The sequence below is a fragment of the Telopea speciosissima genome, chromosome 7 (assembly GCF_018873765.1).
Source record: "Telopea speciosissima isolate NSW1024214 ecotype Mountain lineage chromosome 7, Tspe_v1, whole genome shotgun sequence".
In the NCBI taxonomy this organism is placed as follows: Eukaryota; Viridiplantae; Streptophyta; class Magnoliopsida; order Proteales; family Proteaceae; genus Telopea; species Telopea speciosissima.
The window spans coordinates 28,991,957-29,136,135 of NC_057922.1; the positions used below are offsets into that span (position 1 = coordinate 28,991,957).

General features: G+C 40.1%; 4 protein-coding genes across 12 annotated transcripts; 3 read left to right on the plus strand and 1 right to left on the minus strand.

Annotated features, from left to right (window-relative positions):
• Positions 1-10,332: 10,332 nt before the first annotated feature.
• Positions 10,333-98,093, plus strand: LOC122667698 (chromatin structure-remodeling complex protein SYD-like). 9 transcript variants are annotated; one of them, XM_043864082.1, is made up of 34 exons: positions 10,334-10,478; positions 10,577-10,638; positions 13,069-14,746; positions 26,545-26,711; positions 26,821-26,885; positions 26,964-28,090; positions 49,025-49,122; positions 49,277-49,462; positions 49,720-49,900; positions 50,023-50,217; positions 50,316-50,359; positions 50,680-50,736; positions 50,905-51,001; positions 51,115-51,287; positions 51,370-51,583; positions 52,082-52,207; positions 52,311-52,400; positions 58,934-59,050; positions 59,171-59,251; positions 59,353-59,460; positions 65,114-65,283; positions 65,405-65,483; positions 65,583-65,657; positions 79,543-79,640; positions 79,752-79,859; positions 86,503-86,560; positions 86,636-86,848; positions 86,939-90,009; positions 90,377-90,455; positions 91,875-92,120; positions 92,226-92,348; positions 92,460-92,705; positions 95,786-96,056; positions 96,141-98,093. In XM_043864082.1, the coding sequence occupies exons 1-34, from the start codon at positions 10,374-10,376 to the stop codon at positions 97,124-97,126; spliced, it is 10,794 nt and encodes a 3,597-aa protein (XP_043720017.1). In that variant the 5' UTR covers positions 10,334-10,373; the 3' UTR covers positions 97,127-98,093. The 9 variants fall into 9 exon arrangements, with proteins under 9 accessions (XP_043720024.1, XP_043720017.1, XP_043720016.1 ...); XM_043864081.1 differs by lacking the exon at positions 90,377-90,455 and adding an exon at positions 90,090-90,344 and having other exon boundaries at positions 86,939-89,851; XM_043864084.1 differs by lacking the exon at positions 91,875-92,120.
• A 23,732-nt stretch (positions 98,094-121,825) lies between these two features.
• LOC122666763 (auxin response factor 2-like) lies at positions 121,826-126,178 on the plus strand. Its single transcript, XM_043862826.1, has 12 exons — positions 121,826-122,112; positions 122,679-122,791; positions 122,947-123,042; positions 123,372-123,428; positions 123,524-123,676; positions 124,230-124,314; positions 124,581-124,671; positions 124,794-124,958; positions 125,074-125,196; positions 125,284-125,359; positions 125,491-125,656; positions 126,043-126,178. Exons 1-12 carry the CDS (start codon positions 122,037-122,039, stop codon positions 126,081-126,083), a joined length of 1,242 nt encoding a protein of 413 aa, XP_043718761.1. The 5' UTR covers positions 121,826-122,036; the 3' UTR covers positions 126,084-126,178.
• Positions 126,179-127,620: 1,442 nt separating this feature from the next.
• LOC122666762 lies at positions 127,621-129,774 on the plus strand. Its single transcript, XM_043862825.1, has 2 exons — positions 127,621-127,937; positions 129,439-129,774. The coding sequence occupies exons 1-2, from the start codon at positions 127,671-127,673 to the stop codon at positions 129,697-129,699; spliced, it is 528 nt and encodes a 175-aa protein (XP_043718760.1). The 5' UTR covers positions 127,621-127,670; the 3' UTR covers positions 129,700-129,774.
• Positions 129,775-136,632: 6,858 nt separating this feature from the next.
• LOC122668425 lies at positions 136,633-137,172 on the minus strand. The gene has a single exon (XM_043864990.1). The coding sequence runs from the start codon at positions 137,170-137,172 to the stop codon at positions 136,633-136,635; it is 540 nt and encodes a 179-aa protein (XP_043720925.1).
• Between the last annotated feature and the right edge of the window lie 7,007 nt (positions 137,173-144,179).

The window sequence follows — 144,179 nt, forward strand, 5'->3', positions numbered from 1 at the left end:
TCCCCTCCTAATCCCTATTCTTCTTCTTCTTTTTTATGTTGGTAACAGCCTCGCCTCCTAATCCTTATTCACATGAATTTCTTAAGCACATAGATTTGATATTTATTATTCTCATCCATGTTTCTTTTTGCTTATTGTTCATTGATTGCCAACTTGGCATTTCAGTTTGCGAGTTGATTTAAAGATACTATGAATCTTAAAAATAAATTAAAAAAATTAATTTATTGTGAGTAATACATTGATATGTGTTTATGATCATCTTGTGAGATGCATTAAGTACTTAGTTATTATATTGTATATATTTTGATTGGGAGTTTTGATAGTTATGTGTTCTATATACTATTATTTTATTTGTTGAACGATGTATATGAGTATAACTATAGGCTTGTTACTTAGTGAATATATCTTATATTTTTGCTCCTAATCATATGAAACACATATCATATTAATATTGTATGTTTATCCCAAAATTTTAAAAGTAATATATATATATATATATATATATATATATATATATATATATATATATATATATATATTATTATTTTTTTTGGGGGGGGGGGTAAGAAGATGAACTTTATTTGGAAGAAACACGCTACAACTCAAGGTTGGAGAGCGAACATAACACCATACTACTATCGTGTCTTTACACCAAAAATTTTTAAAGTATTATTAAATTTTACTATAATATTTATACTTATATATATTTTTTACTGAGAAAAACAACGGCATATGGGCGCAAAAATATATGCTCTCTCAACTCTTAGTTTATACGCTTTCATTTGTTGGTACATTTGGAATGCTATGAATAATCTTATCTTCGGCAAGAAGGTTATTTCCCCTGTTGAGGTTGGTCTATTGGCTGCTCAACCAAATGAAGAATTCTGGAGCACCTCTTTGTTAAGCTCTTCTGCCAGATCTATAGGTCCTCCATCTGTTGTTGGTGTTCCCCCAATTTGTTGGAGTCCTCCTCCCTCAGGCACCTATAAACTTAGTTGTGACGCCTCCTTTATCCAACAGCATGGGAAGGGCGGTATTGAGTTCATCATGAATTCTTAAGATATCTACATGACCGTTGTGTCATAGCCTGGCTGTTTCTCCTCCATCCTCCAGGGTGAAGCCATATCGGTTAGATCAGGCCTTCTTTATGCGTGTGCTGAACTCTTTGAATACATCTCTATTGAATCGGATAACCAAACCTTGATCCATATTATGCAAAGCTCCGTTCCTACCCCGGCCGAGGTTCGTTCAGTTATTGAAGACATCCATCAGATTAGCTCCTTCTTCTTGGACATTTTCTTTTTTTATGTTCCTAGAGGAATCAATGTAATTGCTAATACTCTAGCTCAAAAGGCTCTATCGACTGAGAGATCGATAGTCTGGCCTAATTCCACTTCATGGATAATCCAGCTTTGTAAGGATTCCATGAGTTCCTCTCCTTTTGATCAATAAATTCCTTTTGACCCAAAAAAAAAAAAAAAACAAAACTCTCATGTATAATCATTAATACGATGGACCACCTGTTAAAACTCCAAACTCTAACAACCACCCATCAAAAGGGGTGTTTATTCTCTCACATATATAATGTTAATACATAAGATTAACCCCTTGAGGTGTAGTAGAGATCAGCCCAAGAGTGTCAATCAATACAATTTCAGTGAAATACAAAAGACAAAAAGTAAATACCAAAACGATGTCATACAAAATACAAACTTCATTTTCAATACCAATACCATACCAATTTGGTACAGTTTTAATTCAATATAAAAAACGGTTTATTATTTAGTATGATATATGGTTTCTTATTCGAACTATCATTAGTTGTGTATGGTCTTGATAGTCTTGTGTAAAATACGGTTTCAACACATGACATCAATTTCTTATTCGTATGAAATAAGTTAACTTTACTTTGTATTTACATTTTTTTTGGTAAGCTGCCCTTACTCTTTGCAACTTAGCATTATATTATTATATTTACTAAAAAAATGTTATATTATTAAAGGAAAAGCAGTCTCGTAGCACAGCGTGAACCTGCGCCCAAACACAGTTGCGTGCAAAATTACCGGTGCACCCTGGTCCTTTTTGCCTTTCCATGGGTTGCGTCGATCATTTCACGCGCGCGTGTGTCTGGATGTTTATTATATAGGTATATTATATTATTTGAGAAAATGTTCTCTGCATTGGGGGCATAGGATGCACCTAGACACATGGGGTGGGTGAAATGACCGCCCCACCCCCTGAATAGCCAAAATGACGCGTCTATCTCGCCCCATATGTAGACACCTCATTTTGTCTTTTCCCCCGGAGGTTTCCCATAACAATGATGAGCACCCTCCAAGGCCTAGAATCGGTGTATCTGTGGATGTAGAGCCAGCGTGCACTGTCCGAATCCGTATACTGATCACCCATTCCCCTTGTCGGAGCCCGAACCAGAGCCTCCAAGCCCCCTGGAAAGGCTAGATGTTATACCCGCACCTTAGGTCCTAATTTTTCTTATTGTTATCCTTATGACATGTAGATGGTGCTACCACATATGTCGGTGAGTTGTTCTCCTTGGTGGTCAAGCCCAGCCATAAGATCATTGAACACTGCATGGTTCCTCAACCGATAATGGAAAAAATTCGTCGATGGCGACTTCGTCGACTACCCTCTTAGTACCAGCCCTAAAAGCGATGAGTATCGGAGGATGCACCCAGTGTCGCCCCATTTGGACACTTTGCTCGGAGATGAACTCAGCATCGCTATGGGGAAGCTCTTCAGAATCATGGGGGACAAACTATGATGACCAAAGGGTGAGCTACTAACCTATACTATACTTGTTTATCCTCCCCTAAATGGCCTCGAAGCTTAGGTCAAAGCCTAATGGCTTTCAGTGTATTTTTAGCCTTTGCAGCAGCGATGGAGTCACGAACGGACTCACAGGACTGAATTTATGTGAGGCACACCTCCCCGTGTCCCAGACCTCATAGCTATACCCCTAGGCATGGTGCACCATACCCTTGGCGCCCTTATTATGTGTGTGCCTCATTAGTGGGCCCACAAGCCCAATTAATGTATATAATGTGTTTATAACTTAGGTGGCCAAACCAAATAGGCCCTGAGTGGGCCGATACATTACTCAACCATTTATTAGCTCATTCAAGTTCTCACCAACCAAATCATGGGAGCTTGGGAAAAGAAGAAGGAAAGGAAGAGGAGGAGAAGGAGGAGGAGTGGAAGGTTGAGGTGGAGCTCATCCATTGTAGGCTTTGAACCTTACAACGAAGGCACCCAGTCATTCCCCATCTCTCCTCGTTAGCCATCTAAGACCTTCCTTGGGATCGGTTGGGTTCTAGGGTTCCATATGAACCCAAGGGCAGACTTTTGGGGGGGGGGGGGAAGAGACCATTTAATTGGCTCTACCTTCTCCATTTAAAGCCATTAGAACCCCTCTTGCAACTCAAGTTGCTGTTCTAAAGGACCTATACTCTTAACCTAGGTTTGAGAAGCTTTAACTTGATTCTAATCATTGGAATCACCAAGGCCTATGAATGAACTATACACTAAGAACCCTAGGAAGGTTTGGAACACCCCTCCCTAGCTCTTGGAGCCATGGAAATCTCAGTGGTTGAAGGTGGAAGTGAAAGTCCTTTAAATTTCAGACAGAGACAGATCCAGCATCGTGCTTCCGTTCGTAGATCCGTCTAGTGTATTCTGGTGTCTACCTCAAATGGAGCCAAGGACGAATTCAGCCTATTCCTCCATTCGTGGATCCTTTCCCCTCGAGAATGTCTCAGACATCAGATGGATGCACGAACGGATCCACAGATACGTTCCATCCGTGGATCTGTCCTTTGTGTTTTGACCCCTTAGCCTGGACGGAGCTAGGAACGGACTCACACTGCTGCCTCCGTCCCTGAGTTCATCCATGCTCTCTCTTGTTAAACTTGACTTTGACTCTTCGGACTCATCAAGGAGCCTGCCTACACTCTTCTAACACTTATCTCATCCATCCCTAGGCAGTCTAACTTGTTCGAAGACGTGTGTCCGACAATCTCTTTCAACACCCAAACTTTCCATGAATCCTTGGTGAGTGGGTTTTGGGCTTTGTTTGGGTTTGCTTATTTTCCAAACATGTATACATGCTAGTGCATCTTTATCAAACATATTTCATATTGCATATTATTTATTTGATATGATTCATGTGATTGCGATGAGATTTTTGCTTATCTTATATTGGGTTGTGGTGCCAGAACCCCAAAAATGATTACAGTCTTTAACTTGCTTGCCATATTGGTCTGTATGCATTAGCCATGCTGGTACCTGGGTGTTAGATGGTATAGGACGTTGATGCACTAGGAATACCTCTAGGGACGATAGGATCTTGTTTGTAGTATAATTGTGGCTATGATCTCTGTACCCTCATGCTACGACTCTTACCAACAAGGGTTTAGGTATTGGTTAGCCAGAGCACCTGTCGCTTGTGGAGGTGGGAGAGGCCAGGCCAGGGGTAGTAATGGCTATTGAGGTCTGCTACTAGGTGGTATTGAGACTTCGACTGGCGTAGGCTCCCTGCTGTTAACGAAGTTTTCCCTGTGGCGATAAGTTAAGTGACCTATGATGTTTACCCGAGTTATCACAATAGCATCTAACTTTGACTTAGTTTGATTATTAGGTGTAAAATCTATTAACATTCCATACGTCATAGACTATTTGTGAACTGTGTGTTTGCGCATTCCTCGTCCCCTCACTGGCTCAATGGAGCTACCCCCTATGTACACCTCTTTTTAGATTTTGATGCAGATGGCGGTTATTTTTCTGGACTTGAAGCCAACCTTCCAAGTACGAGGATATAGGCATCGAGGAACCTGAGGCTATGTTTGAGGAAAATGGCGAGGGTTGTCCTTGCAACGACTGTTCTAATAGACCGCATTGACACTTGGGATTGTTCCCACTTTTTGTTTACTTTTGGGCCTTGGGCCATGTATAAACATTCTTGTTATACATATATTTTGTATACTTATGTTATGGTAAGTCTGAACATGGTATTAACCTACTGTATCACTTCGTGATTGAACATAATGTAACTATTCTCTTAAACGCTTCTACATAATGGTTTACTTTTAGTAATGTAATATTTATCTTCTTTTGCACTCTGATATTAATGTAATATTGATGTTAGTACAGGACTGTGGATTGGGATACTGTGTCAAGTGATCCTGATAGCTTTATAGGGTGATGTGTGTCATCCTAGTTACCCCTATTTACTGTATTTTATTCCTATTAGAATGGGGGCATGACACTAGTCCTAGCTTAGACCCCTTGGAACCAGCCTGGCCTAGCCAAAACTTGGTCCAAATAGTCCGAGTCATGCCCATCGACATTAGAACCCACCTCGACACTCAGAGGCCCCGAGTCGACACTTGACCCACCTGCCATCGACATCGAGCCATACCCTCTCACTGTCGAACAATTCCCTTTTACTATCTATCCCACTTCAACATTCAACCAATGGAACTCGACACCCGATCCATTTCCCTCAATGTCGAGTACTGTTCATCGACAGCCACTCGATGTTGACTGTAGCCCCCTTCGATGTCGACTCGGGCACTTTCACTGTCGAATAACTGCTGCTCCGAGAAGCCCAAACTTTCTATATTTTACTCCGATTGCGATTCCTTTTGCATCCTAGCCTATTCTTGGTACTTTGGATCTCAATCTTAGCTCCCTTAGGCCCCAAGAAACACCCTAAAGGCAACTAACCAGTTGTCTACACCTCATTGATCCTTACCTTGACTTTACACCAATTGTCGATGCAAAGACACCTCCGTTGGAAAATCCGGATCAACCCAACTATACCTACACAAATTTGGGAGTGCACACACCCCTCTACATCTATAAATACACCCCTCTCACGTTGAAGAGGGTTACATACACTTGACATACACGTGACATGAGCTTCACTTAGCCATAACATAGCCTCCCCTTGATGATTCCTTGCCCATAATGCATTGAAACACCCCTCTATCCATACTTAGCCTCCATTCAAGATTTTGAAGTCTCAACCCATCACTCTCTTGACTCCTTACAACTATATATCCCTCCCTACATCAAGACCTAAAGACGCCAAAGCCTTGAAGACATCAATCCGGCAATTTCGGTGCTTGGTTGAAGAAGCGTTTAAGTACAAGAGACAAGAGAAGCCTCAACAAGTGGCGACACTTGCTCGACGTACAAATCTCCTGAGTTACACAAGGGAAACCTCCACACTCCTATTTTGGTCTTCTTTAATAGGTAGGCCTCGGTGTTTAATCTCATTCAATTATTATTATTTTCTTAATTACATCGTGTTTTGCATCTGCAAGAGGAGTGCGATGCTGTCGTCCTAGACGACGACCACACCTTATTGTTTCTTCCCTCCGTTCTCATTTTTTTTTATGTATTGTATCTCATCCCTCATGCATGCGTCTTCATGATCCTAATCCCCTGTCGTTTAAAACTCCCTCATGCATACGTATAAATCATCTTTGTTTACATGCATTCACCGCATCATTATGTTTAGCCTAGAGTCAATCATGTTTAGGTTCTTTAGGTCTTTAAGTCTTTTATTTTACATTTCAGTATACTAACCCTTGCCTTGCAGTCGAACCTACGGGTACGTATTCTCTTCACTCTCTTTGTATTTTACTTTCTTATATCCTTACTTGCATACTTTTATGTCTTGTGATGTCTAACAATAGAAGACCGGCAAGTCCGGGCGGACTGGGGTGCCTAATACCTTTTCTAGACCGTAACTTGACCCATACCTAGACCAATGGACCATTTGTCCCTAAAAGGGCGTTTTATGTGAGTCATTACATTACAATCTCAGGTGCTAGACTCTCCTCTAGGTGACGACTCTATCCACCTCTCTCTTCTCCCCAAAGAGGGACGGGGTAGAGGACATGTGGCGATCCCCCGCCATGTCATTGTCCTCACACCATGTGTCTGGGCGCAGCTTGCGCCCCCTTGCGCTCCCAAATAGAGAACATCACCGCATATTATATATATGTAAGCACAATAAGTCAATAACACATACCGCTTCAATTCGATACAAAAGTAGATAATTCGGTACAGTTAGGTACATACAATCATTTTAAATTATAAACGGATTTTGTATCAAATCGATAAAGATTCTATTTTCTCATACTAAAGCCGATCCAAATCTTTATATGGTCGATTTCGGTTTTGATTCCAAATTGACAAGTTACCCCCTAAGAGGTTTCAAGTTTGAGATTTCTTGGTCTCATCTACACGGTCACATCCCTAGTTAGTAAAAGCATGTCCATTTTAAACACGTTCCAATTTTTTACTGTTTTAAACACCTTTAGTCTTATGATTGTCAAACATACGGGAAAAAAAGAGAAACGACAAGTATTCCCGTTTTAAACGCGTTTAAAACACGGTCCCTTTTTTGGGGGGGGGCATTTTTTTAAGAACTTGGACTAGTTGAACAATCATTTACTTAACTGACCATATATCTCTATCCCGAACTCTAATTGACTTGATTCTTTCATCAACGTAAATATGAATCGAAGGGCTATATTTCTCATGATATCACCTTCAACTCAAGTTCAATGCACAAACCCTACAATTGAACTACAAACTAATGCATCTAGAAAAAAAAGGTTTCTAAAGCAATGACTCCCAACTCCAACCAAACATACATCACTCCATGAGTGTGTTGGCTATGTTGACAACAATGAGCAACACTATAGCCAACTCTCATTGCTTAACTTTGGATATTGTGGTGTATGAATTGAGAATTGATATTGGATGATATTAGATGACATGTCTTAGAATTCCCTACAGATTGTGAAATATATATAGATTTAATTTTGAAATTTCAACCAAAAAAAAAGAAGGGGAAATTTCCTAGATCTACTAGATAAAAAAACTAATTACAAGGTAAGTAGGTTTAAAATTTATTTTACACTCATTAGTTTCCATTTTGAAAAGATTTACATATTCCCCACAGTTAGTTATTGCTCCTTAAAAATAAAATTGAACTTCCTAAAATACCCTAACATTACTTCATCTTCTCTCCATGTTTTTTATTTTTTTTAATCACATTATATGGGACCCACCCCCTCACTAACAGCGGTGGCTCTCGCAGACTGGGGTTGTTGTGAACTTGTATTCCCATGAAATCTCAAACAATGACAAAACAGAGGAAAGTACAGGTTGGAGTTGCAGACTTGCAGCAAAGTCAACAACATGAACTCAGAGCCGTGTACCCACAACCCTTTAGTTTTAACATACAGAATATACAAATAGGATGAAGGACGCAAATCACCATATCCTCACCAAGAAAGGGAATTCCTCCAGAGCCTTGAATTTACACAAAATAAAAAGCTAAAAAACTCATTACGAACCAAGCTAAAGCTTGAGCTGTAGGAAAGTAAAGGAGGGGCTAGTCCCTTTTCTTCCCATTTGCTCTATCTCTAATTAAGTCGGTGCCATCAAACCCTAAAACCACAACATGCAGAAACAGAACATAGAAACAGCAACAAAACGAAAACTTTGAAACCCACCAATCTCAACATTGTGGATTCCATCTTGAATTTGACGACCAACAAGAATCAAATTGGCATTCGTTGGATCCTCATTGATGAGACGAACCCGTGAGACACAAGCAACTATCCGCCTAACGGATGCGACAAAGAGAAAGAGAACAACAACTAAATGTTTCGAAATTGAAAGTGCTTAGAAATTTATATATTATCGGATATCCATTACTAAAAGTAATTCGCCGGTGGTAACAAAGAGGAAAATGTGAGTCGGTGCTATGCCAAAATGTTTAAGAAGAGAGAACTGGATCTTTTGTATCATCTGACGTGCATTTCACCATTTGGTGGAATCAAATTGAGCGAAAATGGAGACAAGACGTAGTAAGGAAACGAATGCTTACTTGGGAAGAGGATTTGTAGGCACATTACTTATTTAAAAATTGATTTTTATCAATCAAAAGAACACAAAAACCGAAAAGAGAGAGAGAGGAGGAGGTCAAAGAGAATCCGATGTTTCTATCAGTTCTCTATGTTATATGATCACACAATAGACCAAAACGAGACGAGAAAGATAAACTAAATTATGAGAAGGTTGTAGCAATTGTTGGGATGACAGGTAGCGGGGGAAGCAGAGAAGAGTGGGTGAGCCGGGGCCGATGGGGACTCGGATGGAGAGGAGAAGGATTGAACACAGGGGGTGAGGCGGGGGAGGGCAGAGCAGCAGGGGATGGGGCTGGGGTTGATGAGAGCACGATGGGATGGGGTTGCAGGGGAGGGGAGGTGAGAGTGAGAGCGGGAGAGGGAGGGGGATTGGGGGAGTTGCAGGACAAGGTGAGAGGGTTGCAGGCGAGGGATGATGCGGCTTTTGAAGAGGAAGATGAGAGGAGGTCATGGGTCCCACATACTGTGATTAAAAATGAAATTATTGAATAAAAATAAAAAAAAAAATACATGGAGAGAAAATGAAATGATGTGAGGGTTATTTTAGGAAGTACAATTTTATTTTTCATAAGCAATAACTAACTTTGGGGATTAAATAAATCTTTTCAAAATGAAAACTAATAGATATAAAATTAAGTTTAAACCTACTTATCTTGTAATTAATCTAGGAAATTTCCCAAAAAAAAAAATCCTCATTTTTGTCCCTGTACGTTTGCAATATTTTACCGTATAAAAATCCCTACCGTCGGTTTCTGTTTTTATTTTTTCCAACTATGGTCACACCCTTAGTAACGCGCGTGGTATTAACATCCTCCAAAGTTTTGCCGGTTGGTCACGTTCTTTGGCGAGTTTGGGGATATACGGGGAGAAAATCATAAAACCCGCGAGACCCTTTACACGGTATATATCTCGTCTCGCTCCCTCGTTCCCAAAGTGGTAAGAAAGAGAAGCGGGGATCCTCTCACCAACCGTAGCATGTAAATGAATTTAAGAACAATTTAGCTTCACTTTGAGTTTAACTTGGTTTGATCGTCCTCACCCAATTTCTCTTTCCATCTGTGTTTTTTCGTCGGGTATTGCATAGAGGAGAATTCGCGGCGATTTGGTTCATTTGGGGCAGCTTGGCTTGACTTTTAGGTTTAGGGTTTCTCTTTCAAACCATTTTTGCTTGTTGAGATCCTGATGGTGTTAAATTCACAATCAGTTCGCATTTCTTCTGATTTACGTGTCCATTAAACGTTGGACATATGTAGATGTATCGATTCTCAGAGCTACACAAAACCCTTTACTGTTTGGAAGTGTCCGAAACCCTAGGGTGTATTATTTGAGCTGAAATGACCCAGAAACCGCAATAGGCTGTTGTTCTGAAAGGGTGGATTTTATCTATTCTTCAGTTGCAATGAGATGGCAGCTTCACATCATGTCGAAATGGAGGCAGCGAAGTTTCTGCAAAAACTTATTCAGGAGTCGAAAGATGAGCCTGCGAAACTGGCAACAAAACTTTACGTGGTACATTCGAGTTGATTAATTTGGAAACTGTTTGTTTGATCGTTTCTGACTCCTGTATATAATACTCATTGATTCTTCTATTTTCGTTGAGTGTTTAGATATGCCAGCACATGAAGATGAGTGGGAAGGAACAGTCCTTGCCATATCAAGTAATTTCAAGGTGAAACATTTCCAGCTCAATTAATCTCATTACCATTATCTTAAATATGAGAGATATACCTGTTTAGGTTTTGCTACATTGGATTTGTTTCTTCTGGTTTCAAATTCCACTCACATCATTGATTTATTTGGTTAAAGTCTTGGCTGCCAACTTATAACGTTATGATTACTGAGACCCAATATTTTGTTTTTTCCAATTAAAATGCATTTATTATTTGTATGAGTGCATAAGAGTTGTGCTGTGGAAAGGGAAAACATTTGATCCACATTTAAACTTTTGCATGAAAGAAAATCCTGAGTTTGTGGATTGTTTTCACAGTTCACTTCTTGGAGCAGTAGCTATTCTTAGGATGTTCAATAACTTCTCCCCTCCTCCCCCTTTTCCCTAGTATGGAGACTAAATTCTTTATGGCCTTGTTTGGATGTCCTCATATTGAAGGCACAAAAAGGTGAGGGAAATAGTGTATTTTCCCTCATTTCAATAATCATGATTTGTCCAAAACCATAGTTGTCATGGCGTCTAGACGATCCAAGGTGTTGGAGGGGGCCTGGGCGCAAGGTGACCAAGCCGCTCGCCTAGACACCCAAGGCATAAGCGTCCAAGGCGACGCCTTGACAATTATGGCCAAAACTAAACAGCGAAAGAAAGAAAGGAAAAAAAGAACGCCGAATAAGAATAAGATAGACCAGGGAGGTGGGAGGGAGGGAAAATTGACAAACCTAGACTACTCAACCATGGGTACATCTCATATACAAGACTCTTTCGAGCAAAATAAACTCCCATAAGGAACATGATTTATTACTTTGATTAGGATTATTTATAAAGCAACTTCACCACTTACATAGACTTCTCTAAGATCATTTGGCCTGCTCAACTAGGCTGAATTAACTAATATTTAATTAGTAAAAAAATTACCATTTTGTGTCTTGTAGGTCATGAGTTAAATTTAGACAAATAGATGCTTTCTGACTGGGCTGTCAGATCTAGCAATTAACATGGGCCTCCAGATTGGTTCTTATTTATCTGTCTGAGTTGCTGACTAATGGCTAACTCATCAGGAAATATATTGACCTGAGTGTATCTACAAGAGGGCTCTGATGCTACTTTCCAGAGTTGTACATTGTATTATGCATATCTGGTCCAGCATGTTGGCTTTTGATTATTGTATTTTCTTTATTCTCAGTGAAGTTTTCCTAATGTAAGACTAGAACCAGATTAGGACTAATCACATGCAGGATCGAATAAAAAATCTCCGAAGAACAAAAAAGAGAGTAATGGAATCCCAAAGAAAACAATGGTAGCTCAAAAATTGGTTGGAGAAGAATGATGAGATCTCAAAAGATAACCAAAAGAAAGAATCTCACATAATTAATAACCTGTTGAAGCAGCAATGATCTTGATGTAGTAATATTCAAGAAATCGATTTGACAATCAGCTGAAAGAAATCCCAGCAACTTGTAGCATTCTTGAACTCGATTTGACTGAAACTAGGGTTTAGAATCAAGAATCGATGGAAGGCGATCGGCGAAGGGAATGGGTATCTCACCCTAGGCCTCTTACCTATCTTATCTCAGGATTTCAACATTGCATAAGCAACTTTTCTATTCATTCAAATTTGTGAACAATGTTGGCCTCCCTTACAAACTTATATAGAAAACTCAAAAATAGACTTAAACACTAAAAAAGGCCTAACCCTATCCTTAACTGATAAGGTCGCCTAAATTGACTAGGGAAGTGAAATAATAAAGAAAATAGACTCAAAGCATGACTAACTAAACTAATGAAGTAAATCCTGTTTTCTTACTTTCTACCCATATTTTTAGGCCCATTAAATTGGCCAATTACAAAATAAACCCATGGGATCAAAGTCCCAATACATATATGACCCAACCCAAAGCTTATTTTCAATAAAATAACTTTAGGTGACTTATCTACATCATTTCCGCTGAGAAGAAGAAAAAGACTAGTCCTAGAGTTGCTATGATCATTTTTATGATGAAAGCAGCAAGGCTTACTGACACACAATCTTTTATTTTGATATAATCCTAGAAAGAAATGATGTAGAGTTTGAAGTGTTAAACTCTGAATATCAATATTGTGTGTCTTGGTATTTTGTTTCCTGAAGGTCCATTTCTTCATTTGTGGCTTCATTCAGTAGCAGACTAGCAGGCAACTACTTTATTCACATAACATCATATAGTGGTTGCTGTTCTTATTAGATATATCTTCTTTACTTTTTCATGTTTGCCAGGATTATGTTTATATCTTTTGCTGTGACATCCTCCAAGTCTTAACTGCATTTGGTGGTGAATGAAACCAGTAGACTGAGGCTCATTTTTGTCAAATTAGTGGAGCGGAAGCTTTACATGTCCATACCCTGTTTACTACCTTTTCCTGCTGAAAAATTTATCCTGATTTATTCTATGTCAGGGCCATGGAAACGGTAATCAATCAAAATGGTATTGATATTGAGGCGTTGAAGTCATCACGTCTTCCTATGACTGGTGGAACACAAATGGGAGACTCTGGAGTTGCAAGGTCAGCAGAGAAGGATAAGCTTGACAGTCAACCATCAGTAGGTCTGTCTTTAAGAGGTTCATCTGTCAATGCATGGCATGCCGGATCAAGTGGTAAGATAAAGGATGATATTTATGGCGGATCGAGCGAGGGGATAGGGGTTCTGAAAGAGTCTAAAGCAGGTTTTCCTGAGAATGAGATGGGGAGGCTTGAGTCAGTTGTTCTGAACAGGCCACCTGCTGGGCCAAGCAGGTCTGAAAACGTGGGACATGATGCTTATCAAGGATCTGTATCCCAGAGAAGTGGTAAAGTTTTTGATCATGAAAGTCCATCTAGTCTCGATACCAGATCTGCAAACTCACAGGAAAGGCGTGATAAAGCAAAACCAGATAAACAGGGACTTAAAAAAGATACTAAAAAGGCTAGTGCTAAGAGAAAGAGAGCAGACTCAACCTCAGCCATGGAAACACATAATGACAACCCTCAGCAACTAGATAGTCCTGGTATCAGATTCAATCCAAAAAAGGGGAAGCCGATGAACAAGGGTGATGCACAAGGCGGTTTCACAATTAAAGGTGGTGAACACAATCCTGTTCAAAGTAGTGATCACGTGGATTATCTGTCTTCCTTATCTGGTGGATTGGGATCAATATTTAGGACCAAGCAAGAGAATCAGAGTTTAATAGAGAGGCCAGGTGATAAAACAATAACCACAAATTCAATGTCTTGGGCTCAGACTCCAAAATATCCAGAAGAGGGAGAAGTCTCTTCTGCTCATGGTGCCTTGGGACTACAGAAAGGCGGAATGCAACTGTCCAGACATGAAATTCTCAGTTCTGGTGGCTGGATTCAGAATAAAGTGGCGTTCCAATCAGAAAATTCTCAAGGCTCTAGATTTCCTCTTAATGTTGTTTCAAGTGCTTCAACAGCTGAACAGTTGGCAGTGCAGTCTCCTGGAACAAATAGAGAGGATGGCCAGTCCTCCGAAGGAGCAATACTTTGTAAGACTGGAGGCTTTTGGCAACAACAAAGTGTTCCTCATTCAGCACAACAAATTGGAGAGGAATCTCTTGGTAATGATACTGAACTTGGGGGTCCTGGAAGGCCCCTTGGAGCAGTAAATAGTAACATCTTACATGGTAATACTGCAATCTTAGGTGGCATTGGCAATGTTCATGGAGGCATGCCAGGGGCTTTTGGTTCGTATCCAATGGTAAGGCCAGGTTTCTCTGCTCCAATGCAATTTAACAGTTCTTTCAATAGTCATGATTTGACTTCAAAGATGCACAAGGAGAGAATTATAGAGGCTTCATCTGGATCTCAACTGCTGGAGAAGAATAATGACATGATGTCTAATGATATGCCCATGAAACCTCCTGCAGTTGAGTTTGCTTCTACCAAAGTTGCTTTTCATTCTGAACTTAGGAAACCTGGATTCATAAGGGATGCAGTGCCAAGCATTTCTGAGAAAGGTCTGGATGCTCAATTTTGTTCGTCTGGTCGTCGAGAGGAGGCATTATCTGGTGGAAGGGTCTCAGAGCAGGATCGAGGCATTTTAAATGCCGCAGCCAATTCCAGTAAGATGGTGCAGGTACTCTTTTGTCATCACTCTGGGTTTCATCAATGATTTCCTTGAGGAGGAAGTTTTAAAACATCATTTTGTAAGGTACAAGACTAAAGCCTAGTCAAATTTCCACTAATCATAGATCTAATCAATTCGTCCCTAAAGGCTGATTAAATTCCCCTCCTAATGTAGTTCTAGATTGGAAGGAATCCAACTAGAAGCCAGTAAACCAGGATCTGCTATGAATACTAAATTGGCTAGGCTAAAATTAGGTGTTTTTGGTGAAATTAGGGTTAGGTTTTTAATGTAGATGGGGATCAACTAATAACCACTATACAATAGGATTGATGATAGGTTGCAGCAAAACATCAAATTAGAAACAAAATAGAATTAGTAACGTAGTAAATAAGAACCACACCAGCTAGCAGAAGGTCACCAAACTTAGGTCGAGTGGAGGTGATGTTGAACAGGTTCCATGCTCTAAAATTCATCCAATTCTGATGGTTGGATTCTGAGATATGAAAAGAACTCCAAAATAGAAGGTTATGGAATATCTCACAAACAGTACTGTATTTTGGGCTCCAATGTAGATCGAGGGTTGGCCTTGTTGGGGTGAATGCTTGTTGCAAGTTTGGGTCAATTCTGATGGTTAATGGTGGAGTTCTGAACTGGAGTTGAAAATAGAAGGTTAGCTTCAAATTAGAAGGTAAGTGACGTAGATCGATTCAGCCAGCAACAGGGTTCAAGGCAGGGATTGAGTGGCATCCTTAGAGGTCTGGAACAGTCCTCCAAGTATCACCCATACTTGGCAAGGTGGCAAGGCGACCCAAGGTGGTGGAGGGTGTGTCTAAGCACTTAGGGGACATAGTGCCTGAGTGTTATTTTTTATTTCCCCTCTTTTCTAATTTTATTTAATATGCTACAATATGTATCTTATATCGTCAAAAATCAACATTAAGCGACATCAAGTTGTCAAAAATCAACATTAAGTCATCAAAAATCAATATTAAGCCACATCAAGTCAACAAAAATCAACATAGAAATAGAAGACAGCAGAACTAAAGAAGCAAGCTATTGGAAGTTTGGAATAATCAAAACATACATTTGGTTTATATGTTCTTAGAATTGGTCATTTTCAGGCATATCTAGTCTCACATTTAGTTTATACTGTTCTTAGGAAATATGATCTTATCAATAAGTAATTAACCTGCTCTCGATTTAGAGGAATGTTTTTGTTCTCTAAGTAGCTTGACTGGTCAAATGGTTTTATTTTTACATGAGACTTTTTGTATTAGGTAGAGCACAAAACTAACTTTTCAACAAATCCAAGATTGCTTAAATCTGATTTATATTGAACAAGTTATGTTCCGGTCAAGCCTTATTTGGTGTGTGCAAATGCTGTCAAAATTGATCTGTATGAAAATATTTTTTTAAATATAAAAACAAATGAATATTTTACCGCACTTTTGGTTTTTAACAATGTTTTACCATATTAGGATTTATGGAATTTTTAGATTTGAGAAAAACCCCAGCGTTAGAAAGTTGAAAATTTCACCCACCGCCAAAAATCGAGTTTATTTTCTTGAACTGGAGGGTTAACTTCTTATTTTTTTGGAATTTGATTTTTTAATTATTTTTATTGGATTAAAATAGGGGATATTTGCTTATTTATGAAGAATATCTTAATTAAATGTTTCATTTATTTTTTCATTTGCTTAAATGATATTTGGCATAAGTGTCAGAACCTAGTTTGATACCAAGTAAACCAGTGCAAGGCATAGTTGTCATGGCGTCCTGGCGCTGGAGAGGGCTGCATGGCGACCTACGCCATGGCGACCCTCTTTGATTTCTTCTTCCTGTCTCTCTTTCCCTCTTCGATTTCTTCTTCCCTCTTCGATTTCTTCTTTCCCTCTTCAATTTCTTTAGATTTCTTCTTTCCCTCTTTGATTTCTTCTTCCTGTCTTCTTTCCCTCTTCGATTTCTTGTTCGATTTCTGAATTTTCTTCTTAAAACTTGAGAAACAATAGAGAAAAAATAAAACATGGCTTGAGTATACATCTATTAACACATTAAAAATAGAGAAAATAAAAAATAAAACATGGTCGACATGCTCGCCATGGCAACGCCATGGCGGGTGACATGTCGATATATCGACGTGACACCCCTCCACCGACTTGGATCGCCGTGACACCGTGACAACTATGGTGCAAGGCGCCCTACAATAAGGCGGCAGCCGCCTAGGCACCTAGAAATCCGCTTGGACACCTAAGCGGCGCCTTGACAACTATGGTATCACCCTCGATGGAGTAAAGGCTGTGCTGGGTTTAGGTCCTTCGATTCAGCAGCAAGGAAACAAAAGGGTTGCAGCCGGCAGGTGTGATGCAGCACCAAGTGGCCACACCCGAAGGAAGAAGAAGAAACAGCCCTGAATTTAGGGCTTAGATTGGAGTCATTGTTTAGGCTTACATTTAGTAGGTTCTATACTTAGTTTATTTTTCATGATTTAGTGTTTTATTGAATTGAACCGGTTAAACCACTAGTTCAATGTAAGTGATTTTATTTAAGTCTTTTATTTTAAGTTGTTAGGGACAATTAGGTCATTTTATTGCTTTAAGTTATTAGCTTTTGGTTTTTATTCATTCCCTTCCATGATTTATGAAGGAAGAGTGTAGTTTGTAATAGGATTTGGCCTTTGGCCTTTTATTATAAGTATTCAAATCGTGGGAGGCTCCCCTACAGTTTATGAGATTAAAAAAATCGTTTGCTGCCTTTGTTGCTGCTGCTGCTCCTTGAGAGTATTCATCCTTGTGGTTCTATCAAGATGGAAAGGGTAGGTGGATCTCCTACGACTCCTTACGCCGTGACGGCTGGGAGGATCCTCTACAGTTGGAAGGTGGTTCTATCCTTCTATCACAGAGCTGCTGCCTCCAATGGAGACTTGCTGCAACTTCAAGTTTCTTCTTCTATCCCTCCAATCCCAACCCCCATCGATCCCCTTTGTTTTATTTTACTTTTATCACATCTGTCCTATACTAATTTTTAGTTATCCATCATTTAAAGCCATCTCAGACCCTCCCATTAAGTCCCCTCATCGATCCATCATCATTCAGCCATTAAACCTGCAACTCCATATCATTGTTTGGGCAATCCTCAACCCCTTATCTCCCAATCAGACCATCAACCTGCTGTCATAATTGGACCATCAGTTCCTTTTATTAGGACCCCCACTCGATTCCTATTAGAGTCCCCATCAAATCATAGAATAAAAAACCCCAGCCCTCTCAACAAACCTGCAAATTTCCAAGGAAAACTCCATTGAAGCCATAGCTTGGTTTTCGAGCTACCAAGTTCCAGCCACCTGATCCCTTTCAAACTCCCATCGAGTTCCCTAACCATTCCTCTCTAAACTCGAGCCAAGTTTCAGCCCTCCATTCCTTCTCTCACCCCCTCATCACCACACACCATTAAAACCCCAAAACCCCAGATCGATAAGTCAGTTGATATTTTTACATTTTATTGACCCCTTAGACCTGCCTATTAAAACCATATAAGATTTGATCCCATTCTCATAAACCTAACTCTAATTCTGCCCATTCGAACCAGCAGCCCCCTTTTGATCCTGTTGCTTGGTCTCTAGTAGGATCCTTCTCCTTTCTAGAGCTACATTAGTGTGGTGATGGGATTTCTAGCCTCTGTTCATCAATAGCAACTCCAACATTGGGTTGTCTTCTGGTCTTTCTCAGATGCAGCAGCAGCACACAGTTGATGTCACAAAGTAACGGTAGGGGTATAGCTCGATTGAGGTGAGAAGACAATGAAAACAAGATAGGAGAAGAAGAGAGAAGGGAATAAGGAGATTCGTCTGTCACCAGCCCTAAGGTTTCGACTCTCTCAGCCAGGCCTTCTCGCCCTTCATGCTCACAATATGATGATAAACTTTGCATAAAACGATCAGATCAACTTCATTAATTGTCTGGAGACTACTAAGAGCCATTACTTATACAAGCAGCAATACCTTGCCCCTCAAGTAAATATAAAATAGAAAGCAATTTGCTACCAAGTAGCTTACAAGCTAAATAGAAACTTCCTAAAATAATTTAGCTGCCTTATTTTTCAAAATAGAAACTCCTATTTTAGAGAACAAAACAAAAATAGTAACAAACTGAAATTAAAAACTACCTAATATACTTTCTAAAACTGAAATAGAAACTGAACTATGGCAGCATTAGGATAAAATCTTTCTCCACTTGATGGGCCCACAAAAATCTTCTAAAAAATATCCCCACACAAGGACTGTGACACTGTTCACATGAACAATGTTTTGGCCTCTTCTTCTTCATGTTTTGTCCTACATCAGGTTTGATTAGAGTTAAGGTTTGATGTGTGGGTTATGTTAAGTTGAGGTAGGGGAGTCTATTAGTGAAGGTCCTGAGATGTTTTGATGGAGGGAAGTATGTAAACATGAAAGGGCAGCAGGTTAGGGTTAGGTTTCCTGTATTTTTGAAAAGAGGAATATGGGGGATTCTAGGGTTTAGGATGGTCAGTTTGGGCTAGGGTTTGGAACGAGCTTTCCATAGGGTGAGAGAGTGATTCGATCCAAGTATGGGCAGATTCTGATGGTTGGTTTAGTATATGGAGGTTTTAAGACTTGGAAAACTCATAAAAAGGGGGAAATTTATGGTTGGGGTTGTAGAAGGTTAGGAGAAGAATTGTGGGGATGGGGATCACTTCTAACTCACTATTGTTGCAGAGGAATCCTGGCAGCAGCTTGTTGGAAGTTGAAAATTTGAATAAAAACTGAATCTTGAATTAGAACTTGAAGGAGATATTCAAAGTTAAAAGAAGTTGAAGGAGAGCTTCAAAAGTGCCACCCGGGCTTCACACCGCAAGTGTCGATTGGATCAAACACCAATCCCACCAGCCTTGTTCAAACAGCAGACAAAAATCTTCATTGGAGAAGAAGAGCAGCAAAAAGCTTTTCATTAATGTCAAAATTCGTGTTCAATAATTGCCCCCCTTACAAGCTTATATAAAAGACTCAAAAATAGACTCCTACACTAAAAAGGAAAGGCTTAACCCAATCCTTAACCTAATAGGTAACTTAAACTGACTAGGAAACTGAATAGACTCAAACAGAGTTCTAATCCAGCCCCACTAAACACTTGAAAGAAAACTACTAAAATCACATAAACTGAACCATTGGTTGAACCGGTTCAATTTATGAACAAAACTACCAAAATAAAACTAAGTATGGAACTAAAATAACTAATCCCGTATGCAACCTAATTACCCATATTTTAGGCCCATAAAAGTGGCCTATTACATAGAAAACCCTTGGGATCAAAGGCCCAACATGTATATAACCCAACCCTTGATTTGTTCCTAAGCAAAGAAGCCCAGTTTGGTGATGAATCTGCATCACCTCTTGTTTCTCTTTTTACCCCTTAATAAATATTTGTTTTACTCATAGATGTATTTATCTTCACCTGTTAGTTTATTTGTGACAACAAGATTTGTTTTATCAATTAGAAGTCAAAAGAGTGTTGGAATTTTTAGCTCAAATTATGAGCAGGATGATCATTATGCTTGCTGGAGCGAAAATAAATATATGGAGGAATTTCTGTTATGAGATTCATTTGAGCTCAATTGGAAAGTTAAGACCTAGAAATCAGTTCACCTTGGCTGTCAGCCCCTCTAAGTTGACAGAATTTTTGTTTGTTATTGATGGACCGAACTTAAATAGTTGAGATACGGCTATGTTGGATTGACTCAAGCATCATGAAAAATTCAAAGTGGCATCTCACTTCTTCCCTTTATACTCATTTGTTCGAGTGGAATGGAGAAACTCTTCCAGTGGAGAAGATCAATTTTGGTTTTGATGGTTGCTCTCAAGGTATTTGCCCTCTTCACATTTGAAATCTCTTTCTGAATTACAAGGGGGCAGGTATTGGATCCCTGCTCTCAAACAAGATCCAGGCCTTGCTCCTCAGCGAGTATCTTTAACTTATTCCTGCCAAGTTAGTAACTAATGGACTTTGAATTAGCCTTACAGCAGGTTTCAGATCTTCCCAAAGGCAGGAACGCAGAACATCGATAAAAGGCCAGAATGGGAGAAAATTAATATCGTAAGACTTGTTTTTCTGGTCGAGTTTGTCCTTGAAGCAGTTGGATGATTATCCAAAATATGATAAAATCTAATGACCAGATTTGGAAAATAAAAAAAAAGTTGATGAAATTTGAAACAGAGATTTATTAACTACAGAAATTTAGTTCCTAAATCAAGGAATAGCAAGTGAAAACCTATAAGAAACTCAGAACAGATTTTGTAACCAAACAGTACGGTATAAGTACCTCAAAAAATCTCTTTTCGTCCTATGAACTTTACGGTGTATGAAGTTTTACAAGCTCGTAATGAGGGATGCGATCTTGCTCGTGAAGGTAATGAAATTATCCGTGAGGCTGGACAGATAGACCCTATGAAGCGTTACTGTTCCCTGGGATTGCCCCAAAGATCTAGTAACTTGCTGGAACTAGAAGTAATGGGGGACAATAGTGCTGTTACATCACTCAAGACAAGACTGTAGACTGCTGACAAACGGGGACACGATCGATGCAGGAGAATCTTGGACCGGGACGACCCAATTGCAGGGGGAGAAAGAGAAGAAGCCATGAGAAGGAGGAGGAGGGGGGGTTGCACACACAAAAACTCACTTTTCAATTAATTCTTTCATAATCTCAATCATGGGGATTGCATCATATATAAAGAAAAAAATAAATGACTCTTAAAAATGTAAAACTCACCCTCTAGCTAAAACTTATCCAAAGAGGGAAACTGAAACAATTGGAAACCAAATATCCTACGTAACTAACTTCTTAAAATAAATCAACACACATTATTTCCCCAAATAAGATAAATTCCTAAATTCAAATTGGACCCGGTTCATCTCCATGCAACTGGGTTTGGGTCGGTCCAAGGTAGTGCACCAGTTGGGTCGGCCTGGTCCAAGATTCTCCTGCATCAACGATAGACCAACAGAAGGCAGTATCTGCTGTAGAAATCCAGGTCTGGAACTGAGAGGGGAACAATGACAAGAGTTGGAATCAAAATACCAGTTCAAAGGTTAAACAGAAATATAACTTGAATGTGCAACATGGAGAAGTAGTAAAAAAAAATGTGACCTTAGGTGGAGTAAGAAAAAGAAGAAGAAGATGGAAAAGAAAAGGATATGGACGAGATCTCCCACCTAGAACACGACAGCATCTCACCAATCTATTTTGCTTCCCACCAAGCTACCTTGGCATCACACCAAGTAGCTACTGCATCTGAGAAAAGCACACTGCATCTTACAGAAAATTGCAGCAAAGTTCTATATTTTTGTTAAAATTGTTCATAGTGGGTATGATCCCCCTTTATGGAAATAAGCAAATAGGACATCCCTATGTATGGTAGGGAGAATAATGTAGGACTAGATTACCTAGTCGCAAATAACCCACAAGAATCAAAATAGCAACTAGGACAGAATCAGAAGGTTAGGGCTTTCAAACCAAACCAGCCTGTAGAATGCCTCCAAATTCAGATTGAATGGAGATGATGTTGAAGAGAAGCTGCACTCCAAATTTTAGCCAATTCTGATGGCTAGGAGTTGAGATATGAAGACAATCCCAAATTAGAAGGTTTGGCGATAGCTTGCAAACCAGCACTGCACTTAGGCTCCAAGTAGGATCGAGTGTAGGGCTTGATGAGATGAAGCTCTGCTGCAAGTTTCGATGGAGGGAAGTGCAGTTATGAGATGGGATTGAAAATAGAAGGTTAAGGCTATGGAACAATCCACCCAGCAGACTGGGATAGAACTGGGGATTGAGTGGAGTGTTTGGTGGTCTTGCTCTGCAAACTCCAACAGGTTCTGGTGGTGGGTTGTGAAGTTATGGAACTCAGAAGTTGCAGCAACAATCCAGCTTGCAGGCACAGCAGCAGTCTTCATTCGATGGCAGCAACAGCAGCAACAATCAAGGACTTGCATGAGAGAGCTTCTAGGCTTCAGCAGGGATCGATTGCTGCAGTTGTAGTCATAAAACACAGCAGAGGGAGGCTTGGCTGGTGTAGAAGAGAAGATAGAAGAAGAAGAAGGAGGTAGGGGGATGGACTTTCTCAGCGCTGGGTCTCTCACCCACAGCTATCCCAGCTGCGGAAACAAGGATTTTCTCTCATAACTGAGTGCAAGGATGCCTCAAAACTTCATTCAATAATTCATTAAATCGTTTGGAGGTTACTAAGAGCCATTACATATATATATATAGGCAACAATACCTTGCCCCTCAAGTAAACAGAAAATAGAAAGTAACCTGCAACCAAAATAGAAATTTTCTATAAAATCTAGCTGCCTTATTTCAATATTGAGATCATGGACTCTTTTCTGGGGGAGGCGAGGCGTTGAGCCTGTTAAAGGAGAGGCTGCTATTGCTTTCTTGATCAATTGGTCCGGTTGTTAATGGCTATTCCAAATCCAATGGTTGTCAGCTTGAGATGGAATGCAATAACCGTAAAGTCATTTGTGTTCCAGCCAAAAAAATTGAGCGCCTCGTGCGATACGGCTTTTGGCTCTTGCTGCTCCATAAAGAAAATTCGGTAGAGATGTAGCAGGGGATCATTTAAAAACTTTATTTGCTTGAACTACGCAAGGATTTGTCGATATTTCCGATTGAATCCTCTTGTTCCTGAATATTCCATAGGAACAAAATAGAAACTCCTATTTTAGAGAACAAAACAAAAATAGTAACAAACTGAAATTAGAAACTACCTAATATAACCTGAAAATAGAAACTAAACTATGGAAGCATTAGGATAGAATCTTCCTCCACTTGATGGGTCCACAGATCTTTTAAAAAGCAATCCCAAACAAGGCAAATTTTGGCTTTGACACTGTTCCCGTGAACAGTGTTTTAGTCTTCGACAAGGCAAATTTTGGCTCTCTCCTTCCAACTCTAGAAGGTCCCATCAAGGCAATATGGGCTGACACTGTTCATGTGAACAGTAATTCCCGACTCTTCTCTTCTTCGTGCTTCAATCTACATTAGAGATTCCCTTACAACTTAAGTATCTCTTCAAAATAGAAGCTATTCTAGAACATAACAAAATAGAAGGTAATTACTTAATCCCGTATAGGACTTAAATCACTAATATTTGGGCTTATAGAGTTGGAACATTATAATCATAACCCAAAAATACTAAGCCCATGGCCCATATAACCCATTGGACACCCAAAATTTAACATATGAGTTCATTTTGGTCCTGTTTGATGGCATGTTTTGCTGTTGGCCTTCTTGTTCTTTTGAACTGCATCAGTAACATAAGGGAATTTAGTAATGTTTTTGAGGGAGCTTCAGCAAAGAAAAATGGACGACTTTTTTTATATAAAAAAAATCCAAGTTTTTCTGCTTTTTTGATTACTTTTGTTCTCTTAAATTTCAAGATGGGAAATTCTCTTGTTAAAGGCTGAAAATTTATAAACTGGCATGAAATCTGATTGGGGTTATTTGTCCTACCCATTCCAAGGAGTTCTAGTTGCTAAACACATTGCTAACTATCACTTCAAATATTAAATTTCAGATAGAAGAGATATTAGGGCCTTGTTCATGGGCAAATATGTTTCTCTTTCTAAAATTATTTTCTATGGTTGAATTTCAGCATGTTCCTTTAATACTGATGCCAAATGATGATATTGTGTCTGATGCAGTTACATGCTGCATTAGATAAGAGGTTTTGTTTCTTTGTCAGGGTCATTCTTGTAATTGCATTTATCTTTTAAATTTAGTAGCTGTTAACTGAGTCATGGGGCATAAGTATGTCTATTTGAATTCAGTCCTAGTGTTAGAAGTTTCTATTTATTTGGTTGCATTGATTTGGGAAAGTAAAGAGTCCTAGTATATATTGAATTTCAATTTCTTATTAGTTGCAATTCTTAAGTTTTGGGGCTCTGGTTACCTTTGCTTATAGGGAGAGTAACAGGGCGGCTGATTGGATGGCCAACCTAGCCTGTGATACTGGTTCTTCTATCAGTTACCACGTGGGCAGCCGGCTGCCAGGTGATCTGCAGCGTATTCTTTGAGAAGACAGGGCTGGATTGCCAGTTCTAAGGAAATAGAATTTTAAATTTGCTTTTCTATGTTTGTATGGGTCGGGTCCAGAGTTGAGGTGAGGGTGATTGCTCCTATGAGTTGGGGTAAGGTGGTATGTCCCCCCCCCCCCTTGTGTTCTTTATTCATTGATTGATTTTAATAGTATTCTAGGGGCTGGCCTGGGTCCCAGGTAATATTTGGGTTAAAGAAAAAAAAAAAAAAAAAAAAAAAAAGGGTTTAGTTTGAATAGCTGTTGCTGTAGTCTGACTGCTGGATATGCTGTTCCTCGCCCCCTTCGTTAATCGGTCCAAACCTGTTTATTCTCTCAGGTATACTTTATTCGCTACTTTCTCACTGATTCTCCTTTTCCCTTCCTCTATATTTGTTTTTGTTCTTCCTGTTCTTCCCTTTTCCATTTTATTGGTGTTTATTCACTCTATCTATTCTTGGTACCCTGTCTTGCGGTAGCAACAATCCTTCCATATTTGGCTGGGTCTCTCTCCTTCCAACCCCTTTCTCCCTAAGGCTTTGGAGTTAACATCACTACCCCAGGTTGTTTGGAACACCAGAGTTTTAACCCAAACAAATCCCTCTGCTGTGATATTCATACCGGCAATCAGGGTTGACCTTGAGATTAATGCCAGGAGCAACTTTAGAAATTTTTATTCAGATGTTTGATCCAATATTTAAATGGTTATTGCTTGGATTTGGTATTTCAATGGATTTGTGACCTTCCTACAAAGTTTCAGACTCATAGGAGACCATACGGGTGAGTTAGTTGCATCTGGTTTCTCTGATTTGTTGTGGGTGAAGAAGGTTCTGTTCATTAAAATTACAGAAAGCCCCTATCTTCTAATTTGGTTCTATTTAGTCCCCTCTTGCCTTAATTTTCATAAATACCCTTCTACTTAAATTCTTGTTTCCAGTTTAGTCCTGAGTCTGTTTTATCTTCCAAAAGGACCTTCAGCTGTTCACAATATTTACAGAATTGCCTCTTTATCTTTATAATGAATTATTTATTATTCTTCTGGGCCCATAACGATCCAAAAGCAGGGTTTTGTGACCTGGGATTGCATCAGTGTCAATTCTCAAACCCATACTGTTGTTTGGTGCATGGATAGAAAACTTGGGCTGACTGCATGAAGATGCAGGCTTGAGTTTGGAGCGGCCGGCCACTTTGTGCAAAAAAATGCGAAACAGCCAAAACTTAGGTCCATCTCCCATCCACCCCACCCCAGACCCTATGTCAGTGGGACTTGCACCGGGTTATGCCCCTTTGTCAGATGTCAAATTCCTGGTATTTATAGCTAACTTATGTGTTCCTTCCCTTATCTCATTTTTGCGTGAATACTCTGCTTGGACTCAACAAAGACTCATCCCAACTCTTGGGGGTTCAAAATCCAGCAAATAGGAGGAATGAACTAAATTTGGCACAAGAATTTTCTTAGAAGTGCAACATTGTGCTGAATAAATTTGCAAGCTATTGTCAATAGGCTATCCTTTAGGTGAATTTCTGTAGTTGTTTCCAGCCATCAAGGATGTCTTTCGACGCCTTGCTACATAAACCATGATTGGTGTTCTGTAATGGGACCATGCACGTTGGTATTTCTTCTTTGTACTGCATTTTTGCTTGGTTTTTAGTTTTTGACGCCTATTTTTATTTTCACAAGTTGTGAAGTGCTTTTGCTAAGTTGATATCTTGTCTATAGGGTTGCGAGTCAAACAGTAACATGGAAATTAGTATGGCTCGGGGTGGACCTTCTAGAGATACAGGGAAAACTCCAATGTCTCAGCTTCCTGTCTTACCGGGGATGCCTTTCAAGGAACAACATTTGAAACAACTCAGAGCCCAGTGCCTTGTGTTTCTAGCATTCAGGCATGTAACTCCTCCATATTGCCTAGATTTCATCCTCATAAAAATTAAGTTATGCAATACCTTTTTGTTTCTGGTCCAATCTATTAATTAGGTGTCTTTTTATGTGCAGAAATGGAATGGTTCCTAGGAAATTGCATCTCGAAATTGCACTTGGAGAAAGCAATCAAAAAGAAGGTAGGTACTGTTGCACTTAGTTTTTTTCTTTATTATATAATTAACAACTCTTTAATTCATTTATTTGTGAACAAGCAGGTAGCAGTGCTGATGGAGCTGGTAGGGAACTGACTGATCATAGAGGGAAAGAGTCGTCCTTAAAGGAGCCAACTAACAGTAATGGAGTAGGGATTGGATCTGGAAGAACAAATGATATTAGAGATGCTGAAAGAGTTCTTCCTGGGTCCTCATCCACTGGAAGTCTAATAGATACCGACTCCTCTTCAAAAGAGACAAAAAACATGAAGAAGATAAAGAAACAAAAGGGTCCACCGGCTGACCAGTTGGTGTTTGCTGAAGAAGGCCAACAACTTTCGTCTGCAACAAGAAAACCTGAGACTGAAATGCAGACCCAAGAAACAACAGAATCACAGGTAGGTGTAGCTATGACCTTGGAGCCTCAATCCCCAATGAACAGTAGTAGGATTTCATCTGAGAATATTCATGCGAAGGATGATCCTGACCATGGATATCGACAAGTGGGAAGGGCAAACCAAATCTGGAGAGGAATCAGCTGTAATAATGAGGCTCCTAAGGGAACGATGGAGGCGTCTATGGTTCAGCATGAACAAGTCTTAGAAAGAGAAGAAATTCCTTTAAATCTGTCACAAACATATGGTGACAGAGATAGAGAGAACAAATTATTCAAGGCGGAGGCTGCTTTTATGCAAGCTAGTCAACATACAGATAAATACCCATCCTCTGTTCCATTGGGAGAGCAGACTAGACTTTCAGGGAAAGCAGTTGAGCCTCACATTATGATGCCTCTGAAGGATGTTAATCCATTAACAATGCATGCATTGCAGGGGGGAAAGCATAGCTCAAAATCAGAGCCTATTGTTTTCAATAGTTTTCCCGATGTTTTTGTTGGTGGCAATTGCGGTCCAGATGATCAAAGGGGATCTGAGATTCAAAAGCAAAGTACTTCAGATGGATGCAAGATGGTTACCATCAATAGGGATCCAATTACTGCGCTAGAAAAATCTCCGGAGGAAGAAGAGGATGAAAAGTCATTATCTACTGAGACACCACCTTCTCCGAAATACACCACCTCAGAAAAGTGGATTATGGAGCGGCAGAAAAGCAAGCTGATTGGTGAAGAAAATTGGGCTCTGAAACAGAAGAAGACGGAAGAAAAAATTACTGGTTCTTTCGATAAATTAAAGGTGTGTTTTGAAAGTAATAGCATTTTGCTTGATTCTGTTTTTTCCCTCCTCAGAGGGATTTTCCTTTAAAGTTTTGTTTCTCCACATTACTATGATTCTTAATCTCGATCACGAAACCTTGAGTCGATACTGACTCCTACCAAGTTTCGAGTATATTTCGCACATTTCGGTAGAGTTTCGATAAAAAAATACCAAGTTTCAACCAATTTTGAGCAGTTTTCACCAGCCTAGTTTTGACCAGCCCGTGGCATGTTGAGTTTTGCCCAGAAAATACCAGGTTTCGGTTGATACCTGGGAATCTTGGTTTTGACCGGTTTTGACTAGGGTCAAAACTGGCCTTGAAACTGAGATTTAGAACCTTGCACATAACATGCATTAGGGAAAATGCTCACAACCACACACACCTTCTTCCATTGTAACTGAAATATGTTGTGTCCTAGAACTGAGCCTAGAACTTAATACATATCTGTTTGATGGTTTAGAATTAAATTTTGATTGCTACATGTGCAAAGAGCCTCAAGATTCATTCATCTGGATTCTTCCTGGACAGATCTGATTAGGCTCCTGATGATGTAGTATCTGTTCAACTTGATATTGTGACAAGCAAGAAATAAGAATCCTCAAACTTAATTGAAAACTGACTTAACTTTATGGAAATTTTTGAATAGTAATTAGAATAAAGTGACCGTGTCATGAAGTGGAAATTGTTGAATGGTAAGTGTTGCAAACCTGAGAGGGTAAGCAAGCCAAGATCGAATCTGGAAGAGGGTTCTGATCTGAATCTGGTTTTGAGTGGGTGGGTATGATGGAGGTTGATAGAGGGTGGCTGCAAGGAATGGATGATGGAGATGGTGAGGATGATGATAGTTGAAGATGAAGATATATAGGTGGCAGCCTAGAGTCCCACTAGTTGGCCAACCGTCGGAGGCTCACCGAGGTCACGATCAAAGGAGTCTTACCTTGATCCCTCTTGAGTCTAACAAGCAAAAATTCTCAAAGGGAGCAATTTGTTTTCAATTCATGGTTGCCTTTGAGAGTAGCCAGGACTTGCATTATTTAGAGAATTAGAGATGAAAATCTTGAGTAGAACATGATAACATTAAGCAACGCTTAGAATTCCAAAACCCCTTTGGAATTCCCCATACATAGATAACAATTCCTAGACATAGAAAACTATCCCCAAGACATTGAAAACTGTTCCCAAGACATTGAAACTACAATCAAGATATAATAACTACTAAGCTAGGAAAACTAAAAGACTAATTAATACTACCTACCTAGGAAAGTAAAACCCACTACCTTAATTAACTTAGGAATGAATATAAGCTATTACTAAGCTTAATCCCGTATACCTTCCTTGTACCCACATTTTAGGCACATTAAAGTGTCCCATTACAAAGAAAACACATGGAATCAAAGGCCCATTGTATACATAACCCCACCCAAGGCTTATTTCCAATTAAATAAGCCCATTATGTGACTTATCTGCATCAGTAAGAAGAATAATTTAATAAAATGATGGTAATGTTGTCCTAGATAGGTAGGAGACCTACTAGGAGTCAGACAACAGGATCAATAGCAAAAAGGGTTGCTGGTTCGAATGGACAGCACTAGGATTTAGGTTAACTCTAGGGTTTAGGATGGGCATTTGGGAATGGGTCTTATATGGATTTAATATGCAGGTCTAGGGGGTTATTATGGGATAAAAATAATTGGATTTGGTTAAGTTTGAAAACTCTGCAGAATCAGAGTTAGGGTTTCGGGTTTTAGGAATTAGGATATAGGCTGAATTTAGGGTTTCTACTGGGAATTTAGGGCAGGGTTTTGGATCTAGTATAGGGGACAGTGAGAGGGTAGATCGACCAGGTTTAGGGCTGGTTCTGATGGTTAGTTATGGCTGGACAGATTTTAGATGGATTAGGGTTTTGGGGGAATCGATGGAATTGGTGGGGGAATGGGGCTGTGAGTGATTCAGGGTTAAGGAACTCAAATAATAAAAAAAAAGGGGGTGTTAGGGTTGGCTGTAGAAGGTTAAGGGAAAAAGATAGTTGCAGAAAATTAAATAACTCACTGGTTTTGAAGATCAACCGCAGTAGGAGCTTGAGAATTGATTGAAGAGGACCTCCTGATCATAAGCAGATGCAAGGAGTCATTGGAGTCCACCAGCCCTTCACCTTGAGATCCACAAGGCAGCAGCACTCACGATTGGAGCAAAGGAGCAGCAGCAAAGACAGCAAGCTTCAACGAAGTATTTTTTTAAACTCTGAATATGTGGGGGAGCCTCTCCCACGTTTCTATTTAATAATATGGCCTAAGCCTATTCCTAATACAAGTTAAAAACCTCCTTCAGAAATAGTGGAGGATTATAATCTGAAGTTTAAAACAAATTAAAAGAGAAAGACCTAATTACCCCTATTGACTTAAAAACACTTAAAACTCTAAAAATAGCTGAGATTCTTCATCAACCAATAGGATATAAGATCCTACTAGCCAATAGGAGCTCTTCACTTAAACTAAACCAATTGAACTAATTGGATGCAACCAATTTAAGCCGGTTCAATTACAAAACAGAAAATAAAACTAAGTAGAATTGAAATAAACTGAGTATAGGCTATACTAAGGCTCCTACTATAACCCTAGATTTAGGGTGGCTTCTTCAATTCGAGGAGGCTTGGATCTACATCAGATGGTGTCATGAAGTGGGCGAACCTTGGTGCAATGGTTAAGTTGCACTATTGCAACAATTAGGTTGCGGGTTCGAAACATGGAAACAATAATGTAGAAGGGTTCAATTAGGAACCATTCTACAGTAGGATCGATGATAGGTTGCAGCAGAACATCGGAATAGTAATAAATCACAATTAGTAACTTAGGAGGTTGAGAGCAAACCGGCCAACAGATTGTGCTACCAAACTTAGGTAGAGTGGTGATGTTGATCAGGTCCTTTGCTCCAAATTACAGCCAATTCTGATGGTTGAATGTTGAGTTATGAAAAGGACTTGAAATTAGAAACCGACCTTCAAAATAGAAGGTTAATGGAGAAACCAGTCTGGCCAGCAGTTGGGGAAACCAAACAGAGTTGATTGATGAGCAGGTTGTACTGTCCAGATGCTTCGAATATGGCCCCAATAGGTTCACTAGCTGAAGAGTTCTGAAGCCTTGAAATTGCAGCAGAATCAGCAGAGAAACTGAACCGTAGGGTGCAACAGTTTGGGGCCCTAGCAGTGTCTTTTGCGAAGGCAGTTTCTCGTTCTCTTGCTACTCCACCTGTGGAGGTGGAATTAAAAAAGCCTTCGTCCTTTTTTGGAGACCCTGTTGTCTTCTTCTCCAAGGAGGAGGTTCAACTCTTGGAACGTGCTTTTTCTTCGGCTTTAATTGCCAAGTGCAGCTTTGGAAGGCCATCGTTGTTCTTGGTTAAGGAGTTCTTGAAGAAATCCCTCTTCCTCCAGGGGGACATCGTTGTTTTGACGCTCGACCCTAGGCATATGCTCCTTCGGTTTGCTCTTCAATCGGATTTTGTGAAGGTGTGGTTGAAGGAACATGTTTATATCCAGGGATTTCCTTTGCGATTTATGAAGTGGACCTCGGATTTTATTTTGGGTTGGGAATCACCCCTTGCGCCAGTTTGGGTTTCCTTGACAGGTCTGCCAGTCAACTTCTACCAAGGGAACTACCTAATTTTGATTGCTGGGGCGATTGGAAGGGTGTTGAAGGTGGATAGCGCTACTGCCAATCGCACTCGCACTGTGGCTGCGCGGGTGTGTGTTGAGGTTGATCTTCGGGCGTCGCCTCCATCAAAGGTATGGATTGGGTGTGGTGGAGATTGTTTTTACCAGAAGGTGATTTTCGAGAGGTTGCTTGTTTACTGTGTTCGTTGCTCGAAGCTTGGGCATTGACGTCTGTTTTAAAAACAGGAAGAAGGGGGGTCATTTGCCTCTTGGTTCGAGCGGTGATGACGTTGCTAATAGTGTCGCGAAAGCCACTGTGGTGGTGGTTGATGAGGGGGTGAGAATTGTACTACTGATGGAGTTTTTATTCCGATGGGGGAGGGCTCGTTGTGAGCTGCTGCTGATGTGCCTGGGGTTTCTGCGCCTAGGTAGGGGAGGCCTTCGAGGGATCAGCGCAGGCCTGGGCGTGGTGGTCGATGGCGGCCTGCTGCCCAGGGGGCGCCGTTTCCGCGCTCTTCGGTAGCGGCTGGCTCTACTGACTTTGGTAGCGGAACGATGGTGGCTGCTAAAGACAATGTCAATGGTGCCATTGCTGCGGCAGGACAGGTGGTGGTCTCGGGGGCTTTGGAAGATGGGGAGATTTCTGATTCTGAAGGGGCTGTGGTGGCACCTAAAGGGGAGATGCCTTGCGCTGCCGGGGTTGTGGGGGTGGCTGTGCCTGTTGTTCCCAGGCAGGCGGGATTCGAGGGGTTCTATGCTTTTGACGCAGGTGCTGATCGGGTCTTGCCTAAAGGCTTGTAGTCGATGGGTAGCTCCTCAACACCGTTCTTTGTTGACAAGGCTAGTTTGCTCTATGTTCGAGATGATTCCCAGGTTGCAGAATCGAGCTTGGCCTGCTTGGACTGTGGGGCTTTGTTGGAAAGCTTCAAAGCTTTTAGAGCTTCCCTTGAGGAGAGGCTCCACAAAACCTTTGACAGGTTGGGCGAGGAGGGAAGACTGGTGGAGTCGGCTAGGCCCCCCAAGGCTAAGCGTGTAGCGGTGCGTGCTATTGCCTCCAGTGCTGCAAAGGTGTACAGGCGGAAGGTTTTAAAGAGGCATCGTCTTCCTAAGGGGGGGCACGAGAGGAGAATCACTAGGTCAATGGGACCGGTGGATGTTGCTACTCCCAGTTCCAAATGAATTTTTTATTCTGGAATGCTCGAGGAATCGGGAATAAGCCTACTTCTAGGCGGCTGAAGGCATTAGTCAAATTACATAATTTTGGCATTGTGGCTATTGCATAACCAAAAGCGCTGCCTGCCAAGGCGCCGGTGGTGCTGAGAAGGGTTGGTTTCGACAAGGTGCATGTTGCGGAAAGGCTTTGGATTTTTGGAAGGACTCTCTACAGGTTAAAGTAGTAGAGGAACATTGCCAGTTTATTACTCTGGAATGTCTGGCTTCTAATGGGGTTTGTTTCCTTCTCACTTTTGTCCATGGCTTGTGCTCGGTGGTGGAGAGAAGGGTTTTGTGGGATGCTCTGGTTCGCTTCTCTAGAAACTCCGCTCTTCCCTGGGCAATTGGGGGTGATTTTAATACGGTTTTGTCTCCCTCAGAGAAAATTGGTGGCAGGCCGGCCTGTTCGACAGCTCTGAATGAGTTTGGAAATTTTGTGAGCAGTGCTACCCTCGTTGACATGGGTTACGTGTGGAATCTTTACACTTGGTGTAACAATCAGGAAGGCGTGAGAAAGGTCATGGCTAGGTTGGATAGGTTCTTGGTTGAGTCGGCCTGGGTAGTTTCTTTTCCTAGGTGCGAGGTTGTTCATTATAATAGGACTTGCTTTGATAATGCGCTAGTCTCGCTCTTTATTTCAGACACGGGCGGTAAGTCAGTCTCCGCATTTAAATTTCAGAAAATGTGGTTGTTGCATCCGGATTTTCAGGCATTTCTTAAGGGTCAGTGGGAGACGCTTGTCTTCGGTTCGCCACTTTTTGTGTTGTTCATGAAGCTCAAACGCCTTTGGTTTTCTCTCAGAAGTTGGAACAGGGAGGTTTTTGACAATATCCACCAGAATGTTAGGGATGCAGAGGACTCAGTTAGTAGGGCAGAGGTGGCCTATGATCAGGTTGGGAGCGCTGAGTCGGTGTTGCCCTTTGAAGAGGCTAAGAAGGCTTTACAGGGAGTTTTGCTTCAGGAGGAAATCTTTTGGAAGCAGAAATCTAGAATTACTTGGCTCAAAGAGGGGGATCGGAACACTAAATTTTTTCAATCCATGGTTAACGTTAGGAGAAGGCAAAGCGGTATCCACAGAATTTGGTCCGGGGATGGGGCGTGGATCACTGGCCAGGAGGTTATTCAGGCAGCGACGGTGAATCATTTCTCTGACATTTTTGCCACTCAAGGGTGTGTGGTTGATGTGGATTTGCTTGCCGAATTCCCAGGGCTGTTTCGGAGGAAGATAATGCTATGCTCTTGGCTTCCCCTTCATAAGAGAAGGTTAAAAGGGCGGTTTTTTCATTGTCTTCTGATAGTGCTCTAGGCCCTGATGGCTTCTCAGGATATTTCTTCATGGCTTGCTGGGAGATTGTTGCTAGTGATGTCTGGGCAGCAGTGGGAGATTTCTTTGCAGGCAGCGTTCTTCCCAGAAGCTTCACTTCTGCTAACCTGTTGCTGGTTCCTAAAATGGACAGCCCGGAGGTAATGTCTGATTTTTGGCCCATTAGCCTCTGTAATTTTTCCTATAAAATTATTGCCAAGATTATTGTTTCCAGGTTGGCAAGATTGCTCCCTGCTTTGGTTGTCGAAGAACATGGCGCTTTTGTTCAGGGAAGGTGCATCCATGACAATATTTCCATCGTCCAGGAGATCACTCGTGATTTAAACAGGAAGACCAGGGTAGGCAATGTGATCCTCAAGTTGGATATGGCCAAGGCTTACGATCGTTTGGAGTGGGGGTTCCTTTATTTGGTCCTGTCAAGGTTTGGGTTTTCTGAAGCTTGGATCAGTTTACTTAGGAAGACAACGAAGAATTGTTGGTTCTCCATAGTCATGGGTGGCTGTTCTTTTGGTATTTTCAAATCTTCCAGGGGCTTGAGATAGGGGGACCCTTTGTCTCCTGCTCTGTTTATTCTGGCGGAAGAGGTTCTGAGTAGGGGGCCTAAAAATCTTTTTGTGGAAGGGCGTGCAGATTTTTTTCGGCTGCCTAGAGGTTGCCCTGGTATCTCTAACTGTTTGTTTGCAGATGACACTACTATTTTCACAAGGGGTCTAAAGTGGTCTTTGTAACAAATTATGGGTTTCTTAACTAGTGTGAAGGCTTCTCGGGGCAAATGGTTAACAAACTCAAAAGCTGCTTCCTGTTGGGTGACAAGACCTCTTCAGCTAGAGCTCAGATGGTGGGGTTTGTTACTGGGTTTGCTAGGAAGCCGCTCACGATCACTTACCTGGGGCCTCCCTCCATTCTGGAAGGCTCAAAATTTGTTACTTTGATGAGTTGATTGTTAGAATAAGGGCTAAGGTGGCAGGCTGGAAAATAAAACTTTTGTCTGCTGGGGTTTGTGTTACTCTCTTGGAGCATGTTCTTGCATCCATCCCTATCCATATGCTTGCAACCCTGGACCCGCCTAAGGCAATCTTGGGTAGGATCTATGGCATCTTTACTGATTTTCTTTGGGGAGACTTGGAGTGGGGCAAGCGTCTGGGTGAACTGGCAGAAGGTTTGTCGGCCCTTAGCTGAAGGAGGGCTGGGAGTTAGGCTTTTGAATCGCCTTAAGACTTAAAGGGTTATGGAGAATTCTTGCTGACCATTCTCTGTGGAGTGAGTTCTTCAGGGTGAAATTCTTTAAAAATATTCACTTTGCTTTGGCGGACTCGAGCGGGATAGGCTCAAAGTCTTGGAGGAACGCTCTGGCACATAAGGATCTTGTCCTGACCAAGTCAAAGTGGTTGATTGGCTCGGGTGATATCTGTTTCTGGCTGGATAATTGGGTAGGAGTTGGACCTTTGATTGATTTTGTGGATAATGCCCTGCAGGCCGAAACGTCGCTGCGAGTCAAGGATGCCTTGGAGGACAATGGCTTGTGGAAGAGATCCGTATTGGACAAGGTTGATTTTGATGTGGTTAGGCATAATGTCACTGCTCTGAAGGTGGTGGTGGGTTTAGAGAAGGATGTTCTGGTCTGGACCCCTTCTAGTGATGGTCAGTTTACTACTAAATCTGCCTGGAATGAGGTGCAGTGTAGGTCACCTGAGGTCCCCTTTGCCAGATGGGTCTGGAACCAGTCCCTGCCCCCGAAGATTTGTTTTTTTTCTTGGCAGATCCTCAATGGCCGAATAACCATAGAAGAGTCTTTGATGGCTGTTGGTATTCCCCTGGCTTCTAGGTGTAACTGTTGAGGGAAGCCTAGGAGAGAAACAACGGACCATTGTCTTGTTTCAGGAGGTATCGCTACTAGGGTCTGGAACTTCTTCTCATGTCTTTTGATATTAGTGTGAAAACTGCTCAGGATGCCAAAACCCGAATCCTGTTTTGGCACGAGGCAGCGAGTTCTAAAAGCCTCTGTGCTTTTCTTACTAGGCTGCTACCTTCCATAGTTGTTTGGGAGTTGTGGAAGGAAAGGAACAACAGAAGGCACGAGGAGTGCAGACGATCGGCGAATACTATTGTCGAGGCAATAAAAAATTGGGTGAAAGGCATGCCGGTTTCTCCCAAGGTTGGATCCTCGGTTTCGCCTAGGGAAGGGTTGATTCTACAGGTTTTGGGCTTGTCGGCTCCGCCTGCCAGACTGTGGTGGCCGATCCCTATTTATTGGTGCCCTCCTTTCTCCTCAATGAAGCTGAATGTTGATGGTGCCTGTAGAGGTAATCTGGGTGTAGGAGGGGGTAGAAGGATTATTAGGGATAAGGAAGGGGTCGTTTTTGCAGTCTTTTCTAGTCTCTATGGCGAGTGCACCAATTCTGTTGCTGAACTACGGGCGTTGACAGATGGTTTGAAGTTGTGTCTTGAGTTAGGCTTGACTGATTTTGTGGTGAACTCAGATTCCTCCAGTATTAGCAGGATGTTTCAACAAGGGAGGTGTAGCTTATGGAGGGGATGGTACTGATTCCAGGAGTCCATGGCCCTCAGACGTTCATCTTGGCCTCTCTTATCTTTCGCCCACAGAGAAAGTAACAGGGCAGCGGATTGGCTTGCCATCCTAGCTTGTGATACTTCTGCCTCTGTTGTTTTCCACACTGGCTGTCAGCCACCAGGGGACTTGCAGTGTATTCTTCGGGAAGACAGGGCTGGGTTACCAGTTCTTAGAGTGTAATGTGAAGCTTTTCATGTTATTGCTTGTTTGGGTTTTTTCTAGTTTTGATGAGGTTTTTACTCCTTGGGTTGGGGTAAGGCGGGACGTCCCCCCCTTGTATTCTTTTTCCACGGATTGACATTAATAAAATCTTAGGGGCTGGCCCGGGTCCCAGTTAATATTCAGGTTTAAAAAAAAAAAAAAAGAGGGTGCAACGGTCTTTCACTTGATTGGTAAACAGCAGCAGCAATGTTTGGTGTTGATTGAGGAATTGATTCAGGTCTTCAAGGACTCTCCAGCAGCAATTGGATAAGGAGATTCGTCTCTCACCAGCCAGGCTCTCTCAGCCCTAGGGTTTTGGCTTTCTCAGCCAGGCCTCCTAGCCCTTCATGTCACAGCCATTGGACAAGAGAACCTTTTGCTTCAAAGCAATTTTTTTTTCGTTCAATTATTCAAATCGTGGGATATGGCTACAACAGCCTTACAATTAATATAGGGCAAACCCCAAGAAACTACTAAAAATAGAAACCTAATGAAAATAGAGATTAGGCTTTATAGTTCAGCCAACATGCAAGGAACAAAATTAGAAACTATAAAATAGAAACTAAGTCTAATTAACAATTAGAAACTATAAAATGAAAACTAAGTCTAGTTAAAAATAGAAACTTAAGCCTACTTTCTAAATCTAAAATGAGAAACTAAACGAAACTTCTAAATCCCCACACATAGACAAAATTGACTCTTCTAAAAAGTCTTCACATGATCTGGTCTTGGGCTGAAAGGATCTTCTAATAATATTCCACCAAGGCAAAATAAGGGGCTGTGGCACTGTTCACGTAAACAGTAACGCGAACAGTGTTTTGGCCTCTTTTTCTTCATGTTTTGTAGCAGCCTTACCCCCGCTTCATGGAGAGGCTGTTTGAAAGATTGAAAACCTTGTTTAGGCCATGCTTTTTATTTCTCACTACTTTCCTGTGCTCTCCATCTTGTATTCTTGTCCATTTTTATGAGTAACATTCCTATACCAATCCATAACGAACATTAGTTAAAAAATAAAAAATAAAAAACTCTTAATTGATGTAAAAAGAACTGTAACCTGGTGCAATCCTGCTTTTGCAAATCCTGAGAGAGTGAGGGGTGAACTGGAGTTGGTCCTTATCGCTGGCAATTTGTGCATGAAGGGCCTACCTTGAGACTCGGATCCATGCTTTCATGCTGGCATCCTAAGCTTTAGACCGTTACTCCAAGAGGTGCCGCCTCCTTGATTAAGGTAATACCTAAACATAAATCCTGTTCAAACTAATGGCTGTTAGTGGGTTGACCATAAGTTTCTCAGATCACCTTGGAATTTGTGTCTGCATCTTCTTATGTTGCTTGGATGGTTATTGGAAAATTGGCAAATCTTTTGAGACCTATAAATAAATCTAGAGCAGAAGTGACAAACTTGTAAATTTTATTTTCTAATAATTTGTCACACTACAAGTATGATTCTTAATACACTCAAATAGGGACAGGGATAAAAGTACTGCTTAAGATTTCATAAACTAATTTAACAAAGCTTCGAGTGGTTGGTCTGCTCTGTTTGCTTCACAATAATACGTCGTTCTTGCAGTTTTATATTGACCTCTAATGAGTATTTTGAGAAGGGAGAATAGTGTAGCCTAAGAGGCTATCACGCCAAGACCAATTCTGGAAGAGAATATTATCAAGATCTAAAATAAAATACCTGTGGTAGTGATGAAAATGGATGATGGAGATGATGAGGATGATGGTGATGATGATAGTTGAAGATGAAGATAGATAGGTGGCAGCCTAGAGTCCCACTAGTTGCTCAGACGTAGGAGTTCCACCTAGGCACACATGATTCTCACAAGTACGGTCTTAACATAGATGTCAAGGCGGCAAGGTGGTGGAGGGGTGCCTAAGTGCTCATACGGCAAGGCGACCTAAGGCAGTGGAGGAGTGCCTAAGCACTTAGGTGACAAGGCGCCCGAGTGTTATTTTTTAATTTCCCCTCTTTTCTAACATTATGTAGTATGTTACGATGTATACCTTATATAATAAAAAATCAACACTAAGCCACATCAAGCCATCAAAAGTCAACAATAAACCACATCAAGTCATCAAAAATCCATATTAAGTCACATCAAGTCATCAAAAATTAATATTAAGCCACATCAAGTCGTCAAAAATCAATATAGAACAAGAAGACAGCAAAACTGAAGAAGCAGGCCATAGGAAGTTTGAAACAATCAAAACATACAGTTGGGTTATACTGTTCTTGGAATTGGTCATGTCATGGTATACCTAGTCTCACATTTGGTTTATACTTTTCTTAGAAAATATGATCTTATCTATAAGTAATTAAACTGCTCTCGATTTAGAGAAATGTTCTTGTTCTCTAAGCAGTTTGTCTGGTCAAATGATTTTATTTTTACGTAAGATTTTTTGTGTTGGGTAGAGCACAAAACCAGCTTCCCAGCAAATCCAAGATTGCTCAAATCTGATTTATATTGAAGGAGTTACATTCCGGTCAAACCTTATTTGGTGTATGCGAATGCTATCAAAATTGCTCTGAATCAAAATATTTTTTTTAGATATCAAAACAAATGAATATTTTCCCGCACTTTTGGTTTTTAGTAATGTTTTACCATATTAAGATTTATGAAAATTTTTAGATTTGAGAAAAACCCCAACATTAGAAAGTTGAAAATTTCACTAGGGGGTTGACTTTTTTATCCTTTTGAATTTGATTTTTGACTTTTTATTGGATTTAAACAGGGGGGTATTTGCTTTATGAGTAATATCTCAAGTAAATGTTTTATTAAATGATATTTGGCATAAATAAGGAACAAGGCATCCAATACCACTAAGGCAGCAACCGCCCAGAAAGTTCTGGATAGTAGATAACCTCGGCAAGCTAGAGTCCTACTAGTGCCCCGCTATAGGAATCTCACCTAAGCCCACTTGAGTCGCACAAGAAAATACTGAGATAGTATGCAGTAAAATTCGATTGGGTGCCTTTGAGAGCAGCCAGGATTTGCATTATGTAGAGGTGGAAGTCTTCAGTACAGAAAAATAACATTAAAGAAACTCTTGAATTCCGAAACCCCTTTGGAATTCCCCAAACATAGATAACAATTCTTAGACATGGAAATTTGTTCCCAAGACATTGAAAACTACAATCAAGATTTTGAAAACTGATAATGGGAAGGTACTTAATGGTGCCTTGGAATATGAAAAAGACAAAAAGAATCTGCTGGTCAGAATTTTGATTGCTCCTGGAGTCCATGATTTGGCTGGGAATGGCTGGATCTGAACCAGGCCAGGCTAGGCAGTCGGTCTGGTCTTGTACTTGGCTGGCCTCCGTTTCTAGAGTACTTTTTGGAGAAGTACTGATCAGGACTTTTTGAGGGGCTGGCTGCTGGATCAGATGGATGCTCTGAATATAAATGGGAGAGAGGGAGGGATGTTGGGGAAAGAGAATGAAGAAACATAAAAAAACGCAAGGTGTGTGCACGATCCCTCCCGAAAATATTTAAAAAAAGTAACTGTAAACACATTCTAGAATTAAAAGGGAAGTGATTTGTGTTGGATTTAATTGTCTTTACCATAGTTTTTAAAACCAGACTGAACCTACAGTCGATTTCAAAAAAAGGAACCGCTATTATCTGGTTCGTGTCTCTTCCTCCTGGTTTTCCTGGTTTCTTGCCACAACTGGAAAAAACTGGGAAAAAGGGTAGTCTCGGGGTCTTTTTTAGTTCAACCTCTGTTCTGGTTTTGACTTTCGAAAAACTATGGTCTTTACAATCAAAGTTGGTTGCTTGATAGTTGATAGAGGAATAGAAATTCCAGGTCACCTAAAAAGTTAGGGTTTAGAAACCCAAAAGAAATCCTGAATAACAGGGATTAGGAATGGACCAGAAACTGGAGATTTGCACTATCTCAACAAAGACAAATCTGATCTGGACAAAAGACCAGCCCAATAGCCTATTGGGTATGGGGAGCAAACTAGTGAAGTTTGTGTGAAATCTGATGGTCAGATTTCAAGATATAGAGTGGTCCCAAAATAGCAGGTTGCCAAAACCCAAAGAAAATAGAAACCAATAGCAGGAATTGACAAACTAAACCAGTTTTTGAGTAGGGCAGAAAGCAGAGATTATGTAGCTAACAGGCACCACTAAACAGTATAGAGAACTCAGTTTTAGAATCAATTTCAGGAAGATAGAAACTTTTAGAAAATAGCAACAAAATAGCAAATAGGATTAAAAAGTAATTCTGGAACATAATTTGTAACTGATGGAAAATAGAAGCTGTAAATAGGAAACCAGAGTAACAAACTACAGAGGAGTAGAATGATAGCCAACACTTCAATCACAGCAACAGAAAATATAAACTGGCAGCCGCAGGTAAGAGAAGGTTTAGAAAATTAGTATTTAAGAAAACAGAAAAGGAATTATTGTAACTGAAAAGGAATTTGAACAGAAGCTAAATAACAGAATAACAGTTAACCAAACAAGAAAGAAGAAGAGTTAAAATGCACAGGAATGACAGAATGCAAAAACTGACCTGATTCACTGAAGAAAGAGGGATATATTAAGGAGTCCTACCTGAACTGCAGGGCAAGAATCCCACCTAACCTGAATCCTGCAATCTTTCCAGGGTTTACTGCAGCAACCAAGCTCTGAATCACACAGAACTGAAGAAAGCAAAGGTTTGTTTTGAATCTCAAATCATGGGGAAGGCTGGAGCCCCTTCTCTTTATTTATGGAACTTAGGAACAAACAAAACTCTCCCATGTGTGTTCTAAGGGGAAGTCATATTACGAAGAGAGCGTCCCAGTGCATGAGGCTCCCGCTTCTGCAGGTTCTGAGAGGGGCAAATGCACACAGCTTCAACCGATTTACGGAGAGGCTGTTTCCATGTTTTGAATCTGCAACCTAATGGTTGCAATAGCGCAACTTAACCGTTGCGCCAAGGCTCCCCCACTAAAGTCGTATTACAAAAGCTCTCGAAAATAGAAACTTGTAAAAACGACAAGGATTGGAACTTATAGCTGCTATTTCAACCTTCTATAAACAATAAAATAAAAAACAATTACAACTCAAATAGACCCCATAATCTGGTTTTGGAGAGAGCCAAAAAATTTTCAGTGGCAGGTTCAGTTTGGAATCAGAACTGGACCGAAACTGACCCAAGTTAAACCTGCAGTCCATTATTTTGGCCTGTTCTTCCTCCTTCAAGCATTCTTGTGAAGGAACCTCAATTCTGCATCACTCAAGGGTACTATTACAAATACAATAACTTTAACAACTCAGCCTTATCCCAACTAAATGGGGTCAGCTACATGGATCCTTACCCTCCAATCAGCTCTGTTCGAGGTCATACTTGATACAAGGCCTAAGCTATGCAGGGTCTTTCCTTACCACTTCTCTTAAAGTTAATTTGGGTTTGCCCTGGGCTCTTTTAGCTCCTTCAACCTGAATCAAATCACTCCTCAATACTGGAGCATCCAAAGAGGCCTCCGTTGAACATGGCCATGCCACCTCAAATGAATTTCTCGTATCTTATCATGTATTGAAGCTACTCCTAGATCAGCTCTAATATGATCATTCCTTACTTTATCCTTCCTAGTTTTGCCACACATCCATCTCAACATTGTCATTTCAGCTACACTAAGTTTATCTATATGATGCTTCTGAATTGCCCAACATTCCCCACCATACATCATAGCCGGTCGTACTGTCCTATTTTCCTTTTAAGTTTTAATGGAATACATCGATCACCCAACACTCCGGACTTGCATCTCCACTTCATCCATCCTATTTATTTTTGTGTATTATTTTTATATATTTCTGGTGGCATGGCCATGTTTAACGGAGGCCTTTGGATGCTCCAGTGCTGAGGAGTGATTTGATGAAGATTGAAGGTGCTAAAAGAGCCTGGGGCAAACCCAAAAGGAAAGACATGCATAGCTTAGGCCTTGTATCAAATATGACCTCGAATAGAGCTGATTGGAGGGCAAGGATTCATGTAGCCCAACCCATTTAGTTGGGATAAGGCTGAGCTGTTGTTGTACCGTGTGTGCATTTCAACAGCCAGGATTGGAATACATATCAGCCCGATACAGCTGATATGTATTGAGAGTTGAGACTAAACACCTTGCTGTAAACCTCAATGCTCCAAACAACTGAGGTTTGATCCAGTTATAATGACTCTGGTCAATGGCTTCCCTTAGAAACCCAAACTCCTTGCTGTTAACAAGTTGTCTGTAACAGAACAGAACCCTAGGCTAATCAGCAGTAGAGAACAAAGAAGAAGAAGAAAATAGAGAATAAAGAGAAGGAGAAGAGAGAGATCGATAGAGAGTATGAAACTCTCCCACGATTTGTAATTAACCAAATCGTGGGGAGGGGAGTCTTATTAATCTCGGCAATAATTAAAATACAATCAATTACCCCAAAATACCCCTAAGACAATAGAAATAACTAGAAACATAAACAGGACTAAAATACCCCCAAAATATGGTAAACATAAAACGATAGATCTTAACACTCCCCCCCAAGCTGGAGCGTAGACATCTCCAAGATCCAGCTTGGAACAACCACTCAAGAACTGAGGTCTAAATAGAGCCTTCGTAAACATATCTCCAAGCTGAAACTGGGAACGAACAAAAAGGGGTAGTAATCAGCTTCTTCTGAACAGCATCTCGAACAAAATGACAGTCAACTTCAATTTGCATGGTTCGTTCATGAAAAACGGGGTTGTTGGCAATATAGATGGCAGCTTGGTTATCACAGTACATCTCCATGGGCTGATCACTGCAATAACCAAGCTCATGAGCAAAAGAATGAACCCACATCAATTCTGCAGCTGTATGAGCCATAGCTCTGTATTCAGCCTCTGCACTCGAATGGGCAACAATGGTCTGTTTCTTGCTCTTCCAAGTAACCAAATTACCTCCAAAGAAAGTGCAATAACCTGTAGTCGATTGTCTATCGCCATCAAAACTAGCCCAATCAACATCAGAGAACCCAACAATGCTGGTATGACCATGGCGACAATAAACCAACCCCTTACCTGGAGCACCCTTGAGGTAGCGTAAAATGCGACAAGCAGCATCCCAATGTATTTGCTTAGGTGTTTGCATGAACTGACTAACAACACCCATAGCAAAGGAAATATCGGGACGAGTAACTGTAAGATAGATAAGTTTACCGACTAGGCGTCGGTATTGATGTGTGTCACTAAATTTTTTGTCATCAGCAGAAGAACCAAACTTAACATGGGGATCCATAGGAGTATCAATAGATTTGCAACCTGACATTCCTGTCTCATCAAGTAAATTAAGGACATACTTCCTCTGAGATAAGCTAAGACCTCGAGAACTGCGAACAACCTTAATACCAAGAAAGTACCTGAGATAGACTACTAAGATGACCACGTTAGACCCCTGACGTCTAACAAAGATAGAGTGGTCAGAATAGCACTGAGAAAACCCACAACTAGCCACAACACTGCTGAATTTATCAAACCACGCGCGGGGAGACTGTTTCAGTCCATAAATTGCCTTATGAAGGCGACAAACCCGGACACTATCCTCCCCCTGAGCAACATAACCAGGAGGTTGCTCCATGTATATTTCCTCTTGGAGATCACCATAGAAGAAAGCATTCTTCACATCCATCTGAAATAGAGGCCAGTCAAGATTGACGGCCAGGGAAGGCAAAATACGGACAGAATTTAACCCGCAACAGGAGAGAAGGTCTCGAAGTAGTCGACCCCATAGGTCTGTGTAAACCCCTTGGCAACCAAACGGGCCTTGAGCCGCTCCACAGTGCCATTTGGATTGTACTTAACTGTGTACACCCAACGACACCGAACAAGATCTTTACCAGGCGGTAGATCAACCAATGACCAGGTTTTACGAGAAAGCAAGGCATCCATTTCCACATCCATAGCAAGTTTCCACCCAGGGTGGGACAAGGGAGACGTATAAGAGGTGGGAAGAAAAGTAGAGTGTAAAGCAGCAGCAAAAGCACGATAATGGAGTGGAAGATGAGAAACAGAAACATAATTAGCCAATGGGTAAAGAGGATGTTGAGTGCAAGTACGAGTACCTTTTCTCTGTGCAATGGGGAGATCATCAGTGTCTAAAGTTGGATCCGCAGGCAAGGAGTCAGCTGGTGACGGTGGAGGGGCTGCCACAATAGTTTGAGATGGCAAAGATGGTGGCTGCTGTTGGGCACGACGCGTGTAGACCTTAACTGATGTGGAATCAGGATTTGCAACCAATGGAAGAGGAGGAACAGGGGCAGCAACGACACTATCGCCACCACCAGTATCAAACTCAAGATCAAGGGCAACAGAAGATCCAACAAAATAAGGGGAGTTTTCAAAAAAGGTAACATCAGCGGAAACAAACTGCTGGCGAGAGACGGGATCAAAACACCTGTAACCCTTCTGGGTACTAGAATAGCCAAGGAACAAACACGTGATAGCCCTAGGAGATCGTTTATCAAGACCAGGGCGAAGCACATGAACAAAACATTGGCAACCAAAGACACGAGGGGGAAGAGAGAAAACAGCCCTGTCAGGAAAAACAATATTAAAAGGAATTTGATTATTAAGAACGGAGGAAGGCATACCGATTAATTAAGAAACAAGCTGTTAATACCGCATCTGCCCAATAGAACTTTGGGACATTCATATGAAACATCAATGACCTAGTAATGTCTAACAAATGGCGGTTTTTGCGCTCTGCCACACCATTTTGCTGCGGTGTGTAGGAGCAATTAGTTTGATGAAGGATGCCATTGTCAGAACAAAAGGAGGAAACCTCACTTTGAATTATTTCTAGGGCATTGTCAGTGCGCAAAATTTTCAAATGAACGCCAAATTGAACACGAATTTCATTATAAAATTGTTTGAAAATAGATACAAATTCAGATCGGTCCTTCAAGAGGTACAACCATGTCATACGAGAATGATCAGCAATAAAACTAGCAAAATAAGAAAAACCTAACCGACTCTTGACCCTACAAGGACCTCAAATATCAGAATGAACTAATTGAAACAAAGAAGTACTCCTAGACTCTGGACTCAAAGGAAACACAGTACGATGATGCTTGCTAAGCTCACAAGCTTCACACTCAATGCGGGAGACAGATTTGCAGCTAGGAACAAGATGACGCAGCTTGGATAATGAAGGATGTCCTAGACGATAATGCCAATGTAAAGGAGACACACTAGAAGAAGTAGCAACCGCTGCCGTAGAAGTAGATGCCAAATCAAAATAATAGAGGCCACCCTTCTCATGCCCGCCACCAATCGTCGTCTTTGTTGCAAGAACTTGAATGACACAATGAGAAGGATGAAAGGTTATAGAACAATTCAAAGTCTTAGTTAATTGACTAACATATAGAAGATTAAGAGGAAGCTTAGGTACATGAAGAACATCAGATAAAGAAAAGACAAAAGATAAGGGGATGTCCCCATGCCCAGTAACAGGTATAAAGGACCCATCGGCAATAGAAATCCGAGATGGGACAGCGGACTGAGTAAATGAGGAAAATAAATTGGGCTTAACAGTCATGTGGGAAGAGGCACCGGAGTCAATGACCCACGGAGAAGGTGAGGAGGCAAGACATGCAGTGGATGTACCTGGATGAGCAAGAACAGCTGTAGATGTAGATGAAGATGGCTCAAGTTGCTGAACGCGTTGTAAGAGTTGAGAAACCAGGTCATTGGAGGAACTACCACTATTGGTGGAAGACCCATGTGTAGTGTCAGGAGGATGCACAGAATCAGCCGCTCCATCAGAAACTGCAGCGTTTGCAAACTGCTCTCGTGCCCATTGTGGTTTGCCATGTTTCAGCCAACACTTGTCAATAGTGTGGTTAGGACGACCACAATGAGAGCACCACCGAGAACCACTATCACCAGAAGACGAACCAGCAAGGTGAGAACCAGTTCCACAACCACTAGAACCAGCCCCACGTCCACGACCAGATTCAGAACCATGACCTTGAGAAGAGGTACCACCACCACGACCACGCCCTCCAGTAGAAGTGAAGAGGGCAGAAGTATCTTTAGAGACAAGGGGCTGAATCAGATTTCACCACCGTAAGAGAAACAACTCTCTGGATTCGACAATATGCTTCATTCATAGATGGAATCTTCTCACCAGCCAGTAATTGGCTCTTGACGGATTGAAGATCAGAGTCCAATCCAGAGAGAAATTTAGCAACCAAAAATTCTGATCGTTGGGATTTAATCACAGAGGCATCAGTAGATATAGGCTGGTACACATTGAGTTCTTCCCACATCCCCTTTAGTGAACTGTAATATTCGCCAAGAGACTTCCCTTCTTGCTTGAAAGAGAAAAACCTCTCATACAAATCATAAATTCTGGACAGATTGGTATCTTGAGAATAGCTCTCCTTGAGTTCTTCCCAAACTCCCTTGGCAGTTTTATTAAACATAACATTAGAGGCAATGGAAGGTTCCATGCTATTCCAAAGCCAACACAGAAGGGTGGCATTTTCTGCCTTCCAATCATCATATTTGTCATCAGTAGGAGCTGGTGGTGTCATAGTGAGATAAGATATCTTCCGGTGAGCAGTAACGTAAACTTCAAAGGCTTGAGACCAAAGAAGGTAGTTGGAGGCACCATTTAACTTAATGGTAGTAATCTGAATATTGAAGTTGTCTGTAGGAGGCTTAGATTCAGCCATGAGACCAAGTAAAAACTGTAAAATAATTCCTGGGAAATATAGAGAGCAGCAACAACCAGCAATAAATGGGAATAAGGCACTAAATCGATTCCAGCCAAAACCCTGATTAGGGTAAAAATCGACAATCTGCAGAGGAGGCTAAAACAGCCCAATATGTGACCAATTATTGGTGTAAATAATCACCAAAATAAAGAGAATAAAGATCCCCAAACCAGCAGCCAATGTGAAGAAGAATTCCCAGGAGAAGAGAAAAAAAATCGATTTCATAGGGTTTTGAGAAATCGATTTCTCAGATGAAAATAAACACAACTTCAATTTGCAGTAATCTTGGACAGCAGCAGGTGCAAAACACGATCAGTCTTCAGCATATCAGGGAACCCTAGTCCTTCATTAGTGTATGACTCGGGTTCAGACAAGAGAATACAGCATTTGGTTGCTGTGGACCACGGCAAGAGAGCAAGGAGAAGGAGAAGCCTTCAAAACCTCAACACCAAGGAGGACTGTGGATCAGACTTAGTGCTCTGATACCATGTAACAGAACAGAACCCTAGGCTAATCAGCAGTAGAGAACAAAGAAGAAGAAGAAGAAAATAGAGAATAAAGAGAAGGAGAAGAGAGAGATCGATAGAGAGTATGAAACTCTCCCACGATTTGTAATTAACCAAATCGTGGGGAGGGGAGTCTTTTTTATAATCTCAGCAATAATTAAAATACAATCAATTACCCCAAAATACCCCTAAGACACTAGAAATAACTAGAAAGTAGAAACATAAACAGGACTAAAATACCCCCAGAATATGGTAAACATAAAACGATAGATCTTAACATTGTCATTGTAGGAACTACGGCTTCTAAGGTTCTTTTGGTTGCTTTATATTTAGAAAACCATGTCCATGGGTAAAAGGCTTGCTACGTTACATAATCTAATGCTAGATAGCCCAATGGTCTCCATCTTTCCATGGAGTATATTATCACAAGTTATAACATGTTTTCCCTTATTTGTAAATTTTTAACTTTTGTATCTGAAATGAATTATTCTTATTCTCAGTGGATTTGCTTCTGGCTTTTCTTACACCAGTTTAATTGAACAACTCTTTTGTATTTGTTGTTTTGTACTGTGAAATTTATTATCATCTTTCATATTCTCATATCAATGCTTGTTTCTATTTATTGAAAGAATTGAATGACAATGCGTTGTTTTTGCCAGGTAGAAGTGTTTTTTGTAGTTGTCAACTTTGATTTGTGCTAACACTTATGGTGCAGGAGACCGTGAGTTCATCTGAAGATATTTCTGCTAAGACAAGAAGTGTTATTGAACTGAAAAAGCTACAGCTGCTTAAGCTTCAACGTCGCTTGCGGAGGTAATTATATATCTTTGTCTACTTGGCATTTCTAAAGTCCTTATCTTTTGTTTACTTACATGATTAATTTTGATCATGTCATCCTGTCCTTCTGACTTGGTGTCTGTTTTTTGGGATTATCTCTTCTGAGGGAGTATTTGTTTTCTTGTGGCAGTGATTTTCTGCATGATTTCTTCAAGCCTGTCACAGCTGACATGGATCGTTTGAAGGCAGTTAAGAAACATAAGCATGGAAGGCGGATAAAACAGCTTGAAAAATTTGAACAGAAAATGAAGGAGGAGCGACAGAAGAGAATCCGTGAGAGGCAGAAAGAGTTCTTTTCTGAAATTGAAGTTCACAAGTGTGTATCTTTTCTGAATAGATTTTTCTCATTATGTTTCAGTCATGTATTATTTTGTAAGTGTTCTTAGGTTTATGTGGAAATATAAGGAGTCACGTTTACTGTGGGGCTGTAAAAATAGATTTTTCTGTATTCTTTTTTAAGTTAGCCAATTCTTTCGCTATTACAGGTTGGGTTCTTTTTGATTAATTTATTTTATTTGATGCCCTCATTGTTATAGTTCTTCTTATAACTCGACTGGTTACTTTGAATTTTAGGGAGAAAATGGAGGACTGGTTTAAAATTAAAAGAGAGCGCTGGAAGGGTTTCAACAAACATGTAAAAGAGTTTCATAAAAGGAAGGAGCGGATACACCGTGAGAAGATTGACAGAATTCAGCGTGAAAAGATTAACCTATTAAAGAACAATGATGTGGAGGGGTACTTACGAATGGTTCAGGTCTGGTAGATCTATTAAGTTTTGGTGCCCTAGTGTGGTGTATACTTATTATTTCCCTTTTCAATTTTGAATGGTAATGTATGCTTATTATTTTATTTTATTACATTAACATAATCATATAGGATGCCAAGTCGGATCGTGTTAAGCAACTGCTAAAGGAGACTGAAAAATATCTTCAGAAGCTGGGTGCCAAAGTACAAGAGTCAAAGACCATGGCACGACGTTTTGAGATGGAAATGGATGAGGGTAGGTCTGCAAATGTTGTTGAGAAAAATGAGGTTGCTATTGAGAACGAAGATGAGAGTGACCAGGCACAGGCAAGTTGCTTCTTTGTGATCTCTTTCTTTCTTTTTTCATTTTGTTTTAATTTTAAAGAAAAATTCTGTGTCTGATTTTAATCAAATTTTATTTGCAGCATTATCTGGAAAGCAATGAAAAGTACTATCTGATGGCTCATAGGTATTTATGCCAAACCTTTGTCTTTTTGTTTGGTCACTGTGATTGAAGTTCTTTCCCACTCTTAGAATTACAACTTTTTCTTTTCTTAGGTCATAATATTCCAACTTTAAATTCTGGACTATTGTTGAGGCCTGGCTTTTCCTTTTGTCACTTCTTTCTCTCTCTTTTTTTTCTTTTTGGGTTTTCTCATAAATTTGTTGCCAAGATTGTTGAATGTACTTTAATTTGTTTATCAAAACATAATTCTGCCTGCTGATTGAGACTTAATTGTTACTGTTGGAAATTTAATACGTTGAAGTATTGAAAATTGTCTAATGCAGTATAAAAGAGAACATAACAGAGCAGCCAACTTGTCTTCAAGGTGGAAAATTGAGGGAGTAAGTTGAATTTTGACTCTTTCTGGATTTTCTTCCATAAAATCTCTTCTTTTTCTTCATGTGTATTATTTTGAAGCATTTCTGGTGGAGCATAGATTACAGAAAATATTCTTGGATAAGTTTTTGTTTTTAACTTTATGTTTTGAACGTTTTATTGTTGATATGTAGGTACCAAATGAATGGTCTTCAGTGGTTGGTTTCATTGTACAATAATCATTTGAATGGAATTCTCGCTGATGAAATGGGTCTTGGAAAAACAGTCCAGGTATGGTTTGGTGTCATCTGGAACCAACAATACTTTAATGTAGGCCTCTTTCTGGTTACTGTTTGTCACAGCTTCTTGACTTGTTACGAATCTGATAAGCTGTACCTTTGCAGGTTATTGCTCTGATTTGTTATCTAATGGAAACAAAAAATGATAGAGGACCTTTCCTAGTGGTAGTACCTTCCTCTGTGTTACCTGGATGGGAGTCAGAAATTAGCATCTGGGCCCCTGGTATAAACAAGATTGCATATGCTGGACCTCCTGAGGAGCGGCGTCGACTATTCAAGTAATGGCATATCATTGTGAAGTTCGCTTTGTGTCATTTGGCTTGCTTAGAGAATGATTTCCATTTTCATTTGTCCCTGCAGGGAAAGGATTGTCCATGGAAAATTCAATGTCCTTCTGACCACATATGAGTATTTGATGAACAAACACGATAGACCTAGACTAAGCAAAATAAATTGGCATTATATTATAATCGATGAAGGCCATCGCATAAAGAATGCTTCCTGCAAGCTGAATGCGGACTTGAAACTCTATCAGAGCTCCCATAGATTGCTGTTGACTGGCACACCTCTACAGGTTAATGACGACCCTATCTTGTGCTTCTGGCTTGTTCTACGTTTATGGTATTACCTTTCTCATTTTCCTGATTGACTCTTGCTGTTACTCTTTGAGTCCCATACCATGAGATGTTATTTTTCCCTCCCCCTCTCTTTAGCTAGATGAAGTTGCCAGCTTTTTTATTAATAGATGTCACCTCCTTATCAAGTTCACCTCTTAATCATTTGTTTAGTGTATAAACCATCATAATTGCTTCTTCCCCCCCTTTCTGGGATGATAATAAGTATGCCGTATTGATTCTGTCAAGTCATAGATTGTCAGTACAATAAAATGCTTTACAATGAATGCCTGGATGTTGATTCTGTAACCCCTTCTTGGATCTTTGGCTAGAAATTTCTGTTTTAATTTGTAGGTTTCCTGCGTCTGGCTCTGACTTGAATTTTAGCATGACCTCTGGTTGTTGTTGTTTGCAGATATTATTGGTAACTAATTTTATATCTTTATGGTTTTGTGTAGAACAATCTTGAAGAATTGTGGGCCCTACTCAACTTCTTGTTACCAAACATTTTCAACTCATCAGAGGATTTCTCTCAATGGTTCAACAAACCATTTGAAAGTGGTGGTGATAATTCACCTGATCAAGTAAGCATTGGCCTTTTTTGGGGCTTTGGGAAATAGACTTTTTATTAATTTCTCTGTAAAATCTTTTCCTTACTTTTAATTGTTGATGCTTATCACTGAGCAGGCTTTACTGTCCGAGGAGGAAAATCTTTTGATTATAAATCGTCTTCATCAAGTTCTTCGACCTTTTGTCCTTCGAAGGCTGAAACACAAGGTCCGCAATTAATATTCTCGATGCTAATCGAAAAGCTAGTTTTTTCTTTTCCACTTGGATTTTTTTAGTGAAAGCCATATTCTAATGGTTAATTTTCCAACAACCCTAATTTCTTATTTGGGTGGGGACTTGACAACTCATGCTTGGGTGTGGTGGTAAAGATCTGTTCTTTTGTCTGTGTTACTTTTGAATGCAGGCTAATATTTAACTGTTATATTCTTTGAAAACAGTTTAGAATTTACAAAGTTTATTTCCAGTCTCAACCTCTATATGTGTGGCCAACTGGGGGACTAGGTGTTGCCACACATTACAGCCCCCCCCCCCCCCTCTCTTCTGATGGGCTGTGGGTCTCATATATCAGAGGTACCCTATACCCTTAATTCTCGTGTTTTGGAAACTGCAGCCAGTATAACTCTGTTGAATTTTGGAAGTGGATACGTTTTTTTTTAATGATTGGAGTTTCCGAGTGTCATCAGAATAATTGTTGGATCAGTCAGCCCATTGATGCTGGAATGGGATGATTCTTCATTCACTTCATTTGATTCCATAGCGCCAATCAGAGTGGTGCATTGCTCAGACTGTCAACTGTTAAGGCCTTGCAGTTCTATGGCTGTCTCAATTTTAATAAAAGCTGTGACGCCTATGTTCTCTTACTTCTTCTGTGTCCCCATTGCTGTGTGTCTCATATTTTGAGAAACATACCTTGCAGCAAACAGGAAAGGAGTCCAGTTATGGTTTCCCAGTTTAACCAGCCGGTTTTTAGGAGCTTGGAACCAGAATATGTGATGCGGTTGGTCAAATCCAGTTTCATTGACCAGCCAAACTGGTTTTCATTTATTTATTTGTCTACCTGTCTCTTTAATCATGTTACCCTCCCTTCTCCATGTTGTCCATCCTGTAAGTGAGTTACGTTTCTCAATATACACTAATTTGTCAAAGTCGGCACCTCTGCTAACAAAAGGTAGATAAGGAGCAGCCTTGCTTGTCAAAGCCGCATAGAGACTGGTTTTCATTTATTTATTTGTCTACCTGTCTCTTTAATCATGTTACCCTCCCTTCTCCATGTTGTCCATCCTGCAAGTAAGTTGCGTTTCTCAATATACACTAATTGTCAAAGTCGGCACCTCTGCTAACAAAAGGTAAATAGTGATAAAGAGCAGCCTTGCTTGTCAAAGCCGTATACAGATTAAATTTGTCACTGTAAATTGTGAGGGCTTACCATATAAATGTCTTTTGACTTGCATTGACTGTGATTTTAAGGTTATGTTTGGTTCCAGGTAAAATCCTTGTAAAAGGAAAATAATCAGGCAAAATCGGTATAAAAAGGTAGGAATTTGCTTGATTATTTTTCTTTTTCATGATTGTTACCTGGAAACAAGTGAACCTATAGAGAGTTGAATGGCGAAGCAAGATTTGTGCAGTGGACCCAGTTAGTAGGGATACCGCATAGTTGATTTGAATTGTTGTAGAGTTTTTTATGGGGTACAACCATCCCCAAATCAAAGTGATGTAGATCACAAGTCCATATGTACCCGCGAACAAGCCCCAAAACCAGCCCAGCAAGTTTGTGGGATTCAACTGCTGTGAGGGGCAGCCTGGTCTGATGACGTGGCAAGTTTTTGTTGGTTCGATGGAGCATCACCTAAGGCAGCCCTAGCCCAGAGAGGAGCATGAAGAAGATAAGAGACCAAGACAGAAATTAAAAAAAAGTTACTGTTCACATAAACAGTACCTGAGTTACTATTCACGTGAACAGTGATTTGAGGGCACATATGGACAGCTTTGTTCGTATTTTGTTTAGCTATGTTAGTTTACCTTGTTTCTATTTTCCAGTTTGGTTGTAATAGGAGATTAGATAGACAATTCAGTTTTAGCAAGTTAGTACTAGTTTCTAATTTCAGATTTAGAAAGTAGGCTTAGCTTTTATTTAGAAGTCTCTATTTTCTTAAGTTTCTATTTCAGTCCTTTGTTTCCTTTTAGTTAGACTTAGTTTCTATTTTTGTTTGGTTTCTATTTTTGAGACTTTCTATTTTGTGAAGCTCAGGCCAAGCTATCAATAGGCCCCATCAGTTGTACTAGAATTTAGACTTGATTAATGGAATTTCTATTGCTTGCTTGCAAGTGTTTGGTCTGAGAAGACTTGTGTTCAACAGTTGAGATAGCTGTGGGTGAGAGACCTAATGCTGAGATAGCCTACCCCCTCCATCTTTCTATATCCCCTCCTTCTTGTCTTTTTTTTTTTTTATTTAATATTTTTTATGTTCTTCTTTCATATGTAAACAGGAAAAAAAGCAATAAAAGTTTCAGTTATTCAATTTGTTCATCCTTATTGTGTTGATCCTGGCTGCAATTGATCTACTGATGGTTTCCCTGGTTCGAGGTCGACTTTTGCATTACAAAGCCATGTAGAAGTTAGTTTGTCATTGTAAATTATGTAGCGCTAACCCTATGGATGTTTTTAAACTAACACCGTGATGAATGGTGAAACAGGATGCTTGTAATAGACCCCAATTAGTAGGGATGAGACTTAGTTGAGTTGAATTGTTATTATAGTGTTTATTATGGGTTACAACCATTCCCAAGTCAAAGCCATGTAGAAATTAACTTAATGAGTGCCATGACAATTACATTGTTATTACTCATTTGTCTTGAGGTGCTCTAGCTTAGGTTGCTTAAAATTTTCATTGCTAACATTAGAATAAGAGAGTGGTGGAGTGGGGTGGTAGAGTTGGTTTCTTATTTTAATTGAAGAGGCATAAGCTTTTACATTCGGAAAGGAAACAGGAAGTACTATCTCCAAACATATCATAAACGAAAGTACAACTAGTAAAGCAGAACCAAACACGAACATAAATTGAAAGATTTTAAATTTTAGAATTTTTAAAACTAGGTCTACTCTAGAGCTGAACCTTAAGCTTGAAATGATAATCAACAAATCGTAGATATATATAGACCTAGCTATACCATAATTGAACCCTGACAGCCAGGGATTTATGTGTGATTGAAAGGTAGATAGAATGATGCAGATTCATCACCCAAATGGGCTTATTTTATTAGGAATAAGTCTAGGGTTGAGATAGACATATGTCGGGCCTTTGTTCCCAGGGGTTTTCTATGTATTAGGCCACTTTAATGGACCTAAACTAGGGGTACATAGGTTGCATACGGGATTAGCCCTATACTTAATTTATTTTTATGTTTTTCAATTGAACCGATTCAAATTGGTTGCATCCAATTGGTTTAATTTAAGTGATCATGTGACTTGGTTAAGTGGTCATGTGACAACTTAAGTGGTCATGTGATGTAAGTTGGGCTGGATTAGGGCTCTATAAGTCCAGCCATGTTTTGAGTCTATTTCCTTTAGTATTTTAGTTTCCTAATTAGTTTAAGTTACCTAATAGGTTAGGGATAAGGTTAGGCCATTCCTTTTTAGTGTCTAAGTCTATTTTTGAGTCTTCTATATAAGTTTGTAAGGGAGGCCAGCTTTGTACACGAATTTGATTAATGAAAAGCTTTTGTTTGCTGCCATTGCTGCTGCCCTGCTCTGTTGAGTGTTGCTCCTTGTGAGTGTGCATCCTTGTGGTTCCATCAAGATGGAAAGGGACTGGTGGAATCCGGTTGACTCCTTACGCCGTGATGGTTGGGAGGATCTTCTTCAATTCAAAGGTGGTTCTATCCTTCACATCTGTTCAAGCTGCAGCCAGTGGAATCTCCAGTAAGTTTGACACCCAATTTCTTCTTCTAACCCCTCCATTCCCTCACTCCATTAAACCCTAAAACCTGCAACCGATTCTGCCCCCAACAGCAGAATTTTACAACCCCTTCAAACCCTAATCTCTTTACATCATTAGGATCCCCTAAACCTACATATTAAAACCCTATAAGCCCCTTTTCTAAAATCTGCCCCTAAACCCTAGATTTTACAAACAGTCCATTTTCATAAGGCCTCCTACCCAAAACCCTAGATTTCCAATTTCATCCAAATCCATCCTAACCTACACCATTAGACTCCTAAAAACCTGCACATCTTTACCAAATAAACCCTAGTTCGAAACCCTAACCCTAACCCTAACTTTGGCCCTAATTAGCCAAATCTGCCCATTCGGCCAACCCTATTACATAACCCTATTCCCCTGGTTCCTAGTGGGATTTCTCCTATCTAGGACTACATTATAGAATACCTCCAGACTCAAACAACCCGTATGGAAATCTTACTCCATCGATGGTTTGATCAAATCCAGTGTTTAAGTTAGGACACACAAGTACGTATTTCTGCGTAATCTTGTCTCATGATCTTTCTATCCAAGCATTTCGACTATAAATTTCAAATCTTAAATTGTACTCTTGTGCATATGTCCTTGATTGATTCCATTCCAATATTCTTAAGTGTGTAAAATGCTGTCCCAATGTATGCAATATGATTGGATCTCCTTATAGCATCCAAGTAATCATATATATTTCCCAAATCTGTTCAGAAGGCAATTATGGTTCAAACTCGATGGGAATGATGCTCAGCAAGCAAGAACACATCCCAATTAGATCTAAGATGGAATTCACCATGCATGGTAGGTTGGGTTTCCAACTATACCAAATCGAACGTGCAAAGCTGGAACTTGGTTCCAAATGCTATAATCTAAGCATACAAGATGGCGAAGGTCAAACTTTGCCCATATCAGAACTAGGGTTAGGTTCTTAGGCTAGAACAAGGCATGCATGCAAGGGGTCTGGGTTGAGATTAAGCATGCATGAAAGATAAAATAGGTTTCTAATTATTCCAATTCTATCTAATTATATGTAGGCACAATAGATGATAATTTCATGGTTTAAATTCCAGAAACTATTAACCCTATGTCTAGGAATAGATTACAAGGAAAGAATTGACTAGGTTTAGGGTATTACTTTTGAATTGGAAGTAGTTGATGAGATGCTGCTATGGATTCTCTCATACAACTGAACCAGGAGGGGCAACCATGGATTCAGCAAGGGTTTCATAATGAAAACAACAGAAAATGAAGGGAAGAGTGAGGAGTATAGGGTTCCCTACCACGGTTTGGCAGCCTTGGTCTTTCTTGCTTCCTCTTCTTCTCTTCTTTCTCTCCTTTGTCCCTTCTTCCTCTCCGTTCTCTTCTTTTCTCTCTTCTCCTCCCTTTGCGTTTTGAACAGGAGAGGACTCTAAGGCTGAGTTGAGTTTAAATAGGTGGGGCGCTAAGGATCTATTTGGGTTGGGGGCCTTATTGCCCAAAATGCATTAATTTCTCGATTTTCGTGTACACGGGCTGCTACGCGGGTCCCGCTTAGTCAAATTATCGGGGGAATACCACTACTAGGTATTTGGGACATGGTGAGGGGAATGGGATCCCCGATGCGAGACACTGGGCCTCACATCCCTGGAGTGAAAAGCACTCGGTACAACAATTCTAGATGATTGCACTAGACCATCCAGATCGTCCAGAGTGGACCAACATACCTCTTCAATTATGATGTTATCGGCTTTTGCACATGGCTAGTCTCCTATTGTATTCTTCTATTTCTTTATTTTTGTGTTTTCTTAAAATTTTTATTTCTTTGTCTCTAGACCACTCACCATCCTACTTCCGTTGTTTTTGAATGTAAATAGAGCTTCTCGCTCTGATACCACTTTGTTACACCCACAACCCACCCCTAGGGAGGATTCAGCTAGTGACCCGAATACGATATCCGCCAATCCTCCAGGATATAGAAGCAATAATTACATGTCACAAACCATATACAAAGGGTAGATAGATAATAAAAGTATATCAGAGTGGAACGGAAGACTTGAACTACCCATAGATTGATTAAATCATTTACAGAAAATCCCAAATACCTATATTATATCATATACATATCCATTTATGCTCAAAAAGTACATTATCCTGATAATTACACTTCCGACAGAAGGGAAAATAAGATAACCACAAAATTGTCACAGAACTGCAACGTATGGAAGATCTACGGTTCCATCAGCAACTTCATTGTCCATTGGTATAACAGTACCTGCAAAATTATCTATAAAGAAAGATTCCAAGAGTGTGAGCTCCACCGAGCCCGTGAATGAAAATAAACCATGCATGCAGATGTGACACAACATGATCCTATATGCATAAAGTTCAGTTTTATTATTTAAACCACTTAACAATACAACTAAGTCCAGGTAAGAAGGTACTACTACAATCCCCAATACATGTATCCCTGGTGTGGGCTTCTTACCCCTTTCCACGATACACCCATTGAGTTGTCGGAGAAGACTAGTCGGCTCCAGCGTGCCTTCCTTGGTCAGCCCTGCCAGCCCTCTAAGTTACCACTGTGCTACCACCAACCGTATTGACTGACCAGTGCCAATTTCTAGACACTTACCTCATGCATTGAATTGTTTGTCATTTGCCTGAGGACTTTGCATATGATTTTGGTTTACAACATTTATCATTGATATGTCCTTTGTTTCTCATCAGCTATGAACTTATAAAGCTTTTCGTTGATTTTGATGTTCTTTATTTTAAATGCTGTTTTGGTAGGTTGAGAATGAATTGCCTGAGAAGATTGAAAGACTAGTAAGATGTGAGGCTTCTGCTTATCAGAAGCTTTTAATGAAGAGGGTTGAAGAAAATCTTGGTTCCATTGGAAGTGTAAAGGTTCTCTGCATTTTCTTTTTCTTTTCTTTAGTTGCAGTTTTACATAAAGATTGGCTTGATCATTATCTGATGCAGTGAACTTAATTCTTTATAGTAAATTTAATTGGATTGTGTGATCAGGGCCGGTCGGTGCATAACACTGTGATGGAATTACGTAATATCTGCAATCATCCATACCTCAGCCAACTTCATTCAGAAGAGGCATGCTATTTTGTTGTTCTTTCATTGAATTTCTTCTGTTGAGGAGTGATTATTGAGTTTTCCTTTTATATGTTCATCTCATGGTTTGATCTCCTTTGTAGGTTGATACTTTAATACCAAAACATTATCTGCCACCACTCATAAGACTTTGTGGAAAGCTTGAAATGTTAGATAGGTTATTACCCAAGCTAAAAGCGACTGATCATAGGGTATGTGGAAATTTTTCTGATGGTATTGTGGCTGAGACATTCCCCCGCCCCCCTAGATTTGATCTGATTCCTTATGGCATTTTATTTACATAATGTTTTGTTGATCAACCTTAACCAATCTTTCCTTGTGTATGTAATCAGCATATTATGTGATATTTGAATAGCTAAGCTATTTGACTTCTTCAATAAAAAATCAATTTCATCATGTATAGGCAGGTGAGCCCAAAGTTAAGGAGTGAAAATTGATGGAAAACTGGAATGAGAACAACCCAAAAATATATTTAAAACAAAAATAAAAAATCACCTTGTCAGCATTATGAGAAGGGGAAATATTTTCAATATTCATTTGAGAAAAAGAGAGCTAAAGTACCAACCAATTTGAAGATGTAGCTTAAGTACCCAAACTTTTGGAGAAAATATCATTTCTATACAATGGTAGATGGCTACAACACTTGAGGCTAGGTGATTCTTTGAAGGGAAAATCTTTTTGTGACCAAAGTTGGTGAAAAAAAAGTTTTAACCTTACTTTTTTGCCTTTTTGGTATAACACACTTCTTTTAATGAGGGTAAAATCCTATCATTTCATGTGTACTCGAAAAATGTCCAAGACAATGACAGCCCTTGAGAATGACATAATGGTAAGTCACTTTCAAATTATTTTGAAAAGCTTTTCTTACCCATTGCTTAAAGACCTTTTTGGTTATATGACAAGGGGCAATCAAAAGACGGTTACTACTTTTCAATTCACCACTTTGGTTACAAGAAAATGCACTCTTTGAATTTCCTTTGTGCCATTCTTATGAACCCAAAAAATACCGTTATTCATCAAAGCTAACAGCTCCACATAGTTGTCAAGGTGGCAAGGCGACCCAAGGCGGAGGGGTGCCTAAGCACTTAGGTGACAATGTGACTACCTAGGTGACCAAGGCACCCGAGTGTTATTTTTTATTTCCCCTCTTTTCTAACATTATTTAGTTTGCTACAATATATACCTTATATCATCAACAATCAACATTAAGCCACATCAAGTCACAAAAATCAACAGAGAACTGGAAGACAGCAGAACTGAAGAAGCAAGCTATTGGAAGTTTGAAACAATCAAAACATACATTTGATTTATACTGTTCTTGGAATTGGTCATTGTCCTGGTATAATTAGTCTCACATTTGGTTTATACTATTCTTAGAAAATATTATCTTATCTATAAGTAATTAAACTGCTCTCGATATAGAGAAATATTCTTGTTCTCTAAGCAGTTTGACTAGTCAAATGATTTTATTTTTACATGAGATTTTTTGTATTGGGTTGAACACAAAACCAGCTTTCCACCAATCCAAAAGTGCTTGAATCTGATTTATATTGAAGGAGTTATGTTCCGATCAAACCTTATGTGGTGTGCGACTGTTGTCAAATCGCTCTGAATGAAAATATTTTTTTAGGTATTAAAAAAAATGAATGTTTTACCGTTCTTTTGGTTTTTAGCAATGTTCTACCATATTAAGATTTATGGAATTTTTAGATTTGAGAAAAACCCCAGTATTAGAAAGTTGAAAATTTCACATACCATTGAAAATCCAATTTTTGTTATTGAACTGGGGGGCTTGATTTTTTTCCTTTTGGAATGTGATTTTTAACTATTTTTATTGGATTCAAATTAGGGGTATTTGCTTATTTATGAATAATATCTTAAGTAAACAAAATGACAAATATATAATCATTTACTTAACGGATATTTGGCATAAATAAGGGTCAGGTTTGATACCCCTAAGGCGGCAGTCGCCTAGACCCCATACATGGCGTCAATATGGCGACGCCATGGCGTTATATCGCTGGAGAAGTGGGCATATCGACCACCGAATGGTTGATGTAAGAATATCGACTGATATGGCCTCCATGTCATCGCCATGGCGCCGTCATGGACGCCATACCACGACATATGGCCATATTGGGCGACATGGTTGTTTCAAATTATAAAACTTAATTTTTTAACAATAATTCTTTTAACCATTTTTTATTTTAATGCTTTTTCCTTAACAAAAAAAAATTAAAAAAACATCAAACAGAAAACACTAATACACTATTGACTAATACGCAATCACATATTCACATCAACAAATTTTTTTATATTATTTAGATGTGTTGTTTATTAGCTTTATTCACTCAATATAAATTACATTCTTGTAATTGTTTTTTTGTTTTGTTACTTTTGTAGTCACTTGCATATGAATCATATCTCAACTCTCATGATTTTTCAACTTTATTATCAGCAAGACTATTGCTATCAATTATTTGATAATCCATGATTTCATATACACTAATGGATATTACACTTTCATGAATTAAACCATAGTAGATTTGTAGTACACTTTCACGTTAATTTTTGATGTTATAGAGTATATATTATAGCATACTAAATGACATTAAAAATAGAGAGAATAAAAAATAAAACATGGTCAATATGATCGCCATGGCAACGCCATGGCGGGCGACATGTCGATATATCGACATGACACCCTTCCACCGACTTGGATCGCCGTGACGATGTGACAACTGTGCTAGACCCCCAAGAAATCCACCTGGATGCCTAGGTGGTGCCTTGGCAACTATGGCCCCACAAGGCTACGTATTCATTTCTCATCAGCCATCCATGTTTTGTTCTTTGGTTTTTTCTCTGCCTCGTTGCAAGTGGAGATAATTTTCAGAGGCAAAGGCACAACGCGGTAACCTTGGCAACTGGTGATTGTCTTCAACACAGGCAGTGTGATCACTCTCATCTCTTTGTTGGTGGCTCAATTATAGTTATTGGTAAGGTTGTCGGGCTTGGGGGGAGAAAAATAAAGGGAAAGAGGTAAGAAGTTCTTTTGAGATGAAGAAGTCAGAAACCCAACAGGTTGATGCTTATCCACATTACAAACAATTTTCCCATCGTTAGGCTTGCTAAGAAAGCTTGAAAATAACTTCATCCTTTGCAAAGAAAAGGGGTTGCCTGTCAAGTCAAGACCCTTCTGCCAAAGGTATAACCAGAGGCCAAGGCGCTTCTAAAGGACATTGAGATGGCCATTTCCAGTCTTCCGGGAGAATGAAATTGGTAGGGGAGAGGGGAGGCAGCGAAAAAGTTGGTATCCTTGGGTGTTCACTTGTGAGGAAAGTGGGGTGGATTGGCAGAACGGCCAGTGCCAACAGCAGCTGTGGCGACTTGGGGTGTGGTGGTTGGTCTGAGGTTTTCATAGAATCATAGCTGAAGAATGCAGGATGTTGGTTAAAATGCATAGACGGATTGAAAGAGTTTTGGATGTGATACTTAAGAAATAATCATTGAAGCACATTGCCTTCAACCTAAATTTAAGAGTAAATCTTACTCAGTAGGAACTTTGTCATGCATACTCTGAAGACTGGCTGTGATTAATTTGCAGACAGATCATGACAGATTATATGAGGCAAATTATGGTGTTAAGGATTACAACTCCTTGCGAAGGTGAAGATGATAGGGAGGGCCAGAGGCAGGAATAGTGTTGGTTTAGGTGTCAAGTATCAGTATCAGTCAGTGTATCAGTTGGGTGGTTTTAAGAGACATACCTAAGAGACGCAAAATGCGTGAAAGATACGCATGGAAATGCTTAAGAAACGCATGGATATGCTTAGGATACAAAATACTGTTTTAAAGCATAATACACCACAAATAAAACAGTAATTAGGTCCGGCCATAGGACGTTATGTGCTCGGACCCAATATTCGCCATATGGTAGATCAATTAGGGCCCAAATTTTGTGTACTAGTATGTCCCATGACTGGGGGCGACAGAGATAAATGAGAAGCAGAGCTGGGAGCATGGTTCAAGAACTCAGTTGTAACCAGTGGTTTCGATTGAGATATCTTGGTTTCCTAAGAGACTGAGATGTCTCGGTTTCCCAAGAAACGGAGACGAAACTTGGTACAAGTCAGGTTTTGATTGGTTTCGACCGTATTTCGCAAATTTTTGTGGTTTCGACCAAAAAATGGTAAAGTTTTGACCAATTTTTGCCAGCCTAGTTTTGACCCGTTTTGGTAGTTTTGACCAGTTTTGACAGCACATGACATGTCGTGTTTTGCCAAGAAAATACTAGGTTTCAGTCGAAACCTGGGAAATCTCGGTTTCCTGGCTGGTTGAAACCGGTCTTGACATCGAGATTTAGAACTTTGGGTGGGAGATGATGTTTGGAGTAATGGAGGAGCTTTATGGGAGAGCTGGGTGGAGACTGTTACCGAAAGTTGCTTTCTGTCCTCGTACTTCAACAGGAAAGGGTAGTATTGGAAACACAAAAGTCTCATTATCGTCCCTTTGAGCTGGTGTCAAGCTTTGGGCACTTCAGATATTTCATACAATAATTGAAGTAGTTAGGCTATTTGTTAAAGCGGGTAGGTAATTTGGCTATAGCTTCCTCCTGAATATTCAAGATATTTACCCTTACAAGAAAGGGATACCATTAATCAACTAATTCAAATATTCTTGTCCTTATTTCCTCTTGATTTGCTTTTTAGATCCTTCTGATCTGATGTATCCACTGGCTGGGCTAGCTCATTAAACAGCACGATGTTGTGATGCTAATTTTGGAAGGGAGTAATTCAATGGTAGCAAGATGGGTATTGATTATTTTACCCTAATGTTTTTATTGCTCCTTTCTATGAAGTTGACTAATGGGATGCTTAACAGGCAGTCGTTTTTAATTACTTCTTTTTAAATTTAAATAGTAGAAGGGACTTTGACTAAGTTGTCAGTCTGAATGTTTAGGTGCAACTTGTTCATTGATAAAACTCCCCCTTATTTTTATTAATAAAAAGAACTAGAAGTAGGACCAAAGAGATGCTGTTATATATCAGTTTGTCTTGGACTTTCCTTTGGGACATTGATTTTTCATGTTAATCTAAGAAGTTGAAATGTACTGGTTGTGGTCTCATACCTTTGAGAAAAGGGAGCAAGTGAAACTGTGAAACTGTGAAACTCATACCAGTTGTGCAACTGTGATTGTAATCCCATCCAACAAATCCTGATTATGGAAGGAATCCCGTGCTCCTTGAATTCCTCTCTGACCAAGGTCTTGATCCCAATTCTTGAATTTCCCGCACTTTCTACTTCAGGCATTCAATCTATTTAGTTTGTTCTCTTTCAGTGCTGGTATTACGATTCTATTGCGATGATTATCATCTTATAACATTTTTGGCAAAATACTATGGTACTTGACTCCTGGTTCTAGCTTCCAATCGTACTACATGCGGTACTTTGCTAATCATGCTAGAATTGAGATGATGTTGGTTAGTTATATATGCTTACTGGCTGTCTCAATTTGTTTTTATATTTTATTTCTAAGCAGAACTTCCCGAGGAACCTAGCCATGCTCATTGTAATGTTGTTGATGAATGGAAACTATGCCCCTTCTTATAATGAAGCTTTCAGCTGCCGCAAATAATTGGTTGCTTTTTTGTATTTTTGTATGGTTGTACCTCTAGTTCTAGTATGATCCTTTTTAAGCACTTAGGAATTTGTAAGATTCAAGGTATCAAGCACCTTGATGTGGGGCTGAGAGCTGCAAGTTTTCTTATCCATACTCAAGTACACTTCCATTCTCTTAGTTTTTGGATGATTAATCAGGTTGTTCTTGGTCTAATTATCCTGCAGGTTCTATTCTTTTCAACAATGACCAGGCTGCTTGATGTTATGGAAGATTATCTCCACTGGAAACGTTACAGTTATCTTCGGTTGGACGGACATACGTCAGGAAATGATCGTGGCGCCCTTATTGAGGAATTCAATCGACCAGACTCTCCTGCTTTTATATTTTTGCTCAGGTAAGTTGGATGGCCATCTATACTTATTTCCAGGCATCTTCAGTAATCTATTGCTGCTAGATGTTTAGTATATTTTATGCATTTAACTTCAATTGAACTTATGTGTCTTTATATGGTATAGCATTCGGGCTGGAGGTGTTGGTGTGAATCTCCAAGCTGCTGATACTGTTATCATATTCGACACTGATTGGAATCCTCAGGCAACATATAAAAGATCATCTCTTTGACGAATTGTTATCTAGTAATCAATTATATTAGCTTCATTCTAAAGCTTGCCGGTTTCTTGATGTTGCTCTCAGGTTGACCTGCAAGCACAGGCTAGGGCTCATCGCATTGGTCAGAAGAGGGATGTACTTGTTCTGCGATTAGAGACGGTAAATATTTCTTTGCTTTAATGTATTTCTGAAAATGTGGTTGTGATCTAATTGTTTTATGTTGGTTTCATTGTATATGATGCCATCGTTAAGGGCTTTGTGTTTTTTCCTTCTTTCACTAATTTGAGCAGCTTTATGTTGGTTTCATCATGTTATTTTGTTTCTTCCTGTGTTTGCTCTTTGTTAGTCATTACATTTTCATTTATCTTTTTATGGCTTGTATAAGTGAAATCAACTTTCTTTTACTTGCACATATTTTGGAATGACCTACTTTAGGAACCAGTAATAGGTTTTCTATGTGGAGACATCATAATCACCCTTCCCTCCGAAAAAAAAAAGAAAAAAAACCTTACTCTTCATCTATACAGATATGACAGGTTTATTGCTCCATGAGGTCCACTTTCTTCATGGTTATCTGCCTCTGTCCTTATTCAGTGATGATGTAGTCACAGTCCGAAATCTCGCCGAGATTCTTGGTTTTTTCATTTACCGAGTCGAGATGGCCTATGAAACCAAAAAGTGCACTTTCTTGCCGAGATCTCGGCGATATCTCTCCGAGATCCAAGATCCCGGCGAGATCTCTCTGAGATCTCGGTTTGACATAGGAAAATGCCCATGTGGGTCCTTTATATGAGTGCTAGATCTTGAGATCTTGCTGGAAATTCTTGGTATACATACACCTATCTATGCCAAGAAGCAAGACAGACACTTAGGTACACACCTATCTATGCCAGGAACCAAGACAGACACTTATTTATGCCTAATATCATTTAAGTAAATGCTTTTACTTAAGATATTATTCATAAACAAGCAAATACCCCCCCATTTGAATCCAATAAAAATAGTTAAAAAATAAATTCCAAAAGGAAAAAAAGTTAACCCCCTAGTTCAAGAACAAAAATTGGATTTTCGGCGGTAGGTGCAATTTTCAACTTTCTAATGCTAGGGTTTTTCTCAAATTTAAAAATTCCATAAATCTTATTATGGTAAAACATTGCTAAAAACCAAAAGTGCGGTAAAATATTCATTTGTTTTGATGTCCAAAAATATATTTTCATTCAGAGCGATTATGACAGCATTCGCGCAAACCGAATTAAGTTTGACCGGTACATAACTCCTTCAATATAAATCAGATTTAAGCAATTTTGGACTTGTTGGAAAGCTTCGGTTTGCGCGAATGCTGTCATAATCGCTCTGAATGAAAATATATTTTTGGACATCAAAACAAATGAATATTTTACCGCACTTATGGTTTTTAGCAATGTTTTACCATATTAAGATTTATGGAATTTGAGAAAAACCCCAGCATTAGAAAGTTGAAAATTGCACCTATCACCGAAAATCCAGTTTTTGTTCTTGAACTGGGGGGTTGACTTTTTTTCCTTTTGGAATTTGATTTTTTAACTATTTTTACTGGATTTAAATAGGGGGGTATTTGCTTATTTATGAATAATATCTTAAGTAAATGAAATACAAATACAAAAGCATTTACTTAGATGATATTAGGCATAAATAAGACTGTTTGTCCTGTGTCTGTCCTGGTTTTTCGCATAAGTAGGTGTCTGTCTTGCTTTCTCACTAACTGAAACTCTTATTTGGACTTTGTTTATGCAAAATCTGATAGTGCCATTGTGTTTAAATGACCTAAAATAGGCTAAATACCAACTTTCAGACCCAAAAGAGGTCTAAAACCCACCGAGATGGGCTTCCGAGTCGGAAAAAAAAAAGTGCACAAACTCGCCGAGATCTCGGCCCAACTCGGTTTTGGGCTGGGCCGAGATGGCTCCGAGACCCGAGTTTTCGAACCTTGGATGTAGTATCTACAAGTGATGAGCCTGACAGAGTAAGCTTGTTGGAACTGATTAGGGATATGGTTCTTAAACTAGGCTTTGGTTATGTAATGAGGAAGGGATGATCAAGTAGTTTTTGATTGTTGGGTGGTTTTTGAGGTGCCTGATAATGAACTTCTCTGAAAAGGAAGACCGAACGAAAAGAATCAAGAACTAAAATGCCTTCAAGGAATCCATAAAGAGGCCAGTATGATCAATAGAAAATTTCCCCATGAGAAAACTTAAAAAAGTATTGATTAGAATTATACTTCTATAAATTTTGTGTAATTATGGTGTAACTTACACTGGAATTCTTATAGGCAACTCAGCTACTACTTATTAGCATACTTGTCAAGGCATAGTTGTCATGGCGGTTAGGCGACCCAAGGCATTGGAGAGGGTAAAAAAATAAGGCGCCCAAGTCGACCAAAGCGCCTGGACACCTAGGCGACGCCTTGACAACTATGATTATCATATGGGGGACGCATTACTGGACACCCAAGGCATTCATTCAGTGTATTTTTTTTTTGGTGGAAAAAAAAATCAAGGCACCTGGATAGGCAAGGAAAGGGAAAATGCCCAGGTTCAATGGGGAGCAAAAAAGGATCTCAGTCATAGGGCAAGTAAGAAGAAGCAACACATCTGGACCTCCATTCTCTCTCTCTCCCCCTCCCCCTCCCCCCCGGGGAAAAAAGAGTAAAAAAAGTAAAAAAGAAAAGAAAAAGAAAGAGGCAGCAACAGCAAGATGTATTTCCTAAACAAGGAAGAAGAAAAGCAGGAGCCGTGGCAGCAGTAAGGCATCTGGGTGCAGAAGAACAAAGAAGGTGTTATGTCCGGCAGTTGGCTCTGGTCTTCATTCTTCACTGTTGGCTCAAAGAAAAAGGAAAAAAGAGATATAAATTCAAAAGAGAAGGATGGAGGAGGAGAAGAGTTAGTTTACTTGCCTGGTAACCCGAACAGTAGTTGAGAGTCTATGTCTCTGTGACTAAAGGGCTGAGCTACATCTCATGGCTCTCACCTTCTTCTGGTCTCCATGACTCCAAGGTTCGAGGTTTCGATTGAAACCGAAATTTAGGCCGAAACCTGTACTTCTTTTTTAAAAGTTTCAATTTATGGTTTCGGGGGCCAAATGCTCAAATTAGGTCCTGAAACTTGTAGGACACAATATTTTAGGCCCTCTAAACATAGTGGAACACTTAGATTTTAGAAATCACACCCAAAATGGTAGTTTGATTTCAGAGCCTAGTTTGGTAGTGTAAGCTGTATACATCATGGTTCGAAAACTCGTCTCTACCAGGTCGAGATTCTCGAGATCTCGCCGACAGTGCCTTTTTTTTGGGGGGGGGGTTCGGAATGATGTTTCGGTGGGCAGTTGGCCATAGTTGGCTCCAAAACATTAAGGGAAGCTTGTTTTAGGCTTAATAAACATATTCAAATCTTCAAATTGAAAAAAAAAAACCCCAATTCGGTGTGTTGGATTTGCACCCTTGGTTGACACTTGGCTGTAAAAGCCGGACCCTTAATGTAATATTGCCGATTCTACACATTGTTTGAATGATATGAGACATAATTGGCAAGTAAAACAAGTAAATTATGCAATAAGGGATGAAGACACATAATATTGAGTAATTATGTAAGAAATAATTAAATGACTAAAAGTTTCTACCACAAACCACAAGATACAGTGACATGTTCACAATGCATATTACATTGACACCCAACCCAAGTAAAATGAATAATACATTAGTCATAGACACCTTACTACCCTATTCTTCCACATCTCAACTCCTAAGTCCCAACAATACAATACTATGAGTACTAAGGAGGTCGAAATTTCCTCGAGATTCTTGAAATATTCGAAATTTCGGTCGAGTTATTCGAAACTGTGCATATTTTGTGTCTCGTATGTCTTCTCGTATCGAGAAGCTCGAGATACGAGATCTCCACGAGCTTTTGAACTATGGTATACATTCTCTAATATGGCCTATTCCACACAAGTTTTAGTATGAGAACCATAGTTATCTAGGCATTGCCTAGGTGACCCGCCTTGGCATCTAGGCGCCTTGACAACTAGTGTCGCCTAGGCGAGCGATTTGGCCGCCTTGTTGGTGTTGCCCCCTCCAACGCCTTGGTTTGCCTAGACCGCGTGACAACTATGATTAGAACACATGTATTTCAAGTAAAACAACTTCAATATGCATTAAAAATGAATGGACATCAAATTATTGACCATTTCATAAAGCATACATCAAACATTGTTTGTTACAAACATTCAAATATATTGGAGTCAACAATAGTACAATGCAAGCAATGTCAGCCCTATGTTCATCCTAGAATCCTAGACTCCTAGTATTGAAACAAGTTTTGGGCCGGATCAAAACCACTAGAATGTTGCTGATGCCAAATCAAGTTTTCCTCTGACTGAATCACATAAACTGGCCATGTCATAGAATGGTGGAAGAAACACTTGAAGTCATCTACAATAGTCTTATAAATGGAATCATCAAGGTACTTGAGGTACCCTAACCTAGGGTATATATCTCCGAACCATAAGGAACTCGATCGAGAGCCATTGCTACTAGATGGTGCATGTGGAACCGGTACCAACACCGGCATGTATGGCTGGGGGGCCAGGTACCTGAAGATTATGTCCATGAAACCTGACCCTGTGCGACTGACCCTCATGCTCAGGTAGAGGCTGATGATGATGAAGAGCTAAACTTTTCAAACCAACCATACCTAGTATAGTCGGATCGATGCTCCTTGTGCCATATCCATATGATGGTGCACACCGCTGCCCCATGCATACACCACTCTCCTCCATATTCGAGCCTTCGAGAATGTCAGTCAAGTTTAGCCCAAACCGACTATACCAAGTATAGTTGGAACCAGTGCTCCCCCCGTTCCATATCCATATGATGGTGCACGCCATTGCCCCCCTTGGTGCATACCACTCTACTCCGTACTCAGGTCTTCGAGAGTATCAATCAAGCTCCTAACATCGACGTCCATGGGCTCCGTGCTATCATGCTACTCGTCAGTCGTAGGTGGTGCATTCACAGGGTTCCGTCCATGAACTGCATGCCATTTGCTTCACAAGTCTCGACGATCTGTTCGAACTTGGCCACATTCAAGGCCGTGGGCTTCTCCAATAGCAGGTGCTTCTTCATAGTGGCCAACACTGCACGTGCAGGATTGTAGGAAGGGGCATGTACACCGTCTCAACATTTGGATCATCGAGGACAACTTCGTAGCTGCCTAGATCTTCGCCGGAGGGAACCTGTTATCCGTAGTGAATTTCTTGGCCTTGTCAAAGGAACTGTTGCCAACGGCATCAAGAGTTGAGTTGGGAGAGAGGGTTAGCTTTTGCGATATGTCTGCATAACCTAGAATGCCAAATCAGATTGGCGTCTCTGCCATGTCTGTGACACTGCAAATATAAGAGATGGGAACGAAGAGAGAATGGATTGTAGTCGAAGATATCTGATTAGGAAGGGTTGTTCGACTTGTTTAACAATGTCATTTGCTATTCTAGGCACCATGGTGGAGGGCCAGTAAGGCTACGTTTGGTAATGGTCTGAACAAAAAACACCCGTTCTTGACTAGAAACTCTCTTTAGCGTTTCTGGTCTGGAACGGTGTTCTCTGACCGAAAATGACCGTTTGGTAACGGTCTCAAGAATGTGTTCAGAACGAAAATGGTGTTTGGTAAAGCCTGTTCTTCTGTATTTGATATTAAATACAATAATGCCATTACCTTGTAAATTATACGAAAAAATACTTGTAAAATCCTTTTCTCTTGCCAACCTTGGCATAAAATAAAAAATATCTCATTAACATAACCAAAGTAATTATAAAAATATGTCAAATTTCAAAGATGCCATTAACATTGGGTTCTTGTGTGGATTAGTGGCATAACTGACTATGCTATGAAGAGTTGAATAAAAAGGGTCTTGGTGGATTCGAACCACCATCCCGTTGGAACATGCTCATGTCCCAAGCACTCTACCAATTTGAGCAAAAGACCCATCAAGTAGAGATCCAAAACAGAAATACAGCAAAAAAAAAGTCACAGTAGCATAAATCTCTACATGAGGAATGCAATGAGCAAAGGTCTAAAACAGAAATACATCAAGCGAGTCGCAATGAAATGGATATTTGCATGAGAAAGTTAACAAGCAAGATTTCCATAATTGAAGTATGGGCAGTGGAGTTTTCTCACGCCAAAGAACCTTCTTTCCATTGTTGTGCTTCTGCCTTGTACAACCATTACTTCAAAACCCTCCAGTTATATTTCTTTCCTCTTCAGTTACTCACTTCTCTTCTTCCACTTCCTTTTTACACTGTTCTATGGAAAACCCACCTCCTAATAAGTAGAGAGAGAGAGAGAGAGAGAGATGCATGGCTTCAGTAGCTCTCATAGCAATATGATGGGTCAATGTTCATGTGGGCTTTTCCACCCTCAAGGGAATTGCTTCTCTGTGCTATTCTCCATGCCTAACCACATGCCCATCAATGAACCAGAATCATACACCATACCCTTGCCTTCATCATTTGTGGATTGCACCCTTTCTTTAGGGACTCCATCCACTCGCCAAACCGAAGAAACATCCATTGGCAAACACCGAAAATTTCTGTGCTGGGATATATTCCAGACCAACAAGCCTCATTCATCAACAAACAAAATAATATCTGAGCACAGAACATGAAATAAAAATGCAATTAAGAATTATGAAGTGTAATCAAAAGAACTCAAGTCTTTTTTAACACATTGGCAGAATTCATCCACATGATGGGGTTTGTGGCTTCCATGATGGTAATAAGTCATATCAAGAAATTTTGAAGTGGAAACTATTTTTCAAAATTTATGAAGATCTCTTTAGTTAAATAATTTGCTTGTTTAAAGTTTAAAGTTTAAACCAACACAGTTATCTTTGCTGTAAAACACTTTCTCTGTAGAAAGAAATGAAGCATTCAAGTGTGATACTATGCTTGTTTGGCTATGGAGAGAAGGCCAGAGAAGATCATTCCATGCCCAATGGGGAGAAGGCCAGAGAAGATACAGGAGAGTTCTAAGACAGGGGACACAATGGAGAGAAGGCCAGAGAAGATCATTCCATGCCCAAGGTGCAAAAGCATGGAGACCAAATTTTGCAGAAAGAGAGAGAGAGAGATCAACAAACATTAACACAGATGGATGATACAAGCAACAACCAATATCCACCTGAAGTAGATTACCCAAACAATTTTTCCATTTTAAAATGAACTTTTAAAAATCCCTCACAATGACATTCACAGAATTTTAGTAGTCATCAAAGAAAAGATGACTTATCTTAGGTTGATGGATCCAAACAACCTATATAAAAGAACTATGACATTCAAAAATACAGATACAACACCATTTAAGATCTTCATTTCAACCCATTTCATCCAGTTGGAATGCATGGGCATGGATTGGATGGATTGGCATCATTAGATATCGTTATGGATTGGCCAATTAATAGAAAGTAAGAACTATGAAGGCAAATGAAGATAAATTGGTGATAAAGGTACAGCCACCGAACTTAAATCCTAGACTAAGAAGGACAATAAATGGTAAAATGGACTTCACAATAGACATTTTATTCACCCCTGATCTTCTTGAGACAGATAAAAGTTGCCAGGTTCACCACATTACCTATGCTGGTGCAAACATACATATGACCACTGTCATGCCTTGAAGCTGAAAGCGATACCATAATGAAACTGAACTCAGTACCAAAAAAAGAAAAAGAAAACATAAAACCTTAATATGTAGTCAAATAAGCCTTATCCCTATTAGTAAGGGGTGGCTACTCAATTCTTTTCTGCAATTCAGCCCATTGCAGCTGTTGACTCATAAGCACTATGCCACTTCTAACTTTAACAAACAGATTTTCGGAGTCCATTTTAAAAGGTTTCGCCAATGCTATCCGAATGCAGGCTGTGAACCTGACTCAAATACCTCATTTTATCCAGTTGAATTAAAAATGTCTTCTAATGTGCTTATGATTTACAAAAAAAATATCATATGAAGGAATTGATGGTAGATAATGATGCAAACAAAAAAGGATCTTAAGCTTGAGGCAGTGGATGGTTGTGGTCTCATGCCCAGCTTTCCTAACAAAGAAGTATATTGAGAATACAAGGACATTAATTCTGCAAACAAAAGCCCTAACTAGGTAATGGAGAGTGTAAGGGACTCTGATTTCCCTGATGTACTACTGTTTCCCCTTTTTGTTCTCTTGATGACAAATACTTCAAAATAATTGGAGCTTGCAAGTTAAGAAATTTTATTCTGATACAGAATATAACGTTCAAACCAATTCAAACTTAGAATGCAGTCGCACATGAGAATTGAATTTTCATAAGAATACACAAATAGATACTATATTAATGAAATCATGGGAATCAAGCTCAGATTCCTAAAAATATGGAAACCAATACAAGCCACACAAACTAGAAACTGAAACGAATTTGAGCCACCTAAGGTGCCAAGAAACCAGCAAAAACCATTGAACACTATCCTTTCTTCCCATTAAATCCCAAATAAAAATCCAACACATATCATACAAAATCAGACATCATAATACATATAAAACAGTAGCTAAACTACAGATCGATATAGCAGCAGTAAAATCCCTAAACTCCATACCTAAAAATCAATTTTGCTCAAGAAATCCCTAAAAACTATATCTTTTTGGCTGATTTCTTCGAATTATATTGATGGTGATCCAATTCCTGAGACAAAATGGTAGTAACAGTAACGTGTATGCCAAATCTTGGCTTTCCAAAACCATCAAAAAACTTCACAAAACAGAGACGACCGAGAGAGAGAGAGACAGAGAGAGCGAGAGAGTTGCAGAGACTCTGAGAGAGAGAGAGAGGGATAGCAAGAGAGTGTTGCAGAGAAAGCAAAGGTGAGAGAAATTTCCAAAAAGAATAAAGGGAACCTACGAGAAATAGTGAAACAAAGATGAAATTAGGGTTCAGAGTGTGAGATAGAGAACTCAGGCTGTGGTGTATGGTTTCATGGACTTTCTTTTTGAGCCTTCCTCTTCTTCTTCCTCCCTTTCCTCCTCTTTTTCTTCATTAGGCTACACGACCAGAGAGAGAGAGAGACCGTCATACCGCTGTGGTGCGTTGCGGATGGAGTTGTAGGAAATCCCAGGTGTCTTTGAAAACTTGCGATGCCCAGCCTAGCCCAGCTCTGCACTTGATTTCGTGGTTTAATTTTGCCCGATAGTTGTGCTTTTAATTGTTCTTGTTCTTTACAGACCGTCTCTGAGACGGTCTGTAAAAAATGTTCTTTTAGGCACAAATTCTTCCGGTTCGTTCTAAAAGAACGAAAAAAGGAACCAAATCAGCAAACGCAATTTCATTTTTTTTGTTCTAAAAGAATAAAAGAACTGTTCTGAACGGTGTTCTGAACGTTACCAAATGCGCCCTAAGTGAAGGGGAAGATATCTTAGAAGGAACTCAGAGTTGCAGGGGGAGAGAGTCACACCACACTCACCTTGAGCAAAAAACCAATATCAAATTTCTATCTTCAAAGTCTGTCCAATGAATTGGGTTACAATCTTATTTATAAAAAAGAAATTTGAAGTTTCCTAATTTTCGTCTAATGCTAAAGTAAAATTAAAATCTAACTCCATCTCCTAATTACCTCACCGAATCTAAAACTAACTCTAAGACCAAAAATGGAATGGAATTCTAGCCTAAGTAAAAGATTACTAGATAAATTCAAATAAGTAAATAAATAAACTATTAATATCCTACTAGACCCACCCAGTTCGGACCTGGGTCTCGTTTGGAACTCTCAAATAGGTTTGACATGGTCTAAGAACTGCTCCTGCATCAATTCGCCTGCTGTTAAGGAAAACTTGCCCACGAGTTTTGTAGAATGGTAGAAATAAAAGCACACAAACATGGGCTAGCTACTCCTTGTTTGTAACTTGAAGAAAATCCAATATATGAAGCTTTGTTGTTGAATATGTGTCTTGAAAAAATGTAGGGAATAACAAACTCAATATGAACACCTGTCGTTGCAATCGAGTCTGTTGCCTCACCCACAATAATTCCCTTGACTGTTGTTGTCCCACATCTGAGCAGTCTTCCTTTTGTATTGACCTGTTCGGCTCGTTCTTTGTATTCCCTTCTTTGATCGATAGCATACTTTGTCAACCAATCCTTGAAGAATGAATGTTTGGCGCCATACTTGTCAAGGCGTCGCCTAGGCGTCTAGGCGAATCTGGGGGCTAGGCGACTGCCGCCATAGTGCATGGCGCCTTGCATTGGTATAATTGGTATCAGACCAAGTTCTGGCACTTGTTTATGCCGAATATCATTCAAGTAAATGATTCGTATTTCATTTACTTAAGATATTATTCATAAATAAGCAAATACCCCATATTTGAATTCAATAAAAAGTAGTTAAAAAATTAAATCCCAAAAGGATAAAAAGTCAACCACCCAGTTCAAGAACATAAACTGGATTTTTGGCGGTAGGTGAAATTTTCAACTTTCTAATGCTGAATTTTTTTTCAAATAAAAAAATTTCATAAATCTTAATATGGTAAAACATTTCTAAAAACCCAAAGTGCGGTAAAATATTCATTTCTTTTGATATTTAAAAATATTTTTATTCAAAGCGATTTTGAAAGCATTCACGCACATCAAATAAGGTTTGACCGGAACATAACTCGTTCAATATGCATCAGATTTAAGCAATCTTGGATTTTTTGGAAAGCTGGTTTTGTGTTCTACCTAAGACAAAAAGTCTTATGTAAAAATAAAATCATTTGATCAGTCAAACTTCTTAGAGAACAAGAACATTTCTCTAAATCGAGAGCAGTTTAATTACTTATTGATAAGATCATATTTTCTAAGAACAATATAAACTAAATGTATGTTTGTATGTTTTGATTGTTTCAAACTTCCAATAACTTGTTTCTTCAGTTTTGCTGTCTTCTAATTCTATGTTGATTTTTGATGATTTTATGTGGCTTAATATTGATTTTTGATTACTTAATGTGACTTCATGTTTATTTTTGATGACTTGATGTTGCTTAATATTGATTTTTTTCTGACTTGATGTGGGTTAATGTTGACTTTTGATTATATAAGGCACATATTGTAGCATACTAAATAATGTTACAAAAGAGGGGAAATTAAAAATAACACTTGGGCGCCTAGGCGGGTGCCTTGTCGCCTAAGTGCTTAGGCACCCCTCCACCGCCTTAGGTCGCCTTGCCGCCTTGACAACTACGTCTGGCACATGTGAGAAGGCTGTAGGGTGCACAAATTCCTATTGCAATCAATGATGCCTCTTTGTTCTTCCAACCACTTTTGACCCAATTTAACAATGCGCTGTGAAGAGTCAAACACTTCACAATAAGCACCATAACAATACTTAGAAATGGAGAATTCGATGAAGACATCATCCTCATACTCAATGACGATTTGGTTGGTATTTGATGACATCCACCACAGATCGTGAGGCGAAATTGTCATTTTGCCCTTCTTCAATAAACAAAATAGCAAGGATTCTGTTGAACAAGCAAACTCTAAACTTGAACACAAAGAAATCCTTGGCTAGGTTTGCTCTGATACTAATTGATGCGTAACCCGGGTCACCAATACCCTACTGGGTTCGCTATGGGCCCACCCAATCACTAAATAGCTCAACTCAAGAATTGAGTGGTAGAATTGCAAATATCTCAAAGTTAAAGGGGGAGTGGCATGGTCGTAATTAACCAAACAAGACAGGGTTATGTGATAGAAAAAGACAAGGACACAAGTGGAATTACTACTATGTATATTAATTGGGGACCAACAAGGAATAAACACAAATAAAGGGATGAAGCGTACTAAAGGAAAGAGGTGGAGGCATAAATGGAAACTCAAAGAATAAAATAAAGGGGAAGAGGAATCGTGGGAAGGGGAAGTCTTCTCCTACCTCAGATGTAATCCAGTAAGCTGAACCAGCAGCACTTCGAAAGAGGGAACTCCTTCATGGGTTATCTATTGTCTCCAAGATTTAATTATTTATAAGGTAAGTCGATATTGAAGAACCCACTTGAAAACACATCAATAACAATCTCAATACTAAATAGGTGATAAGTATTTGATGACTGAAATCGCAACTGGCGGAGGTCAAGTCTGATCTGAAATTGATTCTGCAATTCACTCTTACAGCAAGGTTTGGAAATGGAACTCCACAGGTAGTGTGTCTCACTAGGGTATGTATCAGAATCCCAAAGCTTGAGGCATATAATGAGAAACTTGTGAGACATCGTAGCTTCTTGTTGTACCAATACTGACGCTGGAACAGGGTATAAGGTATGAAAGAGAAATTAGCATGAAGAAACAAGCAGAGAAGAAGGAAAAGAAGAGGGCCACCGTCCTCACACCACACTCACAACCATGAGATTTCAACTCAACTTATTATTTTATTCAATTCTGCCCAATGAATTGGGTTACAATGTTATTTATAAAAATGAAATTGAAAGTTTCCTAATTGTAGTCTAAAGCTAAAATAGAAGTAATCTAACTCTATCTCCTAATTATCTAACCCAATGTAAAACTAACTTTGAGACTAAAAATGGAATGGAATTCTAGCCTAAGTAAAAGATTACAAGATAAATCCAAATAAGTAAATAACTAAACTACTAAAATCCTACTACCCAAATCTTAATTTGGACCCGGGTCTCGGTCGGAACTCTCAAACAGATTTGGCCCGGTCCAAAGAACTGCTCCTGCATACACCATCTCAAATTAGCATAGTTCATTGAGAATATGATAATGGTGCACCTTGATTGATCCCTTGATCGCCATTTTGAGCACTGCAGGGATCGGCTTCTTCTCAGTTTTTCATCATCCTTGAATATTTCAATCTCTTTCCCGACCAGAGCGGAATAGAGGTCACGTGCAAAGTTGTTCCGTGTGTCCTCTCCCCTAAAACTCAAAAATACATTGTAAATCCATCAAGATGCGGACAATGAGGATGAAGAAGACGGAACAACAGTGGGCGCAGCCATCATCCTGAAACAAAGTTGTGATAACTTTGCGCCGAATTAAGTTTGAAAACTGAATTGAGAAGGATGGGTGGAAGCCGCTGCCATACCACATGTCTCGTTGAGTCCTTGTTCCTGTTTCCAAGTTCTAACCTGATGTTTTGGTTTCAGACTTGGAGTTGTATGGGTCTTTTTTTTTTTGCCTTCTTGGAAACTTCAGTGAACATAATTTAAAGTATTTTCTTTAATAGAACACTTCACACATGGCCAGGGGTGATGGGGGGCAGTCAGATAGGGGCGACGGGGTTACTGGGATGAAGGGTAATCTGGTTATTTTAGAATACCAGGGGAGAAGGAGAAGTGGAACTTCGTTTTTTTTGCTTTTCTAGGGGAATATGAAAAAAAGTTCAAGGTAGGAGAGTTTGAGTAAATATAGGGTGAGTATATGGGAGTGATAGTAATTGCCCCATGAAAAAAAAAAGTTAGTGGGGTGGGATTTCAACTTTCCATTAATTTATCGTTAGATTGTTACCAAAAAACTTGTCATTTCTTATGAGTTTCATTAAATATCAATCCAAAGCTCCTTTCATTCTCTTGACAAACTAAATTTTCTTTAATGTAGAAATGGCTGAAAATAAGGACTTGAATAGTGGGGTCACTGTAAAGTTGGACATAGTAATTGTGCTTTTAATTTTAAGATGGATGGGTACAAGATGTTTTTTTCTCCAATTCAACTAAAATGAACCAAACATCGTCCCTACTAGGGCAGTATAAATACTGTTCATGTCACTATTTATGCACTCATTTCTGACAACTTTTACCCAAGTTACTTTTGGCCTTTTCTTGTGTCTCAATACCTTGAAATTGCTCCATGTTACTCCTTGTTGGTACACCCTTGTTCTTCAGTGCACATGGCCAAAATCATAGGCAAAAAGCATATACTATGAGTGGTGGGTGCAGCCTCTAGTCAGCTTGTTCCATTTATGCTACGGTAAGTTATTTTAAATTTTTACTGCTGTGACAGGTTTGGACTGTGGAGGAACACGTCAGAGCTGCAGCAGAGCACAAACTAGGAGTTGCTAACCAGAGCATTACTGCTGGTTTTTTTGATAACCATACAAGGTAAGTTAGGATCCTTATTCAAATAAGTTCTTACCCTAGAAATTTCAGAGAGGTGCCACAACATATCTTTTTGATTTTTGGCTGAAGACTTCTACTGTAATTCTTTGACAGTGCAGAAGATCGAAGAGAATACCTGGAGTCCCTCCTAAGGGAGAATAAGAAAGAAGAAGCTGCTCCAGTTTTAGATGATGATGCTCTTAATGATCTCTTGGCCCGCAGGTAAATTTGATTTAGAATTTGAAGCTACTATTTGGCTGTGTTCTCTTTTGTATCAGTGGCCCTCTCTAGTTAGGGCAACCTATGGCAATCCTGTGACACATCATGGGCTGTTGGGGTATATTGTTTATTGGCTTCTGCCGAGTAATCTTCTTCGTCAAATTGCCGAGTAATCTTCTTCGTCAAATTCTGCTTGGGCTAATATAGTATACTGTCTGTTGTCAGCCCTTGTATATGAGCCTAATTCTCCCTTAACCTCAAGCTTAGCATCTGTTTCTGGCGGCAGTGGCTAGAGGAGGTTTCCTTGGCAGCCGTGGGGCTTTTCAACGATGTGACAGCTGGAGAGCTTGTGACATGTTGAAAAAATGGACCTTGACGAAACCTGAGTGAATATGTGATATGGGAGCATCTTAACAAAGAATTCCCAAGGTTTGATAAACCAAGGATCAGTTTTTGGTGATTTTTTTTTGGTGAATAAATAATGTATTACCAAAGCCCGAGGGGGGCGAGGGAGAAAGGGGGGAGTGGGGGGCGGGGGAGAAAATAGACCCAACTAGCGGGTTCTCAAGAGAGCGCTATCTAAACCCCAGGACACAACAATATGCCTATTCCTTGGAGAATCCAAAAAAGCCTTCAAAGGCAGAACACCAAGCTTAGAGGATACATAAAAAAAGATGGCTTTCCAAATCAAGTCGAACGATCGAGAATTGGAGGTCCAACTCCAAAGGTTCCTCTCCATCCAAATGTGATATAGGACCGCACCAAACACAAGCTTACCTATAGTGTCGCAGATAGTGTGCTCAGGGTAAGTCATGTCCATCCATAACCACTCTCTAGCAAAAGGGAGGGGTCTCCTATTGTGAGGCCATATAAACGAAAGGGCTTTTTCCAGATGGTAGAGGAAAAAGGGCACTCAAAGAAGAGGTGGTCAATGTCTTCGTAACCGTTCCAACAAAAGATACAAGAGGGGGATACAGAGATTCTTCAGTGGAGGAGGAAGGCTTGTGTTGGGAGGTAAAGGTTGAGGATTCTCCAGGCTAGGAAGCTGTGACGAGGGATGTGGCCTTCGAACTAGACTAGTTTGTGCCAAAGGACAAAAGGGGCTAGGGATCTAACTAGGTTCCAGGCAGAACTGAAGCTGAAGAGGCTGTTTGTAGAGGGAAGCCAAATGATCTTGTCTGCATGGGCCGGGGGGAGGGGGAGAGAGGGAAAGGGGGGGGGGAAGGGAGTTCCATATCAGGGAGAGGGTGGGGGGAATAGGGGAAGGGGGGGTCCAAGATCCATGGGAGATGACGGTGGAGAGAGGAGCAGACCTGGGAATGCTGGAGGCGTAAATTGCTTTGGCACCAAAGAAATTGTAAAGGACACCATTGGGGTGCCAGGGGTCAAGCCAAAGGGAGATGGAAGAGCCATCAATAATAGAGGAGGAGGTGGCTCTAAGAGCCAAAGGGCGAAGGAGGAGAATCTTACGCTAGACCCAGGAGGAATCCGAGGGGATGGGAGCGGTCCTGATGGAATCCTTTTTGAGTAGATCCAATGAACCCAAATGGAGTCATGCTTAGAAGAGATTTTCCAAATCAGCTTTAGAATACCCACAGTATTGGAGTCGCGGATATGGCGAATTCCGAGGCCTCCTTCAGATTTGGGGAGGCAGATGGATTTTCAGCTGATGGGATGAAGGAAGTAGGAGGTTTCCTTCCCTTTTCAGAGGAAGGCACAGAAGAGGGATTCCATAGCTTTGATGGTGGCTTTAGGAAGGCCAAAGATGCCACACCAGTAAATGTAGGAAGATTGGAGAACCGATCGAATGCATTCCAGCCTGCCCGCATAGGAAAGACGGCGGCCTTTCCAGAGTTGAAGTTTTTGGTGATTGGAACATCGTGCCATAGGAAATTGGGTTATTTCTGTCACTAAAATTGGAGGATATTTTTGAATGAGCAAAACTTGTCCAGTTTGTGTGATGTTGGTACTTTTTTTGATGTTTACCTATCCAATGACACCAAAATCTTGTGATTCCGACTTGTATTGAGAGAGTTATGACCACTTTGCCCATGAGGTGTTGATCTGGGGGGGTTTTTTTTTTAATCTTGAAAGGCTAATTGAATTAGTTCTATTTTAAGTCTATTTCTTTAATTGGGATATGGATTGAGCATTTGTAGGAGTTCATAATTAGGTTATTCTCAGTAAAAAGAGTCAGTTTCCTAGTTGCTTCAGGATTTGGTCTTAGAATCAAAGTCTAATCTCGTTTTTGGGAATGATAGTCTATATATAAGGTTGTGTACAACCTTATTTATGGTGTTGAGTTAATGAAATTGAGCCATATAGTGTTGGTATTGGTTTGAAGTACGAATCTTGGGTGATTTTTCCTTTCTCAATACTGTTTTCTTGGGGTAGCATCCTGGTTGACATTGCTGGTTTGAGTTTCTAGCTTTCTTCTTCTTTTGTTTTTTTGTGTGACATTGTTCTCTTATTTTCTTCACTAAATTCATTTTGCATAACTTCTATTTCGGTGTTTTCTCCTTCAAAACCCTCAGCCCCACAGGCATAATAGGGGATTTGCATTCGCTTGTCTCAATGGGATTTCTGTAGTTGTTGGAACATGTTGAAAAATGAAACTTGACAAAACTTGAGTATTTGTGGGCGTGCCATGGAGGTGCACACTCAAGCACATGTGTATGTGATGTAGATCACAAGTCCATATGTACCTGTAGGAACAAGCCCCAAAACCAACCCAGCAAGGTTGTGGATTCGACTGCTGTGAGAAGCAGCCTGGTCTGATGATGTGGCAAGTTTCTGTTGGTTTGATGCAGCATCACCTAAGGCAGCCCCAGCCCAGAGAGAAGCATGAAGAAGACAGACAGAATTTTCCACCTTAAAAAAAAGGTTACTGTTCATGCGAACAGTACCATTAGTTACTGTTCGCATGAACAGTGATTTGGACTGATATGAACAGCTGGTGTGAAGATCAAGGTACTAAAACTTGGGTCTCGGTACCAACTCGACTCTTGGAAAAACCGAGACAAGTCGAGATCTTGCTGAGTTGGTGCATTTTTTTTTTCAACTCGAAGCCTCAACTTTGGGTCAACCTGAGATCCGGACCCGAGATCCGAGATCTCGCCAAGATATGTCGAGTTTTGTCCAATTAGGTAAGGTATTTAAGTGGTAGGTGGGTTAAAATAATGGGTAGAAACCGAGATCTCGCCGAGATCTCGTCGAGATATTGCACTTTTGAGACTCGTAGGCAATCTCGTCTCGGCTTTTCCAAAAACCGAGAAACTAGATCTCGAGTTCTCGAACTATGGTGAAGATCTGATTTTATTCTGTTACTATTGTCTTAGTAGTACCTAGTTACTAAATCTGTTAGTTGTTATTTTAGTTATTCTTGCATGTTGCTGAACTATAAAACCTAGTAGTTTCTAATTTTAGTTACCTTATATTTTAGTTAGGATTTAGTAGTTTCTATTTTCCTAAGTTTCTATTTTGGAAAGTTTCTATTTTATTGTAAGCGTGTGCCTAAGTTATTAATAGACATCACATTATAATGGAAAAACAGAATTGGAGAATAGAATTTGTGGCCAAGCTTGCCATCGGTTATGGGAGAAATTCCATGTTTCAACATCTAGGATAGCTGTGGGTGAGAGACCCAGGGTGAGAAGCCCATTCCCCGACCCCCGTCTCTTTTATATCCCTTTCTCCTTCTTCTTATCCTTTTTATGTTCTTCTTCATATGTAACAGAAAAGTAGCAATAAAAAAAAAAGAGTTGCAGTTTAATTTGTTCTTTTCATTGTATCGATCCTGCTGCAATCGATCTCCCGCTGGTTTCGCTGGTTCAAGGTCGACTTTTTGCATTATTAAATAGAAACTAATTCTCTGTAGGCCAAACCAGCCATGTGATGGTGATCAAACTTGCAGCAGGATTGAACAGAATAATGCAAGTAGTCGACTTCGAATGAGGGAAACCAACGGGAGATCGATTGCAACAAGATCGATACAATGAAAAGAACAAATTAAACTGCAACTCTTTTTTTTTTTAAATTGCTACTTTTTTGTTACATATGAAGAAGAACATAAAAATGATAAGAAGAAGAAGGGATATAGAAGAGAAGGGGGTAGGGCAATGGGCTTCTCACCCTGGGTCTTTCACCCACAGTTATCTCAGCTGTTGAAACATGGAATTTCACCCATAACCGATGGTAAGCTTGGCCACAAATTCTATTCTCCAATTCTGTTTTTTCATTATAATGTAATGCCTATTAATAGCTTAGGCAAGCTTACAATAAAATAGAAACTTTCCAAATTAGAAACTAATCTAAAATAGAAACTTTGAAAAATAGAAACTAAAATATAAGGTAATTAAAATTAGAAACTACTAGGCTTTATAGTTCAGCCACATGCAAGAATAACTAAAATAGAAACTAATAGATTTAATAATTAGGTACTACTAAGACAATAGTAACAGAATAAAATCAGATCTTCACTCCGCTGTCCAAATCACTGTTCACGTGAACAGTAACTTGTGGTACTGTTCATGTGAACAATAACTTTTTTTTTGAAAATTCTATCTGTCTTATTCATGCTTCTCTCTGGGCTGGGGCTGGCTTAGATGATGCTCCATCGAACCAACAAAAACTTCCCACATCATCAGACTAGGCTGCTTCTCACAGTAGTTGAATCCACAACCTTGCTGGCTGGTTTTAGGGCTTGTTCCTTCGGGTACATATGGACTTGTGATCTACATCAGTATGCATGTGTGTTAGAATAGTGTAATTCTATTTTTCTTCTTTATATCCAGAGAAAGTGAAATAGATGTTCATAAAGTTTTGTGTGATGGATCAACCTAAGGAACTCTTAATCTACATGAACTATACATAATAAGTACAAATAAATTATAGGGAAAATCTTGTTGTAATCAAAGTTGGTGAAAAAGAAGTTGTAACATTACTTTTTTGCCTTTCAAAAATATAACACACTTTTTCTTTTAATGAGGGTAACATCCTTTCATTTCACATATGTACTTGAAAAGTGTGTAAGATAATGACAGATTTTGGAATACGTAATGCTAAGTCACTTTCATATTATGTTCAAAACCTTATTTACCCAACTTAAAGAACTTTTGAGAATAAGATAAAGAGCAATCAAAAGGTTACAACTTCTCAGTTCACCACTTTGGTGACAACAAGATGCACCCTAAATTAAATAAATAAAATTTGATGGACTTTATTTACCTTACAGATAAAGTTTCTTGCTTCTTCCCCAAAAAATAATAAATCCTGCAATACTCTTTTGTTTGGACCATTAGCGCAAGGCTTAAAGTGTCAGTTAGTATTGTATCAATACTGACCGATACCGATACGTATCGGCTGGTACAATACCGATACCGATACATATTGGTTGATACGATACTAACTGGCATGATATAGTGTTTTTTTCTTTCAAGAAAGAAGAGTGTATCGTACCGTATAAATAAGTATCACCCGATACACACCACTACTTACCGATGCGTATCGACCGAATCCATTTCACTTTCCAAATAGAGCCTTTCTTCTCGTTGGCGGTACTTGCATTTCCAAATTTGAAGCACAACTGCACAATCGATCTCCCTTTCACTTCTTGGGCTTGGGGCTTTGAATCATTCATAAGAAAATGTTTCAAAATCTACAATCAAACTGATGTTTGGAGGATTTAAGCATAAAAAATCATCCATTGAAGCTAAACAAAGTGCAAGATAGGGAAGTTGAATAAACTTGAATATTTTCCATAAATATTTGTATAATTCTGTCTTTTGCTAGGTTTGAGTAGATTTAGGTAAAACAGACTAAAACATTGATCATATGTGAATTATTGCATCAATTTGTTCCTAGATTTCTGAAATTTCTCAGAAAGTTGAAAAGTGTTCTATCTGATTTTTTTTTTTATATTTTCTTGCAAAAACAATTGGTATTAAATTTATTATAAAAAATTCTGAAAATAATTGAAAAAAGGGGATGGTTGATGCAGATTGGTTCAATATAGTTGGAGAACTACATGTAAAATGAATGAGTGTGATTTCCACCTCTAATTGTGAACCAGCACGAAACTCTCTAGTATTAGACTATTAGTTTGTGTAAGAAACCTCATCCTTTGTACAATTTCAATTTAATGCACTTGTCTCGTGATACGTTGTTCTCTTTTTAGTGTTTATACATTACATGTTATATATTACTTATTTATAGTGTTTTATGCTCCAAAAGCGTATTTCCATGCATATCTTGATCATACACACACACACACTCACACACGTATCTTTAGCGTATCTTATGTCTTTCCGAGACGATATGATACATCCCTTGAAATCACTCCCCTCCGATACGATGCCCGATACCATTACTTAAAACCTTGCAATAGCGCATATTGATACTGCTTCTATTTCTACGAATTTGAGTGGTTAGATGGTTTATTATCCTGCAAAGATGGATCTGGTTCTGTCAATTTATGTGGTATAACGCACTTACTGGATAGTCAGACCTGACTAACTTATTATATGTGCTGGCTTCTTGTTTCGGCACGCTAGTTTTCTTATTTTTGTTGTCTATCCCATTTTAGAAGGAATCTTGTTTTTGAATGTCTTTGAACTCGCTCTTGAAATGTTTTTATCTAAATTGGCAGTGAGTCAGAAATTGATGTTTTTGAATCGATCGACCGACAAAGGCGGGAAGAAGAGATGGTATGCACAGTTGTCACGACCAATCTTGGATTGAAGGTTTTATTTATTTAACTCCTGGTATCCTACGTACTGCAGGCAGCATGGCAGAAACTGGTACTGGAACAGGACAAAGACAGTTCGGAGCCTTTACCTCCCATGCCTCCTCGTCTTGTGACAGATGATGACTTAAAGGCATTGTATCAGGCCATGCAGATGTATGAAGTATCTAATGTTGGGGCAAAGCAAAAGGGCGAGTATCTCGGAGGGCTTGATACCCAACATTATGGGAGGGGTAAACGAGCTAGAGAGGTTGGTGGATTATGTCAAATTTTTAGAGTAAATGCAAGTGTTTCATGTGAAAGCTGTTAATATTGTATTGTTTGCCTTTGATTTCCTCAGGTACGTTCCTATGAAGATCAATGGACAGAGGAAGAATTTGAGAAGATGTGTCAGGCTGATTCCCCAGAGTCTCCTAGACACAAGGAAGAAACAATCTCCAAGAGCATGGCAATGGATGACAGTGCCTCAAAATTGGGCATGGGGAACACAGATCCTCCACCTTTGGCACCACCACCGTCCACAGAACCACCACAGCTCCCTGGCAAAGAGTTGTCACAGCCATCCAGACGAGGGCGTGGTAGGCCAAAAAGAGCAGAAGCATCATCAGCAGATACCTCCCCATCTGCAGGGGTTGTTCCCACACCTTCTGAGACTGCTGACAAATTGGACATGGGATCTCAAAGAAAAATCAGTTCAAGTCCTACTGTCACTCCTTCCACTGGTAGTTTTCCTGATTCTGTTGATGTCAAAGATCTGAGAACCATACAACACGAGTTCAGCGTTGGGATTGCCCCTGGTTCATTGATAACCACTCCTGTCCTTTCTGTCCCAATGCAAGTTAAAGGACAAAGCAGAAAGGCTCAAAGTGGAACAGAAGCACCTAGACGCAGGGCAAAGAAACAAACTTCAGGATCGCCTGCTGTTCAACCTGAAAGGATTCCTACTCAAATGATGCCAATAGAAAGAGGCATGACATCAGATAGCTCTCTAGCTTCTGTAGCTCAGGACAATGAAAGGGTTGTAAGACCATCTGGCACTTCAAATGATCCTTGTGTCATCAGCTCTGAATCGAGCTCCATTTCTAGAATCCCAAAGGAGATGAGCATGATATCAGAAAGCTCTTCTTCTTTTGTAACACAAAAGTTAGTGAGTAGACCACCTAATACTTCAAATGCCCCTACTATTGTTAGTTTCGAGGTAAACCCAATCACTGGGCTACCAAAGGTGGTTGAATTGGTTCCAGTTCGAACCACAATGCCATCCTTTGCTCCGGACAAATACATGAGAGTGCGACCTAGCTTTGAGAAAAAGGAGACTCAGAAATTTCCCAGTTCTGAGACAAAAATAGCTGAGACCTCTTCATCAGCAAGAACAGATCGCATAAGCTCTGTAGAATCAAACAAGAAAGGTGTGAAGGTCAATGTGGTGCCTGCTGGGCAAGATCCCAAGGTTACCCAATCATCCACACCTGTGATGTCTGCATTGGCACAAGATTTGAAAGAGAGGAGATCTCTTCGTATGGGGACCTTGGATAAGCAAAAGGCATTTGAAAAACCAGTACCCGTTTCTGTCCAAACTGGATCTGTTCTTCATGCCTCAAAAATAGTGCCCATCAGTGGCACAGTTCCTGGAAGGGCAGTGCATGTGGAACTTGCTATGGTCAAACCTGTTGAATCTGTTGCAGGACAAGATACTATGTGCTATGGCAATGCACCTGGTGTGAGCTCTCTGAATATGAGGAATGAGAAACCTTCAGTCCCTGCTCCCCTGTATCAAATGGGATCTGCCGATAAAGTTACATCCAAGTCACCTGCCCCAGTCAAGCGTGGTACTAAAAGAAAAGATTCAGGAGTTTCCAATGCTAAACAAGCTGCTGTTGCAATTACTAGTTCACATGTTGTAGGGAATGCAGTTCCTACAGTCCATGCTCCCAAGGTTGGTTCACTGGTGGCTGAAGGGAATAGGAGCAGCATGAAACCCATCACCATAAAAGATAAGCCGGAGAATGATTGTAAGAAAGTGGGAAATGCTGTTGATGATAAAGCTTGTCAAAACCTTGTGCCTGATGTAATATCTAACCAGAGGCCAAACTCAACAGAGAAATCAGATCTTTCTATCCAGGGCAAACACCCACCAGATACATCAACATTGCAGGAGAGCGCTGCCATTTCCATGGGGAAGATCTCTGTATGTGCAGAAATCAAAGGAGAGGAAAATTTGATCTCTGAGCAATCCTGTGAGGTCCCTCCTCCCATCTTGGTATCTAGCCAGGAGCCAAATTCAAATTCGAAATCTGCCCAAGACAAGCAGCATTTAACAGAAGTCAGAAATGAGGAAGATTGTCACAGCCGTATTCCCAATGTAAAAACTAACAAGAAGCTGAAGCTGACAGAGAAATCAAATCTTCCAGCCCAAAGTGTGCAGCGGCCAGGTACATTAGCATTACAGGAGAATGCTATCATTTCCATGGAGAAGAACTCAGATTGTATGGGAGCTAATGCACAGAGAAATGACTCCACTGAGAAACCTTGTAAGATTGCTCCTCCTGACATGGTATCTGGTCTGGAGCCAAACTCAAATGAGAAGTCCTCCCAGGACAAGCGACCAACATGTCCATCAATGTCTGAGAATGCTGCTAGTTCTGTGGAGAGGAAATCTACAAAGTCAATGGAAGCCAAAGCATTACCTAATGATGAAACCTCTCTATCTGAAACGCCAGATATACCTTCTAATAACCTGACTGTATCTCCATCTGGTCAGCTTTCTCAATCTGTCCAGCAGATCCCTGATTCTTCTGCTACCCTCGGTGTAGCTGGTTATTCTGTGGGTTCCATTAATATTGAGAATACTGATGAAGCTAAGCAGATGGGAAGAACTCTTGTATGTCAGGGTGAAGTACAAAGACATGATATCGCCCCATCTATATCTGTGAGTGGTCATGTTTCTCAACCAGATGAGCATGTCTCTGTTCCTCCTGAAAGAGATGAATGTTCTTCTTTACTTGGTGAGAGTGATGTAACCAATCTACCTAATACCGCTGCAACTGAATTTGCTTCTAGCCTGCTATCTCAAACAGATGACAAGGTCCCCAATACTGGTATTAATGGTACAGGTGATATAGATCAGGTTGATTTAGATGCCGATGCTGCAAATAAACCTGAAGTAGCTACAGTTTCTTGCCAAGGTGAAACAGAACATGATACTGCCCCATCAATGTCTAGGAGTGGCCAGGTTCCTCCATTGGATGACAAAGTTTCTGATCCTCCTAGTTCTCAGGATGCACATGCTGATCTTGATAGATCTGCCAATTTAGAGGATCTGGGGGCAGAAAATTATTCTGGGGAGTCTGATATGGCATATGGCCAAATTGAGGTATTTGATCTACCCAATAGCACACCAATTGAAATCACATCTAATGAAATTTCTGAGACAGGATCAGATCGTGAGTTTATTTGATGTTCATGATTCTGCTGATGATTCTGAATATCAGGTTAAGCTAGAGCATGCTGATGATGAGAATAGACCTAAAGCAACTTCTGCATCTGCACTCTGTCAGGGTGAAAGAAATCATGATAGTGCTTCATCTATTTCTGGGAGTGGCCAGGTTCCTCTAATGGATGGGCAGGTCGTTGATCCTCTTAGTACTCATGACGCATATGCTGATCCCCATGTATCTGCCAATTTAGAGGATCCTGGGCCAGAAAATCATTCTGAGACATATGATACGACACATGGCCAAATTGAGGTATTTGATCTAACTGCAACAATTGAAATCTTATCCAATGAGTTTTGTAAGACGCAGCAGGTTGTCACTTTATCTGATGTTCATGTTTCTGGTGATGATTGTGACTATCAGGTTAAGCCAGAGCATGCTATCATTTCCATGGAGCAGAACTCAGATTGTATGGGAGCTAATGCACAGAGAAATGACTCCACTGAGAAACCTTGTAAGATTGCTGCTCCTGACATGGTATCTGGTCCGGAGCCAAACTCAAATGAGAAGTCCTCCCAGGACAAGCGACCAACATGTCCATCAATGTCTGAGAATGCTGCTAGTTCTGTGGAGAGGAAATCTACAAAGTCAATGGAAGCCAAAGCATTACCTAACGATGAAAGCTCTCAATCTGAAACGCCAGATATACCTTCTAATAACCTGACTGTATCTCCATCTGGTCAGCTTTCTCAATCTGTCCAGCAGATCCCTGATTCTTCTGCTACCCTCGGTGTAGCTGGTTATTCTGTGGGTTCCATTAATATTGAGAATACTGATGAAGCTAAGCAGATGGGAAGAACTCTTGTATGTCAGGGTGAAGTACAAAGACATGATATCGCCCCATCTGTATCTGTGAGTGGCCATGTTTCTCAACCAGATGAGCATGTCTCTGTTCCTCCTGAAAGAGATGAATGTTCTTCTTTACTTGGTGAGAGTGATGTACCCAATCTACCTAATACCGCTGCAACTGAATTTGCTTCTAGCCTGCTATCTCAAACAGATGACAAGGTCCCCAATACTGGTATTAATGGTACAGGTGATATAGATCAGGTTGATTTAGATGCTGATGCTGCAAATAAACCTGAAGTAGCTACAGTTTCTTGCCAAGGTGAAACAGAACATGATACTGCCCCATCAATGTCTAGGAGTGGCCAGGTTCCTCCATTGGATGACAAAGTTTCTGATCCTCCTAGTTCTCAGGATGCACATGCTGATCTTGATAGATCTGCCAATTCAGAGGATCTTGGGGCAGAAAATTATTCTGGGGAGTCTGATATGGCACATGGCCAAATTGAGGGATTTGATGTACCCAATAGCGCACCAATTGAAATCACATCTAATGAAATTTCTGAGACACAGGATCAGATCGTGAGTTTATTTGATGTTCATGATTCTGCTGATGATTCTAACTATCAGGTTAAGCTAGAGCATGCTGATGATGAGAATAGACCTGAAGCAACTTCTGCATTTGCACTCTGTCAGGGTGAAAGAAATCACGATACTGCTTCATCTATTTCTGGGAGTGGCCAGGTTCCTCTAATGGATGGGCAGGTCATTGATCCTCTTAGTACTCGTGATGCATATGCTGATCCCCATGTATCTGCCAATTTAGAGGATCGTGGGCCAGAAAATCATTCTGTGACATATGATACGACACATGGCCAAATTGAGGTATTTGATCTAACTGCAACAATTGAAATCTTATCCAATGAGTTTTGTAAGACGCAGCAGGTTGTCACTTTATCTGATTTTCATGTTTCTGGTGATGATTGTGACTATCAGGTTAAGCCAGAGCATGCTGATGATGGGAAGAAACCGGAAGGAACTACAGCACTCTGTCAGGGTGAAAGAAAACATGATACTGCCCCATCTATAACTAGGAGTGGCCAGGTTCCTATAGTGGATGAGCAGGTATTTAATCCTTCCAGTACTCTGGATGCAAATGCACCCAATGTTTCTGGGAATTCAGAGGATCCTGGGGCAGAAAATCATTCCGAGGCGTATGAAACGACGCATGGCCAAATTGAGGTATTTGATCTACTCAATAGTGCACCAATTGAAATCACATCCAGTGAGGAGCAAATTGTCAGTTTATCTGATGTTCATATTACTGCTAATGAATCTTACTATTAGGTTAAGCGAGAGCATGCTGATGATGCGAAGAAACCTGAAGGAACTGATGTATCTGCCAATTTAGAGGATCCTGGGCCAGAAAATCATTCTGAGACATATGATACGACACATGGCCAAATTGAGGTATTTGATCTACCTGCAACAATTGAAATCTTATCCAATGAGTTTTGTAAGACGCAGCAGGTTGTCACTTTATCTGATGTTCATGTTTCTTGTGATGATTGTGACTATCAGGTTAAGCCAGAGCATGCTGATGATGGGAAGAAACCGGAAGGAACTACAACACTCTGTCAGGGTGAAAGAAAACATGATACTGCCCCATCTATAACTGGGAGTGGCCAGGTTCCTATAGTGGATGAGCAGGTATTTAATCCTACCAGTACTCTGGATGCAAATGCACCCAATGTTTCTGGGAATTCAGAGGATCCTGGGGCAGAAAATCATTCTGAGGCGTATGAAACGACGCATGGCCAAATTGAGGTATTTGATCTACTCAATAGTGTGCCAATTGAAATCACATCCAGTGAGGAGCAAATTGTCAGTTTATCTGATGTTCATATTACTGCTAATGAATCTTACTATTAGGTTAAACAAGAGCATGCTGATGATGCGAAGAAACCTGAAGGAACTGATGTACTCTGTCAGAGTGAAAGAAAACAAGATAGTGCCACATCTGTGTCTGGGGGGGGGACCTAGTTCCTCTACTGAATGAGCCGGTGTCTGATGCAAATACCGATCCCCATGTTTGTACCTATTCAAAGGATCCTGGGGTAGAAAATCATTCTGAGATGTATGATACAACATGATGCAGGTCCAAGCACACGAAAGAAGAAGTGCAGCCTTTGACTAGGTTGATTTTCGTTGGAGTCAGTTTTTTTTGTTTTAATTAGGAAGGTTAAAACAGTTTTTTTTTTAACGTTTATTTTCTTAGTTTTCCCCTCCACGATTTTAGAGGGATAAGTGTTTATTTGTTTTATTTGTTTAAACTTATACTCCTATTTAGAGTGTAAGTCTGTTATGTTTTATGTCTTGTGATTAGGATTCAGGTTAGGAATCCCCACTCCTAATCTGACTAGGATTGCTTCTAAGTCTGATTATTTGTAAGGCCTTCTTGGCCCCCCCTTTTATTATAAATAGGCAGATCGTGGGAGGCTCCCCCACTACTTTTTAGCATTAAACAAATCCCTGTTTTTCAGATCTGAGATTGCTGCCATCGAGCTACTACCTCTGCTCCTCTGCGAGCTTACATCCTCGTGGACTCAAGGTGGTGAAGGGTGGGTGATACCTGCGATTCCTTGCACTGTGAAGGTCAGGAGGTCTTATCAAATACTCAATCTGCTACTTCTGTTTCTGCAATTCAGACCTGCAAACAGTAAGTTAACCTGCTGTCCTTTGCTCCCTCTTATACAAGCATGACTTAGTTACCTTCTACCATCACCACTCGACCTCCATTAAACCTGCAACCTAATTCTGCCTCCTACAGCAGAATTTGAAAACTTACTCAAACCCTAACCTCTTTACATCATTAGGATCTCCAAAACATGCACAATAAAACCCTATAAACTTCTTCCCTCAAATTTGCCCCTAAACCCTAGATCTCACAAATAGTCCATTTTCATAAGGCATCGTACCCGAAACCCTAGAATTCCAACCCCATCTAAATCAGTCCAAACATATCATTATATTCCTTAGAACCTGCCTATCATTACCAAATAAACCCCAATTCGAAACCCTAACCCTAACCCAAGTTTTTACCCTAATTACCTGAACTTATCCCATTTGGTCACCCTATTACTTAACCTGGTTCCTAAGTGAGACTTGATCCACCTAGGCTACATTACAACACGTGGCCAAATTGAGGTATTTGATCTACTCAATACTGCACCAATTGAAATCGCATCCATAGTTGTCATGGCGTCTAGGCAACCCAAGGCATTGTGGGGGGCCTGGACGTTTAGGTACACCAAGAAGGTGTGTAGGACAACCAAGGCGCCTTCCAGCAAGGGGCGCCTATATGCCTAGGCGACTCCTTGACAACAATGATCGCATTTTTGAGATTTCTTAGGCAGATGGGCAGATCCTCAATTTCATAGTTGTTAAGGTGATAAGGCGACCGAAGGTAGTGGAGGGTTTCCTAACCACTTAGGCGACAAGGCGCCTACTTAGGATCGAGGCGCTCAAGTGTTATTTTCTCTTTCCCTTTTTTTCTAACATTATTTAGTATGCTACAATATATAGTTTATATTATCAAAAATCAATATTAAGCCACATCAAGTCATAAAAAATCAATATAGAATTAAAAGACAGCAGAACTTAAGAAGCAAGCTATTGAAAACTTGAAACAATCAAAACATACATTTGATTTATACTGTTCTAGGAAATGATCATTGATCTGGTATACCTAGTCTCACATTTGGTTTATATTGTTCTTGGAAAATATGATCTTATTTATAAGTAATTAAACTGTTATCGATTTAGAGAAATGTTCTTGTTCTCTAATAAGTTTGATTGGTCAAATGATTTTTTTTTTACATGATACTTTGTTTTTTGGCATTAGGTAGAGCACAAAATCAGCTTTTCAACAAATCTAAGATTGCTTAAATCTGATTTATATTGAAGGAGTAATGTTTCGGTCAAACCTTATTTGGTGTGCGTAAATGCTGTTTAAAATTGCTCTGAATGAAAGTAAATTTTTAGACATCAAAACAAAAAATTATTTTCCCAATTTTGGCTTTTAGTGATGTTCTATTACAATAAGATTTATGAAATTTTTAGATTTGAGAAAAACCCTGCCATTTAAAAGTTGAAAATCACCCTTACAATAAAAAATTCAAAAAAAAATTTCTTGAATTGGGGAGTTGACTTTTTATCCTTTTGGAATTTGAATTATTTACTATTTTTATTAGATTCATTTTGGGGGGTGTATGATTATTTATGAATAATAAATTAAGTAAATGACTGATAATTAAAAAGTCATATAGTTGAATGATTTTTGGCATAAATCAGCGCTAAATCTGGTTTGATACCACCATACCAATAGAAACGTAATAAATGGAATAAAAGAATAATAAAAAATTAAACCAGCATCTTGCACTAAGGCAACAGTCACCTAGACCCCAAAAAAACCTCTTGGACGCTAAGGCGATGCCTTGTCAATTTATCTGATGATCATGTTACTGGTGATAATTCTGTCTATTAGGTTAAGCTAGAGCATGCTGATGATGCGAAGAAACCTGAAGGAACTGGTGTAATTTATCAGAATGAAACAAAATATGATACATCTCTGTCTGGGAGTGGTCAGGTTCCTCAACTGGGTGAGCAGGTCCTTGATCCTCTTAGCACTCATGATGCGCATACGGATCCTGATGGTTCTGCCAAGCCAGAGGATCCTGGGGTAGAAATTCATTCTCAGACGTATGATTCGATACATCGACATAATGGTATTTGATCCACCCAATACCGCTCCAATTCAAATCACATCCAATGAGCTTTCTCAAACAGATGTGCAGATCCTCAATTCATCTTTTATTCATGTTACTTCTGATGATTCTGTCTATCAGGTTAAGCTAGAGTGTGCTGATGATGAAAAGAAACCTAAAGGAGCTACTGTTCACTGTCTGGGTGAAGTACAAGATAAGGACACTGCCCCTTCTATAACTGCTGTGGGCCAAACTCTGCAAATAGATGAGCAAGATATAGATCCTTCCACCACTCATCATGCAGATGTTAATTCTGATGGTGCTGTGCATTTGGAGAACTGGACTGCATGTTATTCAAGTCATGACAATTCTACTGTACATGGTCAGATCGAAGCACTTGAGCTACCTAATACTGTCCCATCTGAATTTCCATTTGGTCAGATCCACCAAGTAGATTTGCAGGTCTCCTGTCCTCAAAGAATCCATGTTGCAGTTTCTGCAAATTTAGAGGCTCCAGAGAAAGATGAGACTGAGGAACGCAATAGCATTGCTATGCCTTCTCAGAGTGAAGAAACAAAAGTACCTGCTATTGGAAAAACCATTTCATCCACTCAGATTACTCATTTAGACCAGGAGAACCCCAGTTCTTATATCTATGGTCTAGGAGATGCTGAAGGTTCTTTAACTTGTGGGGCAGCTGTGTCTGCTGGACTAGATGATTCTGTGGGTATGAGTAAGATCTTTGTTCCGTATAATACAGGTATGGTTGCTTCAGATGAGGATTCATCTGATCATAAGTTGGTCATGTCCACTCAGAATGTTGGGGAAGTCAATGACATAGTTCAAGGTCCAGGGGATCTCAAGAAAACTGAGAATGATGGAGATATTCATGGTGCAACACTGCCTGAACCTAGCCATGCTCCTGTTGCTTTGCATGGAGTTCTTTCCGATGAAAATAAAATGATCAGAGGAACTTCAGAAGGTGAAAACTTATGTGTTCCAGTTGAAGAAAAGGACAAATTAATCAATGATGCTTCAGAAGCTAATGATAAAATTGATGAAGCTGTTAGTGAAGGCCCTGTATATTCTGAGAAAGCTGATGAAGGTAGAGATCATCCTGGTATTGTGCCTACTGAACTCATATTTAGCCGGGATTCCCATGGTGATCAATTGGATCTGGGTCATGGAGCCTCATATGTTGAGGGAGAAAATGAAGTGTTTCCTTCTGATGAAAAAGAGGTGGTCAAAGACTCTTCAGAAGGTAATAATGTAATTAATGAGGCTGACAGTCAATGTCCTGTGTATTATGAGAAAGCTGATGAAGATGGAGATCATACCATTGTGCCTACTCAACTCACATCTGACCAGGATTCCCATGGTGATAAATTGGATCGAGAAACATCTTTTGTTGAGGGTGACACTAAAGAGGTTCCTTCTGATGAAAAAAATTGGTCAGGTACATTCCAGAGGATAATGACATAATATACGAGGCTATTAATCAAAGCCCTGGAAACTCTAAGAAAGCTGATGAAAGTAATTATCCTTGTACTACACCAACTCAACTTGCATCTGGCTAGGATTCCTATGGTGATAAACGGGATTGGAGTCCTCTTTTGTTCAGGGTGAAAATAGTGAAGTTCCTCCTTATGAATCAGGCTTGCTCAGTGATACTGTAAAAGCTAGTGGTACAATTGATGAAGCTGTTAGTCGAGGTCCTGTATCTTTTGAGAAAGTTGAAGATGGAGATCATCCTGGTATTTTGCCAACTGAACTTACGTCTGACCAGGATACACATCATGATGAATTAAATCTGAAACTCCCTTCTATTGAGGATGAAAATAAAGGATGTCCTGTTTCAGAATCTATGCAGCCGGTTGCTGTTGCATCTTGCAGTTTGGATGCCCTTCCAGAAGATCATTATGAGATTCAAATCCCTAAAGCAGATCAAATCTGTACAGATAAGTGTCACAAAGATTTTGAGAAAGAAGTGCACAGATCAGAATCAGATACTTCTTAGCTAGTTTCTCGTGATCCTGGTGAGGATCATGTAGCTGCAAGGTGTCTAGATGTCTCAAAATCCGAGGAAGGTGATGCATTGGATGTCCCTATGGTTAGTAGGGTTGAAGAAATTGTCAGAGACCAGTCATCAGAGCATGTGGATATATCCTCGTCTCCTTTGCCAGGAGGGGAAGGTGAAAAGAAAGACAACATGTCTGATAACATTCCAGGTGGGGTATCAACAGTGCTAGGTGGATTAGATGATCAAGTGGAGTACGGGTTATCCAAAACTTTTTTTGTATAAAACACATTTTGTGTAGTGCTTATTTACCCAAAATTTTTTTTTTGGCCTGTAAATGATATAGTTTAGAGTATAAGTTTAACTGGAGGCATGATTTTGCCATCTGTATTTCCTATTGAGTCTGAACACATGGATATGTTTAGCTTCTGTTTTATATAAAGTGACACTTTGTAATTGTTCAGTTGTCTGGAAATTTGGTTACTGTACTTGGTCTTTCCTCAGGTTGCTCAGTGCACAACCTGTGTCGGGCTTGATCTAATACCATACCCACCCAAGCTGAAAATTTGCTTAATTCAGGTAGGGATGAAAGCAGGACAGGACCCGAGTAGTAAAAATCCCAAAACCCAATGTAGGTCAGGTTTGGCTTTGGTTGGTGCATCCTAAAACCCAATTTAAGGTTTGTGTTGGGATTCATGTGTTCTTATCAGGTGGAGGTTACGGTGTACTCTGGGTTTCGTTTAAAAATAGAGAAAATGGAGCTAGTCTAAGAGCGTGACTCCTGCACCCAGACAGAGGTCTCCACGAAATGACGGCCCTGCTTCCCATGAAAGGTAGAAATCCCACCGCTATTGATGCTTCTGTGCACACTTCCATTAACCCTACCCCTCGCGTTGGTACGGCTTCCAGACAAAGAACTCTCCTCCTATAAGGGAGGGAAGGTGTGAACCAGGAGACTTGAACTCATGACCTCCTAGTAGGATGGACTTTAAGCTCCACATTCTACCAGATGCACTAGGCATTTGTTCATGAAAGATGAAATATTATTGTCAAAAGTGTTATTTTTCCAAATATCAAAAGATACCTGTGTTTTTTGCCATGAGGATAGACATTGTGTCGATTTCAATTGTTGGATAGAGAAGACATGGTCTAAATTAAAACGAAGAAAAAAAGGTTGGAACTGGTTTTTTGTTTTTTTGGTAAAGATAAATTTATTCATTTGAATGAGAAGAACTCATGACATCCAAATTACATAGATGGATAATCCATGGGGTGGAGATCGGCCAATTTGTCGCACACTCAGCAGACGAGTCCTGGCCAAGGCATCAACTACTTTGTTGATGTACCTTGGAATATGAGTGAAACAACAACTCTCTACCGAAGGGATAAGAAAATGGATGTCCTTCACTATCGGTTGGATCTCAGTGGGGGCAAGCCTATCAATAGAGTGGAGGATATCTATCAGCTTCTTGCAGTCCAACTTAATAACCAACTTGTCAACACACTCCGCAATAGCATGAAGGATTCTTGATCTTAACGCACCTTGAAGGACAGAACTGAAGGCACTAGGAATGGAACAAGCAACGATAGGCTGCCCTAAGAATTGTCTAATTACAAAGCTAACCCCTGCTTTGCCTTCATCTGTAGAGTAATAGGTATCATAGCTAACCTTGAAGGTTCCTTGAGAAGGAGGAAACCAGTGTATATGTGTACCTTTATGCTGTTGGGCAGTGGCAAGAGTGAGAAACTTCAATGCTACAGCCTCAGAAAACTCCATAGCAGCACGTAAAGCCCCGAAACAAGTAACACCAGGAGTAGCCTCCACTCCATTAAAGGTAAAGTCATTCCTAACTTTCCATAAGCCATAAGAACTAGCAGATGAAAGAGCATAGAGAAGTGACCCAGGAACCCAATTTACTATCCCTCAACTGAATACCCCTCCATTGGAGAATCCAATGTTGAAGCGTAAGCCTTGGGGAAGAGGAGAAGTTAACAGTGAGGGGGCTTGCCAACCTCACAGCTTTAGCATAAGGACACTCCAGGAGGATATGCTCCACAGATTTAGGAAAGACACCACATTGGTGATACTGAGGATCACAAGGGATCTTGCGCTTGAGGAGACCTTCCCCTGTGGCTAGACCCCCGGCACAAGTCTTCCAAAGAAAATGCTTGATTTTTGAAAGAGTGGATCTATTCCATATAGTTGTCTAGACCTCCTTAGGTGCAACCACAGGGGTGCAAGAGGAGGATGGGAGGACTTGCTGCTGCAAAGCCTTCAGATTACATAAGAGATGATAGGTACTCTTAACGGAGAACTATTCATTACGAGATCCACCCCATATTTGAGAGTCTTCTGAAGGAAACAGAGGCAGAGGGATTTTGGTACTGGCCTAAATATCTGATGGAGAGAACAGCTGCCTTAGTAGAGGCAGGTTCTAGACCATATCCTCCTGGTTAATAAGATCAGCAACAAGACTTATATTACAGTCCAGAGGCTTGCGCGATTGAATTTTGAAGGGAGGAACACTTGGCAGCCAATTATCCTCCCATATTCGAATATTCTTACCATTTTCAACAATCCAGCAAAGACCAGCAGATTAGATCTGCCTACCAATAAGAATGCTTCTCAAGCCCAAGATGGGCATCAAGGAAAGAGCAGGATGGGAAGTAAATCTTCTTCATAAAGAGGTTGCACTTAGATGAAGGATTACTCCAAATTCTCCAGGCCACTTTAGTCAGAAGAGCATGATTTTGAAGTTCTAAGTCTCTAAACCCTAAGCCCCCATTTTCCTTCAACAAGCAAAGTTTTTTCCAAGCCACCCATTTGGTTTTGGGTTTATGATTAGTGGATCCCCAGAAGAAATCCGATGACATTTTCCTTATGCTTTGATGATGTGATTTTGGAAGTTTAAAATGGGACACACCATAGGAGTTCATGGAGAAAGCTACGGATTTAAGGATGGTGTCTTTTCCAGCTTGAGAGAGCATGGCATTTTTCCAACCTTGCAACCTTTGACTTGTCTTGTTGGCAATATCCTAGAACAACAACTTCTTGGCTACTCTAATTTCTACAGGTTGCCCCAAGTATTTCTTGGCTCCTGAACCATGCTTGATTTTAAGAACCTTTGAGTGGAGTGTTCGGGCTGAAAGAGATTAGAGATTTTAAATGATTGAGCGATTGACCACGTGCAAGGCAATACCAATCAATGCAACTCTTAAGCTCATAAAACTCCTGCAAATTAACTCTGGAGAATGATAAACAGTCGCCGGCGAAGAAGAAATGAGAGATGGGATCAAATCTGTTCCTAACCTTGATACCCTTGATCTTCCCAGAGGATTTAGTATGGGAAAGGAATCAGCTTAATGCTTGAGCACAGATAATGAAAATGGCAGGTGATAGTGGATCCCCTTGCCTTATATCGCGAGTCAGAACAATCTTACCCTTAACCGCACCATTAACCAAGACTTGATAGGTAACAGATGTGATGCACTTCATGACTAAGCCCACCCATTTGTCATCGAAGCTTAAGGCCGTAAGTATTTGGGAAATAAAGCTCCATTCAAGCCTATGATAGGCTTTGTGCATATCCAATTTGATGGCTGCAAGCTTGGTTTTCCCCTTCTTCCTCTACCGGATGTAATGAAAGACCTCATGGGCAGTATAGATATTATCAGAGATAAGATGGTCCGGTACGAAGGCAGATTGTTTGAGGAGATAACCAGATTAAGGAGGCCTTGAAGCCGAGAAGCCATGATTTTTGTAATAATCTTCATGACCACAAAACACAAACTGATTGGTCTGAATTATCTGGAGAAGGTCATTTGGAAATCAAGCAGACCAGAGTGTTATTAATGCCAGGGGGAAGATTTCTAGAAGTGAAGAATTCTGTAACAAAATTGATCACCTCTCTATGAACTTGGTCCCAGAAGTGTTGATAAAACAGGGGCGGAAGGCCATCAGGCCCTAGTGACTTCGTTGGGTCCATAGCAAGGACTTTCTTAATGTCCTCGTCATTTGGAACCGCACATAAGAGGCTATTCGCAGCAGGATTAATAAGTGGTTGAACCGAGGCCAATACTTCCGCAAGAGCAACTTTATTAGTCTCCTCTGCTGTATAAATCTCCTTATAGTGGTTAATAATCTCTGTGAAAACCTTCCTTTCAGAAGTAGTCCATCTTCCAGAGGAGAGACGAAGTTTCAGTATCCGGTTTGATTGGCGGCGTTGAAGAGTAGATGCGTGGAAGAATGCCATATTACGATCAACATGTTGGAGTCAATTGATCCTTGATTTCTGGCACCACAGAATTTCACCTCGGAGGAACTTGGAAGTATGAAAAAAGATAGAAACTGCTTATGTATTGTATGTCTCTATTGATGAGAAATTCAGAAAATCGACTTCTTGTGCATGCCATGTATAGCCAAAATCTGCATAAGTAGTAAAAAGGATATTATTGTAAATGACAACAGAAGCTTATACTCCTCTAGTTTCTTTAACAAAACTTTCATCACAGATAATGCTAATAAAATCAAGTTGTGCATGCTCAAGGTAACTAGGATGTTGAAGGTCTTTCGACAGACCCTGGTCATAAATTTAGCATTGACTTTTATTTTCCATAATAAATCCCAAAAAATACTCTTGTTTCCATGATCATGATATAGAGATACCTCACTAATGTTAGGATTCTGATCCTCTACGGCCAGGCAGGTAGTGGTCTTTGTGCTGCCCACACCCAGGCAGGGGCAAAATGACCACCCTACCCACTCCCCGAGCACCCTGCCCGGGTGGGGTCCACGTCCCTGTCTGGGTGTGGGTCGAACCAAGGTCTCTATTTGCCCGGCCGGATAGGTTCCAAATTGCTATTGTTAAGTGGTTAATAATGCAGTAGCTTCACAACTACTTTAGTTGTTAGGATTCCATTCTTTGCATAAGAACAAAAAGTGAAAATCAGAATGGGGAGTGTGAGCAAAGGGGATCTTATGAACTAGTGAGGCAATATCCCTAGGAAAGATCAAAAAAATTCAAAGATGAATTCCACCACCGCTTTGGAATTCAACTAGATACAAAACTGAAAGAAGTGATTTTTGTTCATAACAAACCCAATAAAGAGTTGTGACTAGCGAGGAAGCCTAACCCGTACCTACTTTGCAACACTCTTCGACATCCAAGATCCCTTCTTAGGGACAAAATTTTGGCTTAAAAGACAAATCATTTGGGAAGTATCAGCTTTAAGAACTCCATAAAATGTCTGGACTGACCATAAGCCTCCACCTTAGTTTTAGAAGAAGTGATTCATAGTGTAGAGAACTCATTCTAAAACCGAAAACCCCCCGATTTTTTTTTGGTTTACACATAGTAATCCAAGTGATCATAGATATCTTTTTACTACCACTAGACTCCCCTCTTTCAGAAACAAGCACTGATAGAATCCAGATTTGTGCAAACTGATTTTTGGAAACAGAAAAAAAAAAGACGTTAAGAAGGTAGGCATATAGACCCAAGAACAGATTTTATTAGAATGTCTCTCTCTGCCTGATTCAACAAAGATGATTTCCAAGTAGCTAACTTAGGTTGAGCTTTATAAACAATAGTTGTAAGGGACTGTCTTCTAGTTCTATTTGCAAGTAAATGCAAATGAGAACCTAAATAAGTGGATGATGAGATCATCTCCTTCATTCCTAGTTTGTTACAAATCTGATTCCTCGGACTTGTAGGGTATTTTTGTTAAAAACTCACTTTTATTACAATTTTAATATATAAATTAGTAAGATCCTCAAAAAGTTGAAGGATGGCTTGGATAGTACTAATTGTTGTTAGTGAAGCCTGATTTGGTTCAGAAAGTGCGGTTGAGACCTTCAAAGGGTCGTTTTGGCCTTGAAACGACCTCCGAATGCCAAAAAATGGCGAGGTTTGTTGGGCTCGTTGAGATCTTCGAAATGAGTACTTTTAAGCCATGTGTTATGTTTTGGTCCGGCTCAGGTTTTTTGGCATTTTTGGGCTAGGGGCATTTGTGTACTTTCTGTGTTAGGATTTTCTTATATATTTGTTCTTATCTCTTTGAGATAGGGTTATGAGGGTTTGTAACATTTCAGAGAAAATAGTGAAACCTATTCTACTGCTCGGCCGTGGACGTAGCTTCCATACTGGAGGTGAACCACGTAAATCTCTGTGTTGTGCGTTGTGTGTGCTTTTTTTCTATTTTCATTTTTCTTCTGCAAATCGCCATTCTGGGCGTTGTTTTCTTAACACTAATGTCCTCCAAATTAACATGGTAAAATATAAAGGTATCATCGGCAAATAATAAGAGTGTAATTTCAGGGGCGGATCTAGCAATTTTAATCCTTTGAAACATATTTAAATCCTGATAAAATAGTCAGTAGACAGGATACACCCTCCATTGCCATGATGAATAGATACAGATTTAACAGACAACCTTGCCGAATACCTTTTGAAGGTTAAAAAAAATCAAAGGCTCCACCTTTCAGTTTAATGAATTAACATATGAAATCGGATAGCTATTAAGATCATATCAATGAGTAGAGAACCAGAGAAAATCAAAGATAACACAAATAAATTCTCATTTTAAATTATCATAAGTCTTAGACATGTCAAGCTTGATTGCTACCCATCATTGTTTTCCCTTACAATGTTGCATGTAGTGTATGATTTTATGAGCAATAATTATGTTATTCGTTATCTGCCTTCCTTTCATAAATGTAGATTGGAAAGGGAAAATTAGTCCATTTAAGAGACCTTCCAACCCTTTTTACTAAAAGCTTAGAAACTATTGTATAGGCCACAATACACAAAATTCTTATGGGCTTGAAATCGTCAGGAGAAAAAACATACTCTCTTTTAGGAACTAGGGTTATAAGAGAGTGTGGTTTGTGCTAAAGGGAGAAAAGAGATTAGAGAAAAAATTGTGCTCAAAATCAACAATATCCTTTTGTGAAAAATCCCAACATTTATGATAAATGATGATAGACATTCCATCGACCTGAGGCTTTATATGCCCCTATACTAAAAACAACATTTTTTATTTCCTCAACTGAGGGTAGGGGCACTAGGCATTATTCTCCTCCTGAGTAATACTAGATGGAAAAAGGGTTTCTACAAATTTAAGATCCAAAGGATTTGAAGCAGTAAAAATAAAACTAAAATGCTGGGAAATCTTTTTTGCAATCATATGAATGTTAGAAACAATCTTACCATCTTGATCTTTTATACAGTCTATACTTCTAGTTTGATTGTTAATTTTAGTCATTATATGATAAAATCTGGTATTATGATCACCTCGGGACACACAAAGGTACCTATACCTCTTCGGGTTTCATTTGGAATGTTGGAAAAGGAGATCAAATATCCATTTGGGATGATAGATAGATCCCTACCTCCTCAAACTTCAAAGTTCATTCTATGAAACCTGCTAATTGTGATATTGATAAAGTGTCTGATTTAATTGACCACAATAACATGACATGGAGAATGGAGATTCTTAATGCAATTTTCCTCCCTGAAGATAGAAAAGATATTTGTAAGATTCAACTCAACCTATACCCCCATGATGATAGGCTGGTTTGGGGGGGGGGGGGGAAGCCAAGCTTGGTATCTTCTCTGTCAAATCGATGTACCATCTTTTGAAGAATCGCAAGGACTCTACTGAGATGTATTGTCCGTTGTCTTCCACTTTTGTTATCAGTTTCATTAGTTACTCAAAGATGTTCATTGGAAAAGAATCTGGAATGTAACCTATAAAAAAAAAAGAATTTGGAATGTCAAGACTCTTCCTAAAATCAAGATGGTTTTGTGGAACTGTTGTACTGGTGGTATTGCTGCGGGGACAATCTTCTCTCAAGAAACATTCCTATTAACCCCTCCTGCGCGAGATGTGGCAATGATGTGGAAACTATGGGTCACATATTTTTCTCTTGTCCCTTCTCTAGAGCTGTCTGGTTCGGCTCTCCTCTCTCTCAAGTGGCACCTACTATGAATTCTGCTTCTTTGTGTGATTGGCTTAAATGCTGGGATTCTCTGTTTATCTCCAACAAGAAACTGGCTCAGGATCGCTTTTCTCTGGCAGCCTTCATTTTATGGTACATCTTGTTAGGGTTTAGGGTTCAAGCACAGGATTGCTTAAAGCATTACACCCTGAGTATCTAGTTTGGAATACCCAGACTGTTACGTCCAGCTAGTATTTATAGGAAAACTAGAGTTTAGGTCAGATGGGCTAATTATTCTATTGCCCCTCGCAGCCTGAGTATTAATATAAGTAGGATTATATTAGAACATATGAAAGAATATTACATAAATACCCTTACACATTTGGAGAGTCAAAAATGATTTAATTTTTAACAGTCACTCTTTTAAACCGGAGGATGTCATCTCGATTGCGTGTAAGGCCTTCTCGGAGTTCATCGAGGCCACCTCTAAAGGGAGCTATTTTCAGCCCTCTACTGAGAGGTTATTTCCCTCCTCCCCAAGTACTGCTATTACCAATTGGGTCCCTCCCCCTCCCCAGTGCATAAAGGTGAACTGCGATGCTGCGTGGTATGCTGATTCAGGTAAAGGGGGCATCGATGTTATACTGCGAGATCATTTTGGAAGGCTTGTTTCTTCGTTCTCTTGTGGTATTCAGTGTGAGTCGTCGCTGGTGGCTGAAACTATGGCAGTGAGGGCAGGGCTTCTCCATGCTATTGACAGTGGTCTCACTGAGATTATTATCGAGTCAGATTGCTCCTCACTTATATCTCAGCTGAACTCTAAATCTTTTGATTTCGAGATTCTTAACATCTGTGAGGATATATCTCAGCTACAGCTTTCCTTTGCTTCTTGCATTTTTTTGTATGTTCCCATCGTCCTCCAATGTTGTGGCGGATTCCTCGACCAGGTCAGTCATGTCGGTTGCATCCCGGAGCATTTAACCTAGTACCACCCAGTGACTCATCCAGCTTTGTTTAGCTGCCGCCGCTGCTTATATGGATGTGTTTCTTCAATGAATCTTCTTTCTATCAAAATTTTTTTTTTTTGGGAACAGCAAAATTCTTCCGCTTCTAGCAACCAATGCAGCGTATTGGTAATTTTAGAAATCATACTAACAGTTTGTGGAGTAGGATCCACCTATTCCAACTGTGTCAATTGGGAGAAAAGAGAATCCTTAAAAGTAGAGATGTTTCGAACGACATTTTATTCCATTTTTTGAAGTTTTACATGATAGCTGAATTTACCTATTTCAGCCCATTTAGAAGTAAAAAAATCACTAAAGCCCGGATGACGGATCCAAGCAGCTTGAAAGTGAAACAATTTTTTAGTAATTTATGTTACTCTATTCGTACTAAAAATAATGGGGTTGTAATCTGAATCAAAATAATATAAGGAAGTAAGAGAGGTACTATCCCATAATGTAAGTCAAAAAGGTTGTAAAAAACATGAGTAATTTTTCACGAATGAGGTTAGGACTTTTTGTGTCCAAATGATGAGATAATCTGGAAAAAACCTAATGCAGCAGGGTTGTTAGGACTTAGGATTAGAATCTTTTCCCCCAATTTTGTTCTCAACACAAATGGTTTGGTTAAAATTGCCTATTAAAAACAAGGGGCGCTGTTCTCTGTGCCGCCGCCCAGCCTGCGTCCAGGCACATGAGGGTGGGTGCAATGACCACCCTGCCCCCCTGCACAGGCTGCCCATGTGCCTGGGCACAAGCTGCGCTGCGGCACAGAGAACATTTTCCCTAAAACAAAAGGGAAACACTTGGGTATGTTAGCACCCTATGTGTCTCTCTCTTCTTCTCTTTAAGGGATAAGACAATCATTTCAAAGGGGGGGGGGGGGGGAGGAGAGAGATAGAAACATAGGGTGTTAGCATACCCATCTCTCTCCCTAAAACAAAAAGATAAAGATAAGTTTTGCTAAAAAAGAAGAGGGTTCAGAGACTGAAACAAAATTCTCTCAATGGTAGAGGGAAGAGATTAGATGCCAACCGGACACCATAAGCCTGCATCACCTTTGAAATAAATCTTGAAGAAGTTCTAGCTTTTGAGGGTGCTACGGTAGAGCATCCCATATTCCCATGCACAAGAGGCCACCACTAAGACCCCTAACCCCATATTTGGAATGAATCCAAAAATACTATTGTTATTGCAAAGTCGTGGCAACTGTGCCTTATCAAAGTTTTTAATTTTGTTTCTAACAAAAAAAAATGATATCTGGTTTATAGGTCAGTAAATGTCTTTTTGAAGCCCTTTATGATCCGGTGCTAAAGATGGTCATTTTTTTTCTACTAATAAAGATGATCATTTGTAAACAATCGTTAGCTTGGTTGGTCGGAGGCATGCCAGTGGCCCCTCTCTCGTAGTTGTAGATTCTCCTTCCCTCATTGTAATCGGTGATGGACTATTATCCCAATCGGAATCAGGTTGTTCCCAATTGGATTCACCAATTCTTAAACCCTAGATTTATTGGAGTCTTCAACAAAAAGAAAACACAATCTATGTGTATCTTATTTAATAGTTAATTGATATTAAGTAGTTAACTAGCTAGTAGTAGTAAGTTTATTTAATATTAAGTAGTTAATTAATAGTAGTTGTGTAATTAGTTTTAGCAATTGGATGAGTTGAAGAGAAAATGTAGGAGAAGTTGTAGGAGTGTGAAGTGGGTAGTTGTGATAACCAATTATTCTACGTGTATTTATTTGTTAATGGTGAAATAGAAATCAGACTTCAGCTACCTCCCAACATGCCAGATGCCATTGCTTCGTCTGTAAAGCAAAACGCTATCTCAAATTTATCTCTCTCTTCCTCTCTTTCTATCCCTATTATTTTTTTTTTATTTCAGATTATCTTGCACGTAACAAAGGTATAACCAACACAACATTGGTAACAACAAATATTGATCCTTCTTTAATAAAACATTTTTTTTTTCCTCTTTTGCTAATGAGGGTGTCAAGACCTTCAACCTGAGTAGCTCTTGGGCATGCATATACGTCTCTAGTCTCTACACATGCATCGGGTCAGCATCGGATCCCATAAGAAGCATAAAAGCCGTGGGGCTGACCCCAAAGGGTAAGGGGAGTCAAACTAAGGACACATGTCGATTTAGGCGCGCTCCCTTGCCTAGTGAACTACACCTTTAGGGGTTCTTTATTTGACAGAGATTTAGGTGGGGTGAGAAAATGCAGATGTGACACTTCAAAATTCCACCCCAACCTTGTTTGGTTAACCTGGAATGGTGAACTTACAAAAGTTCATGGAACAACATTAAATACTTTGCCTGTTGATATGGCACTTGAAAAATGAAAGTCCTACCCTTATTCTCCAACCCACTACACTATGAAACCCAGTCCCACGACATTCCCATCCCATCCTCCCATCAAACAAATGACCCCGAGGGGAAGGTGGGGTGGGATTGTTGGAAAGATGGGACCCACATGTTGGTGGGGTTTTGTTAAGGTGAAAATGTTGAGGTAAAGTTATGAATAGTAACCAAAGAGGTATGAGTTTAGACCATAGTTAGTAAAAAGGGGAACGGTAATAAAACGGAGTTTTACGGTACGGGTTTTAAACGGTAAAAATTGCAAACGGACGGTAAAATAAAACGGTCAAAAAAACAGAGAACGGTAAAAAATGGAAATCGGACGGTACGAGTTTTAAACGTTTATATTTAAAAAAAACAGAACCAAAAAAGCATTACTATTCTCATATAAATTGAGGAATTTTTATTTAAAATACATGCTTCTATTTCCGGTATCCATGCATTGACTTTGAGTTGAAGGTGATATCATGAAAAATGTAGCCCTTCGAGTCATCTTTACGTCGGTGAAAGAATCAAGCCGATCAGAGTTCGGGAGAGAGAGAGATATAGTCAGTTAAGTCCAAGGTCTTAAAAAACGCCAATAAAAGGGGAACGTGTTTTAAACGCGTTTAAAACGGGAATGCTTGCCGTTTGTCATTTTTTGCTGTATGTTTGGGAAGCATACGGTAAAAAGTGTTTAAAACGATAAAAAACGGGAATATGTTTAAAACGAAATTTTAAACGTATTTTTACTAACAGTGGTTTAGACAAAACAATTAATGATGTTCCCTTACCTTTTGCAAGTTCAACACCCCAAATTAATTAAACAAGATTTTGATGGGATTTTGAAGTGCCTCTTACCTCAATTCTCCCACCTTATCTAAAATCTAAAACCCATCTAAACAAATGGGGCCTTAGGGTTAATAAAGCATGGTTAGGCACATTAGTTGTTGTTTGTAAGGCAATTAAAAGGTCATGCTGATTTGCCCTTCTAAATGGGGACATTAGAGAATTAGCCAAAGTGCTTTTTTGTTCTTTTGTCATAAATAATGGATGCCTTTGAGAGAGAGAGAGAAAAACAAAATGACAAACAGAAACGCTGGGTTCTTGTCTTGTAGGTTGAAGAAGCAAAAGTAAAACTGCTTTTCTTTACTTTTTAAACGCTCTGCGAGGATCTTTCTTGGATGAAGACGAGGAAGAGGATACAGGATACTGGGTTTTCCCTTCTAAAGCTTCAGAAAATATCCTTTTAATCTTTAGGTAAAACGATGGAGTCCTTGGGTCAGCGTTGCATTAATGGCAGATCGCACTTATTGGTTTGACATTCATTTATTAAGAGGTTCTCTGATACATTAATTAATATGAAAGATCGCTGTATGCTTCTCCACAAGTGTCAAGTGTGTGTGCTCCTGACGAATCGATGATGATGATGATGATGGTGATGCCACTGTGTTCGTATCCTCATAGACCAGAAAAGATCAAATCAAACAAAAAGAGAGAGAGGAGGCTTGAATGGGGTTACACTTTCTGGGGTAGTTTGTTCTGTTCTGGCCTTCTGGGTTTGTTTCTCGGTCAGTGACTGTCGTGGATGTTGGTGTCATCCCCTCCCAATTATATCATTTCATATCTTTCTGCTTTGCTGCTCTTAATTTTTCTCTCCACCCTGAATCAAACACTACAGAGAATAAAAGAGAGAATTGCTCTCCCCCACATTGCCAATAGCTGAATTGACCTGACCTTGCGTGTGGGTTACGTTAGGGGAGACAATCTCAAAACAGTCTTTCAGGGTTACCCTGATCAGTTTTTTGTAACGAAGTCCGCTTCTTCTGAATGCAACAATCTACGTGTTTGAGGCTGGTCACCCCCTTACCAGTTCCAAGTGAGGCTATAACTAATGGACGAAATTTTGCTGCTGCATCTGTAGGTTGGCAGCCAAGGAAATGAGATCTTTAAGGGTATTTTAGAAAATACAAAAACCTAGCTAGGAAGGTATTTATGAACCCAAAGGAAAGTGAATTATTCCATTTCCTTGGCTGCTTGCCTCATGCTACAAGTGGAGCAATATAATTTTTTCCATAACTACTCGCCCAGCTGTTTGAACTTTGAACAAGACATTAACACTATTTATTAACCGATCATACAATTTTTTTTTAATGATGCTAAAATAATATATAAGGGAAAAGGAATTTTAACTGGTCGATGGGCGTGGCGTGTACCTACGCCCAGACACAACCAAATGTGAAATGACCAATACACCCCTGATCCTTTTTGCTTTTCCAAGGGCTGCACCGGTCATTTTCCGTACGATTGTGTCCCAGCGACCAGTTTGCATTCTTTATCCCAATATATAAATATGAACACAGATTACAAAAGTTAGAGTCCCTACCCACAACCGGTTGACACGATTAGATGTACGAGCCCTATTAACTAGAACATGAGCTGGAAAATTATATCCTGATGAACTTAGACGAACTTTATGAATAATAACAGATTCACAAAACACAAAATAAGAAACAATATTATATAAGAGGTGAAATAGTTGCAAGGGCCAGCAATGGAAGTTCTCCTTCTGCAACCAAAAAACATAAATGTGCCGAGTCTGTCCAAATGGCTAGGCGCTTGATGCCTTGGTCTTTTGCTGACCGGATACCCTGTTCAATTGCCTTCCATCTTGCTTCATCTGCAAAATCTACAATGCTATAATCTAAGGAGAAAACATACATCTCTGAATTAAGATACGAAAAGAGTAGCCTAACCACTATCCGTGGTTTCATGATGAAAACTCCCATTGGTAATTAATAAAGAGTGCCCATCAGGAGGTTTCAATAGATGAAGAGGAAGGATATTGGAACTTGGAGAAGGGTGAGATGAATCCAAGGTAATCTGAGAGGTGCGGGACTCAAATTATTAGGATGGTGTCTGGCAAGGGGTTAAGGTTGTTGTCTAATGCTTGATATTTGAAAGGACACGATAGGGTTTAGGGCTATCCTGTTCATGAAGGACACAGTTCCTTTCCAGCCAAATAAAATATAAAATTAAAGAAGCAATCGACATAAAATATTTTACATATGGTTTGGAATAGAAGAAGCTAATAGGTCAAATATCAAAGATTAAAAAGAAAAAACTGAAAATAAAGATAATCAAAACCAAACCAGACAATACGAGAAAAAGAACATTCAAAAAACAAATACCATAAAGATTTCTCAGCCTCATGACACATCACACACATGGTATACACATGAAACAATTTCTTAAGCTAACCTCGTGAAAGTAGGCCATTGTGACAACATTTCCAAAGAAACTGGTTGAATTTGGGATGAATTTTTAATTTCCAGATAAGAGACCAAACTTGATTTCTCCAAGATTAGGAAGGTTATGGTCAACAATCCTAAAGCAGAGAAGGGAAAACCAATTCGATAAGAGAGAGAGAAAGAATTGTCTTCCAATTCGAGTTTAGAAAGGAATGAAGAGAATGACAGCCACCACCCATATTTATAGATATGGAGGTGGCCCTTCAAAGGGTCTCTACAAGGGGGGGTGTCCCCAAAACGAATGACAAAAATTCAATCTCCCTTGGAGATTCTGAATCCACGAATCTAGACTTCCCTTCGTGTGGGTGTGTCTCTATGAAGAGACATAGCTTATATGAAGGGTTATGTCATAAGATAGTGAATGTTTAATTCATATTGTGCCTACCACTGGGCTCAAAACTGCAAGCGCATGACGTAGAAAAATATAATTTTTATATGGACCCAAAATACCTTAAGGTCTTTTGTCTGAAAAAGAAATCTGGACCTAGACCCAACCCATTTAACCACACCACACCGCACCGACTCGATTTGGCTCGACTTGGCATGGTGCACGCATGTAAAAAGGTACCCCAGACCCACCCCCAGACATCCCCAAGGAGATACTAGAGATACTTCCCTCTTAGAACCCTTATCTCTTATAGTTACCATAAATACATATATATCAACTAAAATGTTCTCCACTTTCCATATGGGATTAAAGAACTACAAGACAAAACAAAGGTTGAGGGAAGGGAACCAAGAAGACAACAAAAACAAAACAACAATAAGGAATAGTTTTAAAAAGGATTTTTAAACTTTTTTTTATTAAAACAAATAGAACAATTTTCCCACAAGTTTAAAAAAACTGGCTAAACAAAGACAAAAAAGTTGAGCATATTAGACATAGTCAGACACGTCATTGTAGGTGTCTTTTGAACTTAAACCTACACTAGGTTTGACAAACTACGCTACAGAATACGGATGAGGTCAGACTTACTGAACCTTTGCTCATCGGTGTAATTGATTAGCCTGTCGGCCATATCCTACCAGTTGATCCTTGCGACATCTAATAATGAACATTTTTCAACCGGCCTTGTTCTCATCTTAGATTCATGGATGTTTAGAAAGTTCGCCTTTTAAACTTCCATCGGTAGGCAGCTTCACCTCGTACATCCACTTATGCTAGCTTAGTGTGCATCACAGTTAACACACCCCACATTTCATGAATATATTACTAATTATGAGTTTATAACTCATCCTCAGTTCATTGTGGTGGTACTACTTTCCCATCCAACCAAAATGAGAAAGTAATAAGTAGTACTAAATAAGTCATCCAGTGACTTTGTTTTACCCTTGGAACTCAATTCTAGGGACTTCCTATCCCATGGGTTGGGTGTCAATCACAATGTGGTAAAATAGGGTTTGACACCTTTTTTTTCACCGTGGATCATAAAGATCATTTTTATCATCGAATGAAAGCACAGATAAAGAAGATTAGATGTATAGAAAATATGTAATTTTATCGATGATTGATGGAATAAGTACATTAGATGAGATTTACAAAAAAGGAGACTCAATAAAAGGAGAACCTAAAAGGACTCAAACTCAAACTCGGTAATGTCTTTAGTGTGCATTCTCCATCTCCATGCATAAGTGAAACAATGTTACTATTTCATCACTAAACTGTGTAGCATGTGAATCAAAGTACCCTTAAAACCGGAGTTGGGTGTTGGATCCATTTTAAGTCGTCAAAAAGAATAATACGCATCAAGTTAATGACTGTAGTTTAATGCCTTCGGACGAAATTCAAGACAATTTTCTAGCCACAATCATTGCACCGTTCGTCATTCAAGGGATCCTCGAGGGTAGGATTTGACTTCAAAGAATCCCCTCGTAACATGTTGATGACATTATGTCCATAAAATGGAGCGGTAATCAGATTCAGTTGTTGCTACTTGGGCCTTAGCTTAAATTTCTTCTCCTATAGTTGGTCTTGTATGGCATGACGAAGCTGTAGACAATTATCTGTAACATGACCTTTTTAAGAGTGGTAATCGCAATAGAGATAAGCTTATACCATCTTGGCTTTGGTTCAGGGACATTCTTAGGTTCAACCTTGGAGATCATATTAGCTTTAAGCAATAAAGAGACAACGACACCCAAAAGCATCCCTAGATCAGTAAATTGTTTTTGTGGACGAACTGGGGGAAGTGAACCATGATCTATCACGTGAGGTGCCCTTGCCAATGATGACAATGGGATTGCAAGAGGGGCAATCGTCATGTTGTTCACTTCAGATGTGTTGCTACTGACCGTAGACAGGAATCATTCAGACTTGGGGAGAGTACCACGAAGAATGCCATCCTCGACTTGTGCCACAAAGATAAGATCGTCGAAGTTGACCAGGGGTTGGATGAATAAAAATCGTTGGTATTGAGGCTACAGTTCCCTGACAAGTATAACCATTTGATCTCTTTCACTTGGTCGATCCCACATTAAGGCTGCCTTATCGCAAAACCTTTTGAGGTAGTTTGTGAATCCCTTCTCCGGCATTTTTTGCCAGGTCTCAACCTCTCTTTAAGTTCGCTCAACCTTAGTGTTGTACGAGTATTGAAGGTTGAACGCCTTTGCTATAACTTCCCATGTTCGAGACAAATATGGGTTGAGAGCCATCACCAATAATGGGCGACGCCAAAAAATGAGAACTAGAATGCTTGTCACATCTGCTTATTTGTAAACACACAGATTTCCATCTATCTGATGAAGGACATGACATATACATGAGGATCTCCTCTCCCATCGACAGAGGTTTTTTGAATTTTTGGATAATTTGGACACCCTTTCATATATCTTTTCAATCTTTTGATTTCAAATGTATGACTTTCTCAGGAAAAAATTGTAAAATGGGTAAAGTGTAACATTTGTGGTAACCAACACAAAGAGCAAGGTCTTAGGTATTGGTATCATCACCCATATTGGTCTCAATTGATACCGATAACAATATGAATCGGCCGTATTAGGCCAGATTGGACTATTTTGCCCCTCAAAAAAATTACTGATACCTTGATTTTTTAGACCATTTTAACCTCCCCTATACCAATACCACTGTAATTATGGTATTGGTATCAGGTACTGACGATATCAATATGTATCGGTGGATACGACCGATATGATACTGGTACCTTGAACTATGATGATGAGTGTAATACTCGATACCAATATCGATTTGTATCGGTCGATACAACCGATTTGATATTGGTACCTTGAACTATGATGATGAGTGTGAGTGGAAAAATATTGTAAATTTATTCTCTACCAAGAGTTACCATTTTCTTATGCCAAACATAGCCTAAGGCCTTACAACAAAGAATATATTTTGGATTAAGAGTTACCACCTTCATGTGCCAAGCATAGCTAGATTGAAAACTGTAGAAAACAAGTAACCTAGAAATAGATAACATTTACTTCATAAAAATAAATATTATATATTTCAGCGTTTTGTTTTCAAATTTATTTATTTCATAAAAATAAATATTATATATTTCAGCGTTTTGCTTCCAAATTTATTTTTTTCTCAGGAAAAAATTATAAATGTGTAAGCTTGTGTAATACATGTGTCAACCAACGTGATAAGCGCGAGTGAGAAAGCGAATTGTTAAGAGTTCTAATGGCTAATGGAATAGCGAATCTATTGAGATTTCTAATGGCTAAGAATGAATAAAATTCATCTGTAAAGTGGGAAAGTAAAATTAAATGCAAACTATTCTAGAAAATAAACAATGAATTATATTTCAACGTTTTGCTTCCAAATTTATATTTTTCTCAGGAAAAAATTATAAATGTGTAAACCTGTGTAATACATGTGACAACCAACGTGATAAGCGCGAGTGAGAAAGCGAATTGTTAAGAGTTCTAATGGCGAATGGAATAGCGAATCTATTGAGATTTCTAACGGCTACGAATGAATTAACTTCATCTGTAAAGTGGGAAAGTAACATTAAATGCAAACGATTCTAGAAAATAAACAATGAATTTATTTCGTGTCTATCCTTTCTGGTGGGTTTTTAAACGTGTTGGTGGTTGGTGGAAAAATCTTATCACTAGATATGCAAATGGTCAGTTTCTTGATAAGGTTTTAACGGATATGCAATGGTAGCTTTGACGGCGATTGTTTTGTAATGTACTATTTTAACGGACTTCTGTAACGATCGTTATTAGATGCTAAAACTATTACCACATAGTAAAATAACTTTATATCCGGTAAATTGTGGTAAACTTACTTTATTTTGTATACCCTTTCATATATTCATTATTTTTGTTTTTGTTCTCACATTATTTCATTTAGAAGTTGAAAGCGGGGGTAAAATTAGTCACCAATATAATTCTGTAGACACTGAATTTTGTCACCCCCCCTGGCGATGATGACAACAGGACACAGACAGACATCGATATCTCTCTCAAGAAGTACTCTTGCCCCTGCACCCAAGTCATATCATCCTCACATCCCTACAAATGATTTAAAAGACCCTTTTACCAAATGTTGAAGGACGCCCGTGCTGACGCGAAAGTGAAGGTCACCCCTATAAATAGAGGTGACCTCCCTCATTACACACTTGAAGAGGCCTTAGCCCCCCTCTACTCCTTCCCCATTCTCTGTTTTGTGCTCTTTTGAGCCATTTCTAGGTCTTTTTAAGCCTTTGTCTTGCTTTGATCCCCTTTCATTCATGAGTTTGACTGCAGTCACTCTATTCGAGGTTTGGGTCACGTAGGACCCCCTTTTTTATGCATTCCCTAGCCTATATTTTATCAATTTATAGCCATTATTATGCTCACATCAGAGTAGTCAAAGCCTTTTTAATCGTTACTCTGTCCGAGTCCAAATAACGAAAATCTCATATACAGTCATTACTCTGCCTAAAGTCTGAGTAACGAAATCCATGTCACATAGCCCTTACTCTGTCAGACAAGCGAGAGGCAAGCAGATTGTCCGTCTCCACCTGAGCTATGGGGACATCTCACATTTCGTATCTTTTGCATTTTCTTTACTTTGATTAATTTCGTTTGCATGTATATATCTTTACTTTTCCCTTTATTTTGGACACAAGGTAGACCATTAAAGTAATTTACTTTACTGTACATAATAAATTATGATTATTTTTTCTTTCTTATGTTTGATGCATCATAATCTATCCTTGCATGTTGGTATAAGACGTGTTATTATAGGAGAATCTTCTAAATCTAGCATATAGTAGAAATCGGTTTAATCGAGCGAGATGTGGTGCTAATACCTTCCCACGCTCGTAACCTGACCACTTACTCGGAATCTCTGACCAGACCATATGGAATCACGTAGCCCTTTCCGCTCACCCCGGATGGGGCTACACCTTTTGTTGGGTCCTAGGTCCGAGTCCTAAGTGGCGACTCCATTAATCTTAATTTATGAAGCATGATCTCATATACATCGAAATGCAATGCCATCCATAACCTTTATCGCCAGGGGCTACGGGAACCAACAGATCCCGCCCGCAAGCCGGAGAAACCTGCATCCAGAGATCGCAGTACCTACAATTTCAAATCCAAAACCTAATAAAAATTAGTAGAGTTTTGAGTGTCCTTATCGGCAAACTTATCTAAACAATGTACCTAATTATATTTGTAAAAGTATTCAAAGGCCTTCATAGCATATGTCTATGTCACCTCAAAGGCTTTTCACAACTTATCATTTATTGGAGCTACACCTTAATTATCTCTATTTTTTTTTTTTTTAATCTTTCGTAGTTTTACCACTCATCCATCTCAACATCCTCATTTTTACTACACTAAGTTTGTTTATATGTTGTTTCTTCACTACCTAACACTCAGCTCTATATATCATTGTTGATCGTATAATAATGTGATAAAGTTTTCCTTTGAGTTTAAAGGAATACACAATACTCTGAATGTACCCTTCACTTCATCCACCATATTTTAATTATTTGTGTAACACCATCTTCTATTTCTCTTTCATTATTTATGATTGAACTTATCTCAAATTCACTTTGTAATTTTTCTCACATCAATTATTGTAAATAATAATTGAAGTGCAAAAAAGGGGTTGCTTGCATTTCTTACAGTCATCAATTAAGGCTTTAGTTCAGGGTATCAACACTGGTATCGGTCACCACAGATACCAATATGTGTTGAACTCTTTCGGTCCAAATCAACTAAAAATTCAAAAAATGCCTCCTTTTTTATCAATCAAGCTTACATTGGATGGGCATGGTATTGTTTATGTTCGATCGATAGGTTGGGCTTAGGTTTTAATCAGGCTTTCTTAACCGGATCTTAATCGGACTTCAATTGGGCTAAATGCCTGTTTAACTGTAAACTGCCGTGCCTAAAAACATGTATTAACATGTCTATGCGACAAATCATCAAACCCCCCAACCATTTGGCCAAAGGTAATGTTCAATTAACCTATCTTTTTCTCCTTTTTCATATTAAAAGCACGTCTTAACATTGGCTAGGCTCCCATTCTCGTATGTGAACGTACGAGAATAGGTTCCAACCATCCAAATGGCATCCACATGGTGGGACCCTCACATAGTGGATGCCATCTGGATGGTTGGAACCCATTCTCATACGTTCACGAATGAGAATGTGAACCCAACTCTATCTTCTACCCCCCAACAAAAAAAAACTTTGTCTATCTTTAGTATAGGCATTGGGGGTAAAATGAGAAATTCATGTAGTGATTAAAGGGTTGGGTTAGGTCCGGCTAAAAGGGTCGGGCTTAGGTGGGCCTATATTTAATCATGCGACCGTCGTGCTAAACCCTTGCACCAGGAATGACCGATTATAAACAGGCTGGGCTTGAGTCTGACACGTTTACTAATCAGGGTAGGCTGGTTCGGCCTTTAAACGGTCAGTCTTGTTGGGGCCTAAAATTGACACACCTAATGGAGAGTACCCTGCTTGCTCAGGGAATCGTCTCCCTCCCCCCACCCTCCACCCCCAGCCCCCAAAAAAAAAATAAATTATAATAGGATAGACTGTTTTCACAAGTCCAAAGTAAGGTTGTCAATTAGTAAATTCAATTGGGCAACCGTCAGACTAAACCCTTGCAACAGGAATGACTGATTATAAACAGGCTGGGCTTGAGCCTAACATGTTTACTAATCAGGTCAGGTTGGTTTGAGCTTTAAACGATCGAGCTTGGCCGGGCCTGAAATTGACACCCCTAATAGAGAGTACCATGCTTGCTCAGGGAACCCTCTCCCCCACCCCTCACACCCCCCCCCCCCCAAAAAAATTATAACAAGATAGAGTGTTTTCATCGGTCCAAATTAAGGTTGTCAATTGGTCCGGTTCTTTAACGGTTCCGGCCCTAAAGAGGTCATGACCATAATCAAACCAAAAAACTAATCAGCTACAAATCTAAGATCCAGGACCATTAACTAATAGGTGGGCCGATTCCAGTTCCTAATCAGTTTCAAGGAGTTCAAAATTTTTATTAAACAAATCTATAACATTGGCGACATATATTCGACAACAAGGTCAAACCTTTTCCCATTTTATATATAGGGGAAAGTTTTCATACACGGTTGTGTAAGCCGTGTATGTGAGAGGGTGGAAGTTTCAAGGCATTACTTAATGGGTGGGGGTTTATGACTTTTCCAACTCTTTGTGAGAGGGGACATGGCCATGCATGCTTAAACGGTCGTGTATGAAAACTTCCCCCTTATATATATTCATACTATTTTTTCTTGGGGAGAATGTTCTCTGTGCCGCAGCGCAGGCTGCGCCCAAGCACATGGGCAGCCTGTGGAGGGGACAGGGTGATCATTGCACCCACTCCCATGTACCTGAGCGCAGCCTACGCTGCAGCAGAGAACATTGCCCCTTTTTCTTGGGACTGCTTTGCAAATGAGCGATAGGTAAATGAAGTAACGACGTTATACTTGACGGTGTGATAGTTGCCGTTTGTCATGTTACGACGGTGTTAACGGCATTAAGGAATGAAGAGCAACGGAGGAGCCGCCTTTTCTTTCCCTGCCAGGGCAGGTCTGATGACGTGTCCCTTTCGCCGACTAATTGTCCACCTTTCCGACATTATCTCATCTTTAATCGTCCCATTTCCTCGCCGAGTTTGAAGTGTCCAAAATATTTATATTTCCCATTTTCTTTGAAATTAATTTCCTCATTCTCACATCATTTTTTACCGATATTGATCTGAATCGACCTATATCAGGTTTGGATAGGCCAAAAAACGAAAAAAATACCAATTTCAAGGATTCATCCTTGTATTCTCATAAAAAAAAAAAAGAATTGATCCTTGTATTGATTTCAATTGTAATTTTTGAAATGTTTATGTCCTCGATTGATAAAACATAAAATTTCAAACTCAAATTTAATTTCACTTGTTAATCACTTCATCTATCGACATGTTTCTTCTTGCAATCTTCATGGAAACTTGAATTTTTTATATCTTTACTTTTCCATTTGTTTTTGTATAGTAAAGGTGAAGGAGGATAAATGAGGAACTGAAAAAGAGAGATAATGTTGAGGAGGAATTATTGAGGTCACCATTATGGTCAAATTTTAATTTGATGCATTCGATCAATGAATTCTTGGGTTAAATTAGAATAATGGCCTCATTTACATGGACCTACATTTTTATATGAAAAAATATAAAAATGTATAAAAAATGCAACTTACGTTGCCTTACTTCGATACATAGAAGAACATATCAATGAGATGCAACAAAATACTATTATACATTGGAAGGGAACATAGTTATTTCATATGAGGAGCAAGATAGACAAAGAGTGAAAAAGCTGCTTGTGTACCTTATCGATGACTCAAAAAACCTTTTTCTAAACAAATTTATGAGAATAGAGTGCTTAACATGCATCATCTCTTCTCTCTCCCCCCCCCCCCCTCATTTTGAAAGGATTCCCTTACACTCCTGTGTCCAACCTTGTGATTGGTGTACATTGTTAATTTGTCAAAAGTTGATGGCATACCCAACTGTCTCTGCATATCATGTTTTTAGTGCACGGTATCGGATCGAATATTGGTTGTCTACTCAAAACTAGTACAGTATTAGATTAATATTGGCACGAATTAGCCATATTGGACAAATTTGCCTTTGAGTGTTCTTTAAAAATAGATTTTTTGATCATTTTACCCCTTAACTATACCGTATCACCGATATAATATCAGCATGGTATCGAGATCGATCACATGCAAAACTAGTACGTATCATCAAATATGAGAAATAAGATACAGATACCTCAAACCATGCTACAGATTTATTTACTCTTAATTGTTTTTTGGGAAAAATCGGCGATTTTATTGAACGCGATTATCGGGTGCCGTGTATAAACATTAGCGAAGCTAACCACGGTAATATCCGCGAAGTTACTCGCGGTTATGAGAGGGATTTGTACGGTGGAAGGGTCTGCAGCGTCTGCTGACAAGCAAGTGTACCAAAAGCAAGGCGGGAGAAAACGTGATTTTTGAGAGAGAGGGAGAGTGCGTGAGAGAGGTTTTCTTGGTAAGAAAGTGAGAGAGAGAGAGAGAGAGGTCCTCAGTATAAAGAGGGGACCTGGGGTGTGGGGGTGGAAGAGTAGACGACGGTGGAGTCCCACATTGAGCGTTTCGTGAGTTACCTGATTATTATAAGCTTCGCTTATCTCTTTCTCTCTCTGTTGGTTCATGTAAGCTGAGAAGCTTGGAGGGTCCCTCTTGCCTCTGCTACATTCTCTTACCTTCGTTTTCTTAAAACTTTTTTTGTATTTACTTAGCTCTGAGGTGGCTATGGCGACAGAGAGAAACATGGGTTCTGTTATTGTTGGGGAGGAGTTTGACCCCAGAATCCTCGATACCAACCAAGGTGACGTTTCGGGTAGTTGTAGTTCTTATTTTTTTATTGGTTTCAATAAGCAATATGATGTCATTTGATGCTGCAATCTCATTGAAATTCTGCTTTTTTGCCTGTTCAGTAGGAGTATCTTCTATTCATGATTGTTTATACTCTCCCTCTCTCTGGTTCTGTTTTGTTTTTGAGTTGAAGGAAACAGCACTTCTGTGTTGTAGTTTGAACTTTGAGCTTCAATTTTGACTCTGAGGTTGGATTACATTTTCTGGGTTTTTCATATAGTTTTCCTTTTTTTCTTTTTGGAACTTCAAGTTATGATTTCTATGATCTATTTTAGCTCTCTGTGGTTTTTGTTGTTTTTCTTTTTCCTCTGCTGTGACTTTGAACATGAAAATCATTTTTGCCCAGTTACATATCCTGTGTAGTTTGGATTTCATTCCATTCATCAATGAAGAAAATGGGTGCTAATAAAAATAAAAAAAAGAAAAAAAAAGAAGAAAATGGGTATTTTTTTTTCCGTTTATTTTTCGCCTTTGGATTTGCTCATAATGCAATAATTTTTTTTTTTATTTTCACCTCAGCTGAGACAGACTACTTGCATGATGCACTTTGGCATGAATGTGCTGGCCCCCTCGTTACTCTTCCTCGCGTTGGGGAGAAGGTCTTCTACTTTCCTCAAGGCCATCTAGAACAGGTTCTGTTCTCCCCTACATTTCTTGAATCTTTGAGCAATAGGATTACCTTCAGAAAGCGTCAATAGTTAATGTGACTCTGTTTCAAATAGGAAATTTCTAATTTATTTCTTTCTCTGTAATTTGTTTCTAAGTACTGAAATTGGATTTCATATAGGTAAATTCATCTACAAGTAATGACCGTGCTCCAGAAATTCCAGCCATTGATATACCTTCAATGATCCTATGCAAAGTTGTTCATATCCAGCGAAAGGTACCCTTCTCTGTGGTTTCACCAAAGTTCTAAATCTCAGTTTCGAGGTTTCAACACTGGGTTTCGATCCTGGATTTACCTGGTTTTCATTTACCAGGCCCGAAACCTAGACAACTCAGTTCGGTTAGTTTCGACCGAGATTTAGTTCCATGGGTTTCACATAGGCCTGTGTGTATAAGTGTGTGCATGTTCCTGCATGCGTTTTTATAGTTTAAATTTAAATTGGTTTTTGTTAATGCATTAGGATCAGAATTTTGTGTGCATGTATCTGTCATCTGGTCTGTTAAATTCTAAATTTGATTTTACCCCAAATTTATATGGTTTTGCAGGCTGAAGTGGATACTGATGAGGTATTTGCACAAATTACACTGGTTCCAGAAACGGAGGTTAGCCTTTGGCTTTGTTGAAATTGGTTCAGTGTTAGTCTATCTGTATTTGTTTATGATGTTGTTTAATATCTGTAATATTATGGATCCTTCAGCAAGAGGAACCTAATCTGGATGCTGTGGTTAAACCTCTTCCTGGAAGAACCAGTGTGGACTCCTTTTGCAAAATACTGACTGCCTCAGATACAAGCATTCATGGTGGATTTTCTATTCCAAAGCGAAATGCTGAGAAATGCCTTCCGCCTCTGGTCAGTATTTCCATATCTCTGTGGATTGAAAATAATAGAAAGTGTAAGGATTTGGATTTATTACAAAGTTAAAGCATGCATTGAGAGGAATACCTGTGTCAGGATAAGGGGTGAGTAGTTGAACTGTCCTGTAGTATGTACACATGTAATTGCAAGCATTCCAAGCTCATGCATGTTGGGGAGTATGGTAGATGCAGCAGATGATCACTTTCTTCTATCCTGATGCAAGTATTCATCATGTGATCAACTACATTTTATAAGTATTACAATAAAACTTTATTTTATTTCCTAACAACATGTTTGTATCATATATTGAAGAATTCTTTAGCTAATCCTTGGGAAGATATGCTTATCATATTCATGTGGAAAGTGAATTCTTAACATAGTTTGATTGATCTAGGTGCTCTCTTTTCCTTACAATGGGAGTTATTATTATGCAGTTTTAAGATCTATATTCGTCAGGAGCAGTATTCTTTCTCTTTAGAGTCCTTTGGTGTTTAATGTTTTCTTTCAATGATGGTTAAGTTATATCTTATACTGTTTCTTGTCATAGGATTTGTCCCATGAAAACCCATCACAGGATCTTGTGACACAAGATTTGCATGGGGCAGTGTGGCGCTTCCGCCATGTTTATCGTGGTAAGTATTGCCTTAAAGTTCCTAGCTTAATTGTTTGTGAATAGGCCTACGTGTGAATATATTCAAGTGTCGATATTGATATTATATGGTAGTCTAGACTCAAACTTTATTTGGTTTCTCATTTATAATATATGGTTTGTTTGGCAAATGGATTATTAGTTTATATGATAGATTGTTCACTGTTTCTTCATTAAAACCTTCTTATTGACTTGTGTCTCTTCCATCCAACTTAGTTTTCTAAATACATGCTTTTTGTTCATTTGTAGGTCAACCAAAGCGCCACTTGTTTAGCAGTGGTTGGAGTTCATTTGTCAGCTCCAAGAGGCTTGTTACAGGGGATTCTTTTATTTTTATTAGGTTCTCTACCAAGCAGCTTGATTGCTTCAAAAGTCACATAGTATTTTCTTGGGTTTTCTTAATGTCTTAGTACGCACTTTGTTGGTCCATGGTTGGATTCATGTTACTTGCTTGTTTTGCAGAGGAGAAAATGGAGAACTTCGGGTTGGGGTTCGCCGGGCTCACAAAAGTGAGGGCATTGTGTCTGAATCCGTCATGTCTGGACACAGCATGCAACTGGGTGTTCTTGCCACTGCTTCTCATGCTATTTCTACCCAGACCATGTTCACTGTCTATTACCGACCTAGGTAAGTAATAACTATGCTATGGTTGGACTTTGATTTTCAGTTTAGCCGTTTAGTTGGAAGCTCATATGTATTAGATATTATCTGACCAGTATACTTTTATTCATATCTTTAATAGGACAAGTCCCTTTGATTTCATAATTCCTTATGATCAATGCATGAAATCAATCAAAGCCCCCTATTCAGTGGGCATGAGGTTCAGAATGAAATTTGAAGGTGAAGAAGATAGTCCAGAACAAAGGTGAGGAAAACCACTTCATTGTGGAACTTTTAGATGCCTATTTCATCTTAAATTCTTTTAATGGAGCCTCTGCTGTTGGCAAACCAGACTTGAAGGTACCATAGTTGGCATAGAAGATGTTGATCATGTCAGGTGGCCTGGTTCAAAGTGGCTATGTCTTAAGGTTGTTAGCTCTTCCTCTTGCCCCACCCCGACTAAAAATTTTTAGATTGAGGGCAGTTGACCCTTTGAGGACTCGGATTTAATTCTTTCATCTTTTTCCTCTTAATTAGGTATTTATTTGTATCTATGTAGGTTCAGTGGGAAGACACGTCTACTTCTGTGGTCCGTCCGGACAGAGTTTCTCCATGGAATATAGAATCACTTGCAGTCACCAACCCAACGCATCCTATTGTACCTCGATCAAAGAGGGCACATGCTGCTTCTTCATCTTCTATATCATCTTCCTTAGCTGGTGATGGTTAGTAGCCTTTGTGTGCCTCAATATTTGCACTTAATATTTGAAAGTTTAAACCAGTGGTTAGAAGAGGAAAAACTCAGTAGCTTTCTTTTTGCAATGGTCAACTCTCAACTCTGTTATTGATTACAATTTTAAGATTCTTTGAGATGTACAGATAAAAAGGAGCTTCATCTAGCTATTTCCTACACCCTTCATTTCTCATATCTGAAATGAGTAAATGAACTTTGGTCTTTTCCATCAAAAGAAATTAAATATAATCGTTACAAGTCATTTGCAGACTTTAAAGTTGGGGGTTCCCAGCACTTCTACATGAGAAAGCCATTGGTATTTTTCCCTCAAAATATTTTTTTTGTAACTGATCTGCCTGGACTGGACCATCAGACTAGGTCTACAGGGTCCAACTGAGCCTCCACTACCTAAAAACTAGGAGACACTCACAGGTCTTACAAGGTCAAGAAAGCAAGACCAGGAAGGCTCAGTTATCTGGAAATGCATGAAGGCTGTCTCCATCCCTTTGGGGTCAGGCTCAAACAGGAGAGCATGACTCATTTTATCCTTCTCCTGGCAATGCAGCATCTTTCCAAAGTGGAAGTCGTCCACGTTTGGGGCTCAATGGTCACACACTCCCAGGGTCCTCCTCATGTTCGATTGGTGGTAATGTTGGATTAAGCAGGAACTCATCTGATGCACATTTCAGTTCTCAGAGTTCTGGACTTCGTGAATTGAGATCTCATGAACCCAATCAAGTTACTACACCAGTGACTCTACCAATAGGCAGTGGTACTTGTATGGTATTTGGTGTCGACTTAGTCAAGAGCTCAGGAGCTGCATCACCATCCAGAAGGACTTCTGATGAGCTGTTGCATGCTCACCATGTGCCTCCTCAAGTAGCTTCTTCAGGGATTTCAGTGTCCTTTCAGCCATCTAATTCCAATGTCTCTGACAGTGCTATCACCAACAGGACTTGTACCAAGGTGATTAATGTCCCAATGCGGTTTTCAGGTCAAAGACTTGCAAACATTGCAAATTTACTGTATAGTTTTCTCTTTTCAGGTCCACAAATATGGAACTGCTCTTGGGAGATCAGTGGACCTCAGAAGATTTGATGGGTATCATGGGCTTATTCATGAGCTTGATCATATGTTTGAATTTGGAGGAAAACTGATGGACCAAAGCAATGGATGGCAGGTCATATATACAGACAATGAAGGGGATGTGATGCTGATGGGTGACTATCCTTGGGGGTTTAGTATCAAGAACCCAAATAAACTATATTCCAATCTTGATACGCTTTAGCATAAAATGATGGTTGTTCATTCTTTTTATTCTATTTTTGGTGAATGCAGGGAATTTTGTTCCATGGTGCAAAAATTGTTCATCTATCCTCAGGAAGAAGTCGACAAGTTCAAGCCAAGCTCCCCAAATGTGCTGCCCTTGTAAATGTTCTCCACGATGGGGCTTCTAGTGTTCTCATGGGTCATAGCTGTGGGAACTGGGAGGAATGGGAAGTGTCCTAGAGGGTGAAGAAAATATGTATATGTAAAGAAGAAATAAAGAGTATGGGAATGAGAGAGTGTACATGTGAATTTCATATCAATAAAGCAATTATCTTTAGATCTCTACTTGGTCGCATGGTCTCTACACAAGCGTCTGGGCCAATGGGTGAGCATGCTTGGGTATCTATCCAGGGGGCAAAGGCATCATCTCACGGTGCTCTATGAGAGGGTGTAGGAAACACCACCAAGTAGAGATCTTTTTCCCTTGTTTGGATTTTGGTGATGATTATGGAGAACTTAATATGGTTTCCCATCACCCATGATGAGGAGAGAATCTCTTAACCAACTCCCTTTAGAGTAATTATGACCTTGTTTCCAAGGATACCTTTTTTGTGCCAAGGGGACACGTGTCAACCTACCTAAACGTAGGTGCAACCAGGGGCAGGGTATAATGGCCCCCATTCCATATCTGCTATCCTCTTTGGCGATCTCGGACTTCGGAATCCACTCTTTCATGGATGATGATGGGTTCCCTAACGTTCTCATTCTTCCTCCCTTGTTCCAAAAGTCATGTTCTTATGATGATTAGGGCACCTAACATTGACTTTCCATTCTATTCCAGGCCACTCTGCCCTTCTAAATGGCCTCTTCGTAATAGTCCAACACTGAGACCAAAATCTCGTTTGAATTCCCAGAGCTTAGATAGCGAAGAGGATGACCGACAGAAATCAGTTCAAGACCTTAGGGTTCCGGAAGATTGGCTTGTGCCCTCTAAGGCCCTCCAGGTATCTTCAACCCTTACCCTGTCTCGATTTACAAAGTTCAATATGATGATGGAATGATGATTCAACTTTGCTTCTTGGATATTTATGATTTGGGTAGAAATCTTATATCCCCTTTTCTGTTTCTTCAAATTCTTGTATAGTTTTGGGAGACACATGAGATGTACTTCCTCCACATTGTTCTGTGCAATCTATTACGCTGAAAACCAACCATTGATGAACATTCCTTCTATAATGAAGATCGTGTAATGGGTTTGTCCTTTTATGATGTTTGATATTTGCATTGTTGGATTAACGTAGATGAAGGGTTCTTCATATGACAGGGGCTTCTAGAGCCTCCATGGAATGCTTGTTAGTCACTGATGAGATTTTCCTCTAGATTAGGCAAAAAAATTTTTCCAATTGAACCACATTAGAGGAACCGAGAGACAAGAGTTTGATCTACCCTCCTTTCTTCTAGCTATTATGTATTAAGTGATTAGTGACAAACATGGCTTTGGATAGAGCATAGATGTCTTGACACCCATCAACCAAAAGATCCCATATCATTGTCAAACTTTACTGGATTTTGACAACACAATTTAGCCTGCTGTTGTTTTTATGATGTGCCAAATATTGTAAACTATGCTCTTGAAATTGTGGGTTGAAGGAAAAAGGACGGCTGCCTCAGGGTTGGTAGACTTAAGAGGTCCCATTGGAGATACCCATTAGTTTATTTAAGAAGTTTTCCACAATGTCTGTATCTACAACAATCAATCATGGTATCAGATGTTTCTGTTGATTTTAGCAAGTTTTAACTTTTTTGTCTGAATCGAACTAAGTTCACTGGATTTCATTTCTTAAAACTTTGTTTGTTTGTCCTATACAGGGTTGGATCAGAAATCAATTTGAACTTGACACAGGAAATCATGTAATCACAGTAAATTTTGACATGTTAAATGATTAGAAGTGTCACAAATTTCTAAATTACATTATTGAGAGGAACAGTAGAGAACTTGGTGTTAGAATGTCTTTTAGCTGAATCAGATAGAAGGCTTTTAATACAGCAATAGCAACAAGTTGACAACAATGTTGAAAAACAACGATGCTTCTACTTAAAGGAAACCAATCCATTTTAATCCAACTTGCCCTTTGTACCGTGGGAGTTTCATCTCTCATCAACAGCCATAGAGTTATTTCAATTTAAAAATCTTTATCTTTCACACTAGCAACTTTTTGCTTCTTAATTTGGTTCGTATAATATTTAGCAAATTTTAGTATATTAGGAACAAGAAACATGGTTTAATTATATGATTTCATAACACAGCAATCAATAATAGTATTTTGCTTCAAACGGTTGTGATCATTTGGCATCTTGATTCCTGTTCTGCAATTCATTCAAATTTCACCCCCCTCCAGTCACTTCTAAAATAATAGGTTTTGTTTTTCCTTTTCCTTTTTCTTTTTAGTTGAAGACTCTCTTGATTTCTGTTGCTACAAGCTTGACCATTCTGGCAATCTACAGGAATCTGAGTGGCTTAGAGTAACTCTTCACAATTGGTTGGATGATGAGTACTGCCCGGAGGCTACCAACATTGAAATTAGCAAGGTTGCAGCTCAATCATACTATGAATCTTTGGTTGGGAAACAGGCTGACTTGGGTGAGGTACTGTTGAAGATGGCAGGAGATTTGCAATCTATTTCCTATCAAGAAAGCTTTCACGGTGCATTCTCATCAGCAAACGCAGCAGTCCATCTAATTGCCTCACGGATAGAGCAGAAGTAAATGTTTCATCATGGCGGCGAAATTTTTTTTTCACCTGTGTCAACCTTCTCATCAACAAAAGTTTATGCTTCTTGTTTATAGAAGTTTTGTTATTTGACATGCTTTGTGGTAAAACATAGAAGAATGTTACAGAATGAAATACTTGCTCTCAGGAGTCATTGACAGTTACTAAACATGTCTATGTAAAAATGTGACATTAATTTCTAATTGCATTTTTTCCTGATGTGTGGCTCTCTTCTCCTTATGTAAATTGTACCTTGTAGTGTTGGAATTCCACACAAGGAAGCAATTGTTGGTTGCTTTGATGAATTCCATCCCCTTGGTTAGGTTTTTGGAACCTAGTCATCTAGTTTTTATCTTATAATTGCATGGGTATTTTTATTTTTCATGAGTATTCTTTTTTGACGGCATCTTGTTGTCACCAAGTAGGTGAATTAAGAAGTTGTAATCTTACTTTTTTACTCATTCTCTTATTCCCAAAAGTTATTTAATGTAGGGGTAATTTTATCATTTCACATGGACTGACAGCTTTTGAAAATAACATACTGATAAATCACTTTCAACTTATTTTGAAAATCCATTTTTACTCATGACAAAAATAACGTTTGGGAATAAGAGAAAGGGTTAAAAAAAGTAAGGTTACTACAATCTTCTTGTAACCAATTTTGGTTACTACAAGATTTGCCCTTCTTTTTTAGCAGTCGCATGACCTATCATATTGAACTATCCCTAGTTCCCTACTCCTTCAAACTAATTGCAGGATAATGGGCATACCATTTTTTAAATACTTGTATGTAATCTCAAAATTGAACCGGAAAGAAAATGGCATTAGACCGATAATAACCCAATAAGAGAAAACTGTTAAAACCTAGACCGAACTAGACGGGATCAAACTCCAGCTTAATGGTTTGGTTTCAGTTTTGCCCAATTCTAAACGAAACCAGACCAAATCGACCGATTGATGCCCTTACGTGCCACGCTTTCTCATTCATCTATTAGAGTTGTTAAAACTATTATAAGAAGGCCTAGTGATGGGAAACTGATTGGTTATGATACAAATTGTGAAGCTTTTGTTAGACCAATGGAGGATTAGGGATGTAAACGGATCAAATTTGAATCAAATATAACATTATTTGTATCCGCATCTGATTAGCTTTCAAAAGGATACCATTAGTTTTCGGAAAACGGTTTTTCAAATGTAGATTCTCCTAAATTGATACGAATATGAATCAAATACGGATTTTCAACCATCAATTTGCATTCTTACTGGAGAGTGGAGTCGAGACTCGAGAGTCGGTCTCACTGTCTGTGCTGAGTGACAAAGAATTGGAGAAGAAAAAAATGGGGAAAGGTGAAGTGTTGAATCCACTATCCCATGAAGTGTCATATTTAAAATTACCTCAAGGGGTATTCTTGTTCACAATATGCAATTGTATAGCGAGGTCCCAATACTGAACAACATGCCTATTCCTAGGAGTATCCAAGCAAAGATCCAACACGAAGATCAAGCTTGCCCCAAACTTCAAAGGCTATAGTATTTTAAATCTGATGGAAACTTCTAGATTTCTTGGTCCATCTCCTAAGGTTCCTTTCCATTCAAATGTGATAGATTATGGGACTTGCCTCTTTCATAAACTGGTTTCTCTGGATCGTCAGAAACAATTTAATTTTCAAAGGAAGAAATGGTCTCCTATCAAAGTAATCTCAACGGCCCAATGTGACCTCGCTGAATTTCTAGTAGCTAAAGCAATTCAGGATTTCCACTAATCAAGTTGATTGCAGCCCTCCCAGATTAGTTGAGAATATGCTCTGGGGTTGTCCTCCTCCTCAAGTCTTCAAATTAAATTCTGATGCGGCTCACCTACCTGATTCAATGGAAGGAGGTATTGATTTTTTGGTTCACAATCATACAGGTGCCTGGAAGTTCGCTTATTAGGACCATGCCAATTCTCAAATATTCTTCTTGGTGAAGCTCTCGTGGTCAGGACTAGACTGCTCCATTGCATATCAGAGGGCATAAATAGAGTGTGGGTGGAATCTAACAGTAAAGAATTGGTCGATGTCATTATCTTTTCATCAAGGCATGTCCCTTCAGACTTAGCACTTATTATTCACGACATCCATCATTTATCACCCTTATTCCTAGAGTGTTCCATTCAATATGTTCCCAGGGAGATTAACAGTGTGACTGACTCCCTAACCCTGAAGGCCCTATCGATTCCGTGTAAGATAGAGTAGCTATTTCCTCTCCTTGACTTTAGGAGTTGTGTTCCTTGGATGCCTTGGCTTTGTCATGGCCTAATCTTTTTTTTTTTGGTAATCAAGGATTTTACTGATCATAAGAGTGTGAAATAGCCAAGGCGTCCAGATCACAAAGTTCCTGTAGCCAAGGAGATGAATGTGGCCAATTTGTCGTACACGCTACCGACAAGGCCTTCCGAGCTAGAGAGTCGGCAACACAGTTGTTCTCTCTAGGAATAAAAGCAAAAGTACATGACTCAAAACAAGAAGCTAAGTACTAGATGTCGTGGATGAGTGGGAGCAAGTCCAGGGGGCTGTCTTTGGTGCAATCAGATAAGAGAGTGGCAAGCTCATTACAATCTGTATCCACCTCTAGCAAGTCAACACACTCTCCCACAACAACTAGCATAGCAGATTTGATTGTGAGGGCTTCACCTTGTAGGACCGATGAGAAGGATGACGGCTCTAAACGAGCAGCAATGCAGATGCCCATATGGTTCTAGATCAGAAAGCCCAACCCCCCTTTATTGGTATTAAGCACATGGGAGGCATCACAATTAGCTTTAAAGGCACCATGAGCAAGGGGTGTCCAGGAACAGGGATGGGGAGGAGAAATTTGGGTAGTGGGTGCTAGGGTGCTCAAACAATTAGGGAGAGTTCTTGCCTCGAAGAACTCAGTGTTAGCTTCCCAAGCAGCCCTATTCACATCCATCGGATTCCAGATTTTGTTGTTAAAGATCAAGTCATTTCTGGCCATCCAGATGAATCAGCAGGTGAAAGCTAATAATCCTTGGGTTCTTCTATTCTCCTCCTTGCTGCCCTCTAGAATACTGTCCCAACTTCGAACCCATTGAACAAAGGAAATATCCTGACCATTAGGGGCAATATAGGAGAAAGGGCTCGCAAACCACACTGCTCGCGCGAAATCACATCCCAGAAATATGTGGTCATTTGATTCAACCGGAGTGCTACATCTTGGACACATCAGCTCAATCGGGATCTTCCTAAGATGGAGGGCTTCCCCTGAGGCAAGGCCTTGGGCGCAAATCCTCCATAGCAGGTTCTTCACCTTGGGAATCGTATGGCAATCCCAAATTCTTTTCCACACGCTGTCTGGCACTAGAGACCATCTTGGTTGGTGGGAGGTGGATGCTTTCCTCTTGGTGTTTTACACCTTAATATTGGAAAGGAGGTTGTAGACACTGAATTTTGCCACCCCCCAGCAATGATGACAACTGGACACGGATAGACATCGGTATCTCTCTTAAGAGGGACTCTTGCCCCTACATTTGAGCCAAATCACCCTGACATCCCTAAAAATGACTTATAAGAACCTTTTACCAAAGGCTAAAGGAGGTACTGCTCACCTTCCCCAACCACGGCGGTCTTGCTAGCCGGTTAGTGGGCCGTGAGTGTCTAGGGGGGCAGGCAGGCCCCCGCGGGAGGTGTAAGGGGGCGGAGCCCCCCGATAGAAAAGTTTATGGAGAGTCAAAGGGAGGAAAAAACCCAGAAAAAAAGCCTAATAGGCCCAAACTAGTCCAGAAAAGTCTAAAAATGCCTGGTGATGTCATGCCCAGAGCACGACACCGTGGTGATGGCATTCCATGGCGCCGTGCTCTGAGCCGTGGAAAAGGACAGACGTCACCAAAGTTACGTCATCCACGGCGCCGTGGAAAACCCTTCCACGGCACCGTGATTCCTAGGTCCACTCACTATAAATAGGAGGGTCCCCCTCCCCCAGAAAAGGGGGAAGGAGGGAAGGAGACCCTCCCCAGCTCCGTTTTAAAGCATTCTTAGCTCCCCTTTTCCCATTTTTTTGTCCCTTTCTAGTGTAGGGAATCGGACTGCGATAGCGATGGGTAGATCCGTCGATTAACCCGCTTAACGAGCGATCCCTATCATCCCCAGGTTAAGCCGTTACTCCATCTGCATACGGGTAACAAAAAACACCTTTCCTAGCCGTTATTTTGTCTGTATACAGATAATGAAGAATCTCTTATATAATAGTCGCTCTGTCCGAAGTCTGAGTAACAAAACTCATCTCATATAGTCCTTACTCTGTCTGGAAAGAGAGAAGCAAGTCAATCATCCGTCTCCACCTGAGCCGTGGGACATCGTATATTTCGTATTTGGTACATTTTGCATTTATTTCTTTTATTTCTTGACAGGTATATGTCACTTTCCTTTTTATTATTTTGGCATAATGTAGACAATTAAATTAACTCGCTTTAGTGTACATAGTAAATGATTTTTCTTTCTTTGTCATGATTAGTGCATCATAATTTAGCCTTGCATGTTAGTATAAGATATATTATATTAAGGGGGAGTATTCGAAAATAAGCATCTAGTAGAAAGACCGGTTTACCCGGGCGAGGTGGGTGCCTAACACCTTCCTACTCTCGTAACCTGACTAATTACCCTGAATCTCTGATCAAGCCATATGGAATCACGTAGCCCTTTCCGCTAATCCCGGATGGGGCTACACCCACTGGGTTCTAGGCCCTAATCCTAGGTGGCGATTCCATTTTTAATGAAGCGTGATCCCAATCCCCATGATGATGTATCAGAATGATACGTCGTTATTCATCAAAGGCTAATCCTTGTCTCTATAAGGCTGAGGAACCTTCGCCCCGAGGACCGTGGTACTTACAGAGGTGATACGCTGAGCGCACAGAGAAATGACTTGTCCTAGAGGCCCCCCATTTCAACACATCTGGACCCGGAAACAGGGCCAGTGAAATACGACTAATGGCTTTGGCTTCGTCGCTCGTGAACAAGGTAATCAGCAAATCTTGCTTCCACATTCAATTTTCATCAATAAGATCGGCTACCCTCTCCACAGAACAGTCCACAGGCTTTGGCGTGTGCACTTTGAAACCCTCTAAACCTAGAACCCACTTTTCCTCCCAAATGTGGACTGAAACCCCGGTTCCAATCTGCCAAAAGAGGCCCTCAACAAGGCACTTCCTCCCTTCCAAAATACTTCTTCACACCCACGAGGGTTGGCCGTCCAGTGAGGCGTCAAGAAAACTTAAGTTTGGGTAGCAGATACTCTTAATGAAATCATCCCACATCGAGTCATGTTGATTTCATAACCTCCACGCCACCTTTGCCAAAAGAGCCATATTGTGAAGCTTAGAGTCTCTCATACCCAGGCCTCCTTTCAGCTTGGATCTACACAGTCGCTCCCAAGCAATCCAGTGAACCTTTTTAGCAATAACCGATCTACCCTAATTGAAAGTAGAGGCCATTCTTCTTAGCTCGTGATGGATCGAAACAGGTATCTTGAAGTGGGACCCAATAAAATTGTGCATTGACATGGCCACCGACTTAAGCAAGACCTCTCGCCCGGTAGGAGAGAGAAGCTGATGCTTCCAGCTTTGAAGACGGGTTGCGACCTTGGCATTCAGATATTTAAAAACCTGATACTTGGAAACACCAAAATGAGAGGGAAGACCAAGGTACCGAGACCGGCCATTACCATACGGTACTTGCAATATCCGGGAGAACCACCGCTTGAATTTTGAAGGTGTGTTTGGGCTAAATGACAAGGAGGATTTCTTCAGATTTATCGCTTGCCCGCTCGCACCACAATATAGGTCAAGGCATGCCTTCAGGTTATAAATCCCATTCAGCTTCACTTTCGAGAAAACGAGACAGTCATCTACAAACAAAAGGTGCAAGATCGAAGGGCCACGGTTGCACACCTTGATTCCCTGAATGAGATTTCCTTGCTCGGCTTTCTCAATGACTGACGAAAAAAGCATGGGAACAAAGAATGAAGATATATGGGGATAATGGGTCTCCCTGCCGAATACCTCTAGATGGGATAAATGAGCCATGAATGGAGCCATTCACAAGTAAACTATAGGAAGCCGATCGAATGCAAGCCATGACAAGATCAACCCATTTTGGATGAAAGCCCAACTTCCGCAGCATACTTTCTATGAACTTCCAGTTCAAGTGGCCATATGCCTTCTTCATATCAAGTTTCAGGGCTAAAAAACGCTTTCTTCCTTTCTTCTGCTTGTTGATGTAATGGAATAATTCATGATAAAAATATTATCCAAAATTAGACGCGACAGAACAAAGGCAGACTGGTTTGGAGATAATCTGAACTCCTTGAATCTTGGCTACAAGTATCTTTGTGATTATTTTAAAAACCACCCCACAAAGACTAATTAGCCGGAATTGTTCAGCATATTCTAGATTTGTAGTTTTGGGAATCAAGCATATCAGGGACCGGTTCATCTCCTTGGGCATTATACCTATTCTGAAAAAATTAGTCACAAAATGAAGAATATCATTGTTAATCAAATCCCAAAACCGTTGGAAAAAAATCAGAGGAAGCCCATCAGGTCCCGGCGACTTCATGGGGCCCATTGAAAATAACACCTTGCGAATCTCTTCAAGCGAAGGAGCATCAGCCAGCCCTTCATTCAGATCCATGGGAACCATAGGATTAATCGAGTCAATGACATACTGACACGCACTAGGATCGGTGTCTTCCACTGTGAAGATATCTTTAAAATGCTCCTGCAATATCTGGTGGACCTCCTTTTCACCACACGACCAATTACCTTCCCCATCTTTTAACTTTAGAATCTTGTTTCGGTTCCTTCTTTGGATGGTAGACATATGGAAAACACTTGTATTCCGGTCACCTTCTCTGAGCTAGTCCACACGAGATTTCTATAACCACATGACTTCTTCTTTGGCCATCTCCTTCGCCAGATGCTCAAAAATCATATTTACCTTCTCTTGAGAATACGCTGGAGCCGGAAGGCTCGGGTGATACTCTAACTCCTCCTGAAGCCTCCGGATATTAGTTTGAATATTGCCAAAGACATCGGCATTCCAGCACTTGAACACCTCCTTACAGTTCTCCATTCTTTTCCAAAGTTGAGTGTGATTCTCTCCTACTAACGGAATGTGCCATGCTTGGTTTGCCACACTCATGCATTGCGGGTGTCGCAGCCACATGGCTTCGAATCGAAAAGGTTTCGAGCCACGAATCCTTCCACCCTCAGTATCAACAAGGAGGGGGTTATGGTCCGACCCAATGGCCGGTTTGACAAATACTTTAGCCTCTGTGAATCTCCTCCTCCAAGCAATATTAGCCAAGGCCCTGTTTAATCGGATCCGGATATTCGCACTACCAACACGACGGTTACTCCAAGTGTAGGTTGGCCCTTTAGCTCCAATATCCATGAGATTGCAACTATCAATCATTCCCTAGAACTTAACCGAATCATTATTGGCCCTAACATTGCCTCTTATCTTCTCATGTCACCCTAAGTAGGAGTTGAAATCACCCAGACAAATCCAGTCATCTCCCCTCTTACCCCCAATTTGAATTATTTGTCTATTGGCCCTTATTGGATCCCCATATACAAACGTGACAAATAGAGGGGTCCCCTAGTTTACTGATAGCGAGACATCCACCAACCTGTTATTAGATTGAAGCACTCTCAAATCCACATTAGAATGCCATAGGATCGTAAGGCCTCCCCCTGTTCCAGTTGGATGAACAGTAAAAAGAGACGTTCCTTCAACTTCCTGCACACCCTGGTCATCTTTTGTTGAGTGCATCAAGTTTCCATAAGGAAGAAAATATCTGGCCGTTCACGTTTGGAGAGATTCATAAGGGTTCGGATTGTCAAGGGTCTCCCTAGCCCTTAACATTTCCAGCTCAAAAGTTTCATAATAACCCATGGGGCTGATTTCCCCAACCACCATAGGTCCTCGCAATAAAAAATGCTGATCATCACTATCGGGGCTTTTCGGTTCTGCCCCTTTTCTTTTCTCCTGTTGGCTCCTCTTTGCCTTTTTAGCTTTGTTCCTGGGCTTATTGGGTTCCGATGATGTGACATGAGTTTCCTGGTGATGGAGGTTCCTACTGGTGTGCTGATAGTTTTGAGAGGATGGGGTTAAAGAAGAAGATACACGAAGATGTTGCGCATGCTCATTCATGATTTCTTGTGTTTCAGAGGTTGGTCTCTTGATGGGTAGGATGCTAGTGTGGTCCCCTCCTGAGCTCTTCATTTCCGTACCTCTAGAGTTAAGGCCATTTTGGATATAGAGATTTGTGTGTAGGGACCCCGAGTCTGTGATTATAGGTTGGTGGGGTTGGGCGATGGCGCATGCCGAAAGTTGAGGTAGTAAGGATAGGAGGGCACTTGTGAGCTCGGACTGTTGGCTGAGTTGGTGATGAATGAAATTCAATACCTTTCTTGGAGAGTTATCGTGGCTCTGGTGCCCAGGTTGGTACTGATCCTGTCCTCATAATGAGCACGAATTTTGGGGGTGATTGACGGACAAAGGCATGTGGAGAGATGGGTTGATAGGTATTTAGTTGATGGGATTCACAAAGAGGGGCTCTATAAGGGTTGTGTAGACGCTGATTTTTTGTCACCCCCTGATTGGCGATGATGACAACGGGACATGGACGATGGAGGACGCACTCTCCCTCTTTTCAGACCCAAAGATAACTGGCCCATAAGACCAAGAACCATGCTGAGCACAAAATGACCTATTTTAGACCCAAAAACAAAGAAAAATGGCACTGCACTCCCACGGCACCGTGGGTACCTTCCCACGACACCTTGGGGATGTGTACCAGATTTCCACGGCGCCATGAGGGGGTGTGACATTAGCCTGCTGACGTCACCCACGGCGCCGTGGAAAAGTCCCCCATGGCGCCATGGACATCTCCACGGCACCGTGGAGGACTTATTCAGTCAGGAGAGAGAAAGGGTCCCTCCCTATAAATAAGAGGGTCCCCTCCCACATTTCCCAAGGAATTTTGGGTAGAGAGACCCTCCCCAAGTGATTCCTAGCCTCTTTTTCTCCCTTTTTACCCTCATTTCTCCTCCTTCTCTCATGAGTGTGTGAGTATTTGAAGTTTTCTTGTGATGGACAGATCCTTCGATTGTCCCTCTGAGTATAGAGCGCTTTGGCTCCTTGGCGTTGGTATCCCGTCTGTGCACGGATAACCATCGAAACTCCTTTATTACAGACATTATTCTGTCTGTTTACTCTTTCCCAAATCACTCGAAAGAGCCGTTACTCTGCCGAGAAAGAAGCAGCGTCGGTCCGTTCGTCCATCTCCCCTGAGCCAGGGGCATACAACCATACAGGTATAATTATTGCATTTTTGTTGATCCAATGTAGTTCTTTCGTATTTTACCGTTTTAGTCCGCATTTTTCACATATATAATGTAGTTTATTATGCTTTAGTTCAATTCATAGCATCTGAATGTAGTTCATAATATCCCCCATCTCCGTAATAAGAGAGAGACAACATTAGTCCTTATGTAGCATCTAACACAGAGAGACCGGCTTTGACCGGGCGAGGTGGGTGCCTAACACCTTCCCACACTCGTAACCTGACCCCTTACCCGAACCTTTGGTCGGACCATATGGAGTCACGTAGCCCGATTCCGCTCACCACGGTTAGAGCTACACTTAATGGGTCCTAGGCCCTAACCCTAGGTGGCGACTTCTCATTATGTTAACATATTTTAATGCATGATCCCAATCCCCTATTTATCATACATTGACAATGTTATCCACATCCATACACACACATGTATCCCCCAAAACCCTATGGCGCCAATATACCACAAAGGAATTTAGGGCAAAGGTTTTTGGAATTTAGGGCAAAGGAAACCTTTGCCCCGAAGGACCACGGTACTTACAGTGGCGACTTCACTGGGGACGTGGTGGGCAAATGTCCACCCGAGGTCAAACTCTCTAAATAGGTGCTATCAATAAATGACAGAATGTTCTCTCTAAACTTATTAAAAAAAAAAAAAAAAAAAAAAAGGAAAAAATAATGATAATAAAAGAATATAATAAAAAAAAATATACAAAACAAAATACAAAAAAATAAATAAATACCATAATATGTTTGTCCGGCTAACCCTTGTGTGTATTAACCGCATCATGCATAGTGCTCGAAGTGAAATCAAACGGCGAGGGTACTCCCTGTCGTGCCTTTACCCCTGGGGAGGTGAGGCACGTCATGCTAAGTACTCTGAGATCGGATGATAGCCGCTTCCTGTACCACTTTCTTGCACACATACACTGCATGGGAACTCCTCTTACCCCCGTAGTTAGTCGTTGGACCCCATGAGTAGTCATGGGTAATTCGCGCGGCTTACAGCCCTTGATATTTACTGACGAGTTTAGAATCACCAACGAGGGTATTCACTAGTGTGTCGTGGAGTGCTTTGCCACTCAAAAAAGGCACTAGCTCGATTACTCTGAGTTTGTGTAACCTATTCTCCAGGTATATCAAAAGAACCACGTGCCTACAATTCGCGACCACCAGCGATAGGTATATCGGTTCTGTCAAGGGTGGCCTTGTTCTATCCTATGGAAGCCTACCCATTACATGCATCATGTAGGAAAATAGACCACATATGATTAGGGTACGACACAAACTAACCTTTGTTAGCTGTAAGAAAGACCTAGTTTAGGGTCATTTGACGATTAACCTGGTTTTGATATGAGATACCACCAAAGATAAGGAATTCCATAGTCCCACGATGGTCCCTCAAAGAAAAATGGAAGCACTTCCATATAATGGAACCTTACATGTCCCTCGAGAAAAAAAAAGAAGGCATCTCATCTTGACTCCAGGCATAATCATCAATAACCCGGTAACTAGGATCTTTCTCTTGTTTGTTTTTTGTTTTTTGTTGTTGTGTTCGAAAATGCTTGGGTAATGACGGCATTCAAAGTCTGGTCTCAGAAGGAGTCTGCTGAAACTCTGATGACCACTCCGATTACTTGAGTCGAATAAAATAATAAAATGAAACAAATGTTATAAAATACCAAAAAAAAAATCATAAAAAAAAAAAAAACTCAAAAGGAAAAGATTAAAAAAAAAAAATAGATAAATAAAATGAAATTCTTCTTTAGCCTTCTTAGGGTCTAAACTAGGTATTCTTCTCTCTTTCGTAGAAGCACGATTCCGTCCTTATCCATCTAGGTCCGACGCGACGGAAGGTTGACTCGAGCCAACCCACCATTCTCCTCAAGATCCCTGATTCCTTCTCATTCTTCTAGTTCATCTTCTGAGATATCACTTGTGAGTAACATGAATCCTCCGGAGGATCAATTGTCTGAAAGTCACGTCGAAGATCGAGTGGATAGACTGCAAGTAGACATGGCCGAAATGCGGCAACTCATGGCACAACTAGTTCAGTCGGTCCATGAACTATCTAGGGGTGGATCCATAGCTGGACCAGCAGAGCAAGAAGTCCAGAAAACTAACCCTGCAACCCTCAAGACTCCAATCATCATACCAGTAGAAAAAGGGGAAGATAGCCACCCTATGGACCCTCCTGAGACTGAAAGGGAGAAGAAAATGAGTGAAAAAGTAGCCGAGTTGGAAGTGGTTGTCAAGGGCAAAGTCAAAGAAAAAGATGAAGCAGACCTGGTGTTCTTTCCCGAAGGGAAAATCCCCGAAGATTTCAAATGGAAATTGGATAAGTTCGACGGATCGGGAGATCCTAGGGCTCATCTCAAGATTTTTGCCACCATTGCTAGATCATGGGGACTTTCTGAAAACCAAATGGGACAGGCGTTCTTATATTCTTTGGCCGGATCTGCTTTGAGGTGGTTAACCCAGCTTGATCACACCCAAACCCAGTCATGGGCCTCTGTGGTTAAAGCCTTCACTAAGCAATATTCATACAACACTGAGATGGATATTACTCGAAGAGAATTGGAAACCTTGAGGCAAGAACCAAGTGAAGAGTTCTCAAACTACATCATGCGGTTCAGGGAGAAGGCCGCAAAAATGTGGAACCGCCCTACTGAGGAAGAGCAGGTCGAGATATTGTTAGAAAATCTGTATGGAGAGTACCGTGAGAAGATATACTACCAGCACATCAAAACATTTGATGCTCTTATGACAATCGGGAAGAAGATTGAAGATAAGATCTTTAAAGAAAGGCAGAATCAGGGTATGACCCGTGAAGCATCAGGAAGCTATTCGACAAGGAAAAGCCCAAGAGCCAAAGGAGGAAATGCTGTAGGGACAAGCAGCCAGGCAGCAGAAGTCCAGGTGGTAGCCATAGGATCCACCCCTCTTGTGATCCAAACTGAATCTGAAGCATCCAGGAGGAATTTCAACTTTGAAGGAATGATGCCCTCATTGTTATTCACCAAGCTCAAGAAACAGGGAATGATCAATTCCGTTCCTCCTAAGCCTGTGGATTTGAACAATCCACCTACCTGGTATAAGCCCAATCTGTACTGTCATTACCATGACCAACAAGGCCATCATACGGATAGATGCCTAGCTCTTAAGCATGCGATCCAGGACTTGATTGACGAGGGTAAAATTGAACTTAGAAGAAGCAGCCGCCAAATGTCACCACAAATCCTCTACCTAACCATGGAGTAAATATACTTCAAGAGGATGCCGAGCAAGCAGATCCTACCACCTTGATTCATCCAGTTGGAAAGAGGAAGCTAATGAAGGCACACGTCTATATAGCAATGTTGACCAAGAAACTTAAGGAGGAAAAAGAACCACAGATTCGACAAGAGGTGTCGCAGGAAGTGGATCGGCCCGATTCCCCTTTCTATCATCCAAAGTCAAAAGGTGCCACATGGGTAGAATACCAGATACCTGCATGGAAAATCTCACAACCACTGGTGAAGGGGACCTATTCCCCAGAGTCGTCTACAGGATCAGTGAACATGCTGCAGGAAGAGACACCATTCCAAGATCCTACTACATTAATCCAGCCCATCCCGTGGTATTCAGGAAGAGATGAGCAGTCACGGCAAGCATGAGCAGAAAGGATACAGATTTGCATTTATTGCTCCCAAACCAATTGTGACGGGAATATCCAAACAGGCAGGCAACCATATGACCAAGGTAGAGGTATAGCATCCATCAACCGAATTCTGAAGTTGGATTTCTTAGAGTATGGATTAGAGGGTCTCGAGATAATGACACCATTGTGCAAGTATGGTTTCTCATCATTCGAAATATCTCACCTGGTTCCTGAAGAAGAAGAAGGGACTGAAATCACCAGAGTCACACCTCAGCTCCTTAAAGCAGTCTCAGCACTAGCTATTGGACAAGCTCTGACCAAAGAAGTCTCTCTTGCCCATATAGGGGGAGATATTGACAACAGCTTAGATGAGGAAGATGACCAAGATATCCACGAGGGATGGATAGAGTATGCCGAGCAAAGTCCAACGATGGAGGACGAAGGAGTAGAAGCGATGGATTGAGTAAATAACATCGGAAGCGATGATAATAATGACCCTACCAGCCTTATTCAACCCGTATCATCAGATGAGTATGAAAGCAGAGATGATGAGGAGATATCATCTCCAGAGGTTCCCAGAGGCGATTGGACGGTGTCCAGAGAAGATTTTGAGCGTTGGAACATGAGCGCCTTCTATCAGGTCGTAGATATACTCGATGTTTCCACCCATACTCAAGAGATCCTGTACAAGGCTACTTCTCTATTTCCAGATTTGGTGTGTAGTAACTTCGCAGCACGTTGTGAGAGTTTGGTGATGCCAAATGAGAGCGATGAACTCGCTCGAACCCTCCATGAGCTAAAAAATATGACTTGGTTAGTCAATGCTTTGGCCTGTGATCTGTTTGGAACTCCTCCAAAAGACCTGGTCTTGTATTCAGATTCATTCTCCTATCCAGATCCACCTCGAAGAAGTGAAACATGGGACGCATGGATCAATGATATCAGCCTCGGGGAATTTCACATTGACCCTACCAGAGGTATCTTTCCTATGGACATCGACGATGAAAGGGAAGAGCCGTTGGAAGAAGAACAATTATCTGAAGAAGATGAAAGTAAGCAAGAATCTGCATCAGAGGAATCCAATGTTGAAGTGTCCGAAGGGGAAGCAAAAAATGGAGGATGAGGAACCTTGGCAACCAAGGACGCGTCTGGAGAAGTATGAGAACATTTGCGGACCCGCACCATGGGAATTATCATTTCGGGTGAACAAGATCCACCGGGATGTAGATAAAATCCAGGAAACACTCATGAGAATGGCGGTCTTAGATGATAAGTACCAGGAGGAGCTTCAATAGCTGGAACCTGTTAGAGAACAGTGGGCGCTCCCTCAAGCAATTCGCCATTTGGAAAACTCTGTAAAGTTAACTTTGGCCTTAACACAAGACCTATGTGGGACTCCTCCCCCGTCTCCATATCAGGGTGACAGAGAATACCGCACGT

Coding starts and splice junctions, on each gene's coding strand:
- LOC122666762 (XM_043862825.1), top strand. CDS start 127,671: ATGATGATGGGTTCCCTAACGTTCTCATTCTTCCTCCCTTGTTCCAAA. Junction 127,938..129,438: donor TGCCCTCTAAGGCCCTCCAG/GTATCTTCAACC, acceptor GGCAATCTACAG/GAATCTGAGTGGCTTAGAGT.
- LOC122667698 (XM_043864081.1), top strand. CDS start 10,374: ATGGCAGCTTCACATCATGTCGAAATGGAGGCAGCGAAGTTTCTGCAA. Junction 92,706..95,785: donor CGACGCATGGCCAAATTGAG/GTATTTGATCTA, acceptor TCTGTCTATCAG/GTTAAGCTAGAGTGTGCTGA. Junction 96,057..96,140: donor AGCACTTGAGCTACCTAATA/CTGTCCCATCTG, acceptor ATGTTGCAGTTT/CTGCAAATTTAGAGGCTCCA.
- LOC122668425 (XM_043864990.1), bottom strand. CDS start 137,172: ATGATTGATAGTTGCAATCTCATGGATATTGGAGCTAAAGGGCCAACC.
- LOC122666763 (XM_043862826.1), top strand. CDS start 122,037: ATGGCGACAGAGAGAAACATGGGTTCTGTTATTGTTGGGGAGGAGTTT. Junction 123,677..124,229: donor AGAAATGCCTTCCGCCTCTG/GTCAGTATTTCC, acceptor TTCTTGTCATAG/GATTTGTCCCATGAAAACCC. Junction 124,959..125,073: donor ACTGTCTATTACCGACCTAG/GTAAGTAATAAC, acceptor TATCTTTAATAG/GACAAGTCCCTTTGATTTCA.